At 32.7% G+C, this 144179-nt stretch overlaps 3 protein-coding genes and 4 long non-coding RNA genes across 9 annotated transcripts; 6 read left to right on the top strand and 1 right to left on the bottom strand.

Moving 5' to 3' along the window:
• Positions 1–7693: 7693 nt before the first annotated feature.
• LOC127725551 (uncharacterized) lies at positions 7694–21253 on the top strand. Of its 2 annotated transcripts, XR_007993030.1 has the most exons (4): positions 7694–7727; positions 13654–13747; positions 14148–14272; positions 21139–21253. It is a non-coding gene; the product is annotated as an uncharacterized LOC127725551 (long non-coding RNA). The 2 variants fall into 2 exon arrangements; XR_007993029.1 differs by lacking the exon at positions 7694–7727 and having other exon boundaries at positions 13616–13747.
• Positions 21254–25788: 4535 nt separating this feature from the next.
• On the top strand, positions 25789–36995 carry LOC127725550 (uncharacterized). The gene is made up of 4 exons (XR_007993028.1): positions 25789–25960; positions 33554–33647; positions 35259–35409; positions 36403–36995. It is a non-coding gene; the product is annotated as an uncharacterized LOC127725550 (long non-coding RNA).
• A 16134-nt stretch (positions 36996–53129) lies between these two features.
• On the top strand, positions 53130–60182 carry LOC127725553 (uncharacterized). The gene is made up of 3 exons (XR_007993032.1): positions 53130–53303; positions 57865–57958; positions 59497–60182. It is a non-coding gene; the product is annotated as an uncharacterized LOC127725553 (long non-coding RNA).
• Positions 60183–63509: 3327 nt separating this feature from the next.
• On the top strand, positions 63510–75513 carry LOC127725552 (uncharacterized). Its single transcript, XR_007993031.1, has 3 exons — positions 63510–63690; positions 70765–70858; positions 75232–75513. It is a non-coding gene; the product is annotated as an uncharacterized LOC127725552 (long non-coding RNA).
• Positions 75514–107390: 31877 nt separating this feature from the next.
• On the top strand, positions 107391–120351 carry LOC127725545 (uncharacterized). 2 transcript variants are annotated; one of them, XR_007993027.1, is made up of 6 exons: positions 107391–107832; positions 111672–111824; positions 114328–114463; positions 116105–116434; positions 116777–116914; positions 118145–118269. XR_007993027.1 is itself a non-coding variant. In XM_052232603.1 (5 exons), the coding sequence occupies exons 1-5, from the start codon at positions 107429–107431 to the stop codon at positions 118319–118321; spliced, it is 1200 nt and encodes a 399-aa protein (XP_052088563.1). In that variant the 5' UTR covers positions 107391–107428; the 3' UTR covers positions 118322–120351. The 2 variants fall into 2 exon arrangements, 1 of the variants encoding a protein (XP_052088563.1); XM_052232603.1 differs by lacking the exon at positions 116777–116914 and having other exon boundaries at positions 118145–120351.
• Positions 120352–121643: 1292 nt separating this feature from the next.
• Positions 121644–125446, bottom strand: LOC127725547 (uncharacterized). Its single transcript, XM_052232605.1, has 5 exons — positions 125417–125446; positions 124923–125071; positions 124208–124303; positions 122983–123165; positions 121644–122048 (listed from the first exon to the last, which is right to left on the bottom strand). Exons 1-5 carry the CDS (start codon positions 125417–125419, stop codon positions 121763–121765), a joined length of 717 nt encoding a protein of 238 aa, XP_052088565.1. The 5' UTR covers positions 125420–125446; the 3' UTR covers positions 121644–121762.
• A 543-nt stretch (positions 125447–125989) lies between these two features.
• On the top strand, positions 125990–128518 carry LOC127725548 (uncharacterized). The gene is made up of 4 exons (XM_052232607.1): positions 125990–126122; positions 126988–127089; positions 127285–127461; positions 128156–128518. The coding sequence occupies exons 1-4, from the start codon at positions 126085–126087 to the stop codon at positions 128379–128381; spliced, it is 543 nt and encodes a 180-aa protein (XP_052088567.1). The 5' UTR covers positions 125990–126084; the 3' UTR covers positions 128382–128518.
• Positions 128519–144179: the final 15661 nt, after the last annotated feature.

Below are 144179 nucleotides of genomic sequence, written 5' to 3'. Positions count from 1 at the left end.
CCTATATGTATATTTCTGACAGTTTTCGGTTTAACTCAATCAATAGTGCTTAAACATGTTGTCGGGATAAAGTGAGAAAGGTTCTGAATAATTTTGGCGGGAACAGGCTCGCGAGGGTAAAAAAGTAATATCCAAAATGGCAAATACCACGGCAGAGAGGGGAATTTGAGGCAAATTCACCGGCAGTGGTGAAAAAACAGGCAAATTCGTTTGAAATGAGGAAAAAAGGTTGCCGGGCTATAAAGCGGTGTGGCACTGGGTGGGCTCATATCGGGAGTACTGGGCATTAAGCAGCTGTTGGGATCGAGGGAATCGGGAATATTTTGGTCTTTTCTGGTTGTAAATTTTTATAGAACGGAAATCTGGTAGCGGCATTTTTTAAGCTTCTTGACCAGAAAAATTCAGTAGGCATGTATATTAATATATATTATCCGTCTAAACATCAGCCTAACAATGTTAGATCTGTTTTGTTCTTCCCTCGCCGGGATTCGAACTCATGCTACTGACATATCGTGGCACCAACATCGCATTGCACTGTGACCGACGCGCTAGACCACTCGACCACCTAGGCTATGTCAGCCCTTTCCCCTCCTGTCAGAATAAAATTATCCGATAATAGCATTTTAGGATTAATAGAAATAGTTTATTACTAGTACCTGGGTTTTCCAGTAATGATGTAGCCTTTTATAGCCGACTATATGGTATTAGGTTTTCTCATTGTTAAAGGCCGTAAGTTGCCTATACTTGCTTACATCGACTTTATTTGACTGACTTCGCTTTGGTGGATCATAGTTGTCTCATTGGCAATCATACGATTATTACACATCTCCTTATTTATTTACCTGAATAATCTAGTCGTTATATTCCGCTGACCAACGACTATTTCATTAACCTCGCAATTAGGAGTGATCGATTACGTGGAGTGACTGGACTATTCGGGATGTATTTTTATAAAGTTTCGGTTCTCGAACGAAACGCCACATTAGAAAACAAAATAAAACTGGGATCCTATAAACATGCAATTGTTTTGTTTTGCTTTCTTTTAGACGCATTTGCTGTACTTAATTGATTTTGCTTTGCTTGGCTATTTCTATCGCTAGAATATTTCAAATTAATAATTTGTTTAATCATTTGAATATGCAAACTTTTTTTCTGATGTAAGAAAAGTAGAAACAAAAATATCGGACTACAAGGTAAATTCAAATAGGGTGAAGTCCATAAAAACTATCAAAATAAACGCTCGAGTATATCAACCAACAGACTTCTGTTATATTCCGGACTTGGTACCCGCATTTTCCGAAGATGACTGTTCAGTATAATTATCTTTCTGTTGTATAGAAGCTGGTAGATACATATTTTTTTTTCAAATAGAGAAAATTAAGGCAAAATACATATTCTGGAATGTGACAAAATCTTAAAGCATAAACAAAGGAGAAGGACATTCTGACAATTGTTAGTGTAATCATATATCTATATTTGTTTAAATCAATCGAGGTCTGGCCTGTTTGATTTTGCCCGCCAGTTTAAACTAACTGGCAAATGGAGAGAAACTACAATAAAATCAAAACCGTATACATCGTAAACCAAAGGGGATAAACTACCGTATACATCGTAAACTAACTGGCAAACGGGGAGACACTACAATACAATCAAAACCGTATACATCGTAAACCAAAGGGGATAAACTACCGTATACAACGTAAACTAACTTACAAACGGGGTGAAACTACAATAAAATCCAAACCGTATACATTGTAAACCAAAGGCGAGAAACTACAATAAAATCAAAACCGTATACATTGTAAACCAAAGGCGAGAAACTACAATAAAATCAAAACCGTATACATCGTTAACGTCATTCGTTAAAAAGAGATCGAGGCGGAAGATGGAAAAAAAAAACATTCAAACTCATAAGTCGATCCGCGAAGACAGACTGACATGGCAAAATACGAAAAAAAATAACAATCTACAAATCCTAAGACAATTGAACAACACTAACCCTACCAAAAACCGGTGGTGTTCACTGTTGTTTCAGAAGGACTAGCAGTTCCTATTCCACGTATTACACCCTTTAGTTATGTTGTTATTTATATTTACACAGAATACAAAAGTATCCGGAATGGAAATGATTTATATTCCATAACTTAGGGACTCACCTTTCCATCTAGGTATCTAACAAACTAACTAACTTACTTACAACGTAACACTATTCAGGAATATTCTTCATTTTAGTGAAGTTTGTATTCAAATTGCATACAAAACGTATTTGCAAATACTCTCGAATGAAGAAGTTTGAGCTTGTAAGAGTAGATATGCCAATGCGACAACAACTTAGTACCATTAAACTAATAAGATCTCTCTCAGTTTGACTATTTTCCTTTCCTTGAAAGTCGACAAATTCGTTCGTTTAGTATTATAGGTAATTACAATACGTCCAAAGTTATTGAGTTCTTCAAACTTTATATAATTAATGTGACTGACTGGGTAACCCGGTTTTATTGTATGGTCTGCTTGGTTATGTTCATTTTGCAGATTCTATTAGGAATCTGTCAGCTATATGTGGGTATGGATTAATTGAAATGTGTACCTGTCTCTACGACATCTGACACTGTCCTCATTTTTTCATGCTTCATTGGTCAATATTAATAAGTAAACAAATTTTGATCTATATCGGACATCTCGATCACAAAAGCTGTCTAGAGACTGAACAATAAATGTTTAGGTAATATTTAGTCTTTCAGTATATTTATCAATTGCGGGTATTTCAGTACTTTTCCGACAATTCGCTTGACGTCAATTAAGATCTTTTCAGTCAATTTCAGACTGTTCAGTGGTTATTATTTTATACCTATACACACCAACCTTATACTGAATTGTCTGAAAGGCTTATTAATAGTACTAAATTGACCCCAAGCAAAATTTCTGAACAGAGCTGAAATTACCGCAGTGGATAAGTCTGAATATTGACTGAAAGACGGAAAATTACTTAATAACTTATTGTTCAGACTTTTCAGATAATGTTTAGATGAAAATGACCTTTTAAGATTAAATTTCATTTACTTGAGTTAGGAATAAACATTTGGCTCGTCTGTTCAACACCAGTTTCTTAAACCATTGCATTATATAAATTAAAATTTTAATTAAAAAATAAAAGTTTGTGAAAAAAAATCAGCCCCTTATATCATTGTTAAGCTTCTATTTAATATTTAAGTAATAATTCATGCTTTTATGAATTATTTAAATTGTAATAGAAAAACATAATGCAATTTAAAAATCTGAAGCAAAGGTAAGAGTGCCATGAGTGTTGCTGTTCTATTTTACACTCCTATAAGATATAAATATGAATTTCAAATAAGGCAATGACTTTCATGAACTATTTCTTAATAGTTATCAAAGGTACCAGGATTATAATTTGATACGCCAGACGCGCGTTTCGTCTACATAAGACTCATCAGAGACGCTCAGATCAAAATAGTTATAAAGCCTAACAAGTACAAAGTTGAAGAGCATTGAGGACCCAAAATTCCCAAAAGTTGTGCCAAATACGGCTAAGGTAATCTATTCCTGGGATAAGAAAATGCTTAGTTTTCGAAAAATTCAAAGTTTTGTAACAGGAAATTTATAAAAATGACCATATAATTGATATTCATGTCAACACCGAAGTGCTGATTACTGGGCTGGTGATACCCTCGGGGACGAAACGTCCACCAGCAGTGGCATCGACCCAGTGGTGTAAATAAGTTTAAATAACCTTTTGGAAAATATGTGTTTCATCGTTATAATTCTCAACTTAACATTTTTTCGTACACGTAATGGAAAACTCTCCAGCTTGCGAGTTTTCATTCGAATAACGTATTCGATGAAAACAAATCTTCGCAGGTTAAGCAAATTTTAAGATCTTGTAGCTTCGGTTTGTTTGGGCATTTATTATGCTTTAGTGTTTGTAATTTGTATAAATTCATTGCATCATAATATAAAAAATAATATTCCATAGTAAATAATATGCAATTATTGCCAGTAAAAAAGACGAATATCCGAAATTGTCCACCCTAAAAGGTTAATTCCACAAGGGCACAATCCGAATTAAAATAACATTTTAGGATTGACAATTTTGGATATTCATCGCTTCTCAGGGGCCACACTTATTTTATTATACCGAATTTACAATATATTGGCCTTTTGAAGCATTCAAAAAACACTTGCCTTACTGTAGTACCGGATTGTCAAAACACCTACATATATGTTAGAAAATTATTTTGTGTCTAAGAATCTCTCGTATGTACAACAAAGGTCGAATCTTTCTGTAAAATATTGATCCCCCTAAAAAGGGCTGTTTTCGAGAGATATCCTTGGCAGTAGATGAATTTCTAAGGCTTGTTTGATATTTTCACCTGGTCTATTGATACTATGTGACATCATTATAATGGGTGATAACTCATGTATAAACCAAGATGCTCAAAACGTTATTCGCCGGTGAATGATAAGGTTAATCAACGCTGAGTGTAACTTGATAGGGTTATTAGTCCTTCCTTACATTTAAATGAAAATTAACTGAATTATTCCTTTTTACGTGATAATGTGTTACTGAATAGAATTGTTTATCATATATGAAGGTATAATAACATGTGTTGTTCCTATGAAAATATGTGCACAAAGATAAGCAAATAGTAAAGTGATTTTAACACGCAACGAACTTTACACGTACAAAAGACTTTGCATTTAATAAATCATATTGCATTGCTAAAGTAATAATGGGACACCATGATTCTGATTTGAAATATATTTAAAAAAACAGATATTAAGAGATTACAATTCCAAGGTAAACTGTTAATGGTTACACTATAAATTAAAGGCAATTAGTAGTTAACAAATTTTCAAATGTCCTTAATTTATTACGAAGATACAAATCAAGGTAAAATACAAATCTGATTTCACTGTATATAAAAAGTTGTCATTGAAATATGTTAGAATTATGTTGCTTTCTTGATTACCTCGCGCAATACGTGTATAAAGTATTTTCTATTGAATTGAAAGGCATGAAATATTTTTGACAGTTCCTTACATGCAGTAAATGCTTATGAATTTGTATGTTTAACTGGAGTCGTATTTGATTGACATAAAAAAAAGTGGAATTCATAAAAAAAAGAAAACATCACTTTTAAATATCATGGATTTACCTTCACCAGGAAGGCTCAAAGCCGAATATTTGATAGTCTAGCTGACGGACAGAAACAGTTGAATAGCTATATGACAAAAAGGGCCTTATACAATATCCAATTCCATCTAAAGGAAACTTTGGCTGAGAGATTTGAAACCTTAGTATCTTTATATACTTTAAGTTTAGAAACGCCATCTTCTTGCACTAGGAATATCATGGAAGCCAAATACGGGACAGGACGTAGTCATCTTTCTACAGTCACTCCAGTTAAAGTAGAATGTTTAGGTTATTGTCTGTTGGGTTTTTTTTCCGGTTTGTTTTATTACAAATGTGAAGGGAGGTTACAATGGTTACTAGAATGTTCCACAATGCTTTTTTTTAAATTTCCAAAATTAATGCAATCAACACCGTATTTTAGACATTTGAATCCATTGATTTGAACATCATTGAAAATAAATTATATCCAGAAGAACCAACAAATGCAATCTCTTGTCCCAACGTGGCTTATGTCTAAAATTTCTTCTTGGTTGCAAAAACATAACATTGACTGTTCGAATAAGGAGTTAAGTACTGACAATTGTGTTTGAAACTATTTCACAACTTTTCAACTTTATCTAGAAAGATTTCCAAACCAATTAGAAAGATGTTTTGTTGTTTTCAACCAATAACTACTTAAAACATTAACATCTCGTCAACCAGAAAGAAATACCGACTTTTTGAATAGTTATTCGATGCATAAAAGCTAAAATAAACTTTCAAATGAAACAAAAAAACTTGATTGATTTATACAAAAAACTAATATTTGTTATTTTTCAGTTAAAGTGTGTTTCGATATACAGCTGACATTTGTATTGGAGGTAAATTACAGTACATTTTTATGCAATGAATCTTTAAAAAAAAAAAAAAAAATAAGTTAACACTGTTTCTTTTACTAATGTTTCGTTACACAGGTAATGTCCATTCTCGCATAAGTTTACAAATTGGTGATTTTTTTTCATCGCCTCTATCCGATATCATGAAATAGATACTACCAACACTGCTGTTTCTACTTTATATCTTTACCTCCACCTAGAAATTGAAGTTGACAATTGGTTAAAGACTAAAGAGTTTGATAAAAAAACATTTTTCATACATACCAATTACATTGTATAAATATACAAGGGTCAATCAGAATTTACAGACGAGGTATACATCTCTCAATGTATTCTCTATTCCAGAACATTTTTTAATACAGATTTCTACTTGCAAGAAAGCTTCTTTATGGTTAAGTTGACTTTATTGTCTTGTTTTGTCTTGTTTTGTTTTGTTTGTTTGTTTGTTTTGTTTTTTTTTTTGTTTTTGTTTTTTTTTTTTTTTCTTTTTTTTTTTTGGAATGCATAAGCTTTGGCTGCATTACAAGGCTAACAGTAACGATCAATTTGTGTCACATATGACTAAAGACCGCCGGAATCAGGTTCTCCTTTATTTCGTTTAAGATTTGTAGGTGAATAATATTTTTCGATTTCTCATTGTTATGATTAACATTGCTTGTGCCGCTGGTGGGGCAGTAACACCTGCGTATGCCATGAAGTTGTGTTTGAAAAACAGAGCAATCAATACTAGAGGGGAAATTAACAAAAATATGATTTGACTTATGAATTCTAACTGCCGCTTAGTTTTGGTATTTAAAGGACCGCAAAATATAGTACATAGAAAACCCATGTGATAAGGGATAATATTGAAAATGTGCGATCAATTAAATTTTTATTCGTTGGGTGACAGCCTTTTGGGCCTCTCGAATTTATACAAGTTATCTTCCATGACGCTACTGATGTTTGTAAACAAAATGGCAACGGCAAGGTTAGATTTCCGTGGATTGAAAAAAGAAGTAATTTAAACTCAATTTGGTGCTAAGGGTGGCTTTACAAACGGTCATTTTTAGAGGCCATCAATATTTCACAGAAAGAGTCTTCTTTTTTTGTGTGTACATATGAGATAATTTAAGACAAAAAATAATTATTTGCGTTAGTGTTTAGTGACTTTGACACGTATTTTCAACGGTTCGTTAAAGGCACTTCTACTGTAAGTTTGTATTAATTAAACAAATGTGACTCCTTCGAAGCAGTGCATATTCAGGATTATAAACCCTACAAATTTCTTTCAGTTCGGACTGCGCCTTTAGAGAAATAATCTTTGACGGTTGACCATTATGGATATTAACCCATTCTACGGTCAATAATTGTTTACACACCTCTGTATTGGATCTGTATTAATGACCAGTTTTCAGACACACGGAATTGTATTAAAATGGATAGTTAATAACGTATTTTAGGTCATTGGGTATCTATGATGAGTTAACAATTGTTAATAAACAGTAGATATACAGACAACGAGTATTTCAATGATCAGGCGGCCAAAAACAAAATAAATAAAAAAAAAAAAAACAGATTCAAGTTATTCAAACATTTATGTTTATATTTCATGCAATCTATTTAGTACATAGTTTAAATATTATAGACTTGAAAGTGGACCAAGGTAAATACAACCATTTAAATTTTTTTTAAACTTAGGCAGATAGTATTTGTAGAAGGTGAGTTATGAAATTTTCTTTTTTCTTGAAGAATTTGCTTTTTTGTTTAGAGATTAAATATAGATAAAATTAATCATATCAATAAAGCATATTTCATTAAATAATTCCTCCAAAAAAAACCAGGCGTATCAGGATTTTTAAAGATTAAAGGTTGTGCAATCGTCATATATGACATTAGTTTTTTTGTACTAATGATATTTCGAAGCCTTACAAGCCAAATCATCATCATTGAAAATGTAGGACTGCAAAATTGAACAGTGTCCATCAGGGACATTTTAGTTGTGTTGGTATTAAAAGGAAATAACTGATATACAGTCCCTTTCTCCTCACACATTGTTGTCAATATAATGGAATTCTATGCGACTGTCATTCAAGTGAGAGGTTTAGCTGGCTATAAAACCAGGTTTAACCAATTAATTTCTACATAAGGAAATGCATGTACAAAGTCAGGAATATGACAGATGTTTTCAATTCGTTAGATGTGTCTGAGCTTTTGATTTTGCCATTTTATAAGGGACTTTCCGTTTTGAATTTAGCTTGGAGTTCGGTATTTTTGTTATTTTACTTTTTTCTCCTTGTCGTTGTTGTCCCAAGCATCAAAACCAATAACAGTATTTAATATGATGTGCAGTGTCATGAATTCACATCAGCTTTTGTGTTAGCGTGATCTTATTTTTATTTTATAAGTAATGATTCGGGTTTTTTTATTTTTATTTTGGGCTTCAGTTTTATTTATGTAAAATAACACAACGTGTGATCAAACAGGGTACAGGCTCATGAAGATAACGACATTTTGTTTTGTTTTTGTTCTTTTTTGGGAAGGTGGGTTAGGTTAGGGGGGGGGGGGTAAAAGATGTAAATTAATGACTAATGGTATGTTATTAACATCATGCATTGGAAATAATGGTGTATGAGGACGATTAAGCAAAGGGGGTAAGTAATAAAGCAGATTGAATGGATACTAAGATTTATTACGATAGCTTTGCTATACTTTCTATTTTTAGTAACGGTGTGGGGTCATCGAGCATTTTTTTGAACGATAACCACACAAGGAAATGTTAGTTCTATTTGACCGAAAGTGTCAGAGGAGAATATTAACATGTAAAAAGTTGGGGTTCTATATATCAAACTATGTAAATAAACTCATCATAGATACCAGGATAAAAATGTTTGTACGCAAGGTGCGTGTTTCTTCGATAAAAGACTCATCAGTGACGCTCAAATCAAGAAAGTTAAAAAGGCCAAATAAAGTACTAATTTGAAGAGCATTAAGGACCCAACTTAGTAGCAGTCATCTTGTTTTTTTTTATCCGCACCAAAAACATAAAGTTCGTTAAGGACCATAATCTGATTATTCAGGCATAATTTCATTTCAATTTGTCATACAGTGCATACGAAGAACCTCTATGTTTGTACATTGTATTTCCTTTAGTTCTGTTACACTTTGTCATGCATAGGTAACCATCAATGATTTTGGATCAGCACCAAAAACACAAACTTCATATGATAAGTACCATAAGTTGATCATAAACCCGCTTGTGAATTTGCATGGTGAGTGATGCATGTATAACAAATGAAGCTTATCCTGTCGACGCACATATTGTTGAGTTAGATTGCTGACAAACAAAATAATACATTGTGTATAAAAAAAAATAATATAACATCTACACACGCTTAATCTAGATCCGCCTTACGTGACAAGGTAACACTACGACTATTGAAGTTATATTTTTATATAGCGGATGTGTTCGATCAGTCTATACCGCTGGACATGAGGCTAAGCGATTAGTGCTGTAGTGAATCAAAAGGTGTGAGTTCAAATTCCGTTGAGGGACAAAAATTTGTCAGCATACAAATCTAATTCTAACAATGTTGGGTTTAATTTTCAGACTATATATATTTATATATTCTTTTTTCCCATTACCATACCATCAGTATTCAGTACTAGAATGTGTTAGTTGGTCCTTTTCTTTACTGTACTGACAAAAGATGAAGGGATACATTGGTTTTAGTCCACAACACAGTTCCACCTAGTTTAATATTGAGTTCCATATAATGATTTACTTGTCATGAACAAAACGACGTAATGTCCCTCTGGTATCATTCGCCTCTCTTTTGTCACTACTGTAGCAGTAACAGCTCACTTGGTTTCTGTTGCTTGGTCTTTAGGTATTGCTTCTAATTGCCTGTGATTTTGCGGCCCCTATGTACACCCCTTTTGCTATTGAATATTAACATCTTAATAGTTCACGAAAGGTACTTTTTGAAAATAGAAACCATGTGGGAAGGATATTTTAGAAAAATTAAAGAATCGGTGTGATTTGATCAAACAGTACTATGTTTTAAAGTAAGCATTGCCTGTAATATTTGAGTTTTATTAGATAAAACCATTTTGAAAAAAAATAGATTTTTGAGTGACTGAAGTAGAGATTCTAGGTACTGACGTTGCTTATCATCTTAAATACGTGTTATAGTGTTCTGTTATGTGTCTTTGTATATTATATACCTTTAATGTTTAGTCAATTTTTGGTAATATCCTTTCGGCGTGGCTCAGTACTTATGCATCCTGCCATCGTGTTATTGTGCTATGGAAATTTTTTGTATTCTTGTCTTTCATATTTGCTTATGTACGTGCTTTGTCTATATGCCATTTTGTTTTTCTTTGTTGACATGTTAGTTTGTTTTATAGTGGTTAAGATTATAACACAATGTTGACTGCTGTGTCCCAATATTTGAAATTTTTACCTATTATGACTGTTTGTTTTGTTCACATATTGTTGTCAATATAATGGAATTTTATGCGACTGTCATACAAGTGAGAGGTTTACCTAGCTATAAAACCAGGTTTCATCCACGATTTTCTACAGAAGGAAATGTCTGGATTAAAAGTATTTATACAGTTTGAGGAAGGGATGCGTTTACATCGCATACGACAGACAGACGCATAGACAAGGGGACTGACGGACAGAGTATACACATTCCACCCGGGAAATTAACTTTGTTTTTTTAGGGTTAAAAACAAAATAAATTTACAATCAACAATGGAAAATGTTTGTGTAAGCCAAATATTACATTGAGCTCTTTAACGTGCCACTTTGAAAGATATCTAGTGTTTTCCTACGAAGATTAACAAAATTTGTTAATATGTATATTTATAGAACATTGTATGTAGAGAAATAAATAATTATTTATTTTAAAATTTGATTTATTGTTCACTTGAACATACAACTACTTTGATAATTTACCTAATTTCGAGATCAATTTAAATACAACTGCTAAAAAGAATAAACATAAAAATATATTTGTAAATATAATCAATAATAAAACATGGTAATTATAGTTGTTAATACAAACATGACAATAACATGATTTTAACATAAAAAACTAACGAGATAACTACTTAAAGGTGAGTTACGAATGTTGATCTTAAACCAATTGTGTGTTTGTAATTATTAATATTATATTACAGTATTTTTAACTGCTCATTATATAATGTGAAAATTACCCCTAGCGCTTTACAACATATTACCAATTCACAAATACAAATACAAATATCTAAAATAATGTTTGCATTCGAGAAATGATCACTAATAACTTTAAAAAGAAATGGAAAAACGAAATGTTAAAACCTATAAAAAATATTATTTTAAATATCTTGCATGGATTGTATTTCTCCTAAAATTCACTGATAAATCAACAAAATATTGAATAAAATAGATATAAAAATGAATCTCAACATACTATTTAAGGCAAAATTCCTTAAAACACAAATGTATAACAAAATTTGGCATCACATTCAACTGATTATACAGGGTCAATACCACTTCCGAGGGTAGCATCAGCTCAGTAGTCAGTATATCGGTACTGACATGATTTTATCTCGAAAAATTCCCGATTGATAAATTACAAAAATTCTAAGGAACTCATCCCTCAAACAAAGTTGACTTCAGATCAGTTTGGTTATTCTCTTTAAGTCCCCTTGGTCATATAGCTCATAACGTCTTTACATATTTATACGGCACTGCGGGCAAGCGAAATCTATATAGTGTTATTTTCATGAAAGTCGAAAACAAACGGGGGATGAGATATACAACCAGTACCCTATTTTTTATATATATATTCAAATTAAAATCAAAATGGATATACAAAACTGAATTTTATATTTTGAAAATGTTGAAAAATAATAGACAGGACGGTTGTGTGTGACGTCTACATCAGAAAAGGAATTTTATACATAACCGATAGGAAATATCTGAATATTTATACGGCATTTCATGATTTTAAATTTTATTTCAGATTTTTTTTTTATTAAAGTATGAATATTTTGATTGCAATAAATGGAATATTTTCCTTTTATATCATGTATTTCATAACTAATATTGAAATATTCATGCATCCTATGTTTTCGAATGTCCGGGTTTGAGCATACATTGCTTCGGAAGCACCACATTTAAAAAGTATTATTGTTATTAAAGGTTAAGGTGGAATGGATGTAGTCATAATCCAAATTTATTCATACCTGTCGACACTCAGAGCCATTTAAAGCTTAAACAAATGACTGGTGTCTAAACAATATGTCAGTTTCTAATCGGTCCCAAGTCTGCGAAAATTTTTAAAAAAAAGTTATCAAAGATCTTCGAACTCCAGCAAAAGATACAACATGATTTATGTCTAGAAAAACCTACAAGGAAATGTAATTTTTATTTGTGAATTTTATGAATGAAAATATATTGATCCACATAACTAGTATAGTTTCGAACAAATCAAACCTTGCTTTTAGAGGATGAAATGCCTGACAATTATATGCCTTTTAAGCTACATGTCAGGATATTTTACTTTATTTCACTACCTTGAATGAATGAATGAATGAATCTTTATTTCCTCCATGTATGTGAAGATTTAGCATACAAAAAAAACCCGTAATTATTTACACAATAAACAATATATCATACATTTTGAGATAAATACACACACAAAAAAAAACATTTTTCGAGATAAACACACAATACACAGTTGCTGGTAAACAAAACATTTTCCGCATTGTTAGGAGTTCGTGCGGTGAATTCTTATTGTTCACATCTTTTTCCTTGTGTCTTTTATGAAAAGTCTCATTGTCTATTATACCACATCTTCTAATTCTTATATCGGTAGTTATTTATAAACTTAAGTATCTTTTAAATATATGTTATGATTGACAACACATTTGTTACGTTTGGAGGGCGTGTTTTTCAACAAACAACCGGCATTCAAATGTGGACCAACTGTGCTCCTCTTCTTGTCGACTTTACATTTCTATGTAGCAGCTTTCCAGCAGCGTCTGCATACGGAGTATATATCTCCAAGTTGATTCGATATTCTAGGGCTTCTATTGTCTATCATGATTTACTTGATAAAGGGTTGCTTCTCACAAGGACGATATAAAACCAAAAGTTCCAAGTGGTGAAGATGAAATCATCCCTTCGCAAATTTTACGGACGCCATCACGAGTTGGTTGACCGTTGTGGAATATCCGTTTCATAGATGATAGCGGATATGTTTCAAAGGTCGTAACTACAATTCCGTCCCCTTTTCCCCGAATGTGACCTACCGAATTAAACTTATTACCGGGTTTGTACTAACATGAGCAACACGACGGGTGCCACATGTGGAGCAGGATCTGCTTACCCTTCCGGAGCACCTGAGATAACCCCCAGTTTTTGGTGGGGTTTGTGTTGCTCAGTCTTAAGTTTTTTTATGTTGTGTTTTGTGTACTGCTGTTTGTCTTTTTCTTTTTAGCCATGGCGTTGTCAAGGTTATTTTCGACTTGTGAGTTTGAATGTCCCTATGGTATCTTTCGCCTTTTTCTTATGCATTTGATGAAAAAATATTTTCAAATATCACATTCTAATGGACCATTAATTATTCTTATTATATGAATACATTGAAGACAAGACAAGAAATGAATTGGTCAACTCGACTAGCCGCATGGATGATTCTATTTAGTATCGTCACGACGCATGTCCATAGTGATTTCCAAATTCGTAAGTTCTATTTAATTTGTTAATATAAATATGTAATGCCTCAATACAACATGTACTTGTATTGCTATATTAAACCTTTCCCATGGTAAAACTGTTTGTGCTACGTAAGAAGAAAACATGTATTTTTAGTTACATTTTATCTACATGTCATTTAAAAAGCATTAGCTTAATTTTCCTTTCAACTGTTTAATCGATTGATTGAGTGTTGGTTGCTTAACGTCCAGTGATGTTTAATCGAATGGAACGTCGAAGGTTGTCAGCAAATTGTCAAACCTTATAAGAAGTAATTGACAAAAACTGTGCCTTATACGATGAATATTCAGTTTTTAAAGGTTGAATATTAATAATACTCCACCCAAAGCGCTTTTTTCTCTATGAACAGTGCCGTATAATTTTACAGGAACATTAGATAAGAAGGTTGCGTCTACATTTTTATGTCAACATGGCTGCAGATATGCACACATTGACTTGGCAGAAGAAGAAGAACTAGAAAGTGAAGAACCTCCACCAGAAGTTATTATATGGGTAAGTTTACTTATCCTGATTTAAAGTAGTTTCTCGTAATTAGATTGGCTGATATTGTCCTAATAAATTTCAGTGCAATTTTTTATTAGGTCAATTCGAATTATCTCCCTTATACCATTGACCTAATAAAAGATAAAAAAAAATCATGGAAAAAAAAACAATAAATAAGTGGTGTCATAAAAAAATCAGGATACATTCGTTACACAGTGTGCAATTGTCCTAATACGGAATTGATCGTGAAAAAAAAACAATAAATAAGCGGTGTGATAACAAAATCAGGATAAATTCGTTACACAGTGTGCAATTGTCCTAATACGGAATTTATCGGGTCAATAAAATTCATATCCAATTTGGCTTTGCCTCACCCGATATGAATTTTATAGACCCAACAAATTCCTGCATAATGACAATTGCACACTGTGTAACTAATATTATTCGTCCATTTTGCACAAACTACTTTTGTCAGTTATATAACATGTAAAAAATAAAATTATGATTCGGACATGAAATGTTTTCCTGTTATAAATCTCTTAATTACTATTTTCTTTCATTTGTTATGTGATTTATACGATAAAAACCTCCGTTTATATACAGAGAGAGATGGTTCTGTATTGCTTTATTCCACTGTCGAATAAGTGGTTTTTTACATATTATACATGATGATTTAGAAATTCTTTTCAAGACCTGAAGTTTTGGTGCACTGTCGCAATAAAGATTATTCTGTAGAAGTTGTTGTTAACTGAATTACAAAATTCAGTTGTTATAAAACTTTTAACATGAAAAAATGGAAAAGATTCCGAGACAACAATAAATATATTATCTGTCAAAAAATGAAACAAACTAGAGCTGTCCGAATACGTGACTAATACCCGTACATGCATTTTACTTGCTATCGTGAAAATTCGATATTGAGGCAGTGACAATTTTAGATTTTTGGCTTTCAGCCATTCATTGTATATAATCATTGCTTCTGTGTCAAGTTGACACATAGTTGCTGATACATCAATCTGACAAAATAATACTGACTCAGGAACAAAGTCTGAGGTTTGTATATTGTAAATTCAGAAATTAAAGGTCAACGTCAAGGTCAGAATGATGCTTCTGGATAAAAAGTTTTGTCAATCTAAATGCTACGTACAAATGTTATGCACCAAACATAAATCAGTGAAAACACAAGACAAGCTAGACATATTATTTTATTGCAAAACTACAAAAATATACTGATTAATACAACTATACAATTATATACTATATTTTATGGCGTACGGCTGTCTCAGCAATCTAGCGTGCATGGTCATATCATCCGAATTTTGAAAACAAATAAAGATAATGTAGTTGTAGTTGTACATGTTGTAGGCAAACTGCGGTTTGCTTGCAAACATAACTTTAAACTAGACAGATCGGCTGGTTAGTGCCCAGTGTCTGATCTACTTCTGGTTCCAAAGTATGTGAATGATAAGCATCTGAACTGTGGCTCAGATAAGTTTCCAAAGATAAAGTGAGTAGAAAGCCAGAGAGAGCCAATTTGCGAAACTAGTCGCATAAGCCTTTGTCTGAGCTTTCTTGACACGAAGTGTAGTTTAAGAGACATGTAAATATGATATAATACAAGTATACGATCATACTAAACTATCGTGCTGCTATAACATATCTAAATCTTATAGGGAACAAGTACACCACATTAAATCGGGTAGCATATGTTCAAACTATGAGTTGTTAGCTCCCAATGATGAATATCAGCAAACTAAGAGCAAAGGAATTATTGTGCCCCCGTTAAAATAAAATAAAACACATTGCAAACATGTAGATTATTATGCACAAGTGAAACTAAGTAACACACTGCTACAAAGGATGTTCTTATGCTCCAATTAAATCAAGCGACACACTGCAATCGACGGGGATATTATGTCCCTGTAAATCAAATATAAATTCCAATAAAAGAAATCGTAATCCTATTTGACAAGAAACACTAATTATGCCGCTGTAAAATTAAGGCACATTATATTTTCCATGCACAACTCGTACATAGAAAATTGTTGAATAGAAACACTAGACTAATACGATATCAAGGCTAGCTGGGCTTGTTTAATGGTTGATGTTGAAGTATGAATGTATCTGGTATAGCATTCGGAACTCCAACGACCTAGAATCTTGATTAGGTGATCTTCAAATTTTGATGCAACTGATGTTGCCGCTCCTATTCGGAAGCTGTGTCCGTTGTAAATATGATGGGTTGAATCCGATAATTTCCAGGATGGATCGAACATGATTGATGAAGAACGTACGTTTTAGAGCCTCTCCATTTTCCATGACAAACAGTGGACTAGAGTTGTAGACTATGTTGAATCTAGATGTTCTAACAGAGAGGTAGCCTATTAAAGATTTGACCGGGCTTAAAGCGACGTTGTTTTTGGAAAGATAAATATTTACTCCGATTTTTAAAGGATCTGTTTTAGAGGACTTTAAATGCAACATTGCGTAATCCTTATCGACAGTAATGTCTATACATAGATTGCTAGATGCATCAAAGTCTGTATTGATGGTAAATTCACCGCAGCGGTTAAATCCGAAGTAAGCAACGATACAAGCTGACTTAATAAGTGTAGTAATAAATGGTGAAAATATTCTTTTTTGAAATTCTGTTTAATTTTTAATTATATCATAAGTTAGCGGTAATCTTATTCGGGAACTCTGTACTTCTTGTTGTTGTTTATAACCTGAAAAGTTTTGAAGAACAACAGCTACTAAATAAAAATTATTATCTTTCCATTTTATGCAATATAAGTGATGGTGGTATTTACGGATTTTGTTTTAAATTGATCGCTTTCTCAAATGCTTGATGGCCCTTATTGCGTCATCTATTTTTAGCAAACTATAGTGAACAAATCTCTTTATCTATAAGACTGTTGATGCTATCATGTGTTTCATGGTTATGTGGAGAAGATAGATTCAGAATAAGACGTTTTTTGCCAGAATATTTACCTTCTGCGATCCAGATGGGACTAGCACGGAATGTTTCATAAAGAGGACTAGTAAACGGACCCTTAACATATCCTTTATCTATTTCTTGTTTCAAAAGCATATCAACAGTTTCGGGGTCTCTGATGGCGGTAAGAAAATTTCTGCATTCAAACGTGGGTTAATCAATCATAGATACAAGGTTATCAAGGTTATCAAAACCAAAGCGTATGCCATTCAGAAGATACATAACAAAATGTCTATCTGGATGTTCTTTAAGTTCGTATTCAAGTCTATCTAAATATAAAGGTCACATATTTAGTCAAATGTTTGCTTTTGGGATTTCTCTTTTGTATTTTCACTGTTTGACTTTGGTTGTTTTGTTTGTTATTTAGCTAAAACACAAGTTTTCATGCCATGCCCGCTTGACCCACAATGACTACATGCATGCATGCATGAACTTGCATTTTCTTCTAAAGCAAGTACCATAATTGCAGTTATAACAGAGTTCTGCTCCTGCAATATTTGAAAACCGGTCTGCCTCGCTCATCTATGTTACGGATAGGTATAGCCCCTTGTGATGAATTGGGAATGCCGTGTTTTGCTTTTTCACAAAATTTTTATGTATGGTCGAATTCCACGCAGTAAGCACATGCTCTGCTCTGGACATTATGGGTAACCAGGTTCAACAATTTGTCATTAACCTTTGGCTAGATGATAACTATATTGTGTTCCACAATAGTAGCTGCTGCTTTGGCAGAAAATATCTTATGATATGTATAAAAACATGGGTCGTAATTTAGTGAAATTTCGTTAAAATCGGCTCCATATTGTTCAAATTCAGATATTTTTCCCATGATGTTTCGGTATCAAATTCCTCTGTTGTAAGATTGTTGGCCAATCTTACATTTTTTTTACTTGAAAGCTCAAATGTAAACCCCTTGACTGCATGGTTTGGGCTTATGGTATATATCATATTTTGGTGCTAACAACGTAGCCAGGTTAATGTCCCTAGCTTCAATTATCTGCTTTTTTGATTGAGGGTGCAACAAAATCCATATTCCGTTAATCTTCTGCATAAAAACTTTTCCTGTCGATGTAGCAGCAGCAGTTAAGTCTGTTTGCTGGCTTTTTGAACATCTTATAATGGCAGTTTCTAGTGTATGCATGTTTGCTTCCTTTTCGATTACATGCTCTGAGTTCGATTGTTTTAACACAAGTTTAACAATATAGGATAGCGTTTCTGTAGTTGATGTGGAAGCTGCGACATATTCCCTAAAGAGTACCTTGTTGTTTACATTGTTTGTGTTATCAGGCGTATGAATACGCGTATTAGTTACAAGTAACGTGGACGAGTGAAATAGTTCTGCTTCTGTAGCAGCCGCATTTGCAAGGTTTTGCGACCCATTAATAGGTCGAGGTATATATGGGAGCCTGATTGGATGTATAAGGACTTGTAATAGATGTAGTATTTGGTGTCCTGGGCATAGCTTTTGTTCCACAGAATTTAGGTTGGCGAACATTGGTATGCTGATGCATCATTGAATAGGGTGTGTCATATATCAAAGTCAGGTCACTTTGAACTCGACTTAGACCTTTAACGCCTATGATATTAAATCATTGAATTGTGTATATAGTTCAGGTTTATACAGAAGACACTTTGCCCCTTCAATGGTGAACAGAAAGGGGCAAAGTGTTTTCTGTATAAACAAATAAAAACAAATGTAGTTTGTTCCTGCAACACTTGTTATTGGAACTTGTTGTGTTATCAATGACACGTGAACATACGGTGATAAGGCATATTCGTTAAAAATGGTTAATAAAAGACGGACTTGTGGTTACAACATACGAAACACATCTCTTGTCAATCTGTGGTCTCCTTGTTATAGTAACTTTTATAAAAAAAAAAAAAAAAGAAAGATTCGGAAATATGGTATCAATATACTACAAACACAGGCGCTCCTGTCCTGTATAGAAATCTTCAAACGTGGGAAAACTAAATCATAAGCATGGTCCATTCAGACATAAAATATTTGCTAATTGACAAATAACAATCAATCAATCGGCCATCGGTCGACATGGTAATATAACACATAATTACGTAAGATTATCAGGTTTCGCTTTCTTTGTTTAAAGTCATGTGGAAAGAAACGAACCGTCCATTTCCCAGATGATAACCATAAAAAGAATCTCCTTTTTGTAATTGGTATTTCATGATTTTGAAATTGGATCAGCGCCTAATATATATTTATATCATTGTCAACTATTTACCTAACACATATTAATTAAATCTAATCGATCATGTAAGAGAAACTTCTCGTGATAATGCATCTCTGTATAATGATTCACTACATAATTAAGTTTATGTTCGCCACCACCCGACGGCGAATAACAAAACCTGGGCTATTTTTCTACCATATCGTGGAGTCTTTTTAATTCTGATTTTCATTAATCAATCAAACTGTCAACATAAGACAAAGTTTAAATTAAAAAAATCTTAATCATAACACACTCTTTTATCTATATTAAATAAAGCAAACATAAACGTCTTTCCTTGTCATGCAGGATGTACGTCGTCGTTAGGATCATGATTCAGCGGTATTTATGTGATAAATATAGAATAATGGCACTATTGTCTTTGATATGACTTTATCAGCAAGAATATCAGGAGAGCTCGACCTGATTTTCGGGCTAATGAAATAAATAACGAAAAATAAAATGCCATTGTTCTTAATATAGGCAATTTGTCTCTACACTATATTTTATTTGTTTGAGAATATGAAATAAATTTGAATAGTAAGTAAAAATTTTACCGCGTACAAAACGTTGTGATAGTTGTTAGGTTGTATGCATGAATTTACGTGTATTTTATTGATAAATTGACGAGGATGGGCATGAACACGTGACGTTGCTGCGCTGATACGTGACGTAACTACACTGATACGTGACATCAGTGCATAATAATATTGAGTATCAGGTCCTGTCCATGATTTAAAAAAAATAATAGGCAGTAGTATCAAAGACAAAATGTAAAAATTGCCGATAATATAAATATAAGATGATGTTGTTTGATTGTCATTGAGACAAATATTCACCAAAAACCAAAAAACAACACTGATGTTCAAAGTTAAAAGTCTTCAATAGAGAGCAATCACTCATACTGTAAAGTATTCTTTTATATGTTAATTAGTTATTAAAGAAAAACAATTGATTAATTTAAACTTAAGCAATAAACTTAATACAATTATGACAGACAGCAATTAACGACACACGCTGGATTACTATTCCGGCTTGGACAGAAACATCAAGAATGAGGCATGGTTGAACATGTTTGGCAGCTCCTCACGCTACCTCTTGATTGGGACAGCAAACAATAAAACAGCATACGAACAAAATGGAAAAAAAAACCAATTAGAAATAGCTTGACTCTTTAGGTCGTTTTAACCCCACATATGCTGCCTTTTATATTATTTTGTGATATATTTTAACGATATTAAAGGGCTTTCAATTCCTTCATAGAGAGTTGCTGCTTACAATATATGATAAAAAAAAACTCATGATAATAAGGACGAAGTTATTACGAAGTTCATTGGTACCATCATTAATTGGTTGATCAATATTGAACATATATACGCCATAGATAATTACGAATTTAATCCGTTCTCGTAACCATAATCTCGTTCTCTTATTCTTTGTTAAATTATTCTATTTCACGAAAAAAGTTAAATGACTATGGAAGTATTCATCCCATTGAACTTGAAATACAGGACTTCACATAACTGATACAGTTGAGTCTGCTTCATATCTTGACAGACATCTAGACATTGCCAATAATGGTCGTTTGGGAACCAATTTTAACAAAAAAGAACATTTCAACTTTCCAAATGTGAACTTTTTTTCCTTTTTAGGAACATTACAGCAGCGACTGCAAGTATTGTATTTGACACCAGCAACACGACAGATGACACTAGTGGAAACATGATACTCTTCCAGAGCACCTCAACTTATTGTTTGTCGTTTTTTTTTTAAAATTTATTTGATAATGATCTTATTTTTCTTTCGTCGACTTGTAGGTTTTGAATTGCTCCTTGGTATTACATTTTCTCACATCTCTGTGTCCAAAATCTTTATACTTGGTATATAATCACAAATAGTTAAAATACATTTAAATCAAATAAAAATAAATTAAATCTATATAGTATCGTTGTTGCAAACTTACATGGCTCGCACCATTTACCCTGCAAAATATGCAGAAAATAAACAGTTTCAGTTCCCTGAAACTTAACTTATGTTAATTTGAATCAATTAACGACTCAAAATAGTTAATTGTTGTTTTGTTTTTGTACGGTTGTCCTTTCGTCATTTTTCGGTTTGTTTTTTTTTCCATGACACTGCCAGTTTGTTTTCGACCTGTCTGTTTGAATTTCCCTTTGGTATCTTTTGCTTCTCTCTCAAGATGAAATAATAAAATTGCCAATGATTAGTCAGTTGTTTTATATACTTAACTTCTCTTTCATCAACCATACAAGGCATCAAATTTGTAAAAGTAAAAAACTTTCTAGATTTTATCCATGGGATACATGCATAGCCGAAATACGTCGTTACAAAGAAGGTTTAATTTAAAATTGATGTTATTAGTTTTCAAATACCAATATTGATTATTTTGTTATTTTCTTTTTTCTTGATTATACATATGTTAAATGAGGTATGATTGTACTATTGAGCTTTGTGCACTATATGTGTGTTTTGAAAATTATTGATCACAATTATTTTCATTTAATGATAAATATTTAAAACATTATACAAATTTCCTATACATACGAGCCCGATATAATTGAAATACTCAATTTCTTTTTGATGGACTATCGACTACTTTTTAAAGCCGTGATGTATGACCGGAAATAAGAGATGATTGTCGGTGGCATTGTGTCGTAAATTGATAATTGACTCACAAAATAGAGCTTAAAAAAACAGTTTTCTCTAAATATTTAATTGGGTTATACAAATTATTTTTTTTTTGCTTTTCAAGAAATCAAAAACAGACAGTTATGAACATACAATTAAAAAGACAATAAAATTAAATATGTAGACTAATATCAGTTAAAACGTTTTTGGCAAGACAACCTTTCTTCCTCTGATTATCTAGATTACTTTGGTATACAAGACTTTAGTTCAGGAATGTATACAACTGTAGGATATAAATATTGAATAATAAATATGCATACTTAGTGATGTAACAGCGTAAGTATTAGTTTTTCAATATCTTTAGTCCTTAATCTTCATTATAAATTTTCACCCAAATGTTTCACCAATGACATGTTAAAATAACAAATTTGTGAATATGGATATGAGATACGTCAACAAATCTTAACTACAGGTAGCTTTTAAATGTACTGTAATTGTTTAATATACATAAAAATCAATAAAATATTAAACATAACTGGTAACTGCAACTATAATTGGTCTAATTACTTTTAAAATAATTTCCATTGGTGCGAGGATATCGTAAGCTGAACAGAAATTCTGGGGTTCTTACAAGAAAGGTGAAAAACGCTGAATGAATAGCTGTAAATGTTATGTTTAATCACGATATTTTTATTCATACAAGTTTAGTTTAACAGATAAATAAACTAGATGTCCAATTGTCTGCATCGCTTTCCTAGTTACATATGAATCTGCAACAATGGAAATTCTCGACATTGTAGACTAGAACGATATTCCAAACAAAAATTGCCTTTTTGCTGAATTTGAATTGCTGGTCATTTTTTTTTTTCATATACAATTTCTCTTTATTTTTTTTGTGTTTGCCGAAAGCACGAAAAGGGCATTTCTGTACGTGCCTATCCAAATTCAGGAGCCTTTAAGTTAGTGGTTGTTGTTTGTTGTTGTTTATTATGTTTTTTTTGTTAATTGTTTTTTTACATATTCAGGCCGTTAGTTTTCTCGTTTGAATTGTTTTACATTTGTCATTTCGGGGCATTTAATTGCTTCCTGTCCAGTACAGGTGTTGCTCTTTGTTGAAAGCTGTTCCGTAACCTTTAGTTGCCAGCCATTTTCCTTATTTGGTCTCTGGTGCAGAATAAACTCATTGACAATCATACCACACCTTCTTATTTTTATAAACAAATCGTATTTTAACGGCCGTATGAGAATACACCAACGATTTCGGCAAAATTTAAGTTATTTTGAAATCTTGTCTTGCTGATCATTTTTGATATTTAAGGTGTCTATTTTTATTTTTAAATTTTCATTGCAAAAAAGTAAAAAAAATAAATAAAAATCGTGATTAAAGAGCTCGAACTCCAATAAAGAGTCAACTGACGATTTCGGTCATGTTGACTTATTTGTATATCTTGTCTAATTGATTATTTTTTACTATTTAAAGTGTCTATCTATCTATTATAGTTTGCAAGGTAATAACTAAAAAACACTAAAAAGAGCATCAAAGAGCAATAACTCTCATAAAGTGTCGACTAATAATTTCTGCCATCAGACTTATTTGTAGATCTTGTCTTGCTGATCAGTTTTGTCATTTAAACATGTTGATTTGCTTTCTATCTTTAACTGTTTCAAAATAAAAGGTAAAACTGATATTTGTTATCGTCATTTAAGGGCAATAACTCATATAATAAGTTGTATCACAGAGTTTACGTATATAGACAGTAGGTAGATCTCAATATTCTGAACCTTTCTTCGCCTGTTATTTTATGCAGATGATAATGCCAAATTTTGATAACGTCAGATAATAATTTAATCTTGAAAACTTTTTCCATGAGGGGTCCCAGAAAGATATATAAAATCTTACCTTATGCAGATACCAAAACATTTTTTGAATTCAAATAAAAAGCAATATTTCAGCACAAAAAATTAAGCAAAAGAAATACATATGGTTTTAGTATCCTGGATCTCAGCTTTCTGGCAAATTTTCTTATTTTGTGATGCACTCTGGTTGGATCTTTCCACCTTTCTGTGGAAAAAACCTTTTGATTTTGTTCTGATTATAATTTTTTCTTCCGCCACTTGTGTTTCTGAATTTTTTTTTTTAACCATGTCTAGACGATTTTTGACATCGACCAGTTATTGCGCATTTACAACTAAACCTTTTCAACCAAACACTATTCCATATTATAGTTATCTCCTTATACTGTTTGTTTTTATTGCTTCTCCTCAGACACCATAAAAGTTATCGCTTATATTTCTTACTGAACTGATCGCTAATTCCTCAGGATATTTTGTTAAAAAAAATAATAACAAAAATACTGAACTGGTGAATTCCATAAAAACGGACAAAATTAAACTTTATCAACCAACGGAACGAGTAGAAAACAACTGTCATATTCCTGACTTGGTACAGGCAATTTCCGAAGAAAATGGTGAGTTAAACCTTGTTTTTATAGCTGGTTAAACCTCCATCTCGAATGCCAGTTGTTTATTGTTCCTATTTGGATCAAAACGATACGGTTACATGTAATAAAACTTATTTCCTTCTTGTGTTGGACAGAGACAGTTAGTCGGTGTACCTTATAACACGAAAGTCATTGAGACATGGAGTCGTTTGATATGAGTTCTCTCACCCAAATGAATTTTACTGACCCCGTACATATCGTATTATATCACTAGTACACTCTGACACTATCAGTATCAACACGTTAACATAAAAAAATGAATCGAAGTAATATGTTTACGCCATCCTGGTGTATCGTTTTCTATAACAGGCAATTTCTGAAGAAAATGGTGAGTTAAACCTGGTTTTATAGATGGTTAAACCTCCATCTCGAATGCCAGTTGTTTATTGTTCCTATTTGGATCAAAACGATACGGTTACATGTAATAAAACTTATTTACTTCTTGTGTTGGACAGAGATAGTTAGTCGGTGTACCTTATAACACGTAAGTCATTGAGACATGGAGTCGTTTGATATGAGTTCCCTCACCCAAATGAATTTTACTGACCCCGTACATATCGTATTAGATCACTAGTACACTCTGACACTATCAGTATCAACACGTTAACATAAAAAAATGAATCGAAGTAATATGTTTACGCCATCCTGGTGTATCGTTTTCTAACTGTATTTTCGTCAATATCAGTCTATGCGTTTAGGAGGGTTTACACTTGAAAGGCATTTGGAAGTTGTAAATTAAGGCATCTTGTTTAGATAAGAAAATTTAAACATTTGTAAATATATTCATATATATGGTACATTGTACAGAGAAAATATGAATTTGTTTATTACAAAATTTAATTTATTTTTTATTTGACTTTAAACAGCTTTAGTTTGTGTAGGTACGTAATGTTTTACAATCTGGTATCATCGATATGCAGCAGAGATTAACATTATGTTTTAATTTAATTTTTGTTAAGCTTCTAATGCAATTATCGCGATAAATTATCAAAATGAAACATCCTGTATTTGCATGTTTATTTCTGATAACACAGTTTAACAAACACTTTCTTTTAAAATGTACGGTTGTGTAGAAATAACTTATATTCGGTATTGTCATCGGCATTGTTTTACTTTTCATTTTGTCGTCTATTTTCTAACAAGAGTTACTTTTCTATTGTTCTCGTGACATCGCTTTTGTCACTGTACACAAAAAAATTATATTTGTGATTATAATCAATAATAAAAATTGTTTAACGGAAAGACGAGATAACAAATCATATTTGTAAATACAACCAAGATAATAAATCGTTTTTTATTAAATAAACCAGATATCTACCTGAAGGTGAGTAACGATTTTTTTTTCTTAAAACAGTTGTGTATTTGTAATAGAAAAGGTACATTTTTAAAACTAATGTTGACATATTATTTAACGCATTATTCCTTAAAACAAATAATTAAGCATAATGTTTAATATATTCTGCATAAACATTCTTTTGATGATAATGGGTCGATACCATTGCTGGTGGACAGTTAGTCCCCAGGGGTACTATCTGTTCAGTAGTCAATACGTCGGTACTAACATTATTTATAACGCTATTTAAAAGAAACTCCCGTTGATAGATTCAGAAAATACAACATGTACAAAGAAACTAAGGTTCCAACCCCATCTGCCAAAGTTGAGCTTAAAATAATGTGTTTATTCTTTTTATGTTTATTAAGTCATATAGTTTCTAACGTGTATATATATTTATATATTCATATGGATTTCAAATGTTTGGGCTGAGCGTTTTTGATGAAGTGTAAATGCAGAACAGCGCCTTGGACGCTCAAAATTTATAAAGTATTATTTGATAAAATTCAGAGCAAATGATGGATGGCGTACCTGTACCCCCTTTTTTAGACATATTAACATTGAAATGAAAATCAAGACAGACTTTTTCAAACTTTTAAATGTTATATTTGGAAAATGTTGAAAAACAATAATAGATATATAAAGATAAGGAGAAGTGGTGTGATTGACATTGAGACACTTTTCACCAAAGTTCATATAAAGTGGATGTAAGCAATTATAGGAAACCGTACGGACTTTAACAATGAGAAAAACCCATACCGTATAGCCGGCTATAAAAGGCCCCGACATGAAAAATATGAAACAATTCAATGACGGTCTTTTTGTGACGTCTACATATAAGAAAAGGAATTTCATACTGCAACGTTTTAAATATCTTAATATACAAACGGCATTTCATCATTTAAGCTTAATTTCAGATATTTTTTTATATTGAGTATGAATTATCTATTTTGATTGAAATCAATTGGAATATATCCCTTTTGATCATATAGCTTTGATCATATAGCTCATAACTAATATTCAACTATTTGGTACGTATACATCCCGCCATTGTGTTATTGTGATATGGTCATTTTCTGTATTCTTGTCTTTCAATTTTGCTGTATGCTTTGTCTAAAGCCATTTCTTTTTTCTTTGTTGGCGTATTTTTGTTTTTATAGTGATTAAGATTATAACACAATAATGACTGCTGTACCCCTATTTTCGGGTTTATACTAACATGAGCAACACGATGAGTGCCACATGTGGAGCAGGATCTGCTTACCCTTCCGGAGCACCTGAGATCATCCCCAGTTTTTGCTGGGGTTCGTTTTGCTCAGTCTTTAGTTTTCTATGTTGTGTTTTGTGTACTATTGTTTGTCTGTTGGTCTTTTTCATTTTTAGCCATGGCGTTGTCAGTTTATTTTCGACTCATGAGTTTGAATGTCCCTTTGTTATCTTTCGCCTCTCTATGACATTTTTAGCTCACCTGGCCCGAAGGGCCAAGTGAGCTTTTCTCATCACTTGGCGTCCGTCGTCCGTCGTCCGTCGTCGTCCGTCGTCGTCCAGCGTCGGCGTTAACTTTTTACATTTTGAACTTCTTCTAGAGAACCACTGAATGGAATGAAACCAAACATGGCATGAATGTTCCTTATGAGGTGCTCACCAAGTGTTGTTACTTTGTAGCCGATCCATCATCCAAGATGGCCGCCAGCTGGGGACTCAGTGTAACATAGGACCCTATGGGAAATGCATACAAATGACTTCTTTTAGAGAACCACTGAATGGAATAAAACCAAACATGGCATGAATGTTCCTTATGAGGTGCTGACCAAGTGTTGTTACTTTGCAGTCGGTCCATTATCCAAGATGGCCGACAGCAGGGGACTTAGTTTAACAAAGGACCTATGGGAAATACATACAAATGTCTTCTTTTAGCGAACCACTGAATGGAATGAAACCAAACATGGCATGAATGTTTCTTATGAGGTACTAACCAAGTGTTGTTACTTTGCAGTCGATCCATCATCCAAGATGGCCGCCAGCAGGGGACTTAGTTTAACAAAGGACCTAAGGGAAATACATACAAATGTCATCTTTTAGAGAACCACTAAATGGAATGAAACCAAACATGGCATGAATCTTCCTTATGAGATGCTGACCAAGTGTTGTTACTTTGTAGCCGATCCATCATCCAAGATGGCCGACAGCGGGGGACTTAGTTTAACATAGGACCTATGGGAAATACATACAAATGTCTTCTTTTAGCGAACCACTGAATGGAATGAAACCAAACATGGCATGAATGTTCCTTATGAGGTACTGACCAAGTGTTGTTACTTTGTAGCCGATCCATCATCCAAGATGGCCGACAGCGGGGGACTTAGTTTAACATAGGACCTATGGGAAATGCATACAAATGACTTCTTTTAGAGAACCACTGAATGGAATGAAACCAAACATGGCATGAATCTTCCTTATGAGATGCTGACCAAGAGTTGTTACTTTGTAGCCGATCCATCATCCAAGATGGCCGACAGCGGGGGACTTAGTTTAACATAGGACCCTATCGGAAATGCATACAAATGACTTCTTTTAGAGAACCACTGAATGGAATAAAACCAAACATGACATGAATGTTCCTTATGAGGTGCTGACCATGTGTTGCTACTTTGTAGCCGATCCATCATCCAAGATGGCCGCCATCGAAGAACTTAGTTTAACAATGGACCCTATGGGAAATACATACAAATGTCTTCTTTTAGAGAACCACTGAATGGAATGAAACCAAACATGGCATGAATGTTCCTTATGAGGTGCTGACCAAGTGTTGTTACTTTGCAGTCGGTCCATCATCCAAGATGGCCGACAGCGGGGGACTTAGTTTAACAAAGGACCTATGGGAAATACATACAAATGTCTTCTTTTAGCGAACCACTGAATGGAATGAAACCAAACATGGCATGAATCTTCCTTATGAGGTACTGACCAAGTGTTGTTACTTTGTAGCCGATCCATCATCCAAGATGGCCGACAGCGGGGGACTTAGTTTAACATAGGACCCTATGGGAAATGCATACAAATGACTTCTTTTAGAGAACCACTGAATGGAATGAAACCAAACATGGCATGAATGTTCCTTACGAGGTGCTCACCAAGTGTTGTTACTTTGTAGCCGATCCATCATCCAAGATGGCCGCCAGCGGGGGACTTAGTTTAACATAGGACCCTATGGGAAATGCATACAAATGACTTCTTTTAGAGAACCACTGAATGGAATAAAACCAAACATGGCATAAATGTTCCTTATGAGGTGCTGACCAAGTGTTGTTACTTTGTAGCCGATCCATCATCCAAGATGGCCGACAGCGGGGGACTTAGTTTAACATAGGACCCTATGGGAAATACATACAATTGTCTTCTTTTAGAGAACCACTGAATGGAATTGAACCGAACATGGCATGAATGTTCCTTATGAGTTGCTGACCAAGTGTTGTTACTTTGCAGTCGATCTATCATCCAAGGTGGCCGCTAGGGGGGGGGGGGGGTGTCTTTGTTTAACATAGGACCTAAGGGAAATACATACAAATGTCTTCTTTTAGAGTACCACTGAATGGAATGAAACCAAACATGGCATGAATGTTCCTTATGAAGTGCTGACCAAGTGTTGCTACTTTGTTGCCGATTTACTGTTCAAGATGGCCACCAGGATATTTTATTAAATAATGGGACCAATATTAATCAAAATTTGGCCTCAATCATTATTTGGGTATCTGTTATGATTTTTATCTATCTTTACATGATTTCTTAAACCAAAGTAGAGTCAGGTGAGCGACACAGGCTCTTGAGAGCCTCTAGTTACCTTTTATTTCTTGTTGTTTTGTTCACACATTGTTGTCAATATAATGGAATATGACAGTTGTTTTCCATTCGTTTGATGTGTTTGAGCTTTTGATTTTGCCATTTGATAAGAGACTTTCCGTTTTGAATTTTCCTTGGAGTTCGGTATTTTTGTAATTTTACTTTTTTCATGCATCCTAGAATTTTCAATGTCCGGATTTTAGCACACATTGCTTCGGTCGCACAAAAATTAAACTTTTTTTTTCTATTCTTTGTTTAAAGTATTTAGTATTTTTTCATGTAGCTAGTTGTCAATTTATTTCTATTCCGTTATATTTAAATTTTCCTTTTCTATTTCTATTTCTATTTTCAGACTTCTTCTGGAACTAGTTTGTTTAGTATTTAATTCGAAGTCTTTGTGTTATTACTGCAGGGATATTTCCTTGGTGCTACTACGGTTGGAGTTCTATAGTCATATATAAGTCTGATACTTGTATAGTATATATCGAAGTGATCACAAGTGCAATACGTTCTGCATAGTATATTATTTACTGTATATTGCATTGATTAAGTGTATAATATCCAGATGTTTGTTTGTTTGGAAAAATTTATAATATTTTGTTATTTTTATAAATGTTGTTATTAGTTTTGGACTAGCTTTCAGTGACTGTGTCTATTCTAAGATCGGAACTTTGTGTCTTTTGTATTAGGTGTTTTCTGTGCTTCGTGCTAGTTTGTTCTTTATGTATTTGCTGTTACACGACTGTCTTAGGTTATGTGAGTATTGAGCACTCACACATATGTTTAACCCTGTAACATGCTGTATAAACCTGTATCAAGTACGGATCATGTAAATTAGAGGTTTTCGTTGGTTGTTATCTCTCATTTGTATTCGTTTATCTTTTTTCTTATAAATCAGATTGTTGGCTTCCTTTTTTGAATTGTTTGACTTTTGTCATGTCGAGGCCTTTTCAGTTGCATTTTTGTGAATTTATTTTTCTCATTGTTGAAGCCCGTAGAGTGAACTATAATTGTTTATGTCGACGTCATTTGTAATCTGGTGAAAAGTTGTGACATTGTCAATGATGCCACATCCCCTCATTTTCTTACAAACTACATTTACTGCAGATATGAAAACATCACGCTATTTATTATGTGTACTTGTGCCTTTATAACAAAAACTATTCGAAAATACCAGCCTTATAATTCTGAATGGCAGATGCACGTTTTGTCTACAAAAGTCTGATCAAATAAAAAAAAGCATGGCGAAATCAATCGCGAGGTTGTAGAGCAACGCAAACCACAAATAAACGTCCCAAGTACGGTTAAGCCCATACATGTCTGGGGGTCAAACTTAATTAGTGTTATGACTATTTCATCATTTTATAAACAATAAATTGACAGAAAAGGAAAATATGAATGATGTTTCCTGTCAACACAGAAAAGGGATGACTACTTGGCTGGTGGTTCACTCGGGGACGAAACATTCATCAGCAGTGGTTGTAAAAACTCATCAAAGATAACAGGCTTATAATATATTTACAACGAACTTAAATGTTTGCACCTATTATTTTTATATTTATTTATTTTTAATTGTAATCGAACCAATAATGTTTATGAAAACAAACAAAAAAATTATAAAAAACTATATATATGATACACATAATATATAATCCTAACATATAATGCAGTTATAGATCAATTGATCAACATTTTTCTCTCACTTGTATCCTACTAAACGATTATCCATGTCCTAACGTCCTTTCGCCTCTGTTGAATAGTTATCCAATTGGCAATCAAACCACATCTTCCTATCTTCAAATTAAATTGTACAAAATAGATGGATTTGACAGAATATTTAGAAAGCCAAAGAAATTGAAAAGAATAATAATAATATAATATCATAATATTTCGACATCGGAGATTATCGGACCATTGACTGTGTGGACCGTTTCGAAGTTTAACTATCAGAATAAGGACGTATTAATAACTATTTTTCTTAGTAGATATAAAATATAAAGTATGAATTATGAAACATTATCTTACGTCCAATATACATGATATACCGCTACCACTCAGTGAATATGTTTCCCTTTTGTATTTATATATTGAGTTTTGCTTTGTACCGATTTCATTTTGTTTGAGTGATATATACAAAAAGTAACACCATCTTCCCAATGGAAGTTTTGCTGTCATCAACAAGAACGTTCGATATTAATTGTAGTGATGAACTGAAGAATTTTTTCATTTTTCATTTTTTTTTTTGGGGTGGGGGAGGGTTGACTTTCAAAGAATACAAAAGTGATTCTTCAAAAACTTACAGTTTACCAATTCAGGCGCGATAGTAAATCAAATTAAATATATCCGTTTGGAGATATGCATATTTAGGTGAACTTAATTAAGATAGCTCAGCATTTGCAGTTCATAAAGTCAAACGGACCTGTATACACGAGAAGCAGATTCCTTTATTCAACAAAAAAGGGCTTCAAACAAAAATCTGTAAGACAAACTATGCTGAGGACAAAATGAAAATATTGAACTCCAAAAAGGATTAAAAAAAGGTGAAGTCCATAAAACCTGACAAAAGCTCTCAATCAACAAAACAAGTGAAAAACAACTGCCATATTCCTGACTTGGTATAGGCATTTTTCCGAAGATAATAGTGGGTTAGAACTGCTTTCATAGCTAGCTAAATCTCCCAATTGAAATTACCAAACGTATTTATTTAAGTTTTTAATGTTAAAAATTACGCGTACTAAGTTATGGCCTAAATATGTACCTATGTCCATTAGCACTAGAGACGAAGATTCGATACCTTTGATCAACAGACACCAGTTTTAATTTAAACAATTGTATTTTATTCCACATCGTGACAATTTTACTGAGCCCGGATACGTATGACAGATTATGCGTATGAATCAGGAGACGCGTAGTTTGTCGTGTGTTATATGTATGTCAGTACAATGATGCCACCCCCAAAAACTCATATAACCATAACACATCCGCGAAGAGGACAACATATAGGGACCAACACACGACCGATGTCTAAACATTATGTCAGTTTCTAATTGGTGTCGAGTATGCAAAAATATGAACTAATTAATAAGAATATATCAAAGATCTGCCATTATCACAACCGTTAACTGTTGCTTGTCACTAAGTCGACCCAATTAAAAGTATTTGAAGATGCAACAGGATTTATTCTTACGACAAACTTTCATGGAAACATAATTTTCATTGTAAATTTGATGGACGAAATATTCTTTTCGACATGACCAAAACGTTTCGAACAAATCATATGAATCTCTTACTGAATAAAATGCTTGACTACATGTCAGGATATTTTGATTTAATTCCCTGCCATGAGTCAAAAGCATTCATTTGTTTATTCTTTTTAAACCTAGTACAAAAATAGTATAAAATTAAAAAGAGGGGCTCGTGTAGTAGTATACATTTTACCGTTGGTGTTCTTTTGTACTGTTTCGCATTTTGTCATCCAGGGGCCTTTTATAGCTTACTTTACGATTAGTACGAGTATTTTACTCATTGTGAAAGTCCATATGGTGACTTGTATTTGTTTACATCATTTTCCTTAGATCTCATAGGCAATTATATCAGGTCTCCTTATTTTCATTTATCGTTAAATTAATCAAACAGTGGTATTTTAAAATATATTTTTTGCATTTGATGAAAAAATTATCCTCAGTATTAATTGCTAACATACCATTATTCATTTTTGTTATATGTTATATTTATACATGAAAGACAAGCCACGAAATGAATTGGTCAACTCGACTCACTGTATTGATGATTGTTTCTTGTATTACCACGATGCATGTCCATAGTTATTTCCAAATTCGTAAGTTACGTTTTTTTTTTTTTCTGTTTTATATTCTTAAACTGTTAATAACATCAACAACAACAACAACAACAACAACAACAACAACAATACTTTATTTAAAGAGGGTATATATAGCTATATAACTAATCTTCCCTGGGGCCCTCATCATAGAAAAAAAGCAGAAACAAAAAAGGAAACATATACATGGCATACATTAGTATGAAAAGTCAAGTATAATGATAATGTTCAGTACAACTACCTAAAATGTTATGAACAAATAAACAGGGTGTCAATACTTGAACGGGAACTGCTGACCCTTCCGGCTTACATACGTTAACCCCCGGTATTTTGTAGGAAAGAAAAGAACTGCTAAGAATTTAAGTGAAAAATTTGAAGAAAAAAGTTATATGTCGAAAAATGGCAACTTATTGTTTGAGATTTTTATATCGAGGAAATTTAGATAAATTTTTACCAATCATCTCCTAAAGCGCTTTGTGATGATGATGATGATGATGATGATGATGATGATGATGATGATGATGATGATGAGATGATGATGATGATGATGATGATGATGATGATGATGATGATGATGATGATGATGATGATGATAGCTGCTTAACGTCCAGCGGGAAAGAGCTTTGTTATCACAATGACGTTAAACATCGTATTGTGCGTTAGTATGAAATTATAAACTATAAATCGGGATTAACCGTTAAACGCACCAAAAGGTATTGGATAAAAACTGGATGGTATGATTCCTTGACTGTTTATTTGAGCAGCATTCTGAAATAGGGCTTATTATGCATTTTAAATCAGACTATTTTATCAAACACATATTACAATATTGTTCACATGATTTAAAAAAAAAAATTGCCTGTGAAATCGATATATGGACAATAAGACACTTTCCTATGCGTTATATACTAAATTTGAATAAAAACGACATTTTTGCACAGGATTCGAAGTTAGTTTGATTCATCATTTTTTTTTTTCTATTTTGATTGATTGCATCCAAACATAAGGCAGGCTAAATGACCAAAAATAACTAAAAGGAACACTAAAATTACATCATAAACCCCTCTATAACGGACATTTAACTACATAAGTTAAGATATGTGAATATTTCAGGCGATTGGTTTAAACTTCGATTGTCAGGCGGTAATGTTAATTTTTTTACACATCATGTTCATCAGAAAATAACAATTTATATTATACAATAAGATTACCGAGTATCTTTTTTGTTATATTTTCGGATACAGAGACCACTTAACAAATCGTTGTTTCATGTGGCTACAAATGATACATTTCATAAATATCTTCGACAATTCCCTCTGTCACAGATGATAATACAATGTCGTCTTCTTGATACACACATTGTGCACGTATGTTTTTCTTCAATGTCTGAAAGTTGTATTTCTTATCGATTAGACAAGTTCCCTTTTATCATAAAATATTTTGTTCTAACACACTGTCGATAATGAAAACTCAACACATTACCCAGGCTTATTAACAACCTTATTGGTAAAGGCATTTGTAGTTATGCTGCAGCTGTCTGGTATATCAGATATTATCGTACTTCTGTAGATATAATATGTGCGTGCATTAATATAGTCGTTGTCTATTTAGATTCAATGGATCCTACATTAATGATAATCGACGATAAAGAAGCCTTTGCTTTTCTTGGTAAGAATACAGGTAAAAATTCCAAATGCGAAGAAACTCCAACACCTGGTTACGGTTTATTCGTCGACAATGAAGAAGTGCCCAAGCCATTTGTGTAGGTAAATTTGAAGCAAACAATAAATGGAGTTCTGTTACATCTATAATTTTAAATAAATATTCAGAAAAATCTAGCAAAAACATTCGTGATCAATTTATGATCTTTTATTTTATGGTAGTATGTCAGGTTTTATGTTAACAAAATGTTGAAATTAAACGTTAGAATATGAATGACTTTTCCGGTACTATTTTGTCTGCACCAGATAGTGGTTTCGATAATTATTGTCTCTTCAGAGATGCTCAAAGATAAATATTTGACAATCCAAAAACTGATACAAACGTTGAAGAGCTAATAAAACCAAAAAGGACCAAACGTATAGCCAAAACTCGAACGATAAATCAGAGCTAGGCCTGAGGGAATCCCGTAATTTAAAAAGATTTCCAAATTTTGTAACAGCAAATTTCAATAAAATAATATCCGTATTTTCATGCCAGTACCGTAGTACTAGTTGTTTGGTTAGTGATACCATCGGGGACTCAAAGTCCACCAGCAGAGGTATAGACTAAGTGCTAGTGTTAACATTACGGTACAAATTGTACTGAATCAGATGAGCATTTGGACAAAACATGTCTCTTTAGTTATGTTCGAAGCCGAAGTAAGATGAAATACCATTTATACCCAACAATCGAGATTGCTAAATATGACAATTGTGTGTCTGTGTGCATTGATTAAAAAAAAGCAAATTAGAAATGTCAAATGTTAACGTCTTGAATACAAATAAAAATTCAAGGTACAATAGGTCAAAAACAGTCGACCTATAAGATTAAATTGCACATTATGATAGTTTCAAAAATGAAAATGTTTTCAATAATATATCCTTAACATATTGCATTAAGAAACGACTTAACTTGTTCAGTATAATAGCTGTGAAATCGAGATTTAAGTGAATCACATTCTTAATTTTTAGTTACTTTTTTTGTAGGATAAGAAATTCCCTAACCAAATAAAAGTGCATGAATTCATTTTTTTCTTTCATTTCTTTTCATACAGGGTGGTGTAATATACCTGACACGAAAGCCTTATAAAGGCGTTTTCAAAGAAGCTGGCTCAGGATAAAGAAAGACTATTACTTCAGATTTTTCACTTGCCTCAAAACAACATTCTAACATAAGACTCCTTGAAGTTGTACTTTTTCATGTTTGTTAATACAAATAATGTATATATTGTGTACATCCTTCTAATATACTATTAACGTCTTATAATTGTTCTGTTTAAGTTCTGTTAATATTGATGTATATGCTGTGCACATCCTTCTAATATACTGTTAACTCCTTACAATTGTCCTTATATGTTCTGTTAATACTATTTGATATGCTCCGTCTTACCTTCTAACATACTGTTAACTCAGTACAGTTATCATTTATATGTTCTGTTAATAAAATTTAATATGTTGTGTATAACATTCTAATATACTGTTAACTCTTTAAAATTAAATATTTTTCATGTTCTGTTTATACAAATTTTTATGCTGTATGAAACCTTCTAACATACTGATAAATCCTTACAATTATACATTTTATGTTTTGGCAATACAAATTAATATGCTGTTTACAACCTTCTAATATACTTTTAACTCCTTACAACTGTCTTTTTTATGTCTTATTGATATACAGTTATATGCTGTGTACTATATCTTATATTCTGTTATATGTATGTATAGAGTGTTAGTTTCGTTCGCTCTGTTGAAATCGCTGCTGGTGGACTGATTGTCTGCGAGGGTATCATCAGCTCAGTAGTCAGTGCTTCAGCCCTAACATTGTGTATAACAAACTTTCTGAAGTAGTGCACATGCTATTATGGATTTTCCCTCCATTTTTCAGACTTGCTAAATGGGATTTAGAGTTTCAAAAATACTAAGAAACTATAGTTCATCCCCCCTTTCTCCCCCTTCCTCTACCCCCTCGGGCAAAGTTGGCTTCAAACGGTATTGAATATTCTGTTTAGATTTGTTTTGGTCATATTTTTCCTCAAGTGTTTATACATCTTTTGCTTTCGCATTGTTGGTTTTATCTTTGGCTTTTACAGTGTTGGTTTTATCTTTGGCTTTCACAGAGTTGGTTTTTATCTTTCTAGATGAAGTAAAATTCCGCCAAACGCTTCGGACACGCAAATTTTACAAAGTATTATTCTTGTTTAGGTCATCTTATCAGTAAAAATGATAAAAGATTGTACCAATTTTGTGAAATCAACATGGTTGTTGTGTATTCAACTAATTTTGTGTTTTGAACGTAGATGCTTTAATACTTCACATACAGTGTGCACACCTTTAACAAAAGAGCACCTGTCTGTATATATTTGTCTGAGGGTTTTGTGCAAAATAGTTCATACTAAGAAAACAAGATTTCTGCTTTCAATACAAATTCTAAAATACATAAATCATTAAATGATTTTAAATATTCAATATTTTTTTTCAACTGGTTGATTTCAATAAATGATCTGTTATTTTGTACTTGAAAGAATTAACATTTGTAATATTTCGTAACAATATTGGCAAATTGTTCCACAATAATGGTCTAGAATACATAAAAGATTTCTTGAACAATTCTATTTTTGGTTTTGGGAGTATTAGGTTTCATTGAACAGCATTTCTCAAGGGATTTCTGTCTGAAACATAATGAAACGTGCTAGTAAGATATGATGGGGCATCATTTTTGATGCACTTAAATGTCATCACGAACTTGTGATATTTTATTCTCTGTTCAACTGTCATCCAGTTTAAGTGTTTGAATAAGGGCTCTGAAGGAGCGAAAGGGTCTGTTTCTAGTATTATTCTAGCAGCTCTCTTTTGTAATTTTAATATCCTATTTAAACCCTAACTGCTACTACTCCACACTATACAACAATAATCAATTAGTGGTAAGATATAACCATTATAGAATAATTTTCTGCAGTCTAGATTTAGAAATTTCTTAATTTTTAATAGTAGATATAGCCTAGATGAAATTTTTGAGCAGATCAAATCAATTTGGTTTGTCTATGTGAGGGAAGGGTCAATTTTGATGCCTAAGAGACTTTCGCATGTGGAAGATTGCATCAAGATTGTTAATAGTTAAACAACTTTCTCTGTTATGTGGCATTCCTTTTTGCTTTGTTCCATTAATCATATATTTTATTTTATTTTCATTGATGAACATATTGTTATCATTACACCTTTCCTCAACACCATGCAAATCTTCTTGTACCTTTGACTGCAGAGTTTGATAACAACTACCAGAAAGATGTAAAGTTTAATGTTCAGCATATAAATCAGTGCAACAATTTTTCATATAGATAGGAAGGTCATTTATGTATAAAATAAACAGAAGAGGACTTTATGTGGAGCCTTGGGGGACACCATGCTTGATATAAAGTTTATTCAGAATGAGCATTAACATGTTCTGTGTTGACATGAATTATCATTGATATGGTCAAAATTATATATTAACTGTTTACAAAACTTTGAATTTTTGAAATACTAAGGCTTTTCTACCTCAGGAATAGATTACCTTAGCTGTATTTGGCAAAACTTTTAGGAATTTTTGGTCCTCGATGCTCTTCAACTTTGTACTTAGTTTTGTCTTTTTAACTTTTTTTTTATTCGAGCGTCACTGATGAGACTTTTGTAGACGAAATGCGCGTCTGGCGCAAATACAAAATTTCAATCCTGGTATCTATGATGAATTTATTTACCAAATTTGTACTTGTTGAGTTCTTTCACTCAAATACGATTTGAAAAAAGAAACATCAGCATTATCAAATCCATAAATTTCAAGTTTTTTACAGAGAATATCATGATCTACTACATCAAAGGCTTTCTTAAAATCCAGTAGGACTGCTAAGTTGATATTACTATCATTCATATCCTGTACCCATTTATCTATGATATTGATAAGGGCAGTTTGGCAAGTGTGTTCTTGTCTAAACCCAGACTATTAATATTGATTTTGTTATCAGTAAATTAAAATCAAATTAAATATTATTGTTATATACATATGCACATTCATGGCTCTACAATCTGTCGATACCTGTATTTGGCATTGCACAAGGTCATGTTTTTTCTGACTGTTTATGGCGTATTTACACTAAATCCATTGGATGTTAGATGTGTACTGATTGATAATTTAGTCTTAGATACATGATTTCTTTTTATAAGTTGTTATTGGCTTTTAACTAGGTGTCAGTAACTGCGAGTACTCTCAGATCTGTGTTAAGTGTCTTTTAATTGTTGGGATGTACAAGTACCCGTCCACGTCCACTTTGTGTTTTTGTTGGATGTATTTCTATTTGTATCCATCTGATGAGTTAAGCCTTTTTCAACTGATTTTTATTGTTGTTCTTATGTTGTACTGTTACACCACTGTCCCAGGTTAGGGGAGGGATGGCGCCTTCAAACTAGTTTAACCCCGCCACATTATGTATGTGCCTGTCCAAAGTCAGGAACCTGTAATACAGGGTTGTTGTTTTTTGCTGTGTTTCATATATGTTTTTAGTTCATTGTTTTGTACATAAATTAGGCCGTTAGTTTTCTCGTTTGAATTGTTTTACATTTGTCATTTCGGGGCCTTTTATAGCTGACTATGCGGTATGGGCTTTGCTTATTGTTGAAGGCCGTACGGTGACCTATAGTTGTTAATTTCTGTGTCATTTGGTCTATTGTAGAGAGTTGTCTCATTGGCAATCATACCACATCTTCTTTTTATATGTGCTGGGTGTAAAAGATTAGATCTTTTTAGATTGTCATACAATTGTTTTGAAACATGTTTTCTTAAAGTTTTGATAAAACAGGAAGTACAGAAATTGGTCTATAATTTGTTGCCATGAATTTTTCCCCAGCTTTAAAAAACAGGGGTTACTCTTGCATTCTTTAGAACAATGGGCAATGAACTTGTATCTATTATTCTGTTAAAAATGTAAGTTAAAGATGAAGTTATGAAAGGAGCACTTAATTTTAAAATTTTTGGTCCTATGTTATCAGATTCGGTGGATTTATTAATGTCAAGTTTGATAATCGCATTAAATAGAATTAAAGTTAATAAAAGTATGATATGTCTCAAGAGACTTCTCTAACTATAACCTTCAATTGAAAGTTTAGACTCCTAATGCAACATTAGAAACATGTGTAAATAGTCATATTTTATCTACAGATCACTGTAAAAGCATTGACTTTACATTTAAACAATGGACTGGTCATCACACGGCGTTTACATATCTAAGTTGACACTTTATGCTCGTGCATTCTCACAATTGGCACTCAAATCGGTTTTTACGGTCACCATAACAATTTGGTTGATACGATATGTCTGTGTCTCAACTCACTAGCGACATATATTTGCAGTGACTGTCTTAGAACTTTAAATAACAGTCGTCTTATCTGTAAAATAACCGATTTTGTTCTATTCCTGATAGGATATTTAGACTAGGAGTATATTCGCATGGCGGGTGATGTATGCATAGCAGGAGAGGCTTACGGAATAATCAAACTATTCACGGATAACAACTGTCTCATATAACTATAGGAATTATACTTTTAATGCTGTTTTTACTAATGTTCTCTTTGATTGGAATACAGGGTAATTTTATGGTCTCAAAAAGTTGACAAATACGATAATGTTTTGATTCCACAAAGTTAACAAATATAGTAAGTTTTCGTTTGCACAAAGTTGACAAATATGATAATTTTCCGTTTGCACAAAGTTGACAAATATGATAATTTTCCGTTTGCACAAAGTTGACAAATATGATAATTTTCCGTTTGCACAAAGTTGACAAATATGATAATTTTCCGTTTGCACAAAGTTGACAAATATGATATCTTTTGATTTTGCAAGGTTGACAAGTATGATGATTTTTTTGTTTCCACAAAATTGACAAAGATAATAATTTTAATTGACACAGATGAACGACTTCAAACTGGAATCAATGACAAACGTGATGATTTCAACGCACAACGTTTACATATCTCAATTGATACGTTATGCTCATTTAGGCTCACACTATACGGACTTCTTTACCAGGGGTGCGCTCGTTACACAAAAAAAGCTCTAAAGGAGTTACGAGGAAGAATGACTCTAATCGACATTTTATACGTTTTACTGTCACAATTACAAAATGGTTGACCGATGCGATATGTCTGTGCCTCAACTCCTTAGTGACATGTTTTCGCAGTCTTAGATATCTTAAAATATCAGAAAAGTTTTTTAATCTGTAATTTTACCGATTAAGTCCTTTTTCCGCTTGTGACAGTTTGAATAAGTGTGTATTTGCATGGCGGGTAAAACAAGCGTCACAGAAGATGCTTACCCTGTCGATGTACCAGATCTTGTTGATATATAGTCTTGTTTAGTTTGACGATAAATTTTCACTTTTGTTCTCGTACTAGGAACGACAAAATTATTTATTTTGTAAAAGTTATTTCCGTACTCCATGTATACCTTACAACAAAATTATTTTTATTAACCTGTGTACGTTATTTTATTTGGCGGCATTTTGTCCTAGGTTATGGTTGTCTTTCTGATATTGTTAAACATCTAACCCCCTTGTTTTATTAATTTTGTATTTACATTGTGTCATAGATCGAATTTATTCGTTCAGTGTATGTTCACTTGTTTTTGTTAATATGTCTTTTGATTGAGTTAAGCCATTTCAATTGGTATTTTATATTATTATATTTCATGTCAAAATGCCAGATTTTGATTGGTTAATACGAGGGAGACAATTTACTCTATCCCATGCCAAATACTTTATTACCCTTCACGGAGACGCTTGCTCAAGTGTGCGCTTTAATAAATACGGATGATTGTTATGTACAAGACGACATAGTTTATTACTTTGAATTTGAAATTTAATAGACAGTTATAACAGAATATTCAGTATAATAAATTAAATAACACATATCTGAGAGGGTGATAGAGCAGATTGTGACCCCTCGAAAAGACATTGTCAACCTTGGCTTCTTCTCAGTTGACAATATTTTCTCGGGATAGCAATCTGCTCTATCACCCTCTCAACTATGTGTTATTTATATAGTGTGTCTTTCTATGTTGTGATGTAACACTATTGTTTCAGGTAGGGTGAAGGTTGGCGCCTATTAAAACGTTTAAACCCGCTGCATTTGTTTGCCCCTGTCCTAAGTCAGGAACCTGATGTTTAGTGGTTGTCGTTTGTTGATGTGGTTCATAAGTGTTTCTCGTTTCTCATTTTTTATATAGATTAGATCGTTGGTTTTCCTGTTTGAATGGTTTTACACTAGTCGTTTTGGGGCCTTTTATAGCTTGTTGTTCGGTGTGAGCCAAGGTTCCGTGTTGAAGGCCGTACTTTGACCTATAATGATTTACTTTTACAAATTGTGACTTGGATGGAGAGTTGTCTCATTGGCACTCATGCCACATCTTCTTATATCTATTATGAGATTGAAACACAGGTAAATTATTATTGTCTTAATTCATTTAAGGGAACTTTTAAAAGTTTCTAGCATGCAGTAATACCTAATAAGAAAAATTTGGAAACCACTGTGACTTTTACTATGAATATTCAGCTTGAAGGTTGAAAACCTTATTAAGCTCTACAATCTTTTATTAAATTTCTTCTATTCTATTTACAGCGCCGTACAATTTTACAGGAACATTAGACAAGAAGGTTGCGTCTACATTTTTATGTCAACATAGCTGCCGATATACACAACAGGACATGGACGAAGAAGAAGAACGAGACAGAGAACTTAAAGAAAGGAAAAGAGAAGCTCCCGAATTTAAAGTAAAGAGTAAATTTGCTAAGCTGCAATACAGTTCATTTCTCAAAAACTAATTTTTTTTTGTCTAATATAATGCATGTAGAAAAACGTATTAGTTGGATTTCAATTTTTTTACTATATATGTATTACGAATCTCATATTTTATTATATTCCTTCATTTTGCAAGGTGATTAATGCGTAATAAAATTCCGTTTTAACACAGAATCTTGTTATTACTAGATTCTACTGTCGATAAATGGTACATCCTTGTCATCTTTAAAGATTTAGAAAATTTAAGAAGGACATACACCGTATGGTGTACTATTGGGTGAAGTTGAAATGGAGCCGATTCCGTATTGCTGTTGATTAATTCAAAGTTCAGATGTGAAAGTGTTAACATGTAAAAAACGACACAACATCTAGGCAGTAATCTGAAATCATCAAAAGTAAAATTACATTTAAAAGTGAACAAAACTCTACACAGCAATACCAACATAACCTAGAAAACGTGAAATGTAGTATCAGTTAACTAACAGACTCGTTAATAACTCCGTTAATAAATAAACTCATCATAGATACCAGGATTGAAATTTTGTATTTGCGCTAGACGCGCGTTTCGTCTACAAAAGACTCATCAATGACGCTCGAATGAAACAAAGTTAAAAAGGCCAAATTTAGTACGAAGTTGAAGAGCATTGAGGACCAAACATTCCTAAAAGTTTTGCCAAATACAGCTAAAGTAATCTTACGTTATCGTTAATTTCAGTTCGAATTCACAAAGTCACCTGTTTGCGTGTCCGTCAAATGTTCCGTTAAAACAGAAAATTATCGGGTACGTTAACGTACCCGATAAAGGGGCATTTGACCTTACATGATATACACAACTAAAGTTATCGAAATTAGCAATGTTTATAATATGTTTGTAATTAACTTTGAACTAACTTTCAGTAACTGTAAGTATTCTTAGACCGGTACATTGTGTCTTTTTGTCTTTATATTAGTTGTTTTCTGCCTCGTGCCAATCTGATGAATCAAGTCATTTATTTACAGATTGTTCTTATTTTGTGCAATTACACCACTGTCCCTGGTTAGAGGAAAGTTGATTTTCGCGTTTGGATTGATTCACATTTTGTTATGTCATGGCCTTTTATAGCTGAATATACAATATGAGTTTTGTTCATTATCGAAAACCCGCGTACGGTGATCTATTTGTTGCTCAGATCCACGTCATTTTGAACTTTGGTGAGTAGATGTGTCATTGGCAACGTCTTCTTATTTTCATAAACATCTACATTAATGATCAGACAACGGTTGGATTATACCACGCCTTGTATCGTAATCTACCAAATATTATCTGCGTTATTGCCAAAATTATAGAATTCTAAATAACTAGATTTAATCTGTTATAACAATACTTTCCTCCTGCTAATTTCATGCTATGGAACAATATATACATAGCTATACAAAATGTAAGTACTATCAATACCTTTAGAAAGTCTTGGTAACAGAGGCTTCGACAGAATCATAAAATCCATTTTATTTACTATTCAAGATTTTATGTTATATAAAAGTAAGGAGATTGTGGTATGGTTGCCAATGAGACAACTATCCACCAGCGACCAAATGACTTTTAAGTTAACAACTCTAGGTCGATGTACGGCCTTCAATAATGAACAAAACACTTATCTCATAGTAAGTTAAGTTTGTTTTCAAAGAAAGCATTTGATTAAGATATATATATATATATATATATATATCATAACTATTGTTTGTCAAGACATGTTTTTTCTATTTATTCAGTGTATTTATTGGAAAATATTGACAAAAAAATATAAAGTTGCATTACGATTGACAAATGTTTCTGTTTCCTGTTTTTCGGAGATTGCATGATAAATATTTAAGTTTTTGACTCAAAATATATAGAAATTTTTTGCAATGAAATATTTTCATTTTCCGTATGTAATCATGTTTGTTATCTTTAAAATAGAGTTACATTTGACAATTGTTTTTTCCTGTTTCCTTTTTTCTGAGATATTATGATAAAATCGTATTGTTTGCTCAAAATTCTAATTTCTTATCATGAAATTTTGTCAGTTCATCATGCAATTGTGATATATTGTAATAAAAGATACTGCTCCACTACAATATAAATATTAAAATATCCTAGTGTAATTGATTTTTATTACAAAAACTATGATTTCTACTCAAACGCATCTTTTACTACCATTAGTAACTTGGTAGTCTTTTAGTATATCCAATATGATGACCTCCTGGACACTAAGCTCTCAAGTATTTTCTATTGCAATTTTATCTATGTTTAAGACTATTCTGTATAAATTGACACCAGCCACTGATCTTAAATACAAATCAAATATTTTTACAGATATAAATATGAAAGCAAAATATTTCAACAATAAATTGTTGACACAGAAGTAATGATGTAATTTTGATAGTATAATGCAAATTTTGAATTAAATTTTAACACTTAAACAATGTAAACTACGCAAAAAAATACAAAATCAATAAACAATGACTGAAGGTGCAGGACCAAATAATCGCCATGGACATATAACCTAATACTAATACAACTCCATACGAAATAGCATTGACTTATAATAAGTATCCCCTGAAATTGAGCTGATCTTAAACTTTTTAACATGTAAAATATATAAAAGTTTCAACGTCAATGAACACTGATTGAAGGACGGATCATATAATCTCCATGGAAATGTCAACTGTTAATTATATTACTACTGTTTACCAAATGTCATTAACTTAGCATTAGTGGTTCATCTAAAATTGACCTTATCACAAAATTTAACATGTAAATTATGCAAAACTTTCAAAGTCGTTATTCCATCACATAATTGGAGGATCCGGACGGGTGTTTCGACTTTGGAAACCACACTATTTAGGGTTTATGTCAGCCATGTAAAAAAGACGAACCATTTGAAAAACAAAATATCCTTTTTGAAAATAAAAATGTTAATAATACCGTCTAATAATTATAGCGTTATCACCTATTCTTGAAACAAGATTTAGAAAAAAGAAATTCTCCTATTGTTATTTTCTACCTATATATATCATTTGAATCTAACTAATGTAAACCGTGAAATTTCTCAATTCTGATCGCGAAAATTGCGAAAATAAAACTGCTCACGCAATCTATCCCTGCCAAAAAAAATCATTGATGAATTCGACAAACCATCGCCACTCCCACCCCTCCCACACAGCTTATAACAAAACTAAGGATATTTATTCTCACATATTAGGGTGTCTGGGTCATTCTGATATATATATTATGATAACCGCCAACATAAAACAAATTTTCAATTTGAAAGATCTAAATCAGAACACAAGCAGTAACGTCATTTACATTCGGGTATTTAGACAAGCTAAATAAAGCCTTTTTTTCTACGGGCGGGCTTAATATGTTTCTTGATTATATTGGAATTTATGTAATAATTTAAATATATAAGAAATTATTGTTTTATTGTCAATGATACATACATTCAACATAAACCAAATACCATAATGTAAACAAATATATTCTTCAAATATAAGCAAACACTCATACTGTTTGCATTTGCGGAATTTCAGGTTTTTAAAGTTCTTCAACTTTTAGGTTTCGATTCGGTCTTCATACCGTTTTGATTCGAGTGCAAATGATGAGACGTATGTATACGAAACGCATCTTGCACTCCAAATTATAAGCCTGATATCTTTGATGAGTAATTTACAAAAGAGATGGTGTGTGATAGCCAATGTAGCAACTTTCTTCCAGAGTTTATATGAAGTGGATAATAGCAATTATAGGTCACCGTGAGGCCTTAAAATACGGGAAATACCAAAACCGGATATTTGGCTCTAAAAGCCAAAAGCCACCAACACAAAAAATGGAAGACAATTTAAACGAGAGTACTAATGGCCTAATTTATAAAAAATGAAAACAACACATTATTAGTTTCATGCGTCCGAAGTGCATTTTTGGATTTACCTTCATCAGCAACGTTCAATGCCAAATATTTGAAAGCCAAGGATGTATAAGAACCGAAACAGTTGAAGAGCTATACGAACAAAAAGGACCTAAAAATAGTCAAATCCATCTAAGGTCAACTTTGCCTGAGGGAGTTGAAACCTTATTTCAAAATTTATCAACGGACAATTTTAGAAAGTTTGTTATAAATTATGTCAGTACCAAAGTACTGACTACTGAGCTGATGATAACCTCTGGGACTGATAGTCCACCAGCAGAGGTATCGACCCAGTGCTGTAAAAAATGAAAACAACACGTTATAGATTTCGACAGGAATGAACTACCGACTCCTGACTCCGACAGGCAAGTGAGGGTATGGAGAGGTTTAACATGTTTGTGAGCGTTTAACCCTCCTCTAACCTGATACAGTGGTATAACAGTGGTGTAACGGCACAACAAAATGTAAATAAATCTTGAAATTGGCTTAACAAGAGACAGAATGCACCGATAAAAGAGTAATCGCAGTTACTGAACTTTAGTACCGATAAAAACAATATTTAAACTTTTTACTACTGTGTTAAATTGATAACCTTTAAGAATAAGCTGAACCAAAGTATCAATGAGTTTACATGGATCGTATCTACATTAACGTGATAAATACATATCCTTACTTTCAAGATTAGGGTGTGATATCCCGTTTTAATTAAGAATTCTACAGGTACAGCCAATCTTTAAATATATATAAAAGAATTTGGTGATGGTTCTAGCTGATAAGTAGTGAATAAGTAACATGGTATCAGTCGAGCACGAAAACGGGTACATACTCGCTAATAGAGTAGTTTCGCCTCTACCAACCAAGAACTAACACCAAAGACAAGATTATAAAGCATTAAAAAGGTGCAACATATAAAAATCGGAAAAGGAACAAATAAGGAGCGAATATGTAACAGAGTATAAGTCAACCGTAAAAACGGATAAACACGCGCTAATAGGGTAATTTAATCCCTACGAATCAAGAACTAACACCAGACACAAGAAAAGAAAAGAACAGAAATCATTCAAAAGGTCAACATATTAAAAGCGATTAAGGAACTAAGTAGAGAATAAGTAACAGGGTATCAGTTGAGCGCAGACACGCGTACATATGCGCTAACAAGGTTAATTTCACTCCAATAAACTAGAACTAACACCAGAGACAAGAAAAGAAAGAAAAGAAAGCATTCAAAAGGTGCAACGTATAAAAAGTAAAAAGGAAATGAATAAGTAACAGGGTATCAACCGAAAGCAGAAGCGGGTACATACGCGCTAATAGGTTAATTTCCCCCATTACGGATCAAGAACCAGAAACAAGATCATAAAAGAGAGTGAAGCATTAAAAAGGTTCAACGTATAAAAATCGAATAATGAACAAATAGATAGCGAATAAGTAACAGAGTATCAGTCGAGCGCGAAAATGGGTAAATACGCGCTAATGAGTAATTTTAGCTCTACCAACCAAGAACAAACACATGATACAAGAAAAGAAAAGAAAAGAAAAGACAGTTTTTTCTCATTGTTGAAAGGCAGTACGGATGCCTATAATTGCTTACATCCACTTCATTCAAACTTTGGTGGAAAGTTGTCTCATTGACAATCATACCTTATCTCTTTATTTTTATATTTAAAAGATGCAACGTATAAAAATCGAATGAGGAACAAATAAGGAACGAATAAATAACAGGCTTTCAATCCAGCGCGGAAACGGTAACATACCCAATAAAAGGGTAATTTCACCTCTATGAACCAAGAACTAACACCAAGGACAAGAAAAGAAAAAGAACAGAAAGCATTCCAAAGGTTCAACGTATAAAAAGCGATTAAGGAACTTATAAATAGAGAATAAGTAACAGGGTATCAGTTGAGCGCAAACACGCGTTCATATGCGCTATATATTTAATTGGGTTATACAAAATATTTTTTTTACTTTTCAATAAATCCAAAACAGACAGTTATTAACATACAATTAAAAAGACAATAAATATGTGAATAATATTAGTTAACTCGCTTTGGACAAGATAACCTTTCTTTCTCTGATTATCTAAACTACTTTGGTATACAAGACTTTAGTTCAGGAATGTACACAACTGTCGGATATAAATATTGATTAATGACTATGCATCCGTAGTGATGTAACAACGTAAATATTAGTTTTTCAATATTCTTTAGTCCTTAATCTCCAATATCAATTTTCACCCAAATGTTTCACCAAAAACATGTTAAAATAACAAATTGGTGGATATGGATATGAGATACGTAAACAGATCTTAACTACAGGTAGCTTTTAAATGTACTGAAATTGTTTAATATACATAAAAATCAATAAAATATTAAACATAACCGGTAATCGCAACTGTAATTGGTCTAATTACTTTTAAGATAATTTCCATTGTTGCGAGGATAAAAGATGATGGATATCGTCAGCTGAACAGAAATTCTGCAGTTCTTACAAAAAAGGTAAAAAAAAACGCTGAATGAATAAAATTGAGAATGAAAACTGGGAATGTGTCGAAGAGACAACAACCCGACAGAGCAGAAAACAGCCCAAGGCCACCAATTGGTCTTCAACACAGCGAGAAAATCCCGTACCCGTAGGCGGGCTTCAGCTGGCCCCTAAACAAAAATGTGTACTATTTCAGTCACACTAAACACCAAAACATATAAATGAACCAAAATTAAAAAAAAAAAACATACAAGACTAACAAAGGCAAGACGCTCCTGAATTGGGACAGGCGCAAACATGCGGCGGAGTTAAACATGTTTTGTGAGATCTCAACCCTCCTCCTATACCTCTAGCCAATGTAGAATAAACAAACACACAGCAATACGCGGAGTAATACTCAGTTTAAAAGAAGTCCGAGTCCGATGTCAGAACAGGTAACAGAAGAAACTAAGCAAAATGACAATGATACATAAATTAACAAAGGACTACTTGCAGTTACTAGTATGCCAGCTCCAGACATCAATAAAACTGATTGAAAGATTATGTCTTCATCATATGAAAATCAAGCACAATCCCTCCCGTTAGGGGTTTAGTATCATACCATCATAAAATATATGAGAGGAACATAACCCGTATCATGCCAACAATTGGTGTTTATTTCCGAGGCAAAGACACTATGAGTAAATCAATAATAATTCCAAAAAATGCCATTTTTAATGACCTGACAACAGTATCGTAACTATATCCCTTCTGAAAAGTATGTTTAAAGGTTTTGTTAGTTTTTGAGTCGAATGACGACATTTTTGTGCTTTGTATAGAATATTACCATAAAAGATTGGATGTGAAATTACTGAACGTATAAGATATCTGCATGTTGATTTATGTTCTTGTACCGATGATAAAATTTAGAATAGCTGTAAATGTTATGTTTAACTCCGATATTTTTATTCATACAAATTAAGATTAACGGATAGATAAACTAGATGCCCAATTGCCTGCATCGCTTTCCTAGTTCTATATGAATCTGCAACAATGGGAACTCTCGACATTGTAGACTAGAATGATATTCATCACAAAAATTGCCTTTTTGCTGAACTTGTTTTGCTGATCATTTTTTTTTTTTTTCATATACAATTTCTCTTTATTTTCTTTTGTTTTTGCCCAAAACACAAAAAGGGCATTTCTGTACGTCCCTTTCCAAATTCAGAAGCCTTTAATTTAGTGGATGTTGTTTGTTGTTGTTTATCATGTTTATTTTTCATTAATTGTTATTTACATATTCAGGCCGTTAGTTTTCTCCTTTGAATTGTTTTACATTTGTCATTTCGGGGCATTTTATTGCTTCCTATTCGGTACAGGTGTTGCTCTTTTTGTTGAAAGCTGTTCCGTAACCTTTAGTTGCCAGCCTTTTTCCTTATTTGGTCTCTGGTGCAGAATAAATTCATTGACAATCATACCACATCTTCTTATTTCTATAGACAAATCGTCTTTTAATGGCCGTATAAGAGTTAACCAACGATTTCGGCAAAATTTAAGTTATTTGGAAATCTTGTCTTGCTGATCATTTTTATTTAAAGTGTCTATCTTTTTTTTTTATTTTCATGGCAAAAAAGTAAAACAAATATATAAAAAATCGTGATATTAGAGCTCCAACTCCAAAAAGGAGTCGACTGATGATTTCGGTCATGTTGACCGATTTGTATATCTTGTCTAGTTGATTATTTCTACTATTTAAAGTGTCTATCTATCTATTATAGTTTGCAAGATAATAACCAAAAACACTAAAAAGAGCATCAAAGAGCAATAACTCTCATAAGGAGTCGACTGACGATTTCTGTCATCAGACTTATTTGTAGATCTTGTCCTGCTGATCAGTTTTGTCATTTAATTATGTTGAGTTTCTTTCTATCTTTAACTGTTTCAAAATAAAAGGTAAGACTGATATTTAAATCGTCATTTAAGGGCAATAACTCATATAAGAAGTTTACGTAAATAGACAGTAGGTAGATCTCAATATTCTGAACCTTTCATCCGCTGTTATTTGATGCAGATGATAATGACAAATTTTGATAACGTCAGATAATTATTTAACCTTGAAAACTTTTTCCAAGAGGCGGTCCAAGAAAGATATATAAAATCTTATCTTATGCAGATACCAAAACATTTTTTGAATTCAAATAACAAGCAATATTTCAGCACAAAAAATTAAGCAACAGAAATACATATGGCTTTAGAACCCTGGATCTCCGTTTTCTGGCAAATTTGCTTATTTTGTGATGCACTCTATATGGATCTTTCCACTTTTCTTTGGAAAAACCTTTTGAATTTGTTCTGATTATAATTTTTTCTTCCGCCACTTGTGTTTCTGAATTTTTTTTTTTAACCATGTCTAGAATATATTTGACATCGACCAGTTATTGCGCTTTTACAATAAGCCGTTTCACCCAAACACTATTCCATATTGGAGTTATCTTCTTGTACTGTTTTTTTCTATTGCTTCTCCTCAGACACCATAAAAGTTATCGCTTATATTTCTTACTGAACTGATCGCTAATTCCTCAGGATATTTTGTTAAAAAAATAATTACAAAAATAACGAACTCCAAGGTAAATTCAAAAAAGGTAAGTCCATAAAAACGGACAAAATTAAACTTTATCAACCAACAGAACGAATTGAAAACAACTGTCATGTTCCTGACTTGGTGGTACAGGCAATTTCGGAAAAAAAATGGTGAGTTAAACCTGGTTTTATAGCTGGTTAAACCTCCATCTTGTATGACAGTTGTTTATTGTTCCTATTTGGATCAAAACGATACGGTTACATGTAATAAAACTTATTTTCCTTCTTGTGTTGGACAGAGAAAGTTAGTCGGTGTACCTTATAACACGTCAGTCATTGAGACATGGAGTCGTTTGGTATGAGTTCTCTCATCCAAATGAATTTTACTGACCCCGTACATATCGTATTAGGTCACTAGAACACTCTGTAACTAACAGTATCTACCCATTAACATAACAAAATGAACCGAAGTTATATTTTCACGCCATCCTTGTCTATCCTTCTCTAACTGTATTTCCATCAATATCAGTCTAGGCGTTTAAGAGGGTTTACACTTGAAAGGCATTTAGAAGTTGTAAATTAAGGCATCTGGTTTTGATACGAAAATTTAAACATTTATAAATATATCTATATATATGGTGCATTGTACATAGAAAAATATGAATGTATTTATTACAAAATTAATTTATTTTTTATTTGACTTTAAACAGCTTTAGTTTGTGTATGTACATATTTTTTACAATTTGTTTTCATCAATATGCAGCAAAGATTAACATTACTTTTTAATTTCATTTTTTCAAGCTTCTAATGCACGTATCGCGATAAATTATGAAAATAAATCATCATGTATTTGCATGTTTATTTCTTATAACACAGTTTAACAAATACTTTCTTTTAAAATGTAAGTTGTTGTTTAGAAAATAACTTAAAATCGGTATTGTCACCGGCATTGTTTTACTATTGGTTTTGTCGACTTTTTCCAAATAAGAGTGACTTTTCTATTGTTCTCGTGTCATCGCTTTTGTCACTGTACACACAAAAATATATCTGTGATTATAATCAATAATAAAACATGTGTAACGTAAAGACGAGATAACAAAATTATATTTGTAAATACAACCAAGATAATAAATCGTTTTTTAGGAAATAAACCAGATATCTACCTGAAGGTGAGTAACGATTTTTTTTTTTCAAAACAGTTGTGTTTTTGTTATAGAAAAGGTACATTTCAAAAAATGAATCTTGACATATTATTTAACGCATTATTCCTTAAAACAAATAATTAAACATATTTTTTTATATATTTTGCATAAACATTCATTTGATAATAATGTGTCGATACCAGTGCTGGTGGACAGTTAGTTCCTGGGGATACTTTCAGCTCAGTAGTCAGTACGTCGGTACTTGCATTATTTATAACGCTATTTAGAAATAAACCCCCGTTAATAGATTCAGAAAATACAAGGAAACTAAGGTTCCAATTCCATCAGCCAAAGTGGAGCTTAGAATAATGTGGTTATTCTTTTTATGTTCATTTGGTCATATAGCTTCTAACGCTTATATATATTTTTATCCTGCAATCAGTTCGCTATTGTACAAATAACAGGTACACAAATAAATGTGTGATTTATTTGTACGTGTCAAGTACAAATAAAGTCTCGTGCTACCCGCTTCCTTGTTGAGCAAGCGGTAATATGAATATTTCTTTCTGGGTAACAGTTCATTGTGGGTTCCTCTTCGCGGTCCGCGTTTAAATAATGTCGATTTCTTTGAAAAATCAGAGACAATGATTGGGAATTAAACAACTTAAGCTCAAGTGCCGGGTGTTGGTTGCAGGATAAAAACAATATATGTACATTGTCGGAAATATAAAATGTATTTGTACTCGCTACGAAACAGGCGAGCCTCGCTTTTCGTCCTGTTTCTACAGCTCGTACAAATAAATTTTATATTTTCCGACGATGTACATATATTGTATATATATATTTATGGCTTTCAAATGTTTGGGCTGAGCGTTCTTGGTGAAATGTAAATGCAGAACAGCGCTTCGGATGCTCAAAAATTATAAAGTATTACTTTAAATGAGTTAAGTAAATGGTGGATGGCGTATCTGTACCCTCTTTTTTTTTAGACATATTTACATTGAAATGAAAACCAAGACTGACTTTTTCAAACCTTATCATGTTAATGTTATATTTGGAAAATGTTGAAAAATAATAATAGTTATATAAAGATAAGGAGATGTGGTATGATTGCAAAATGAGACTACTATCCATGAAAGTTCAAATGAAGTGGATTTTAGCAATTATAGGAAACCGAATGGATTTCAACAATGAGAAAAATCCATACCGGATAGCCGGCTAAAAAAAAGGCCCAGACATGAAAAATATGAAACAATTCAATGACGGTTGTTTGTGACGTCTGCATATAAAGGAATTTCATACTGCAACGATATCAAATATTTGAATATATAAACGGCATGTCATGATTTGAAGCTTAATTTCGGACATGTTTGTTTATATTGAGTATGCATTATCTATTTTGATTGCAATCAATCGAATTATATCCTTTTTAAACATGATCATTTAGCTCATAACTACATTGTAATATTGAACTATTCATGCATCCTAGAATTTCGATTGTCCGGATTTGAGAACACATTGCTTCGGACGCACAAAATTAAAAAGGTTTTTTTTCCATTTTTTGTTTAAAATACATGTAGCTAGTTGTCAGTTTATTTCCGTTCCATTATATTTGAATTTTCCCTTTTCTATTTCTATCTTCAGACCTCTTCTGAAGCTAGTTTTGTGGTTGGTATTTAATCAGAAGTCTTCGTGTAATTACTGAAAGGATATTTCTTTGGTGCTACTACGGTTGGGGTACTATAGTCATGTATAAGTCCGATACATGTAAAGTAAATATCGAGGTGCTTACAAGTGCAACACGTTCTGCATAGTATGTTATTTACAGTAAACTGTATTGATTTAGTATAAAATAGCCAGATGTGTGCTTTTTTGGAGAAATTTGTAATATTTTGTAATCTTTATAAATGTTCTTATTAGTTGTGAACTAGCTTTCAGTGACTGTGTCTATTATAAGATCGGATCTTTGTGTCTTTTGTATTAGGTGTTGTTTTTTTTTTTTTGTGATTCGTGCCAGACTTATGAGTCAAGTTGTTTCCAAATGATTTTTACAGTTTGTTCTTTATGTTTTGCTGTTACACGACTGTCCAAGGTTATGCGAGTATTAAACCTGTATCACATTCAGAGGTTGTAGTTGGTAGAATTGTTATCTGTCATATTGCATTCGTTTGTATTTTTCTTTTTATAAATCAGATTGTTGGTTTCCTATTTTGAATTGTTTAGCACGTCGAGGCTGTTTCATCTGCATTTTTGTGGATTGATTTTGCTCATTGTTGAAGCCCGTAGGGTGAACTATAATTGTTTATTTTCTTACAAACTACATTTACTGCCATTCGTTTGTCGATTTGTTTATAAATCAGATTGTTGGCTTCCTCTTTTAGACTGTTTATTATTTTGTCATGTCGAGGAGGCCTTTTCAGCTGCATCTTTGTGAATTTATTTTGCTCAATGTTGAAGCCCATAGGATGAACTATAATTGTTTATGTTGACGTCATTTGGTCTCTGGGGGAAAGTATGCCATTGGCAATGCTGCTTCATCCCCTTATTTCCTTACTAACAACATTTATTGCTGATATTAAAACATTTCGCTATTTATTATTTGTTCCTGTGCCTTTATAACAAGAACTATTCAAAAATACCAGCATTATAATTCTGAACGTCAGATGCGCGTTTCGTCTACAAAAGGCTGATCGAATCAAAAAAGTTGCAAGACCACATCAAACACGAGATTAAAGAGCAATGCAAACCACAAATAAATGTGCCAAATACGGTAAAGTCCATACATCTCTGGAGTGTTTCGATTATTTCATCATTTTATAAATAAAAAATTTACAGAACATGAGCATATGGATGATGTTTCCTGTCAACATAGAAAGGCTGACTACTTGGCTGGTGATTCCATCTGGGACGAAACATTCACAAGCAGTAGTTGTAAAACTCATCAAAGATACCAGGCTTATAATATATTTATAATGAACCTAAATATTTGCATCTGTTATTATGTTTTTTTCTTATCTATTTTTTTATTCATTTACTTTCTATTAAAATCGAACCAATAATACTTTTAACAGTAAAAAAACTAATTGTAAAAGACTATATTAGGATAACCCTAACATATAATGCAGTTATATATGTGACTTTCAAAGAATACAAAAATGATTCTTCAAAAAATTACAGTTTACCAATTCAGGCGCGAAATCAAATCAAATATATCCGTTTGGAGATATGCATATTTAGGTGAACTTAATTAAGAAAGTTCAGCATTTGCAGTTTATAAAGACAAACGGAGCAGATTCCTTTATTCAACAAAAAAAATGCTTCAAACAAAAAACTTTAAGACGAACTATGCTGAGGAAAAAAATTAAAATATTGATCTCCAAAGCTTTTTATAGCTCATAGTTTTTGAAAGAAAAAAGATGCCAATATTAAATTTTTAAGTTCCATTATTTATATACTATCAATTTATAACAGTCTTTTAAAAAGCTTGTTATTTTGAAAAACAGTAGCGAACATCTTTACATTGATGGACGAAATGTACTTTTTGACATGACTAAAATGTTTCGTACAAATCATATTAATCTCTTACTGAATAAAATGCTTGACAACTATATACTGTTAAAGATACATGTCAGGATATTTTAATTTGATTCACTACCATGAGTCAATAGCATTGTTTATTCTTTTTAAACCTAGTACAAAAATAGTATAAAATTAAAAAGAGGGGCTCGTGTAGTAGTATACATTTTACCGTTGGTGTTTTTTTTTTAAATTTACCTGTGATAATATAAACGTCACAAACATACGTCACTTTTTGTGGGGTTGATGCATTCGTGTGACGCGCAGTTCATACTTCGTTTGTGGTGTACTGTCGTAAATTCATGGGAGGTGTCCGTTGTTATTCTGTGGTTTACATGTTGTAATGTACTATTTAATTATTCATTTATGTATTTCTCTGTTCTGAGTGTTCTTGTGTTTATTTGTACTGTATCCCTGTCCCGTAATGTTGTCATTTTAGCGGTATTTTTAACATTACCATATAAGCGAGAGGTTTGATTAGCCATAAAACCAGGTTCAACTCACCATTTTTTCTTAAAATGTCCTGTACCAAGTCAGAAATATGGCAGTTGTTATCAAATAGTCCGTTTCTATGTATATTGGCGTTTGTTTTTGTTGCAGTTTAGTGTTTCTGTTTTTTCTCTTGTAGTTGATGTGTTTCCCTCGGTTTTAGTTTGTAACCCGGATTTGTTTTCGTTTAATCGATTTATGACTATAGAACAGCGGTATACAACTGTTGCCTTTATTTGTACTGTTTCGCATTTTATCATCCAGGGGTCTTTTATAGCTTACTTTACGATTTGTATATTTTAGTCATTGTGAAAGTCCATATGGTGACTTGTATTTGTTCACATCATTGTTTTTAGATCTCATAGGCAATTATATCACGTCTCCTTATTATCATTAATCGTTAGAAATTAATCACACAGTGGTATTTTAAAATATGTTATTTGCATTTCATTAAAAAATAATCTCAAGTATTAATTTCAGACCATTATTCATTTTTGTTATATGTTATATTTATACATGAAAGACAAGCCACGAAATGAATTGGTCAACTCGACTCACTGTATGGATGATTGTTTCTTGTATCACCATGACGCATGTCCATAGTTATTTCCAAATTCGTAAGTTACATTGTTATTTTTTCTGTTTTATATTCTTAAACTTCTTGTTTGTAAAAGTATGATATGCCTCAAGAGACTTGACTATAACTATAACCTCTTCAATGAAAAGTTTAGACTCATAATGCAACGTTAGAAACATGAGTTTATAGACATGTTTTATCTACAGTTCACCGCAAAAGAATTGACTTTACATTTAAACAATGGACTATTCATCGCACGGCGTTTACTTATCTAAGTTGAAACTTTACGCTCGTGCATTTTCAAAATTTGCACTCAATAGGTTTTTAATTTGCACTCAATAGGTTTTTACGGTCACCATAACAATTTGGTTCATACGATATGTCTGTGTCTCAATTCACTAGCGACATATTTTTGCAGTATTAGAATTTAAATAACGGTCGTCTTATATGTAAATGTAACGATTGTGTTCTTTTCCTGATTAGGATATTTAGATTAAGAGTGTATTCGCATGACGGGTGATGTATGCATAGCCGGAGAGGCTTACGGAATAATCATACTATTCACGCATAACAGCTGTCCTATATAACTATAGGAATTATAATTTTAATGCTGATATTACTAATGTTCTTTTTGATTGGAATACAGGGTAATTTTTTATTCTCACAAAGTTGACAAATACGATAATGTTTTGATTCAACAAATAAGGTAAGTTTTCGTTTGCACAAAGTTGACAAATATGATATCTTTTGTTTTTGCAAAGTTGACAAGTATGATGATTTTTTTGTTTCCACAAAATTTACAAAGATAATAATTTTAATTGACACAGATGAACAACTTCAAACTGGAATCAATGACAAACGTGATGATTTCAATTGTTTAATCATCAACTTGCCATTTCTCAGTAGTACCATACAAGCTGGCCCATCGTGCAGTGTTCACATATCTCAATTGATACGTTATGCTCATGTACTTTCACACTATACGGACTTCTTTGTAAAGGGTGTGCTCCTTACACAAAAATTACTCTAACGGAGTTATGAGGAAGAATGACTCAAATCGTCATTTTATACGTTTAACTGTCACAATTACAAAATGGTAGACCGATGCGATGTGTCTGTGCCACAACTCACTAGCGACATGTTTTCGCAGTCTCAGATATCTTAAAAATACCAGAAAAGTTGTCTAATCTGTAATTTTACCGATTGTGTCCTTTTTCCGATTGTGAAATTATTAATAAATCTTGTATGTATTCGCATGGCGGGTAAAACAAGCGTGGCAGAAGATGCTTACCCTGTCGACGCACCAGGTTTCGGTTATCTTGGTGTTCATGCGATTCCCCAATTTGTGTGTGTTGTCATGATTTTTCTTCTTAACCGATTTATGAGGTTTAAACACAGGTAAACTATTATTGCCTTAATACATTTAAAGGAACTATTAAAAGTTTCCAGCATGCAGCAATACCAAGTAAGAAATATTTAGAAACCTCTGTGACTTTTACTATGAATATTTAGCTTGAAGGATGAAAACCTTATAGAGCTCTAAAACCTATTATTAAATTTATTCTATTCTATTTACAGCGCCGTACAATTTTACGGGAATATTAGACAAGAAGGTTGCCTCTACATTTTTATGTCGACATGGCTGCCGATATGCACAACATGACATGGGTGAAGAAGAAGAACGAGACAGAGAATTTAAAGAAAGGAAAAGAGAAGTCCCCGAATTTATAGTATAGAGTAAATTTACTAGTCTGTAATACAGTTCCTTTCTCTAAAACTAATTGTTTTTGTCTCATATAAAGCATGTAGAAAAACTTATTAGTTGGAATTCTAATATTTTACTATATATTTATTACGAATCTCATATTTTTTTATTTTCTTTCATTTTGCAAGGTGATTAATGCGTAATAAAATTCCGTGTAAACACAGAATCTTGTTGTTGCTAGATTCTACTGTCAATTAAGCGGTACATCCTTGTCATCTTTAAAGATTTAGAAAATTTACGAAGGACATAATGACATACACAATATGGTGTACTATTGGGTGAAGTTGAAATGAAGCCGATTCCAAAGAACTTGCTGTTGATTAATTCAAAGTTCAACTGTGAAAGTGTTAACATGTAAAAAAACGACACGACACCTAGGCAGTAATCTAAATATCATCAAAAGGAAATAACATTTAAAAGTGATTACCAACATAACATAGAAAACATGAAATGTAGCATCAGTTAACTAACAGACTCATTAATAACTCCGTTAAGTTTCCTACCAATAAACCAAATACCATAATGGACACAACTATATTCTTCAAATATAAGCAAATACTCATACTGTTTGTATTTGATTTACCTTCATCAGGAACGCTCAATGCCAAATAATTGAAAGCCAAGGATGTATAAGAACCGAAACAGTTGAAGAGCTTTACGAACAAAAAGGACCTAAATATAGCCGAATCCATCTAAGGTCAACTTTGCCTGAGGGAGTTGAAACCTTAGTTTCTAAAAAAAATTCAAAATTTATAAAGGGAAACTTTTAGAAAGGTTTGTTATATATCATGTCAGTACGGGACTACTGACTACTGAGCTGATGATAACCTCGGGGACTGATAGTCCACCAGCAGAGGTATCGACCCAGTGCTGTAAAAAAATGAAAACAACACGGTATAGACTTCGACAGACTACTGATTTACCGACTCCTTGGGACAGGCAAGTGATGGTATGGAGAGGTTTAACATGTTTGTGAGTGTTTAACCCTCCCCTTACCTTATACAGTGATGTAACAGCAGAACAAAATGTAAAAAATGTTGAAATTGGCTTAACAAGAGACAGAACGCACCGATAAAAGAGTAATCGCAGTTACTGAACTTTAGTACCGATAAAAAACAATATTTAATTTTTTTACTACTGTGCTAAATTGATAACCTTTAAGAATGGGTTTACATGGATCGTATCTACATTAAAGTGATAAATACATATCCTTTCTTTCAAGATCAGGGTGTGATATCCCGTTTTCATTAAGAATTCTACAGGTACAGCCAAACTTCCTGACGAAATCTTTAAATATATATTTAAAGAATTTTGTGAAGGTTCTAGCTGATAAGTAGTGAATGAGTAATGGTGTATCAGTCGAGCGCGTAAACGGGTACATACGCGCTAATAGAGTAGTTTCGCCTCTACCAACCAAGAACTAACACCAAAGACAAGATTTTAAAGCATTAAAAAGGTGCAAAATAGAAAAATCGGAAAGGGAACAAATAAGGAGCGATTAAGAAACAGAGTATCAGTCGACCGCAAAAACAGGTAAACACGCGCTAATAGGTTAATTTAACCCCTACGAATCAAGAACTAACACCAGAAACAAGAAAAGAAAAGAACAGAAATCATTCAAAAGGTCAACATATGAAAAGCAATTAAGGAACTAATAAGTAGAGAATAAGTAACAGGGTATCAGTTGAGGGCAGACACGAGAACATATGCACTAACAGGGTTAATTTCACTCCACTAAACTAGAACTAACATAAGAGACAAGAAAAGAAAGAAAAGAAAGCATTAAAAAGGTGCAACGTATAAAAAGTGAAAAGGGAACGAATATATAACAGGGTATCAACCGAACGCAGAAGCGGGTACATACGCGCTAATAGGTTAATTTCCCCCATTACGAACCAAGAACCAGAGACAAGATCATAAAAGAGAGTGATGTATTAAAAAGGTTAAACGTATAAAAATCGAATAAGGAACAAATAGATAGCGAATAAGTAACAAGGTACCAATCGAGCGCGAAATCGGGTAAATACGCGCTAATAGGGTAATTTTAGCTCTACCAACAGAACATACACATGATACAAGAAAAGAAAAGAAAAGACAGCATTTTCCTCATTGTTGAAAGGCCGTACGGTTGCCTTTATTGCTTACATCCACTTCATTTAAACTTTGGTGGATAGTTGTCTCATTGGCAATCATACCTTATCTCTTTATCTTTATATTTAATAGATACAACGTATAAAAATCGCCTGAGGAAAAAATAAGGATCGAATAAGTAACAAGGTATCAGTCCAGCGCGGAAACGGTAACATACCCGATAAAAATTGCAATTTCACCTCTATGAACCAAGAACTAACACCAGAGACAAGAAAAGAACAGAAAAGAAATTTTCCAAAGGTTCTTTTTTTTTCTATTCTTCTTCATGTGCACACCTATAACGTTGCCGTAAAAGAGAAAAAACAAGAATGTGTCCATAGTACATGGCTTCGATGAATTCTTTGGAAATTTACACATGTCCTGGGCCGTAATATTTTATTTTATCCTTAGCGTTGGCGAGGGATAAAATTAACGAATATCACAGCCCAGGCCATGTGTAAATTTACAACAAATCTATGGCTTCCATGAATTATTTCGATTCTAATAGGACACATACGGTCATTTAAAAAAACTGAAGCGAGGGTGGGTATGCCGTGTGTGTGGTTGTTCTATTTAACCCCTGTTACATCAAGCTAATAATTTTAAAAAATCTATAGCTTGCATGAATTATTTCTTAAATAACCGCTAGAAAAAAATGTGTTTAATTCTTTAAATTCTCAACCCCAACATTTGCCATTTTTCTTTTTCTCGTAAGCTACCGTCAAATCGAAAGTTGGCATTTCGTTACTAAGGAAGCGCCATGTTGACTTGCTGAAATCAGTAAATGTGCGAATGGTGCAATAGAATAGAAAATAAAACAACACCTACCTCAAAACTCCATTTTAATGCAATATTATCTGAATTTGGAGAGTTCAAACAACGGAAAAATCTTCCGCTTTGGCATTTCATTCGTATGACCTCATGTTTTGAAATGACCTCAATGCGCCAAAAGCATTAATGGAACTTCGCGGAAATTTATTTTATTAAATTGTACGTTTTTCCGAGCTCTAATGCATTAATTTTAAAAAAGAAAAAAAAACAAAAATTGTGTCACTTCTCCTTTAACATAACAAAATAAATCGAAGTTATATGTTTACGCCATCCTAGTGTATCGTTCTCTAACTGATATGTTTGTGTGAGTGACTTGGTCGAGTTTAAAGAATTATAAGGATTAAACGCCTTTTTAAAGGAATTTATTGGTGTATAAAATAAATTTCTTCAAAAAGACATGTAATTCTTATAATTCTTTAAAATTAGAGATAATTAATTTAATTTCCCCTACCGTAACCTCTGTCATGCGTAAATTGTATGTTTGTGTCATTGCATTGGCCTGGTGCATGAATAGTTTTTTGTTTAAATAAAAAAAAATGTATTCCATGAAATTTGCTTTCTGATAAAAAATAAACTACAAAAATATCTTATTATCATCCAAATGAATGTTTTGTGTTTGTTATGAAATTTAACGACGAACGCAAAGTGAAAATATATATTTTTAACGTCGAGCTGGTTTGTGTTATCATCGCCTCCACCTTGTTTACATTGGTTACAAAAAGTAGTTCCGTCAACGTTGTCTTTCGAAAATACATAACTTCAAGAGCAACTACAGGAAGACCTCTCGACCAATCATATAATCGTATTCCATAATATGCAAATTATATAAGAATTGTTTTACTATTGATTTTGTCGACTAATAAGAGTGACTTTTCTATTGTTCTCGTGCCATCGCTTTTGTCACTGTACACAAACAAAGTATATTTGTGAATATAATTAATAATAAAAAATGTTTAACGGAAAGACGAGATAACAAAATTATATTTGTAGATATAACCAAGATAATAAATCGTTTTTTATTAAATGAACCAGATAACTACCCGGAGGTGAGTAAGATTTTTTTTTCTTAAAACAGTTGTGTATTTAAAATAGAAAAGGTACATTTTAAAGATGAATCTTGACATACTATTTAACGCATTATTCATTAAAACAAATAATTAAGCATAATGTTTAATATATTTTGAATAAACATTCATTTGATAATAATGAGTCGATACCACTGCTGATGGACAGTTAATCCCCAGTACTATCAGTTCAGTAGTCAGTACGTCGATACTAACATGATTTATTACGCCATTTGAAAGAAAATCTCGTTGATAGATTCAGAAAAAACAAAGAAACTAAGGTTCCAACTCTGTCAGCCAAAGTTGGGCTTATAATAATGTAGTATTTCTTTTTATGTTCATTTGGCCATATAGCTTCTAACGTGTATATATATTTATATATTCATATGGTTTTCAAATGTTTGGGCTGAGCGTTTTTGATGAAGTGTAAATGCAGAACAGCGTCTTGGACGCTCAAAATTTATAAAGTATTATATTTTTATTAAAGTCAAAGCAAACGATGGCGTACCTGTACCCTCTTTTTTAGACATATTTTCATTGAAATGAAAATCAAGACAGATTTTTTCAAACTTAATGTAATATATGGAAAATGTTGAAAAAAAAATAATAGATATAATTAAAAACCAATTGTTCAGAGAACAATTGAAGGTCTTTCCACCCATAAAGATCAATTTTGATATAGAACTATGAAAATTCATTTTGAAATATCATATCCAGCGTCTATGATAGCTTATTGTACACTGATTCCAAAAATATATGGTTTCTATACATTTTTTCTAAATAAGGGAGATAAATTGTTACTTCCGGTTTGAAATATGTCACACTTCAGGTTTTATTTGATAGTTTACTTGATACTGATTCCAAAAATATATTGTTCAATATACTTTTACATTAAATAAGTAAACAAAATAGCTACTTCCGGTTTACACAAGGTCACTTCCGGTTGGCTTTTCCATGGTCAAGTGTCTTGCATCGTAATACAAAAAGTCCCATGGCTTTATGAATACATATGAAGTAAAAGCAAAGGTCAAAATCAAGAACGTCAATTTTACCTATGACCTTGAGTTCAATTTCAAGGTCATAAACCAAGGGCTTCAAATCAAAAGACCATAGGTCTTAATTATATATGGTTAATGAGCTATATCACTATATGTATAATTTTTAATATAAGAGGGGAGAAAACTCCAATTTAATGTTAGCGTACCCTTTCAACCAAAATTTATGTGTTACGACTTGCCGCAACTTACAATTTAGTAAAAATATGTTGTCGATATCTTATAAGGTTTTTGAAAAGAATTGAAAATAAGCGAAAATCAAAATTTAAAATATGACCTTGACCTCTGACCTTGACCTAATTTTCTTTTTTTTTGGATCAAGAACCTTAAATCAAAAGATCCTAGGTCTCTATCACTTATGGTTTACAAGATAGAAATGCATATCACTTATATCACATGCATAAGGGGAAATAACTCTCATATGGAGTGTTCATATCGCTTCGGTCAAAATAGGACAAATCATGCGAAGGATATAATGACCAATTTTATAAAATAAATTTGTCGCTTTCTTTTGCGGTTACGGAGGAGATGCAGTCACAAGGAAAACAGTGTTTGGGGAGATAACTATTACAAAGAAAATTGTTCGGCTTACAATGGGTGAAAATAAAAAGCGCATAAACTGTATGATACTATATAAGAAATATCTTAGCGACATATTGCGAAACAAAAATTTTACGCGAGAACAAAATTTGGCGGAAGAAAATAATAATAATCAGAACAAATACAATAGGTCTTTCCACAGAAAAGTGGAAAGACCTAATTAAAGAGAAAAGGACATGGTATGATTGCCGATGAGACACATATCCACCAAAGTTCAAATGAAGTGGATGTAAGCAATTATAGGAAACCGTATGGACTAATATGAAGCAATTCAACGACGGTTATTTGTGACGTCTACATATAAGAAAAGGCATTTTATACTGCAACGATATTGAATATCTTAATATACAAACGGCATGTCATGCGTTTAAGATGAATTTCAGATATTTTTTTTATATTGAGTATGAATTATCTATTTTGATTGCAATCAATTGAAATATATCCCTTTTGTTCATAATAGCTTTGATGATATAGCTCATAAATAATATTGAACTATTCGGTTCTTATACATCTCGACATTGTGTTATTTAAGGAATGACTGTAATATTGTTTCTGTCTATGAAGAAATAACATAAAAAATGTGGTGCACACTAAATAACCCGCGTAGCGTGTTATTTTAAAGTTTGCACCACATTTTTTATGTTATTTCGAATAGACAGAAAAAATATTACAGTCATTTCTTATAATTTAATTCTAAATTTCATTTTAAACCGGAGTAAACCATAAAACAACGTTGATGACGTCACGGTCACATGACAAAATTATGTCTATGAGCTGATAAACAAAACAACGTCAGCCAATCAGAAGACGCGTTACATCCAAAATTAAATTATTGTGCTATGGTCATTTTTTGTATTCTTGTCTTTCAATTTTGCTTATGTGCTTTGTCTATATGCCATTTCGTTTTTCTTTATTGACGTATTTGTTTGCTTTTATAGTAATTGAGATTATAACACAATGTTGACTGCTGTACCCCTATTTTTCGACATTTTTACGTATTATGTCTGGTTGTTCTGTTCACTCATTGTTTTCAATATAATGGAATTTTATGCGACTGTCATACAAGTGAGAGGTTTACCTAGTTATAAAACCAGGTTTAATCCACTATTTTGTACATAAGGAAATGACTGTGCCAAGTCAGGAAATGACAGTTGTTTTCCATTCGTTTGATGTGTTTGAGCTTTTGATTTTGCCATTTGATAAGGGACTTTCCGTTTTGAATTTTCCTTGGAGTTCAGTATTTTTGTTATTTTACTTTTTTCATGCATCTTAGAAATTCGAATGTCCGGATTTGAGCACGCATTCCTTCGGTCGCAAAAAATTTAAACGGGGTTTTTCTATTCTTTGTTTAAAGTATTGAGTATTTTTTACATGTAGCTAGTTGTCAATTTATTTCTATTCGGTTATATTTGAATTTTTCTTTTTCTATTTCTGTTTCTACTTTCAGACTTCTTCTGCAACTAATTTGTTTAGTATTTAATTCGAAGTCTTTGTGCTATTACTGCAAAGATATTTCTTTGGTGCTACTACGGTTTGGGTTCTATAGTCATATATAAGTCTGATACTTGTATAGTATATATCGAGGTGATCACAAGTGAAACACGTTCTGTATAGTATATTATTTACAGTATATTGTATTTGATTAAGTGTATAATAACCAGATGTGTGTTTGTTTGGAAAAAAATATAATATTTTGTTATCTTTATAAATGTTGTTATTAGTTGTGAATTAGCTTTCAGTGACTGTGTCTATTCTAAGATCGGAATTTTGTGTCTTGTGTATGATGTGTTTTCTGTGCTTCGTGGCAAACTTATGAGTTAAGTCGTTTCCAAATGATTTTTTATAGTTTGTTTTTTATGTTTTTTGCTTTTACACGACTGTCGTAGGTTATGTGAGTATTAAGCACTCACAAATATGTTTATACCTGCAATATACTGTATAAAGAGATATAAGAAGATGTGGTTTGAGTGCCAATGAGACAACTCTCCATCCAAGTCACAATTTGTAAAAGTAAACCATTATAGGTCAAAGTACGGTCTTCAACACGGAGCCTTGGCTCACACCGAACATGTACATGTATAAACCTGTATTAAGTTTGGAGCATATAAATTAGAGGTTTTCATTGGTTGTTATCTGTCATATTGTATTCGTTTATCTTTTTTTCTTATAAATCAGATTTTTGGCTTCTTTTTTTTAATTGTTTAGCATTTTGTCATGTCGAGGCCTTTTCAGTTACATTATTGTGAATTTATTTTGCTCATTGTTGAAGCCCGTAGAGTAAACGGTTGTTACGCAAAAGCAAATGTTTCGACTATTTCATCATTTTGTAAACAATAAATTTATAGAAAATGAACATATGGATGATGTTTCACAGAAAAGACTGACTACTTGGCTGGTGGTTCCCTCTGGGACGAAACATTCATCAGAAGTGGTTGTAAAAACTCATTAAAGATACCATGCTTATAATATATGTATTAGAAACTTAAATGTTTGCATCTATTATTTTTTTTATATATATATTTATGTATTTCTTATTAAAATCGAACCGATAATATTTATGAAAGAAAAAAAATAATTATAAAAGACTCTATCAGGATACACATAATATATATTCCTAACATTTAATGCAGTTATGGATTAATTGATCAAATTTTTTTCTCAATTGAATTCTACTAAACTATCATCCATGTTCTAAAGTCCAGTCGCCTCTGTTGGATAGTTATCCGATTGGCAATCAAACCACATCTTCCTATCTTAAAATTAAATTCTACAAAATAGATGGATTTGACAGCCAAAGAAATTGAAAAGAATAATAAAAATATGGTATCATGATATTTCGAAATCGGAGATTATCGGACCATTGACTGTGTGGATAGTTTCTGAGTTTAACTATCAGGATAAGTACGTAGTAATAACTCGTGCTATTTTTCTTAGTTGATATAACATATAAATAATGAGTTATGAAACATTATTTTACGTCCAATATACATGATATACCACTACCACTCAGTGAATATGTTTCCCTTTTGTATCTTTATATTGTGTCGACTAATAATTATTGTCGAACGTTCTTTTGATGACAGCAACACTTCCATTGGGACGAGGTGTTACTTTTTGTAGATTTCATTCTTTTGAGTGAAATATACAATAAGTAACACCATCGTCCCAATGGAAGAGGTACTGTCATTAAAAGAACGTTCCATGATAATTGAAGTGCTGAAATGTAGAACTTTGTCAATTGTTTCTTTTCTTTTCTTTTTTTTTTTTTGGGGGGGGGGGACTTTCAAAGAATACCAAAATGATTCCTCAAAACCTTACAGTTTACCAATTCAGGCATCTGGAGGTGTGGTGGTAAATAAAATTAAATTCATTTGTTTGGAGATATGCATGTTTGGTGAACCTAATTGAGAAAACTCAGCATTTGCAGTTTATTAAGTCAAACGGACATGTTTACAAGAGGAGCATATTCCCTTATTCAAAAAAGAGCTTCAAACAAAAATCTGTAAGACGAACTATGCTGAGGAAAAAAACACAAAAACACTGAACTCCAAGGCAAAATAAAAAAAGGGAAGTCCGTAAAAACACTCTCAATCAACAAAACAAGTGAAAAACAACTGCCATATTCCTGACTGTGTATCGGTATTTTCCGAAGAAAATAGTGGGTTACAACTGGTTTTATAGCTAGCTAAACCTCTCAATTGAAATTACCAAACGTAGTTATTTAAGTTTTTAATTTTTAAAACTATGCGTAGTAATTTATGGCCATAATATGTACCTATATATGTCCATTGTCACTAGAGACGAAGATTCGACGCGTTTCATCAACAGACACCAGTTTAAATTTAAACAATTGAATTCTAATCCACATTGTGACAATTTACTGGGCCCGGATACGTATAACACATTATGCGTATGAATCAGGAGACGCTTAATTTTTCGTGTGTTATATGTATGTCAGTACAATAATGCATCCCCCAAAAACTCATGTAACCATAACACATCCATGAAGAGGACAACATAAAGGGATCAATACACGACTGATTTCTAAACAATATGTCAGTTTCCAATTGGTGCCGAGTCTGGAAAAATATGAGCTAATTATGGTGGCTGGGGTGTCTTCCTCCATCTTGGATTTTGAAGTAGCAGATAACAATTGGTTTAGATCTTTAATGATATGTGCTAATTTTGAGAGTAGTATGTAATTCATGTGTAAGACTTTTCATGTTAATATAGAAAATTATGTGTTTTATCATATTTCAGCTGGTTTTTTTCTAAAAAAACACATTATTTTTGTATAATTCATTTTTTTCAACTTTCCCACATAAGGGGAGATAACTCAGATAGTAGGGGAGATAATTCAGATGAAGTAATTTTTATAATAGAAAGTGTTATGAATTTCCCTTTATTAATATGTAGCATGAAAACAAGTCCAGTGACCCCAATCTTTTTTTTTTCTTATCTGAAAGCATGTTATAATCGCTATCTTTTCACATTTTATCTTAAAATTCTATGGTGTAGTTTTCTTTTTATCACACAAAATTGGATTTTCCATGCATAATCTATACAAAATCTGACAATTTTGCACACAAACTGTAGTATGAAAAAAAGTCCGGTCACCCATACTTTTTATTAAATTTTGGAAAAAAGCATGATAAAAACTACATTTTGACGAATTATTAAAGAAATCTATGAATTTTTATTAAGATCCCCTTCCACCTAAATAAGAAAATATCAGAGATCTGCCATCATGACAACTATTAACTGTTGCATGTTACTAAGTCGACCATCTAAAAGTATTTGAAGATGCAACAGGATTTATTCTTACGACAAACTTTCATGAAAAACATAATTTTCATTGTAATTTTGATGGATGAATATATATTTTTGGACATGACCAAAACGTTTCGAACAAATTATATTAATCTTTTACTGAATAAAACACTTGACAACTATATACTGTTAAAGATACATGTCTGGATATTTTGATTTAATTCCCTACCATGAGTCAATAGCATCCATTTGTTTATTCTATTTAAACCTAGTACAAAAATAGTATAAAATTAAAAAGAGGGGCTCGTGTAGTAGTATACATTTTACCGTTGGTGTTCTTTTGTACTGTTTTGCATTTTGTCATCCAGGGGCCTTTTATAGCTTACTTTACGATTTATATATTTTACTCATTGTGAAAGTCCATATGGTGACTTGTTTTTTTTTCACATCATTGTCCTTAGATCTCATAGGCAATTATATCACGTCTCCTTATTTTCATTTATCGTTAGAAATTAATGAAACAGTGGTATTTTAAAATATATTTTTTGCATTTGATGAAAAAATAATCTCAAGTATTAATTTCCAACAGACCATTATTCATTTTTGTTATATGTTATATTATACATGAAAGACAAGCCACGAAATGAATTGGTCAACTCTACTCACTGTATGGATGATTGTTTCTTGTATCACCACGACGCATGTCCATAGTTATTTCCAAATTGGTAAGTTACATTTTTTTTTCTGTTTTATATTCTTAAACTGTTTATAACAACAACAGCAACAACAACAACAACAATACTCTATTTACAACAACAACAACAATACTTTATTTAAAGAGGGTTCCACAGTTAGCTATATAACTAATCTTCCCTGAGGCCCTCATCATAGAAAAAAAGCAGAAACAAAAAAAACAAACATTTACATGGCATACATTAGTATAAAAGCCAAGTATAATGATAATGTTCAGTACAACTGCATAAAATGTAATGAACAAATTAACATGATGAAATAATTAATATTCAATTTTTTTTTCAACTGATTGATTTCAATAAATGATCTGTTATTTTTTATTTGAAAGAACTAACATTTGTAATATTTCGTAACGATATTGGAAAATTCTTCCACAAGAATGGTCTTGCTAGTAAGATATGATGGGGCACCATTTGTTTTTTTGCACTTAAATGTCATCACAAACTTGTGATATTTTATTCTCTGTTCAACTGTCATCCTGTTTAAGTGTTTGAATAAGGGCTCAGAAGGAGCAAAAGGGTCTGTTTCTAGTATTATTCTAGCAGCTCTCTTTTGTTATTTTGATATCCAATTTAAACCCTTACTGCTACAACTACTCCACACTATATAACAATAATCAATTAGTGGTAAGATATAACCATTACAAAATAATTTTCTGCTGTCCAGATTTAGAAATTTCTTAATCTTAAATAGAAGATATAGCCTAGATGAAATTTTTGAGCAGATCAACTCAATTTGGTTTGTCTATGTGAGGGAAGGGTCAATTTTAATGCCTAAGAGACTTTCGCATGTGGAAGATTGTATCACTTGCTTGTTAATAGTTAAACAACTTTCACTGTAATGTGGCATTGCATTTCGCTTTGTTCCAATAATCATAAATTTTGTTTTATTTTTATTGATGAACATATATTGTTATTATTACCCCATTCCTAAACACCATGCAAATCTTCTTGTACCTTTGACTGCAGAGTTTGATAACAACTACCAGAAAGATGAAAAGTTGAATCATCAGCATATAAATCAGTGCAACAATTTTTCATATTGATTGAAAGGTCATTTATGTATAAAATAAACAGATAGCCCCTAATATGGAGCATTGGGGGACACCATACTTAATATAAGGTTTTTTCAGAATGAGCATTACCAATTTATACTTGTTGAGTTCTTTCATTCAAATACGATTTGAAAAAAGAAACAGCAGCATTACCAAATCCATAAATTTCAAGTTTTTTTGCAGAGAATTTCATGATCTACTACATCAAAGGCTTTCTTAAAATCCAATAGGACTGCTAAGTTGATATTACCATCATTCATATCCTGTACCCATTTATCTGTGCTATTGATAAGGACAGTTTGGCAAGAGTGTTCTTGTCTAAACCCAGACTGTGCTGGATGTAAAAGATTAAGTCTTTTTAGATAGTCATACAATTGTTTTGAAACATGCTTTTCTAAAAGTTTTGATAAAACAGAAAGTACAGAAATTGGTCTATAATTTGTTGCCATGAATTTTCCCCAGCTTTAAAAACAGAGATTACTCTTGCATTCTTTAGAACAGTGGGCAATGAACTTGTATCTATTATTCTGTTAAAAATGTAAGTTAAAGATGAAGTTATGAAAGGAGCACATAATTTTAAAATTTTTGGTCCTATGTTATCAGATCCGGTGGATTTATTAATGTCAAATTTGATAATCTCATTAAATAAAATTAAAGTTAATAAAAGTATGATATGCCTCAAGAGACTTCTCTAACTATAACCTCTTCAATGGAAAGTTTATACTCCTAATGCAACGTTAGAAACATGTGTATATAGTCATATTTTATCTACAGATCACCGTAAAAGCATTGACTTTACATTCAAACAATGGACTGTTCATCACACGGCGTTTACATATCTAAGTTGATACTTTATGCTCGTGCAATCTCACAATTTGCACTCAAATCGGTTTTTACGGTCACCATCACAAATTGGTTAATACGATATGTCTCTGTCTCAACTCACTAGTAACATATGATTTACCGTCTTAGAACTTTAAACAATCGTCTTATGTGAAAATTAACCGACTTCGTTCTAATCCTGATTAGGATATTTAGACTAAAAGTATATTCGCATAGCGGGTGATGTATGCATAGCAGGAGAGGCTTACGGAATAAACACAATTATCACGGATAACTGCTGTCCAAAATTACTGTAGGAATAATACTGTTACTGCTTTTTTCACTAATATTCCCTTTGATTGGAATACAGGGTAATTATGTGTTCCCACAAAGTTGACATATATGATAATATTTCTTTTGTACAAAACTGACAAATACGATATCTTTTTTTTTTTTGCAATGTCAGCAAATATGATATTTTTTTTTCAACAAAGTTGGCAAGTATGATGATTTGTTGTTTTCCACAAAGTTGACAAAGATAAACAATTTTAATTGACATAGATGTACGATTTCAAACTTGAATCAATGACAAACGTGATGATTTCAACTTTTTAATCATCAACTTCCAATTCCTCAATTGTAACATACGAGCAGCTCCATAGCACAGCGTTAACATATCTCAATTGATACGTTATGCTCGTATACATTCACACTATACAGACTTCATTACCAGGGTTGTGCTCCTTGCACACAAACTGCTCCAACAGAGTTATGAGGAGAAATGACTGAAATCGACACTTCATAAATATTACGTTCATAATTACCAATTAGTTGCCGATGCGATCTGTCTGTGCCTCAACCCACCAGCGACATGTTTTCGCAGTCTACGATATTTTGATACAAGAAAAATTCGTCTAATCTGTAGTTTTACCGATTGTGTCCTTTTTCTGATTGTGACATTTTGGATAAATATTAATTTAATTCGCATTGTGAATAGGCGTAGCAGAAGATGCTTACCCTATCAAAGCACATGGTCTCGCTTATCTTGGAGTTCATGCGATTCCCCATTTTGTGTGTGTTGCCTTGATTTATCTGCTTAAGCGAGTTTAAAACACAGATAAACTATCATTGAATTTTTTAAAAATTAGAAGATGTGGTATGAATGCCAATGAAACAACCCTCCACCAAAGACCAGAGACAGGCACATACAGAATAAGCCGTGGTTAAACATTTTGATTGCTCCCAACCATCCCCAACCTGGGACTGTGGTGTAACAACACAACATACTATAAAAATCAGTTGAAAAGGGCTTAACTCATCAGATCAATCCAAAGCAGAAAAACAAGTTACAAAAACACAGACCAGACGTGGCAGGGTAACCACAACACAAAAAGACATTAAGTACAGATCTGACAGTACTAGCAGTTACAGCTAGTTAAAAGCCAATAACAACTAAAAAAAATCATTTGTAAATATCAACCCAATGGATTTTGTGTAAAGGCGTCATTAACAGTCAGAAAAACATGAACTTGTGCAATGCCACGATACATGTATCGACAAATTGTAGAACTGTGAATGTGCATTTGTATAATATGTGTATAACAATAATATTAGTTTGGTTATGAATTACTGATAACAACACCAGTACAATTTAGAATAAGTTTATTTAAAGGATCGATAAGTTTACACGGATCGCATCTAAATTGTCCCCAAGGGTGACTGGGGAATAGAAATATGGTCTCTACAGGTCTTCTTCCGACCGGCAGTAGAACCCTTGCCAAAGTGGGGCGTCCGTTTGGCTGTGCGGGATGTACAAGTACGCAGCCACGTCCGGTCAGAATGGGGACGTTAAATCCGATGCCTCGTGTAGAGAGAGTGCCACGCTCTCTGCACGTTAAGAACCCTTGCAACAACTCTTTGAGGGGTCCGTAGGTGACCTGTTGCAAGGCAAAATTGCTGTCCCTATCCAATTTACCCTCAGTTTCCAGTGGCAGTCTAAATTTCCCCGACTTTCTTCCCGGATGGCCTACATTACAGAACCTACCTATTGTATTTATTGTTAATTTGTTCTCGTCCAGAATATGCATGAAATATTTGCCACTGGACGTTTAGCAACCAACAATCAATCAATCAATCTAAATTTCCGTGCTCGGTAAATAACATCTCCGTAAAAATTAGGATGTGCTATCGTTTGAACCCATTTTTGTTTAACAGGTACAGCTAAACTTCCAATTCAAATATTTGTATCTGTGGAAGAATTAAGTAAATGTTTTAAGTAACGAAATCGACTTAATGATTAATCAGTAATACATAGATTATTCATCAAAGGGAACTTTAAAAGTTTCCAGCATGCAGTAATACCTAATAGGAATAATTTGACAACCACTGTGCCTTATACGATGAATGTACAGCTTTTAAGGCTGAAAACTCCACAATCTATTGTTACAATTGTACTATTTCTATTTACAGTCCCGTACAATTTTACAGGAAAATTAGACAAAAAGGTTGCATCTACATTTTTATGTCAAAATGGCTGCAGATATGCACAAAGGTACCAGGGTGAGGAAGAACGAATAAGAGAAATAGAAGAAAGGATAGAAGAACCAGAAGAAATTATTATATAGAGTAAATGTACTTAGCTGTAAAACAATTCATTTCTCCCAATTTTTTACCACTACAAATCTCAGAATTGCGATTTTCTTTCATTTTGTAATTTTGCAAGGTTATTTATACGTAATTAAATTCTATTAAAACACGTACACATGATCTTGTTATTGATACATTCTACTGTTGAATAAGTTGTACTTCCTTGTCACCTTTAAAGATTTAGAAAATTTACGAAAGACATGTACAGTATGGTGTACTATCGGATAAAGTCAATACGGAACTCAGCAGTGAAAGTGTTAATGTGTAAACAAGGGACAACGATACCTTGGCAGCAATCTAAATATCGGTCAAAAGGAAAAAGCAATTAAGAGTGAACAAAAAATGCACAGCAATACGAACATAACCAAGTAAACTGGAAATGTAGGCTGTTTCTGCTCCACGGCCTACTATTAGAACTTGTTGTGTTAACTGTGAGAGGTAAACATCACGAAGTTTATTGACAAAGACCCGTTAATATCGCCATTGAGTTTCCGTTAATTTTGATTCGTATCACAAAGCAATCGTTATTTAACGCATCCGTTAGATAGACCGTCAAATGTTCCGTTCAACCCGAAAATTAAAGTACCCGGTAAACGGGCACTTGACAGTACATGATAAACACAAGTATCTAAAAGTGATTCGAAATTAGCAAAGTTTATAAAATATGGTTGTAATAAACTTTAAACTAGCTTGCAGTAACTGTAATTATTCTTCGACCGGTACTTTGTGTCCTTTTGTCTTTTTCTGCGTCTTGCCAATCTGATGAATCAAGTAATTTGTTTACCGATTGTTCTTATTTTGTGCAATTACACCAATTACACCACTGTTCATGGTTAGAGGAAAGTTGAGCGCTCACAATTATGTTTAACCGTACCATATTTATTATCTGTCTGTCCGAAGTCAGGAGCCTATAACTCATTGATTGTCGATTCTTTTCATTTATTGATTTAGCATAAATCAGGCCATTGGTTCTCATGTTTGAATTGATTCACATTTTGTTATGTCGTGGCCTTTTATAGCTGACTACACGGTATGAGTTTTGTTCAATTTTGAAAGCCCGCGTACAGTGATCTGTTGTTGCTCACATCCACGTCATTTTGGACTCTGGTAAATAGTTGTCTCATTTGCAATTTCTTCTTACTTTTATATACATATACATTAATAATCAGACAGTTGTTTGATTATACCACCCCTTTTATCTTAATCCACGAATTATAATCTGCGTTATTGACAAACGTACATCGTTCTAATAACTCAACTTAGTTTGTATCAACAATCCTTTCCTTCTGCTAATACAAAATGTAAGTACTATTCATAAACATTTCATAGAAAGTCTTGGCAACAGAGGTTTCGTTGAATCATGATATGCATTTTATTTACTTTTCAAGATTTATCTTATGCAAAAGTATGAAGATGTGGTATGGTTGCCATGAGGCAATTCTCCATCAGAGACAAAATGACATAGATGATAACAACAATAGGTCCCCGTACGGCCTTCAACAATGAATAAAACCCTTACTGCATAGTAAGTGTAGTTTTTATTTAAGGAAAGCATTTGATTAAGATATATATATGTTGTGTACAAGTTATCATTTTGTACAAATTATAATTTGTAGAAAAAAATTGTACAATATATAATTTGTATTTTGACTTTGTACAAATTGTAATGTGTACAAAAAGTGCTTGTACAAATTATAATTTGTAAAAAATTTGACTAAAATTCACTTATAACTTGTACAATAATTTATAGTATGGACTTTGTTATAAAAAAAAGCATTGACACACACTATAGAATTTTTATTCAATGACCACACAATAAATCTTATTTACAAAATACAAAAATACCCAGATGGAGACAGGAAATGTAATTGATACATGCATTCCAGTTAGTTCTGATTGTACAATAGAATTGGATCCTGTTGACAATTCTGATAGAATAATAAAGATTGGCCCCAGTGACAATTCTGATAGTATAATAGAAATTGGCCCGAGTGACAATCAGGTTGACACTGATGTTGAAACACCAATCATACGTGCCAGGAAGCGTGCGCTGTCTGGCCAACAGATCCAAGCCAAATATCTAACCAAGAAAACGAAACAGAAATTATCAGAACTTACTGTGGGGGATAATGTCATTATACCAATTCCTCAGTATGATCGTGCCCCAACTAATCCTCGAAATATCTTAGGTGTAATTATTGAATCTGGTGAATTTGTGGTACCGCATTGGAACAGCTATATGAATTTTAACATGATATTTGTCGAGAAACCAAATTGAAGCTGTTTAAGACGCATCTTTATTCGCAGCAATGGTTCCTAAGCTTCAACTTTCGCTTCGTGAAACAATTAAAAGGCTTTCAAAAACTGGTGGTCAGAGGTTTCTTTCATGTAAATGCAAAGGAGGGGGGGGGGGGTGCAGCACTTCTAAATGTAAATGTAAAAAGCAGAAGATGTTGTGCAATTTCTGATGCCATAATTCACTCACGTGCTCAAATAAATGATACAGAACTATTTTTGTATTTTGTAAATAAGGTTTATTGAGTGGTCATTGATTAAAAATTATATAGTGTGTATCAATGCTTCTTTTTATAACAAAATCCATACTATAAATTATTGTACAAGTTATAAGTGAATTTTATTCAAATTTTGCAATTTGTACAAGCACTTTTTGTACAAATTACAATTTGTACAAAGTCAAAATACAAATTATAATTTGTACAAATTATAATTTGTACAATATGATAACTTGTACACAACATATACATATATATATATATATATATATATATACAAGTCTAAATTGAAAACAACGTTCAAACCTATGATTGCGTTGGATAAAAACCGCAATTTTTATACGTGTGCAAGCAAAACAAATTTCTTGGTAGAGGGGTCTAAATACAGCACAAACAACATTTTCCAAAAGACCAATAAAATGAAAAAGTATATTTTAACAAAAGGCATTTGACTAACTAACAGGTGGAACAACTGATGTTCTTAAACCCTGCTGACTGCCATTGGCGATTGCCAAATAAACGTATCACCAGATGTAAAAAATGGATCTTAACTATTAATTTAATACCAAACAGAAAACAATACACTTGCGGAAAAGATGGTATACCGCAAACATGAGGTGCAAAAATTTGTACACCATATCCGGATTAATGTCTCTTCAGTGATGTTAGGAATCTAAACGGTATTTGGAAGGCCATATAATTTACCTCAATTTAGGATACATATATATACAAGTCTAAATTGAAAACAACGTTCAAACCTATGATTGCGTTGGATAAAAACCGCAATTTTTATACGTGTGCATGCAAAACAAATTTCTTGTTAGAGGGGTCTAAATACAGCACAAACAACATTTTCCAAAACACCAAAAAAAATGAAAAAGTATATTTTAACAAACCGCATTTGACTAACAGGTCGAACAACAAATGTTCTTAAACCCTGCTGACTGCCATTGGCGATTGCCAAATAAACGGATCACCGATGTAATAAATGGATCTTACTTTTAAATTTAATACTAAACAGAAAACAATAAACATGCGGAAAAGATGATATACCGCAAACAAAAGGTGCGAAGGTTTTTGTACACCATATCCGGATTTCGACAAATAATGTCTCTTCAGTGATGTTAGGAATCGAAACGGTATTCGGAAAGCCCAACAATTTACCTCAATTTAGGATAGACTCTTAAATTTTGAGGAGTCATATATATATATATATATATATATATATACATATAAGTGCCTATAAATAGCAGCACATGACATACAAATCTATGGGAGTGTGGATTAATCAGTACAGAGATTAATTCAATTACACAAATAAAATTATAGATTGCCTAACAATGTAATTTTAACACACTATTTAGTATGTAAATATAAGAATGTTTAAAATATTTACAAAATGATGAAAATAAACGCAATATTTCGCTAGACTAACTAGCTTTATCAAGCGTGCATCTATCCAGGTGAAATCGGATGTAGATGATAAGAAACTTTTGCAGCTCAATGTATATGTTGCACTTGAATTTAGCTGCCTTGAAAATAATACAAAATTGGTAGTTGAAGTTAGCAACGTCCATTGGCCAATATTACAGGATAAAAAGGACGATGCTGTGTACTAAATTATTCTTTATCTTTCCTGTATCTTTTCTCATCTTTTTCGTTAAGACCATCAGGTTCTAAAGTGTGGAGTTGGTGGATCCAAAAATTTTCTCTTCTCCTTCTCGCCGTGGTGTCCCACTCGGTGTTGACTTCTATGATTTGGAAGGTAACATTATCAAAAGAATGTTTCGTTGAACGAAGATGTCTTGTGAGAGGACAGTTTTTGTTGGTTTTGTACCATGAACGATGGTTATTGAGCCGAATATTAAATTTGTCCATTGTTTCTCCCACATACTGAATGCCACATGTGTCACATGTTAATATATAAATTGAGTTCTCCGTTTTACAGTTGGAATTTGAGTAGATGGTATAATTTTGTTTAGTAACGGAGCTGATGAAAGAACTGCTTGTATTGGCAGCTTTACAACACAAGCAGTTCCTTCGACCACATTGTTTGTAGCAACCGGGAGATGGAGTAGGCTGCTTTGCTAATACAGATGTCACTAATTTGTCACGGATGTTTTTAGGTCTTCTGAAGGCCATGACTGGTGGTGAGGAAAATACTTTTTTAAGATTTGAATCATTTTCTATAATTTTCCAATGATTCTGAACAATGGAAGACACATTTTTAAAATCAGGATGGTAAGTGAGTACAAGGGGTGTTCTGTTAGCTGCTTTATTCTTATCTTTGTACTCTAGAAGTTCTTGGCGACTAGTTTTGTTTGCTCTTTCGAAAGCGCTATCGATGATGTTGTTATTGTATCCTCGAACAACTAGATGTTTACGTAGTTGTCCAAGTCTAGCATTTTGCGTATTTTCAGTAGAGCATATTCTCTTGATTCGCAATGCCTGGCTGAATGGGATGCCACGGGAGCAGTGTTTAGGATGGCAACTTTTAGGAGAAAGGAATTGATGTTTGTCCGTTTGTTTGGTATGAAGGTCCGTTATAATGGTTCCGTTCTTGATGTAACTCGTAGTGTCGAGGAAGTTTATTTTCTCCATAGATGATTCATATGTAAATTTTATTGAATGGTGGAAAGAGTTACAGTGTCCTAGAAATTCATTAAGATGTTCTTGTGAATCTGTCCATTTGAAATCAATATCGTCAATGAATCGGAACCATGATAAGGGCTGGTATGGAGCACTAGCCAAGAGGCGTTTTTCAAGTTGGCCCATAAATATGTTGGCATATGACGGGGCCATTTTTGTGCCCATACTAGTACCGTCTATCTGGAGATAATGTTTTTCATTGAAAGAGAAGTTGTTGTTCTCTAGCACTAGTTTCAGAAATGTAACAAGGCACTCAGTTGGAGGATTTTTTTCACTACGAGTGTTCCATACCTCTTCACACGCTGCTATTCCTTCGTCTTGTGGAATGTTGGTATATAAAGAAGACACGTCCATGGATGCAAGTATAGTATTGCTTGGTAGAGGATTGAGGCTTTCCATTTTCTTTAGATAATCAGTCGTATCTTGGATGTAAGACGGTAGTTCTTTCACATGAGGTCTTAGATGATGGTCTAAAAATTCTGATATCTTTTCAGTTGGATGACTATTTGCTGAAACAATTGGTCGACCTGAATTGCCCGTTTTATGTATTTTAGGCAACATATAGAATCTTCCGGCCTTTGCTTCGTTCTCAAGAGGTCGGAGATAATCAAAGGTGTCATTGTCTATATGCTTTTTGTCGAACATCTCTTGAAGGATGGTGTTGATCCTTCGAATATTATTTAGTGTTGGATCTGTGGTTAATTGTTTATAAAAAATGGAGTTTGAAAGTTGGCGATTTCCCTCTGCTATGTAATCTGTTTTATTCATGACAACCACAGCGCCCCCTTTGTCGGCAGGTTTTATTACGACATCCTCTTGATCTTTTAACGCTTTCAAAGCAATGCTTTCTGACTTGGATAAGTTATAATTTCTTGTATTTGTTATACAGGACTTTATATCAGACCTCACGTAGTTAATGAATGACTCCAAGTTATCATTTTTACTCTTAGGTGGTTTCCATGAACTTTTTTTCTTAAATTTTGGGATGGGCGTGACTTCTTCATTGGTGTCAGTATCTGAATCTGTTAATCCAGCTTCTTCAAGGTTTTTCTTGCCCCTATTGTAGAAAAAATCTTTCAAGCGTAAACGTCTAGCGAATTGGTCTAAGTCCTCGTCTAGCTGAAAGTTATTTACATTTGATGGGATAGGACAGAAGTTTAAACCTTTACTTAAAAGAGATTCTTCAGCACGTGTAAGTTCTTTAGATGACAAATTTACAACAATGCTTTCAGTTTTTTGTTTCCGTCTTTTGAATTTTCTTTTTCTAGGGACCTTATGGTTTGTTGTATTGATATCATTCATATCCTGATTTAAATAGACAGTGTGAATTTTATCTCTTTGAAATTTATTCCTTTGTTTTTCTTTATGTTTGGATAGTTCAATTTTTTCAATATCTGCGAGGCGATGTTTAATTATTGGTAAATCGTCACGTGAAATGTTACTATTGTTGATGATATCTGATATTTCATTTACAATTTGTTTGTAACTTGTGGTTGTAAAAGAAAGTAACAGTTGAAGTAGCTGGATTGAACAGTTAAACAGAATTTCATTCCAACGGCTCATGAATCTTTTGGATTTATGTCCCGGTGCCTGGGGACTCACTTTGATGTTTAAACCTTTTGGTACAGTTCTACTTTGAATATATTTTTTTAAGTTTGATAAATGATGTTCAGTTTGTAGTTTCTTTTTAGTTAAAGATCTTAATTTCTTGAAATGCAGTGCGCTATCCATGTTGTAAAGATAGCGATAGATTTGAATGGATTACACAAACATTTGTGAAATGCGTGCTACTGAAGATAATAATATAAGTGCCTATAAATAGCAGCACATGACATACAAATCTATGGGAGTGTGGATTAATTAGTACAGAGAATAATTCAATTACACAAATAAATTTATAGATTGCCTAACAATGTAATTTTAACACACTATTTAGTATGTAAATATAAGAATGTTTAAAATATTTACAAAATGATGAAAATAAACGCAATATTTCGCTAGACTAACTAGCTTTATCAAGCGTGCATCTATCCAGGTGAAATCGGATGTAGATGATAAGAAACTTTTGCAGCTCAATGTATATGTTGCACTTGAATTTAGCTGCCTTGAAAATAATACAAAATTGGTAGTTGAAGTTAGCAACGTCCATTGGCCAATATTACAGGATAAAAAGGACGATGCTGTGTACTAAATTATTCTTTATCTTTCCTGTATCTTTTCTCATCTTTTTCGTTAAGACCATCAGGTTCTAAAGTGTGGAGTTGGTGGATCCAAAAATTTTCTCTTCTCCTTCTCGCCGTGGTGTCCCACTCGGTGTTGACTTCTATGATTTGGAAGGTAACATTATCAAAAGAATGTTTCGTTGAACGAAGATGTCTTGTGAGAGGACAGTTTTTGTTGGTTTTGTACCATGAACGATGGTTATTGAGCCGAATATTAAATTTGTCCATTGTTTCTCCCACATACTGAATGCCACATGTGTCACATGTTAATATATAAATTGAGTTCTCCGTTTTACAGTTGGAATTTGAGTAGATGGTATAATTTTGTTTAGTAACGGAGCTGATGAAATAACTGCTTGTATTGGCAGCTTTACAACACAAGCAGTTCCTTCGACCACATTGTTTGTAGCAACCGGGAGATGGAGTAGGCTGCTTTGCTAATACAGATGTCACTAATTTGTCACGGATGTTTTTAGGTCTTCTGAAGGCCATGACTGGTGGTGAGGAAAATACTTTTTTAAGATTTGAATCATTTTCTATAATTTTCCAATGATTCTGAACAATGGAAGACACATTTTTAAAATCAGGATGGTAAGTGAGTACAAGGGGTGTTCTGTTAGCTGCTTTATTCTTATCTTTGTACTCTAGAAGTTCTTGGCGACTAGTTTTGTTTGCTCTTTCGAAAGCGCTATCGATGATGTTGTTATTGTATCCTCGAACAACTAGATGTTTACGTAGTTGTCCAAGTCTAGCATTTTGCGTATTTTCAGTAGAGCATATTCTCTTGATTCGCAATGCCTGGCTGAATGGGATGCCACGGGAGCAGTGTTTAGGATGGCAACTTTTAGGAGAAAGGAATTGATGTTTGTCCGTTTGTTTGGTATGAAGGTCCGTTATAATGGTTCCGTTCTTGATGTAACTCGTAGTGTCGAGGAAGTTTATTTTCTCCATAGATGATTCATATGTAAATTTTATTGAATGGTGGAAAGAGTTACAGTGTCCTAGAAATTCATTAAGATGTTCTTGTGAATCTGTCCATTTGAAATCAATATCGTCAATGAATCGGAACCATGATAAGGGCTGGTATGGAGCACTAGCCAAGAGGCGTTTTTCAAGTTGGCCCATAAATATGTTGGCATATGACGGGGCCATTTTTGTGCCCATACTAGTACCGTCTATCTGGAGATAATGTTTTTCATTGAAAGAGAAGTTGTTGTTCTCTAGCACTAGTTTCAGAAATGTAACAAGGCACTCAGTTGGAGGATTTTTTTCACTACGAGTGTTCCATACCTCTTCACACGCTGCTATTCCTTCGTCTTGTGGAATGTTGGTATATAAAGAAGACACGTCCATGGATGCAAGTATAGTATTGCTTGGTAGAGGATTGAGGCTTTCCATTTTCTTTAGATAATCAGTCGTATCTTGGATGTAAGACGGTAGTTCTTTCACATGAGGTCTTAGATGATGGTCTAAAAATTCTGATATCTTTTCAGTTGGATGACTATTTGCTGAAACAATTGGTCGACCTGGATTGCCCGTTTTATGTATTTTAGGCAACATATAGAATCTTCCGGCCTTTGCTTCGTTCTCAAGAGGTCGGAGATAATCAAAGGTGTCATTGTCTATATGCTTTTTGTCGAACATCTCTTGAAGGATGGTGTTGATTCTTCGAATATTATTTAGTGTTGGATCTGTGGTTAATTGTTTATAAAAAATGGAGTTTGAAAGTTGGCGATTTCCCTCTGCTATGTAATCTGTTTTATTCATGACAACCACAGCGCCCCCTTTGTCGGCAGGTTTTATTACGATATCCTCTTGATCTTTAAACGCTTTCAAAGCAATGCTTTCTGACTTGTATAAGTTATAATTTCTTGTATTTGTTATACAGGACTTTATATCAGACCTCACGTAGTTAATGAATGACTCCAAGTTATCATTTTTACTCTTAGGTGGTTTCCATGAACTTTTTTTCTTAAATTTTGGGATGGGCGTGACTTCTTCATTGGTGTCAGTATCTGAATCTGTTAATCCAGCTTCTTCAAGGTTTTTCTTGCCCCTATTGTAGAAAAAATCTTTCAAGCGTAAACGTCTAGCGAATTGGTCTAAGTCCTCGTCTAGCTGAAAGTTATTTACATTTGATGGGATAGGACAGAAGTTTAAACCTTTACTTAAAAGAGATTCTTCAGCACGTGTAAGTTCTTTAGATGACAAATTTACAACAATGCTTTCAGTTTTTTGTTTCCGTCTTACATATGAATGATATCAATACACCAAACCATAAGGTCCCTAGAAAAAGAAAATTCAAAAGACGGAAACAAAAAACTGAAAGCATTGTTGTAAATTTGTCATCTAAAGAACTTACACGTGCTGAAGAATCTCTTTTAAGTAAAGGTTTAAACTTCTGTCCTATCCCATCAAATGTAAATAACTTTCAGCTAGACGAGGACTTAGACCAATTCGCTAGACGTTTACGCTTGAAAGATTTTTTCTACAATAGGGGCAAGAAAAACCTTGAAGAAGCTGGATTAACAGATTCAGATACTGACACCAATGAAGAAGTCACGCCCATCCCAAAATTTAAGAAAAAAAGTTCATGGAAACCACCTAAGAGTAAAAATGATAACTTGGAGTCATTCATTAACTACGTGAGGTCTGATATAAAGTCCTGTATAACAAATACAAGAAATTATAACTTATCCAAGTCAGAAAGCATTGCTTTGAAAGCGTTAAAAGATCAAGAGGATATCGTAATAAAACCTGCCGACAAAGGGGGCGCTGTGGTTGTCATGAATAAAACAGATTACATAGCAGAGGGAAATCGCCAATTTTCAAACTCCATTTTTTATAAACAATTTACCACAGATCCAACACTAAATAATATTCGAAGGATCAACACCATCCTTCAAGAGATGTTCGACAAAAAGCATATAGACAATGACACCTTTGATTATCTCCGACCTCTTGAGAACGAAGCAAAGGCCAGCAGATTCTATATGTTGCCTAAAATACATAAAACGGGCAATCCAGGTCGACCAATTGTTTCAGCAAATAGTCATCCAACTGAAAAGATATCAGAATTTTTAGACCATCATCTAAGACCTCATGTGAAAGAACTACCCTCTTACATCCAAGATACGACTGATTATCTAAAGAAAATGGAAAGCCTCAATCCTCTACCAAGCAATACTATACTTGCATCCATGGACGTGTCTTCTTTATATACCAACATTCCACAAGACGAAGGAATAGCAGCGTGTGAAGAGGTATGGAACACTCGTAGTGAAACAAATCCTCCAACTGAGTGCCTTGTTACATTTCTGAAACTAGTGCTAGAGAACAACAACTTCTCTTTCAATGAAAAACATTATCTCCAGATAGACGGTACTAGTATGGGCACAAAAATGGCCCCGTCATATGCCAACATATTTATGGGCCAACTTGAAAAACGCCTCTTGGCTAGTGCTCCATACCAGCCCTTATCATGGTTCCGATTCATTGACGATATTGATTTCAAATGGACTGATTCACAAGAACATCTTAATGAATTTCTAGGACACTGTAACTCTTTCCACCATTCAATAAAATTTACATATGAATCATCTATGGAGAAAATAAACTTCCTCGACACTACGAGTTACATCAAGAACGGAACCATTATAACGGACCTTCATACCAAACAAACGGACAAACATCAATTCCTTTCTCCTAAAAGTTGCCATCCTAAACACTGCTCCCGTGGCATCCCATTCAGCCAGGCATTGCGAATCAAGAGAATATGCTCTACTGAAAATACGCAAAATGCTAGACTTGGACAACTACGTAAACATCTAGTTGTTCGAGGATACAATAACAACATCATCGATAGCGCTTTCGAAAGAGCAAACAAAACTAGTCGCCAAGAACTTCTAGAGTACAAAGATAAGAATAAAGCAGCTAACAGAACACCCCTTGTACTCACTTACCATCCTGATTTTAAAAATGTGTCTTCCATTGTTCAGAAGCATTGGAAAATTATAGAAAATGATTCAAATCTTAAAAAAGTATTTTCCTCACCACCAGTCATGGCCTTCAGAAGACCTAAAAACATCCGTGACAAATTAGTGACATCTGTATTAGCAAAGCAGCCTACTCCATCTCCCGGTTGCTACAAACAATGTGGTCGAAGGAACTGCTTGTGTTGTAAAGCTGCCAATACAAGCAGTTCTTTCATCAGCTCCGTTACTAAACAAAATTATACCATCTACTCAAATTCCAACTGTAAAACGGAGAACTCAATTTATATATTAACATGTGACACATGTGGCATTCAGTATGTGGGAGAAACGATGGACAAATTTAATATTCGGCTCAATAACCATCGTTCATGGTACAAAACCAACAAAAACTGTCCTCTCACAAGACATCTTCGTTCAACGAAACATTCTTTTGATAATGTTACCTTCCAAATCATAGAAGTCAACACCGAGTGGGACACCACGGCGAGAAGGAGAAGAGAAAATTTTTGGATCCACCAACTCCACACTTTAGAACCTGATGGTCTTAACGAAAAAGATGAGAAAAGATACAGGAAAGATAAAGAATAATTTAGTACACAGCATCGTCCTTTTTATCCTGTAATATTGGCCAATGGACGTTGCTAACTTCAACTACCAATTTTGTAAAAATCTTGAACTTCATCCAAATTATGTATTATTTTCAAGGCAGCTAAATTCAAGTGCAACATATACATTGAGCTGCAAAGGTTTCTTATCATCTACATCCGATTTCACCTGGATAGATGCACGCTTGATAAAGCTAGTTAGTCTAGCGAAATATTGCGTTTATTTTCATCATTTTGTAAATATTTTAAACATTCTTATATTTACATACTAAATAGTGTGTTAAAATTACATTGTTAGGCAATCTATAAATTTATTTGTGTAATTGAATTAATCTCTGTACTAATTAATCCACACTCCCATAGATTTGTATGTCATGTGCTGCAATTTATAGGCACTTATATTATTATCTTCAGTAGCACGCATTTCACAAATGTTTGTGTAATCCATTCAAATCTATCGCTATCTTTACAACATGGATAGCGCACTACATTTCAAGAAATTAAGATCTTTAACTAAAAAGAAACTACAAACTGAACATCATTTATCAAACTTAAAAAAATATATTCAAAGTAGAACTGTACCAAAAGGTTTAAACATCAAAGTGAGTCCCCAGGCACCGGGACATAAATCCAAAAGATTCATGAGCCGTTGGAATGAAATTCTGTTTAACTGTTCAATCCAGCTACTTCAACTGTTACTTTCTTTTACAACCACAAGTTACAAACAAATTGTAAATGAAATATCAGATATCATCAACAATAGTAACATTTCACGTGACGATTTACCAATAATTAAACGTCGCCTCGCAGATATTGAAAAAATTGAACTATCCAAACATAAAGAAAAACAAAGGAATAAATTTCGAAGAGATAAAATTCACACTGTCTATTTAAATCAGGATATGAATGATATCAATACAACAAACCATAAGGTCCCTAGAAAAAGAAAATTCAAAAGACGGAAACAAAAAACTGAAAGCATTGTTGTAAATTTGTCATCTAAAGAACTTACACGTGCTGAAGAATCTCTTTTAAGTAAAGGTTTAAACTTCTGTCCTATCCCATCAAATGTAAATAACTTTCAGCTAGACGAGGACTTAGACCAATTCGCTAGACGTTTACGCTTGAAAGATTTTTTCTACAATAGGGGCAAGAAAAACCTTGAAGAAGCTGGATTAACAGATTCAGATACTGACACCAATGAAGAAGTCACGCCCATCCCAAAATTTAAGAAAAAAAGTTCATGGAAACCACCTAAGAGTAAAAATGATAACTTGGAGTCATTCATTAACTACGTGAGGTCTGATATAAAGTCCTGTATAACAAATACAAGAAATTATAACTTATCCAAGTCAGAAAGCATTGCTTTGAAAGCGTTAAAAGATCAAGAGGATGTCGTAATAAAACCTGCCGACAAAGGGGGCGCTGTGGTTGTCATGAATAAAACAGATTACATAGCAGAGGGAAATCGCCAACCTTAAAACTCCATTTTTTATAAACAATTAACCACAGATCCAACACTAAATAATATTCGAAGGATCAACACCATCCTTCAAGAGATGTTCGACAAAAAGCATATAGACAATGACACCTTTGATTATCTCCGACCTCTTGAGAACGAAGCAAAGGCCGGAAGATTCTATATGTTGCCTAAAATACATAAAACGGGCAATCCAGGTCGACCAATTGTTTCAGCAAATAGTCATCCAACTGAAAAGATATCAGAATTTTTAGACCATCATCTAAGACCTCATGTTAAAGAACTACCGTCTTACATCCAAGATACGACTGATTATCTAAAGAAAATGGAAAGCCTCAATCCTCTACCAAGCAATACTATACTTGCATCCATGGACGTGTCTTCTTTATATACCAACATTCCACAAGACGAAGGAATAGCAGCGTGTGAAGAGGTATGGAACACTCGTAGTGAAAAAAAATCCTCCAACTGAGTGCCTTGTTACATTTCTGAAACTAGTGCTAGAGAACAACAACTTCTCTTTCAATGAAAAACATTATCTCCAGATAGACGGTACTAGTATGGGCACAAAAATGGCCCCGTCATATGCCAACATATTTATGGGCCAACTTGAAAAACGCCTCTTGGCTAGTGCTCCATACCAGCCCTTATCATGGTTCCGATTCATTGACGATATTGATTTCAAATGGACAGATTCACAAGAACATCTTAATGAATTTCTAGGACACTGTAACTCTTTCCACCATTCAATAAAATTTACATATGAATCATCTATGGAGAAAATAAACTTCCTCGACACTACGAGTTACATCAAGAACGGAACCATTATAACGGACCTTCATACCAAACAAACGGACAAACATCAATTCCTTTCTCCTAAAAGTTGCCATCCTAAACACTGCTCCCGTGGCATCCCATTCAGCCAGGCATTGCGAATCAAGAGAATATGCTCTACTGAAAATACGCAAAATGCTAGACTTGGACAACTACGTAAACATCTAGTTGTTCGAGGATACAATAACAACATCATCGATAGCGCTTTCGAAAGAGCAAACAAAACTAGTCGCCAAGAACTTCTAGAGTACAAAGATAAGAATAAAGCAGCTAACAGAACACCCCTTGTACTCACTTACCATCCTGATTTTAAAAATGTGTCTTCCATTGTTCAGAAGCATTGGAAAATTATAGAAAATGATTCAAATCTTAAAAAAGTATTTTCCTCACCACCAGTCATGGCCTTCAGAAGACCTAAAAACATCCGTGACAAATTAGTGACATCTGTATTAGCAAAGCAGCCTACTCCATCTCCCGGTTGCTACAAACAATGTGGTCGAAGGAACTGCTTGTGTTGTAAAGCTGCCAATACAAGCAGTTCTTTCATCAGCTCCGTTACTAAACAAAATTATACCATCTACTCAAATTCCAACTGTAAAACGGAGAACTCAATTTATATATTAACATGTGACACATGTGGCATTCAGTATGTGGGAGAAACAATGGACAAATTTAATATTCGGCTCAATAACCATCGTTCATGGTACAAAACCAACAAAAACTGTCCTCTCACAAGACATCTTCGTTCAACGAAACATTCTTTTGATAATGTTACCTTCCAAATCATAGAAGTCAACACCGAGTGGGACACCACGGCGAGAAGGAGAAGAGAAAATTTTTGGATCCACCAACTCCACACTTTAGAACCTGATGGTCTTAACGAAAAAGATGAGAAAAGATACAGGAAAGATAAAGAATAATTTAGTACACAGCATCGTCCTTTTTATCCTGTAATATTGGCCAATGGACGTTGCTAACTTCAACTACCAATTTTGTATTATTTTCAAGGCAGCTAAATTCAAGTGCAACATATACATTGAGCTGCAAAAGTTTCTTATCATCTACATCCGATTTCACCTGGATAGATGCACGCTTGATAAAGCTAGTTAGTCTAGCGAAATATTGCGTTTATTTTCATCATTTTGTAAATATTTTAAACATTCTTATATTTACATACTAAATAGTGTGTTAAAATTACATTGTTAGGCAATCTATAATTTTATTTGTGTAATTGAATTAATCTCTGTACTGATTAATCCACACTCCCATAGATTTGTATGTCATGTGCTGCTATTTATAGGCACTTATATATATATATATATATATATATATATATATGACTCCTCAAAATTTAAGAGTCTATCCTAAATTGAGGTAAATTGTTGGGCTTTCCGAATACCGTTTCGATTCCTAACATCACTGAAGAGACATTATTTGTCGAAATCCGGATATGGTGTACAAAAACCTTCGCACCTTTTGTTTGCGGTATATCATCTTTTCCGCATGTTTATTGTTTTCTGTTTAGTATTAAATTTAAAAGTAAGATCCATTTATTACATCGGTGATCCGTTTATTTGGCAATCGCCAATGGCAGTCAGCAGGGTTTAAGAACATTTGTTGTTCGACCTGTTAGTCAAATGCGGTTTGTTAAAATATACTTTTTCACTTTTTTTGGTGTTTTGGAAAATGTTGTTTGTGCTGTATTTAGACCCCTCTAACAAGAAATTTGTTTTGCATGCACACGTATAAAAATTGCGGTTTTTATCCAACGCAATCATAGGTTTGAACGTTGTTTTCAATTTAGACTTGTATATATATGTATCCTAAATTGAGGTAAATTATATGGCCTTCCAAATACCGTTTAGATTCCTAACATCACTGAAGAGACATTAATCCGGATATGGTGTACAAATTTTTGCACCTCATGTTTGCGGTATACCATCTTTTCCGCAAGTTTATTGTTTTCTGTTTGGTATTAAATTAATAGTTAAGATCCATTTTTTACATCTGGTGATACGTTTATTTGGCAATCGCCAATGGCAGTCAGCAGGGTTTAAGAACATCAGTTGTTCCACCTGTTAGTTAGTCAAATGCCTTTTGTTAAAATATACTTTTTCATTTTATTGGTCTTTTGGAAAATGTTGTTTGTGCTGTATTTAGACCCCTCTACCAAGAAATTTGTTTTGCTTGCACACGTATAAAAATTGCGGTTTTTATCCAACGCAATCATAGGTTTGAACGTTGTTTTCAATTTAGACTTGTATATATATATATATATATATATATATATGTATATGTTGTGTACAAGTTATCATATTGTACAAATTATAATTTGTACAAATTATAATTTGTATTTTGACTTTGTACAAATTGTAATTTGTACAAAAAGTGCTTGTACAAATTGCAAAATTTGAATAAAATTCACTTATAACTTGTACAATAATTTATAGTATGGATTTTGTTATAAAAAGAAGCATTGATACACACTATATAATTTTTAATCAATGACCACTCAATAAACCTTATTTACAAAATACAAAAATAGTTCTGTATCATTTATTTGAGCACGTGAGTGAATTATGGCATCAGAAATTGCACAACATCTTCTGCTTTTTACATTTACATTTAGAAGTGCTGCACCCCCCCCCCCCCCCCCCCCCCCCCTCCTTTGCATTTACATGAAAGAAACCTCTGACCACCAGTTTTTGAAAGCCTTTTAATTGTTTCACGAAGCGAAAGTTGAAGCTTAGGAACCATTGCTGCGAATAAAGATGCGTCTTAAACAGCTTCAATTTGGTTTCTCGACAAATATCATGTTAAAATTCATATAGCTGTTCCAATGCGGTACCACAAATTCACCAGATTCAATAATTACACCTAAGATATTTCGAGGATTAGTTGGGGCACGATCATACTGAGGAATTGGTATAATGACATTATCCCCCACAGTAAGTTCTGATAATTTCTGTTTCGTTTTCTTGGTTAGATATTTGGCTTGGATCTGTTGGCCAGACAGCGCACGCTTCCTGGCACGTATGATTGGTGTTTCAACATCAGTGTCAACCTGATTGTCACTCGGGCCAATTTCTATTATACTATCAGAATTGTCACTGGGGCCAATCTTTATTATTCTATCAGAATTGTCAACAGGATCCAATTCTATTGTACAATCAGAACTAACTGGAATGCATGTATCAATTACATTTCCTGTCTCCATCTGGGTATTTTTGTATTTTGTAAATAAGATTTATTGTGTGGTCATTGAATAAAAATTCTATAGTGTGTGTCAATGCTTTTTTTTATAACAAAGTCCATACTATAAATTATTGTACAAGTTATAAGTGAATTTTAGTCAAATTTTTTACAAATTATAATTTGTACAAGCACTTTTTGTACACATTACAATTTGTACAAAGTCAAAATACAAATTATATATTGTACAATTTTTTTCTACAAATTATAATTTGTACAAAATGATAACTTGTACACAACATATATATATCTTAATCAAATGCTTTCCTTAAATAAAAAACTACACTTACTATGCAGTAAGGGTTTTATTCATTGTTGAAGGCCGTACGGGGACCTATTGTTGTTATCATCTATGTCATTTTGTCTGAATTTCCTATTGTGACGACATGAAAAAAGGCGACCATGCCTGATGACGTCACATAGAAAGAACACGTCTATTTGCAGATCATTCGAAAAGAAGGAATAAATTTGCCTGCGTATTGTTTGAAATCATTAGAGAAACAGATTCCACCACCAAATCTCGTGTAATACGATATTTATCCACTCTCGACAGTTAAATTTTAAATATTTAAAACGCTCGGCAAGCCTCGCGTTTTAAATTTGAAAATTTAACTGTCTCGATTGGATAAATATCGTATCACACTCGATGCAGTGGTAGAATCTATATATATCAAAAGTAGCGTTCGTCAAGACATATTTTTCAATTTATTCAATATATATATTGGAAAATATTGACAAAAAAAAAGTAAATTAGCATTACATTTGACAATTTTTTCGGTTTCCTGTTTTCGGATATTTCATTAAAATCTATATTTTGACTCAAAATATATAGCAACGTTTTGTCAGTTTCCGTATATAATCTTGTTTGATATCTTTAAGATAGAGTTACATTTAAAAGTTTTCCTCTTTCCTTTTTTCGGAGATTTTATGATAAAATCTTAGTTTTGCATCAAAACACTAATTTCTTATCATGACTTTTCGTCAGTTCAGTATACAATTATGTTTGTGATGTTTCAGATAGAGTTATATTGTAATAAAAGATACTGCTCCATCAATAACATAACTGTTCTAGTTTTAATGTTTAATACAAAAACATTTTTACCCAAACTCATCTACTTCCCCCACTATTAACTTGGTATACTTTTGGTATATCAAATATGATGACCTCCTGGACACAAAGCACTCAAGTAGTTTCTGTTGCAGTTGTATTGATGTTTAAGACTTTCTGTATAGATTGACACCAACCATCGATTAGAAAAACAACGCAAATGTTTTACAGGGGCCGATAGGAAAGCAAAATATTTTAATAATAAATTGTTGACACTAAGATAATTCTAGCCTTTATGTAAGTTTGATAATATACTGAAAATGTGGAATCAATATTGTAGTACTTAAACAGGTAAACTATGCACAAAGTCAATGAACAATGACTGAAGGTGTAGAACCAAATAATCTCTATTGACATGATATTACCCAATGCTAATACAACTGCATACGGAATATTATTGACTTATCAGAAGTCTTTCCCCTTAAATAACCTGATATCAAACTTTTTGACAAGTCAAAAGTTTCAATATCAATGAACCTTGTTTTGGGTTTAGCCATATAATCTCTATGGAAATGACAATTGGTAATTAAATTACATCTGTTTACCAAGTGTCATTGACTTAACATTATAAGTCGTTCATTTAAAACTTACCTAATCACAAACTTTTATATGTACATTATGCACAACTTTCAAAGTCATTATTCTATCACACCATGGACGATTCCAAAATGGTGTTTCAAGTTTAGAAAACCAAACTGTTTTTTTTTTTTTTTTGCCAGCCATGAGAAAAAAGACGAAACATTCCTTTGCACGGGTGAAAACATGGAATGAATCTCCTTCTAGAAAATAAAAATGTTAAGAAAAACACCTAATAATTATAGAGTTATCACCTATAATGCATAAACAAGATTTAAACCTGGTGTTATTTTCTACTTATAGATATCAAATGAATTTACTTACTGTAAACCGGCAAATTCTCAATTCTTATCGCGACAATTGAGAAAATAAAACTGCTCGCTCTGCAAAAAGATTCATTTAAGAAATGGACAAACCATCACTACCCCAATCCCTACCATAAAGCGAATAACAAAACAAAGGATATTTATTCTCACTTTCTAGAGAGTCTTGGTCGTTCTGATATATATCTTTATAATTATATATTCTGATAACCGACACGATAAAACAAATGTTTCAATTTGAATGATCTAAATGAGAACACAAGCAGTACCGTCATTTACACTCGGGTATTTAGATATTAGGCTAAATAAAGCATTTATAAACTGTTTTTCTTATGTAAAGCTGAGCTAACGTCGTCGTTGGTGTCTTGATTATATTGGCATCTATGTGATAATTTAAATATATAAGATATTGTTTGCTTGTCATTGATACAGTCATTCACCATAAACCAAAGGACAATGATGTAAACAACTATATGTCTTCAACTATAAGCAAACACTCAAACTGTTTATATTTTCTGAATTTCAGGTTCCAAAAGCTTTTCAACTTTTAATTTTCTATGCGGCTTTCTTACCGTTTTGCTTCCAGTACCACTGATGAGACTTATGTTGGCAAAAAACGTCTGGCGTACCAAATTATAAGCCTGATATCTTTGATGAGTAATTTATGAGATACGGTGTGATTGCCAATGAAGCAGTTCATATGACGTGGATATAAGCAATTATATGCCACAGTAGGCCTTCAACAAAAAGAAAAACCCATACCGTATTGTCGGATATTAATCATGTTAGTTAATGGCCCTATCACGAAAATGTGAAACAATTCAAACTATAGTACGTATGGCCTAATTTATAACAATACAATTTACGGAAAACAAATATGGCAGACATGAACCAACGACAACCACTGAACTACATGCTCCTAACTTGAGACAGACATGTAAGGGTGTTGAGAGTTTTAACATGTTTGTGAGCGCTCAACCATTCCCCTAACCTGACGCAGTGGTGCAACAGCACAACATGAGAACAAAATGTAAAAATCGATTAGCTTTACAATAGACACAAAGTACTCACAGTTACTGAAAGCTACTGCAAGCCAATAACAACTTATTAATCAGTGCAATTCCATCGGATTTATGACAAAGGCGTCATTACCAGTCTGAAAAAACGCACAACCTTGTGCAATTCCAAAATATAAATAATCAGCATCGACAAGATGTAGGATCATGGGATCTCATAATTGTACATATATAGCAATATACATGTATATTAAGTTATGTTTTAAAGCATAATAATATATTTTTCAAAGTCAAAATCAATGGTAGTACCGATAAAAAAAATATTTAAGATTTTACTACTGTGTTGAATTGATAACCTTAAGATCTAGAATAAGTTTATTAATAACCTCATTACATGTAAATGGTAAATAAATTGGCATTGGCAATATCCTTCTTTCTTTTTGTTCTTATTGACAACATATTTGTTGAATTTGGAGGTGACTTTTTAAAAAAATTGTCGGCATTCCTATGGTAACGAACTGTGCGCCTCTCCTTGCCGACCTCTTATTTTCAGACACTTGTCAAAAACAAGAAGATCAAAGAAGCCCGGTCATTTAATTTCACATTCAGATATATCGATGATCTTCTTTCCATTAACAATCCAAACTTTTCTGATTGGGTTCCATTAATATATCCTCCAGAACTAGAAATTAAGAAAACAACAGACACGGCTTCCTCTGCCTCATTTTTAGACTCATACCTAGAATTTGATATAAGCGGTCATTTCAGTACCAGAATCTATGACAAACGAGACGATTTTAATTTTGAAATTATCAATTTTCCCCACCTTAGTAGCAATATACCAGCTTCACCTGCATATTGGATATACATTGCCTAACTCATTCGGTATTCAAGAGCTTAAAGCTGCTACCCAGACTTTATAAAACGTCACCAGTGTCTGAGCAGAATGTTGATGAACCAGGGTTATGTCAAAGAACGTCTCGTCCTTTTTCTAAAAAAAGGTTCAGCGGAAGATACATATTTGTACCAAGACCTTGTTGTTAAATATTCCGCATCAACTTCACAAATAATACATCATGGCCTTGAAGTATAGATTCTAGGTATTGACGTTGTTTATCATCTTATTTACGTGTAATAATGTTCTTTTATTTGTCTTTGTAAATTATTAACCTTTACTGTTTAGTCCATTTTATTTGTAATATCCTTTTGGCGTGGCTCGGTACTTATGTATCCCGCCAATGTGTTGTTGTACTGTGGTCATTTTTTTTAATGCCCCCGCAACTGAGAGTTGGGGAACATGTTGTTTTTACCCCTGTCTGTCCGTCCGTCTGTCCGTCCTGCCGTCTGTCCGTCCGTCCGTCCGTTCCATTATGGGTATATAGCTATTCCAGATAACTCCTCCTACAGTTTGAATGCTAGGACGTTTTATATATTTGAACTCAGTTATAATACTTACCAGTGGCGGATCCAGAGGGGGGCGTAGAGGGCGTACGCCCCCCCCCCCCCTTTTGCTTGCACTTTTTTTTTTTTTTTTTTTTTGTAAAATGATTAATCAGACTAGACTGCGTGAACTTTGCCATTTCCCGTGTATTTAATTTTTATGCGACAATTCTTTACTTATAAAGATATTTTTCGCTCGTATTTACTGTAATATATTAATGATTATGTCAAAGTCATGTGATTCTCTACGGTGGAGTTGACCAGTTTGTCGAAAAAAACGTCACTCAGTCATTTTGAAATTCAAATTATAGTAACACATTGCTTAGAGGATGACAAGCATGACGCCTTCAAAGCGACAAAGTATTGAGCAAGAACGTATTGACTTCTATTTCACAATTCCACCTAACAGAAAGTAATACTCTATTACACTCTCATGAAAAAAAAAGTTCCACAGCAATATTATTTACCTACGAAAACATGTTTAACCCCACACGCCCCAGCCCATTAATAACATTGCTGAATAGTGATCCCCAGTCAGTAAGCTCTAGATATAGATTTAAAGTCTAAGGTAAGGACCATTTGATCTGAGGGGGCAGTCTGAGATATTTTAGAGACAAAATTCTGACCCTGATTTTTGCCTTAAACAAAAATTCTGGCCATATCTGGATTGAAAACAATAATCTTGTCCACTTTTTTGCTATTAGAAAAAAATATTTTCAACAGAATTATTTAGCATTACATGAACATGATGAATAAAAAACGGGCGTAATTTTTTTTTTTTTTTTTTTTAGGGGGGGGGGGGGGGGGGGTTGCATGTGAATCCCATATCTGACCGGAATGTCTGTTTCGCCGAACTGATATACTGAATACTTTTTTCAAGGCCCCACTGCAACCTGCCTGCTGGGTGTGGCCTATATGTCTCCATGTGTCGACCATCATTCACAACTTCATTGTCATTTCCGACTAATTCGTAGCCTTTGGTTGATTTGGAACCCCTCACTTCCCTTGTTTGGTAAAACATTTCAACCAAACATTTGGATGAAAATTGCTTGTTTGTCTTTCTTCGTGTCGGTCGTATTGTAAATTTCATTGAATAGCCGTATATCTTGTTTACAACAAGAAATCTGTGAGGTTATGCTAACTAACCATACAACAAACGAGAATTTTCCATGTCCATTCTTTACTGACAAATCCCACATCAAATATATTAAATAGTACATAGCTTTGGATCCATCCAATCATTTCATAATAGACAATTGATGGAGAGAATACGGCACCAAAAATGTCCAACCCCTACACTTTAACTATAAAATGCATTTTACACTTATTTTATGTTTTTTAGCCAAAAAAAGGTCCAAAAAAAATTTTCGCCTCGCTCCACTCGGCGAACTTTAATACTTCGCCCACCCTTTCCAAAATCCTGGATCCGCCCCTGCTTACAAGTAATGCGGATTAATTATTATTCGTTGGATACCAATTTCGTTCATTTCGTGGGCACAGGTGAACCAAGAATTTAAATGGTCAACGAAATACAATTTTTCCGACAGAAATTCTGTTCTAAAAAGAAAGGTGAATATTTCTTATCGAAATGCTACACATGCTTTAAGCTCAGCCTTAATTTCATTTTGCACAAAAATTAAGATACAGCGGACAGATGCTTGTAAACAAAAAGATACACTGCTTTAATGTCGTAAATACATCTTTAATGTTCTTTCTAAAATCAGAATAAAAAGTAAATGTAACGGAGCTTGTTTTTGAAATTACATATGAGGCAGATATGTTATGTTTTCTGGTGAATAGGTAATACCAAATCATCTCATTATGAGTTTATATATTATTCATATATAGAAACGATAATTGTTTGATGGTTTGTCCACGTGGACAACAACACAAATATTATAGAGTTAGACTAGATTTGAAGCAACATGTGGGTCCTTGACGAAAGGTGTAACTTGAGTGTTCATATATCCATTTTTTTTTTTGAAGTTATGATTAGTATCAACAGAGTCACAACCCTATTCGGCAAGAATACCTTTTTTCATGGTAAGTCCATTGCCTGGATTATTCCACGACTGAATCAATTAGTATGTTCAAATTATGTTTGCAGTGTATGGTTTAAGTTTCACGACACTTCGGCCTACATTTTGAAGAGAAATGTTGACAATAAACTCATCATAGATATCAGGATTAAATTTTTGTACGGCAGATGCGCGTATTGTCTCCAAAAGACTCACCAATGACGCTCGAATCAAAAAAGTTAAAAAGGCCAAATAATATTATGGTTCTAACTTGGTTGGCTAGATTAGATCTGAATGGTAGATCATGTATAGCAGCAACAGGTGGTTTAGTCTTTAGTAGTCAATATTGAGACCTTGCAGCACATGTCTTAAAGGGAAAATTTTAGTCGCAATAGGCTGATTTTTCCGTATGGAGGTATTATAGATTTGACTCATTTATGCTGAAAGGTGATACCTACACAGTTGGTATTTAAAAGACCTTTGTTGCTCATTATTGATGTGCCAGTCCAAAGTCTGGAGCATGTAATTCAGTTGTGGTCATTGGATGCTGTTTGTCATATGTGTTGTTCGTTTATTTACTCCAGAAATAGATTACCTTAGCTGTATTTAGCAAATCCTTTGGGAGTTTTTGGTCCTCAATGCTCTTCAATTTCGTACTTTGTTTGGCTTTTTAAACTTGTTTTATTCAAGCGTCCACCAAAGATTGCAAAATATCAGGAGTTTAATTTTGTTCAATTTTTTCAGTCTCTCACAAAATTACATGTTCTGTACTTGATCATGGCCACGGCTTTGTTGACTGTGTTGTTTTTTTATATATTGTATGTTGTAGTCGAGCTTTTTTAACTCCTGTTTGTTGTAAATTGAATAGAGATGCCAACTATAAGTAACAACACTAGTTAAAATTTACCTACATCCTTATTTTTTTCCCAGTGTAGGGTACTACGTAGAACATGCAGAGGAACATCAGGTTACTTGAACATTCCGAAAGTCTCGTGTTGTATAGGTAATAAACATGTCCGACTTTCAATTTAAAGCTGTCTGTATTTGTATTTGAATTGTTTTCTTTGCATCCATGATAAAGGAACGACCATTTGATTTTTTGAGGAGGATATTTGTGTGGACGAAATTTATATGTTCCGACGGGCCTTGCTGCTAAGGTGGATTATTTATTTTCCCCTTTGTTCACAGTTATTTCCTACATTTTGTGAGGTAGAATATTGTTATTTATCTTGGTGTTATCAGTGATGTACAGAATTTTACACCTGTGTTTAAAATTAATACACCGTGAGGCGCAGCTGAAGGATCATCATATATGAATTTTTAACATAGGTGAAAAATCCGTTCACTCCTGATTGCACCAATTAAGATATAACGAATTTATTTCTTATGAAGCCGGTTCCTTTACTTATCTTGCACCGGTGATGTGAACAGAATTGAACTAGATATTATTGAGATGGGAGCCATCTCTGTGGGCCCCGCTGTGAATAATGTGTGGTAAAAAATTTGTATCTTTATCATTGGACATGGGGTTGTCAACTGAAACCGAAGTTTATGATCTTGACCTTTGACCTAGGAAGCTGTACATAAATTATGACACACCCTCTGGTGTTGGTTTATATACATGTCAAGTATAAACTTTGAAATCATAACGGTTCTCAAGATATAGAGCGGACACGATCTTTACCATAGGACATGAGGTTGTCAACTAAAACCAAAGTTTTTGACCTTGACCTTTGACCTAAGAAGTTGTACATACATTATGACACACCCTCTGGTGTTGGTTTATATACATGTCAAGTATAAACTTTGAAATCATAACGGTTCTCAAGATATAGAGCGGACACGATCTTTACCATAGGACATGGGGTTGTCAACTAAAACCAAAGTTTTTGACCCTGACCTTTGACCTAGGAAGTTGTACGTTAATTATGACACACCCTCTGGTGTTGGTTAATATACATGTCAAGTATAAACTTTGAAATCATAACGGTTCTCTAGATGTAGAGCGGACACAATTTGTTACGAACGGACGGACGGACGGACGGACGGACAGACTGATCACTATAGGGCGTCCGCCATTCAGCGGGGCCTTAATTAATTCTTATGAATAACTTCCATTAAATATTTTTTCAACACTTATTTTGCTGCGCATTGTCAAATATTCCCTTTTCAAATTTATTTTTTTTATTTTGATGATTTTTTTTCCATTAAATTTGGGTGAAAATGAATATTAGCAATTGCAAAGTTGGGTACCTGTAAAGTGCTAAACGAAATAGAAACGGAACAGAAAAAAAGAAAACGAAACGAAACGAAATAGCGCAAAACGAAACGAAATAAATATTTTTTTTTTTCAATTTCAACTTAAATTTCCCCGCTCAATGTCTTTATATGTACCAATATGTCTTTATATGTACAAGTATAGGGAAAGAGAGTGTGAACTGATATATATGGGTCCGAAAAGTGGGATTATCGGGATATGATTGAGTGGTTAGAATGTTTTTCTGTGGACTGTGTAAGCAGGTTTACATCCGGCCTATATTTACATGTAAAGAACATTACACATCGTAATGTCGGTTTATTTGTTGTCGTGAACATGAAATATTTGCTCCCGAGCTGACGTAAAACCGTGAGTCACCCATATCGAACGAAAGCATTAATACTAGATGATTTTTACGCTTTATTTCGCTGTCAGGTCTAGATATGGATGTGTAAACCTAGGTTGGTTACGAGTGATGGCTGTCTTCTCGGGTGAACTGGGAGGGTTGCGGGATAACTACAGTGTGTTTATGTGAGGAAAATTCTAGGCATTTTTGAGAGTTTCAAGAAATTTCGGGTTGGCATTGTTCTTTCGGGTCTGCAATGGTTTTGAAAGCAGATTTCGGGTAGCCTTTTTGTCAGAATGTCAGATTTCGGGTAAGTGTTTTGTAATTCTATGCAAATTCCCTTTTGTTACATGTTTGTCTAAGTAAAACTTTATTGGATTTATGTCAAGTTAAATTCGGATAATTTAGAGTATGATCTGTTTATTTTCTTGATACTTAAGGGTCTCTTATATTGAATATGCAAATGCTGGATAATCTCCGATCTTTTTAGTGAACTCAATCGGATTATTTCGGGTCGGGTTTTACAATTTCAATCAATTAAGGATTTAAGTACGCCATGGATGCTATCCTCGGTGAGATCAACTTCTCCGCTGTGCACGCGATAATAAGCAGATATTCCGAAAATTCCAAAAAAAAAACACCATTGAAGCGGAATTTATCTTGGGTTTAAATCTCCTTTCCTCCGCCGAGTGTGCGTACACTTAGTTATCTTACTAGCTATAGTACAATCTGCTGGTGAAGAAAAATGCGGTTTAGGAACATTTGAGTAGCCATAATCAACATTTTGTAACCATTTAACTACATACTTTTCTTTGCTCTTAAAAGAATGGTTAGATTTCAATGAAATTTCATGTTGCGTTTCTGTCATATATGATCGATATACAGCATTTAGCAACATGTCGACCACACTAACATACTTTTCAGTGATATTTTTCAATAAGGCAATAACGAGCAGGTCATCTTTACATATTCCATAGTTGATACAACCTCGAAGTTAAGTAAGATAGTAACTGTATAAGTGGTTGTTCTTTTTTTTTTGTGGCAAATATAAAAAAAGATGTGGTATGATTGCCAATGAGACACCTCTTCACAAGAGACCAAATGACACAGAAATTAACAACAGTGGGTCACCGTACGGCCTTCAACAATGAGCAAAGCCCATACCGCATAGTCAGCTATAAAAGGCCCCGAAATGACAAATGTAAAACAATTCAAACGAGAAAACTAACGGCCTAATTTATGTACAATAAAGACTGCTATATACGAATACAACTTTGTAGAGGAGATAGATGCACCAGATAAGTTTTATGAGGATTCTTCAGGTCAGAAAACAACAATGATGTAAACATATGTGATATGCACCTTTATGAATATATATACGTTTCGCGAATCAACTTACCAACTCCTATGCCCTTGAACCAAATCCAGGGCCACGTACACCAAAATATCCTTGCGGAACATGCAAATATGCAGTCACATGGCAAAATGAAGCTGTCTGCTGTGACAGCTGTGGACAGTGGTATCACATCAACTGCCAACAAATAAATCGCTCCATGTACGAACCAGACCAGCAATGCTTCAACAAGCAACCCAAAAAGCTATACTCATATATAAGAAATGAAAACACCGGCATTGCATCTTTACGAAGCGAAGGTACCCTTCATACAAACCCCTATGAAAAAGCAAACATATTAAGCAACCAATTCCAATCTTCTTTCACATCAGAAACAAATACAGAAGTACCAACGATGGAACCTAGTTCACACCCTAAAATGGAACAAATTAACATCAGTCGAGAAGGCGTATACAAACTTATTAAAACATAAACACCAACAAAGCTACAGGACCAGATACTATTGCTGGCAAAATACTGAAGGAAAACACCGAAATAACCTCAGATATACTTACTATCATTTTCAGCAAATCTCTAGAAACATGCAAAGTACCATCGGACTGGAACCATGCCAACGTTACACCAGTATTCAAAAAAGGAGACAAACATCATTTTTGTCATTTTGCTTAGTTTCTTTTGTTACCTATTCTGACATCGGACTCGGATTTCTTTTAAACTGAGTTTTACTGTGCGTATTACTATGTGTTTCTTTATTCTACATTGGCTAGAGGTATAGGGGGAGGGTTGAGATCTCACAAAACATGTTTAACCACGCTGCATTTTTGCGCCTGTTCCAAGTCAGGAGCCTCTGGCATTTGTTAGTCTTGTATGTTTTTTAATTTTAGTTCATTTATATGTTTGGGAGTTTAGTGTGACGTCCATTTTCACTGAACTAGTACACAATTTTATTTAGGGGCCAGCTGAGGACCACCTCCGGGTGCGGGATTTTCTCGCTGCGTTGAAGACCCATTGGTGGCCTTCGGCTGTTGTCTGCTCTTTGATCGGGTTGTTGTCTCTTTGACATATTCCCCATTTCCATTCTCAATTTTATCATCCTGGTAAATATAGACCAATTTCACTTACCTGCATGTCATGTAAATTACTTGAACATATACTGGCTAGCAACATGATGAAACAACTCGAAACTAATAAAATACTTTATGGACTACAACAAGGATTTAGAGCAAAAAGATCATGCAAATCACAAGTAATATCTCTTATACACCATGCAACTTGCTCAAAACAATGATAAAAATATACAAACTGATCTAGTAATCATGGATTTTGCCAAAGCATTCGATAAAGTGCTACACAAACGCTTACTTTACAAATTAAAACACTATGGCATTTCAGGTAACATCGATATCAGGCGTTCCTCAGGGCGCTGTACTAGGACCAATACTCTTTCTTATATATATAAACGACTTACCTGACTACCATAAACACATCCAAATAAGATTCTTTGCAGATGACTGCTTTATCTACCGGCCTTTTACCTGCCAAAACGATTGTCTTAAGCTACAAGAACACATAGAAGCAGCTATAAAATGGGAGAAAGACTGGCTCATGTCATTCCACCCTGACAAATGTAACATCCTAAGAGTCTCAACAAAGAAAAAACAAATACATTTTTATTACAACATGCATGGCCATATCCTAGAACAAGTACAATCAGCAAAATATCTAGTCATTACAATGTCTTCAGATCTTAAATGGAACAAATTTACATATATAACAATCAGCAGCAAAAGCAAATCAATCCTTATCATTTATCAGACGAAATCTAAAAATTAACTCAAAATTAGTAAAGATAAGAGCTTATCAAACTATAGTAAGACCAAAATTAGAATATTGCTGCACAGTTTGAGATCCACACACTTCTGAAAACATATACATACTGGAACAAGTGCAAAGGAGAGCTGCACGATTTACTTGCAACAGATATCACAACACCAGCAGTGTATCTGAAATGCAACATAAACTAAACTGGCAAACCTTACAAGAACGCAGGTTAAAAACTAGACTTCAAATGTTCCATAAAGTCATAAACAATGAAATTGCAATACCATTGCAAGACATTCTCATAAAAAAAGCCAGTCCAAAACAAGACCTACCTAATCAACGAACATACAGACAACTCCAATGTAACAAAGACAGTTTTAAATTCTCATTCTTCAGCCAAACAATCAAAGATTGAAATAAATTACCACCTGAAATTTCAAATCAAACCTCTACAGACAACTTTAAGGATGCACTTACCCATGAAGTCCTCCTTAAAACATTCTCTCACCTAAACTAAATATGCCTATCTTAATATGAAAAAAAAAATATATAAAAAAATGTAAAAATTAAAAGTCAAATAAAAATTGTAAAGATTATAAATAAAAGAAAAATTGTAATTAACTTTAAAGCAACCTCACTCAGGCATGCGCCGGAAAGTAATCTTCAAAATGTTGATGGTTTTCTGTACCTAAAGAAGAAGAAGATATTTGTTATGCAATGCTTTTTGAACTTTTTTCGTGTTTCCTTTCTATTTATATAACGATTTTAACATTGGTACGGATATTTCATTGTGTTCTAGCAATGTGCAATTTAATATGAATGTACGTCCTATACTTTAATTCTCAATATTTTGGGGGTGAAATCAAAGATTTTTTTGTTAGGTCAAATTAATTTATTTTCATTCTGTGTTTAATTTGAGTGCAACAGTACGTGAAGGGAAATTCCTGGATGGAAGGGCAAAAAGGAGGTGGGATTATAAGTGGCACGATCATATCTATATCCCAGGTAATTCCTTCCACAAATGATGAAAAAAACTTCCCCAGCGTTTAGCCCAAAACTATTAATTTTCAATAATATTAGGATTGAAATAGTTTGCTTCAAAATCTTTCAAAATTTTATACCTTGATCGACGAGCTCATGGTGGTTTTTAACGACCTTGACTACCCATGAGGGTCCTGCACGATCGGCCTGGCTTGTTTTGAGTGACAATGAAAAAACCTAACATGAGTAAAAAGTAAAATGAACAATAATTTGAAAGATAAATTAAATAAATGAATTGATGAATAAAAATAAAAGATAAAAATAAATAGAACTTAAATTAAATAAAAGAAAATAAAAATGGAAATTTTAATAAAGAACAAAAGAAAATAAAAATAAAAAATAAAAATACGAAAAGCCGGAACAGGAGGAAAGCTAGGCCAAGCAAACGGCAGTGAGCGGCAGCAACATTGTCATGGTACACCAGCAGCCAAGTAAAGAGCAAATTGTGTATGTGATTTTAGTTGCCAAATATTTTGCTATAAACCGAAATAGGCCTAAATATGTGTAAAAACTATGTGAATTTCAGAAAAATATTTAGTATAAGGTTTTATATGTACATAAAAAAGATTAAAAAAAAAAAAGAGTAAGTAAAGAAAAGAAAAGAAAACCAAAGGGTGTATGTATAATTTTGACTGCTTTGTGCTAGCCTACTGTTATTACAGGACTTTAAAGTGCTAGTACACCGGAACGTTGTCCGCGGGAAGACAAACGCCCCACGCTAATTCTTCTTCTTTCTTCTTTAAGTTTCTAGCGATCCTTCAATTATTGAAGATTATTCGCCTGGCGTCGACTATAAAAAATTTTAATTTACATTGTAGCAAGAAAAATAAAAAGAAACAAAATAAAAAAATCAAAATAATGTATGTACATTTGAAAAATTTCATTTAGATAAAACTATATAATTAAAACTTGGTTTAAAATAACGCGAACCAGTTACCCCTGATCAACTGGGTTGGGGTGTTATTTACACCGGTTTTTACGAAGCCACTTTTGAAATATTCATTTCGGAAACCCCTTCCTCTTTTCTTATGTATTTTTCTGTTCCGGACTCTGGACTTCTCCGTTTCCAGTTTTGGTTTATTTTGATCTTCCTCTTTGGAACTCCTAATAGCACGATGTTTTATGGGAAGTTATTTTGCACTTAAGAGACGTCATTCAACCGCGATCGCTATGAAAATGAATATGCCATCTAAATCTTGTTCATCAGCGTATTCATCTGAAGAAAGCGAAACATCCTCATCACCTTCCAGAAGAAGACGAAGAATCAGCAGTCCACGGGATACCCAAAAAACAAAATTATCTAAAACAGTATCAAAATGGGAACGATTACACGTACAACACCATCTAAAAATTCAATATGCCTCAAGATACATAGAAGAACCTCTAGATTTATTTGCAATGGTAGCAAGAGATGTATCTCCACTTAGCAAAGAACAAGATGAATACATCGACTTTGTCAACAAGTATTTATCGTTCAGTATGCCATTGACTTCCTTCCATCATCAGAGTAAAATAGTTGAAGATGCACTGGACACATGTGAAAATGAAATAAAAGAACTTGAAGAAAGAGACAAGTGAGCATTACAAAAAAAATTACTAAGTAAAATTGTGTTAACTTTTGACAATTTTACCGTATGAGTGCCAATGAGACAACTCTCCATCCAAGTCAAAATTTGTAAAAGTAAACCATTATAGGTCAAAGTACGGCCTTCAACACTAAGCCTTGGCTCACACCGAACAGCAAGCTATAAAGGGCCCCAAAAATGACTAGTGTAAAAACCATTCAAACAGGAAAACCAAGTCTAATCTACATGTATATAAAAAACGAGAAACGAGAAACACTTATGAATCACATCAACAAACAACAACCACTGAACATAAGGTTCCTGACTTAGGACATGTGCAAACAAATGCAGCGGGTTTGAACGTTTTATCTGGCGCCAACCTTCAACCTAACCTGAGACAGTGGTGTAACAATACGACATAAAAGGACACACTATAAAACATTAATTGAAAAAAGGCTCAACTCATCAAAGTATGAATACTAACCAGTCAGGGGACTTACTTAAATGAGTGATTTTCTAAATCACTGATTCAAGTAACATTATGTCCACAAGAGTTGGAAGTAAGAGTAGTCCTTCTTTAATAATCACCTATTTAAGTAGTACAAATAAATCACTAGACTAAGTGATTTAATTTTATTGTAGCTTTAAATATACAATACTAAAAATATAATGATCCAGGGGCTAAATTATGTTACTAAATTTATCAGAACCAACATCTGTGTTGATAGGATGACCGGGTCATGTCAGGTGATGACCTTGTACTGAATCTGGGATAATGACATAAAAATCACTTGTTTAAGTATCATACATCTATTTTCTTCCAAAAAAATACTTCTTTTAAGTATCATTATTTTAATAACCCCCACTAATTTCAACACCCCCGAACAGTAAAATTGTGATGGCGAACAGTAGAATTTTATTACATAATCTGTAAGATGAAACCTTGAATTTTACAGGAAAAATAGAATTTACAGCTTAATGATTGCATCTAAGGCATTGCTATTTAAAAGGAGCAAAAGGTTCATTTTTTCAATTTTACTAATGAAAAAATATTATCTAAACCTATGTGTTTAAAATTTTGGTAAAACTAAGAAATCACAATTTGTGACAAAACTTTGAATTTGCTACTTAAATAAGTGATTTAAAAATCACTCATTTCAATAAGTCCCCTGACTGCTAACAGATTTTAGACAAAAGTTAGACCATGAAAACCAAATTACCAAATGGTTAAATTATAAACCACAGAAAAATATATCAAAGCCAAAACCAGTATGAAATAATTTTGCCAAACAACCGGTCACTTACATGTATGGACCTCCAAAAAGAGGTTGTTGAGAAGGCTCTTTAATGTGCAAAGAGCGTGGTACTCCCTGAACACCGGACCTCAGATTTAACGTCCCCATCTGACGGACATAATTTCAAGTTTGCCTTAATTAATGAAAGGTCCAGGACCAATTGAAATTTTGAATGAAAGGTCCTCCATAAGAAATCAATGGTCGTGTGTAAAACATCAGTGTAAAGAATGGTAGGTCCTGGACTTTTGTTATTTAAAAATGAAAAGTCCTCTCCTAGAAAAGACAGGTCTAGGACCTCGGACCCACACTTATTTGAACCCCTGCTTCTTTTGAGCACCAACCCTAAGTCATTCCCGTTGTAAAGTGAAAAATTAACTGAACTCGTGTCAAAAGCGAAAGTTAGAGTTGCCAATAAAATAAATCCATTGCCTGATACATCTAAATGTTCACAATCGTGAATTTGACAGCTGTTTTAAGAAACTCACGACTCGTGTGATGAAATAATCACTTTGCTGCCATTATTTTCCAACCAATCACCAAGGGAAGTAATCCAATCATTAAAAATATGGATAATCCTGCCCATTGACAACTCAGACCACAGCAAGACAGACCGTATGACTCTAAATCATGTTGAAAAAAATTAAATGAAAAATAAAATAAAAAGGAGATACCGACCTACACCTACCCTATTTTTTTTATGATGTAACCTTAAACAGTCATATATTTTTTTTTTGCCTTATTATGAAAAGAACCATCTTCTTCACTTTTCAATAATTATGATATCTTGTTATCTTATATAGGCCTATCACTTTTCATTTTCTTGTTATAAAATATTATTTTTTATCAAAAAATCTAAATTTTACGAATATTTTTATAACATTCTTAATTAAAACACATTTTTATCAATGAATATAAATAAACGATTAAAATGTAATTTTTATTGTTTCTGATTCTAAAACAATTATATTTTCCTTCCTTCATAATAATAAAAACCATGGCCAAAACGACTTTAAAAAGTACGGCCTAACTGGCAGTATGGATGAAAAGACTGTGGCATGTGTGGCCGAAACGTCTTTGGTCAATACAGCAGTGTGGCCGAAACATCCTGCATCAAGTCAGCAAACATTTTGAATACTTTACAATATCCTGTTAACAGCAGATTTATATATATTAACATTATATATTGCATTAGAAAATTCCCAGCATAATTTCTGGTTAAATAGTAACTGAATTAGGGAAACATATCCGATGTTGGTCCTATTGTTAGGAATTTTATATATGATGTAACTTTCAATGTAAACAAAGAAATGCTACCTTCAGGAAGCATTGTATTTTTCTTGTTTAAAGTTTAGTTTAATTAAACACATAATAATTTATGCCTAAAAACAACGATTGTACACAATAGCCCTTGTGGATTTTGCTTTTCCACCTGCCCTTAGTGGACAGCCCACCTGTGCCCACTCTATCTAAGTACATTCTCTTATTTTTGGGAAAATATTGATTACAAATGCTTATCTGCTTTTTTCAATTGATTGTACTTGCAAGTCTTTTCATTCAACAAAAGAAATTGAATGCCCAATCCTATGGGTGGGCAGAGTGGACAAGCTAAAAATTTTGCCCACCCGGTGCCCACATCCACTGTGGGCGGGTGGACAAAGCAAAATCCACCTGAGCTGTAGTGTATATATATACAAAGTCAGCTTATAATTACTGATCTTTTTACAGATACAAAAATCTGCCCGATTGGTCTGAGTTGAAGTTTCCCAGAGAACTCATTTTATTTGCAATAAAATCAGATGTTGAATGAGCTCTAGACTCATTTTATTACGTACACAAACTAAATAAATTCAAACTGTTCATCCTCATTATTTCTTTGGTAATCAGTTATACAAATTTGCGGGAAATCCTATGACTTACAACATGGCAGCGTCCTTCAACAGAATAGGAACAGGGTACTGCGCAAGCTCAACTGTTAGAAAAAAAAATTAACAATTTTGAGTTCATTAGTATATTGATTCTTATATTTATTTATTGTTTTATTGATTTTCTTACTGATTTGGGGACCTCATCCCCATATTACATTGTATCATAACTGATCCTAAGATTTTTATTTTTCATTTTCATGTTTATATGCATATGTATATCTGTTCTCTAAGAAATAATGTAAATAGTCTTTTCTTTTTTTAAATGCCTTAAAATTTTCATTTTCATCTACCTTTTGTAGCCTGTCCATGGCCACTTTAAAATAAAATGTAAACTGTCAAAAGAATGACTATTACATAATTTTTCCATCATGACAGTTCACATTTCTCTGCTGTTTAAGGCAGATCAGTGAAACAATGTTGTTTCAAGTTTCAATTTAAATGTTTGTATTTACAAATGTACACCTACATTTTATGGGAGTGTTATCAATTCACAATGTATGGTCTTCTATCAATTAATGCCTGTAAGAACATACACATGTACATTATATCAGCAGAGGGTTTTTAGGTTCTTACATATATGTATGAAAGTAGACATAAAAGATAATTTGTACTTATTGTTTTATTTCAGATCCTGGTGGGTTTTGAAGTTAAAGGTATTTGTTGCAGGAATTAGAGCTCTTTTTGAAGATGTAAAAGACTACAGAAGAAAAAATCAACCATTTGAGGATTTTTGTACCAGCTTTGTTGGAGTCTTTGCAGACCTATGCTGTTTGAGAGTACAGTAAGTTACAAGGATAAAAACTATTTTTTGGCTAAGTATGAAATAAATATTATAATTTTTTGTTATACCCTTACTACAATGTACCTTAAACATGTTAAAATCTGGCAAAAAATTCTCATTCTCTGTCATCAAATCAGGTAAAAGGCAGCCTCATATATGTAGATTTAAAAGCAAGGTTGGGCGGTAAATACCACCCCCGGTATTTACCAGTGGTATTTACCGGTATTTACCGCCCTGGTCAATACTCCTCAAGTGGTCAATACTGGCAAATACTGGACAATTGAAATTTTCATGGTTCTTTTGACAGATTTTACTATCAATGTTAGTTAAATCTTAGTTGATAGGGGAAATTATTTTAACTTTATTCATATGGCATGATTCAGTTTATAAAAAGGATTGATATTGGTATGTTTTATCAATTATTAGCATGAATAATGACTTATTCAGTTCTTATGGGTAATGATATAACATAGTTTAGGTATGAATATAAAATTGCTATATCAGTTATTTCAACATGTATATTTTTTTCTTGAAAAGGTTTGATTTTAACAGGTAAATAGAATTACAGGTGACTAGATTATCAGGGCATTACCTATTAAATGGCAAGCAGGTGTCAAAAGTTTATTCAATATTACAACTGTCCCCTAATAAATGTTGACATAACAGGAAAAAAGTCATAAAAGTTATTTTTGAAGACTGTTTAAAACAATTATTTTATTCCTGACTATTCAACTGCATGATAAATATCTTCTAAAACTAAATCATGTAAATACAGAAAATGGAAATTTTTGAAGGATCTATACTTTGGCTGCTGTTTTTCTTTTTCTTTAATTTTATTCTAATAATCACTGTCCATGATGTGTTCATGTATAATTTCAATTTATATAAGAAAAGATAACATTAAAAAAGTATAATTTTGACTTGAGAACTTTCATATTTTCATGACTAACAGTTATTGAATGTAGGGCTAAATATCACAGGACAGAAAGTCACAATGCAATTTTGAAAGAACTATTTCTTTGATTAAGAAAAGACTAATTTTTAAGACATTGTTTTATTACATTTGCTGAAATTACTGTTAAGAAAACAAGCTGTCATAGTCTTTTTCTTGACTGGCTTCATGGTACCAAGAAATATCCTTTGTAGGATTAATATTTAATAAATCTTCATTTAACCATGTTCATTATCAATCTCATAAACATTACAATGAATTCATTTCAAGGATTTTCCCTTACATATTCAAACACTTGTAAACTAATTAATTGTGAGTTTTTGTCCTTTACAATGTAGTAAATAAGTGACTTTCTGTCCTGTGAATATATTTGTCCATTTACCCTGTAGTTGACCAGGTAGGGACTGTATTTAATAGTAATATCTTATCAAAATTTCAATTGACCAGTATTTGCCAGTATTTGCCAGTATTTCCCGGTAAATACCGGTATTTACCGCCGGCCTGGTCAATACTAGTATTGACCACTTTTTTGCCAACCTTGTTTAAAAGATGTGGTATGAGTGCGATTGAGACAACTCTCCATCCAAGTCACAATTTATAAAAGTAAACCATTATAGGTCAAAGTACAGACTTCAATACAGAGCCTTGGCTCACACCGAACAGCAAGCTATAAATCGCCCCAAAAATTGCTAGTGTAAAACCATTCAAACATGAAAACCAACGTCCTAATCTGTATAAAAAACGAGAAACCAGAAACATGTATTGATTTTGTGTCATGTGTGTATATATATATGAAAAAAGGAGAAGAAAAATACTTCTGCTGGCTTACCAAGTGGTCAGAGAATTGCATGCTGTTGAAAAAATAATGAGTTTACCACAATGAAGATAGATAAAAATCCTCATGTATGTACTATATACCCTGCCTTTGTTTTTGCTGTACATGTACATGAAAAATTAAGTACTTTTTCATGTAATGAATACTCAAAAAAAATTATATACACTGCATTTGTAATTTGCTGTGACTTCATCTTAAATACATGAAGTATTTATTTTCAGTCAAATACACTACATGTATCTGTAACCCACTGGTACCTTAGCCTCTAATGTACATGCATATGAATAAACAAAGATGGGGGTATATGTCCAACTCAGTGACAAAAATAATCAACATATGATATAAATGTTTAACGTGTTAATTATGCTCAATCAAATTATTGGTTCCATGAAAAGATATAAAACCACTTTTAACATCTAAATTGACATTGACAAAAAAATAAGGGCATATAATATTGTATATAACTTTTTCGACATGAAAACAATAAACATGGCTAACACAAGGCTGTCAAATTAGCTGATCATTTTGAGGAACATGGGAAGGAGGGGTGTATTTGCCTTAACAAAATCTGCTATGTGCAGATAAATCAATGAATAACGCTTTTATTACAAGGATTCTTCTCTTGTCTCTAATTTAAACCACTTTTTGACATTTAGTTTAGGAACCATTTAAGTAATATGGATCATACATTTGTCTATAAATATTTTTACTTTCAGATACTGTAAACGAGTTCGTCATGTTGTTATGGAAAATTTAAAAGATATAAAACAAGTTACTTCAGAACCAGATATTCGCCTGTTTAAATGTGGACTTAATCATGAGTTTTCAAAGGTCATGGTTTCTGTGGTACAGGTAAAGATATATTTTGCAGCAGTAGGATATACTGCACTGAGTACCAATAGAAATACAACATTCTACATGTGTTTTCAATATACTTGATATCTGCAAAAATTTAAACCAACAGATATTCTTTGAAAATTTACCTATTATTTTAAGATTTTGAAGACTTTTAAGGATATGCCAACAGAACACAATAAGCAATATTTCTGAGATTGTTTTTTTTTTTGTTTGAAAATATTTTTACAGTTTTGGCTGACAAATTTCAACATTCTGTTAATGATGCACTTACAGCAAAGTTTGTCAAAAAGTACCGCTGATCAACATTTTTCCAAAATGCTTTTAGTTCCAGGTGATCAAAGTTGTAGAAATTTCATGATTTTTATTTTGATCCTTCTGGGCCCTTGACTAATCACACATTTTTTAACTGAAAAATTTGATTTGAGGAGGACCAAAAGGTGCTTGAATATTATGTGTAGCATTTCTATTGGTACTCAGTATATGATAATACTTTAAGACATTAACCTATAGCTACATGCAGATGTCATTTTGTTGATTCTATTGGTACTTAGTATATCATAATACTTTTAATCCTTAATCTACATGCAGATGTTTTTTTGTTACCTATTACAATACTGGAATACTTTCCACAACAGACCAATGTAAATAATGTGGATATAAGCAACCATGAGAAAATGTGACAAAATTCAAATCATAAAAACAACAGCCTGTTCTGTGCTAAAAGGAAAGACAACTATGACAGATAGCAATAAAAGAAGAAATCTATTGATGTACAAACTCCTACTTGGGAAGGCACATTAAGAATGTGGCCGAGTTAAACATGTTTGTGTGCACTCAACCATCTACCTAACCTGAGATAGTGGTATAACAGTAAAACATAAGAACAAACTTAAAACTGAACAAATCATTTAGAATGGGCTTGATTCATCAAATCCACACAATGCACAAAATAACTAATATAAAGATAAATGATACAAAGTACCAATCTTAGAGTACTCACAGTTACTAAAAGCTATTTCACAGCCATTTGTTACTACAGACACTGGCATAGCAATTAAGCTGGGAAACATACACTAGAGAGGTCAAAGGAAGGTCACAGTCCAAGAAAGAAAAATTAACAAAAGCTTTTTTGTTCTAAATACTTGTAGAGAGCTTCCTGTTTGAACCTGATATATCAAAATGGAGAAGAGGACAATTTCCTGATTATTGCTGTTTATATAAGATCTATTTTAAATTAATTCCCTTGGGTACATTTCTGCATTATAATTAGAAATTTATTTATGATTGAGGATTTGAAATCAACATTTTCTTCTCTCGATTAAATTGAATTTAGACAAATCTTTACTGATTTTGCCATAAACTGTGGTTCAGAACAGTCTGCTATTTATGGGACAAGTTGGTACTCATAGGGATGCTTACAGTTGATAAAATTTATTTTCTAAAGGTACATAGATGAAGTCAAGGAGAAAATTTACAGCTTTAATCATCTCATTGCAGTTCCAGTACATTTTTAAGTACTTACATGTATAGCCTAGTTACATTTTCATTATAGAAGAACGCTTTATATGAGTTATATATGCCTATTATTTTAAATTTTAGCTAAATATATGTATATGCTACTCTTTTTTAATACAGGTAATACCAGATTTAACTTACAACCCAGTGATTCCTTCAGGTAAAACTAAGAAACGAAGAAAGACATTTAGAGAAAGATCAAGAAGATCAGGATTTATCAGTGAAAATGTACTTTCAAAATATTCTACCTCAAGCATGGAAACATTAGCATCTGGTGATACAGAAGAGTTGTCTATAGAAGTAGACTTAAATGATAGAGTTCTGGGTCAGCATGCAGGAGAATTGTTGTTAGATCTGCACAACAAACATAAAGGAGATGAAAAACTACATTCAGAAGATGAAGTAAGAAAGAATCTAACAATGACTGGGATGATTGTTAATGGAACTAGAGTAAGTTGTAGAGATGTTCAAATTCAACATCGTCCTGAACATGCATGAACTATTTACTTCTGAGCATTAAGCAACCAACAATCAATCGATTAAATTTGTCAAACCTGCTTGGTCAGAATCATTGTTTGACCTATTTCTGGATGACATAAGTTGATCAATACTTATATTTAATGCTTTTTTCAAAAATATGTTTTTTTTAAATTGGTAGGAATAATTTTGAATAATTTTTGAATAATTCCACAGTGACTGAAGTCTGATGAAAAACAAAAAACAGCCTGCTAGAGGCAATACTTTATTTTACTGGTCAATTTCTAAAGTTCTGCCTTAATTGTCTCTTGGTAGTATGCTGGTGTCAAGTGCCAGAAGATTATGGGTTCTCCATTAAGCACATGAGATTTGATATGAGTAAGACCAAATGCATGATGAATTGGCAATGAGTCAGAGTAATGCAACCAGGAAGTTTCACATGTCTTCTAGCAGGTATAAAAATTGTATGCATTTCAGTTTGTAGGGTTAGTACTAACAGGATACTTACATTTTATGTATTCATACATGTGTCATATCTTCAATGTGTTTTCATTCTGATAAACATGGAATGTTTGCTGCTGGACACTATTCATTATTTCATTGATCCTTCAAATTTAAATTCATCTCTTGAAAATGCAAAGGTAAATCTTTTTTGTACCTTACTGGAATGATAATTAAGGGACTGTCTATAAACATTCTTCTATAAACATGTTTATTGGATGGCTTTTACAGCAGCAATGACACATACATTGTAGGTTTCCATTGAACCTTATTGATAGAATAATGCAAATAATAATAGTATGCTCTGAGAAACCAGCTAGGAAAATAGATTAAGCAGGAATATTTCTTAGGTGGAGCTCACCAGAATGTATATTTTTTCATTATGATCAGAAATTCAACATTGCAATCAGGGCTTGTAATGTTCTCTTTTGTGTCTGTTTGGTGAAAACATTTTTAAATTTTCTTCTGCTTGGAAAATTCCCTCAAATTGAACAAAACTTAATAGGAATAATGAATGGAAAATGCTTTATCAGAATTCCTATCCAACAAATAACTTGTCAGCCAGAGGCAGTTCTAGGTCTTGATTGGTCAATTTTTAATTTCATTTTCTATGCAACTGCAAGATAAAACTTTACCATGTTTGCAGGAAGCATTATTGGGAGACATTCTACAAAGATTTTTATCAGGCTGCTTGGGTTTCATACATTACAACATTGATCATGATGAATCTTTCATGCCTTATGGAATTTTGTATGTCAATAGCTTGTTTTCAGAAACCACTGGGGAAAACTTAAACAAACTTAATGGAAATGTTCAGTTTGTTGTCCTGAGCTGAATTCGTAAATGTTGTTACTATAAATAAAAAGGGTTGTAATAATCAAATTTGACAAAAAAAGATAATAATCTATTTTTATTAAAGGATATATTTCATTACATTACATTGTGTAGATAAAGTTGATAGATAAGTTGCAGATCTATATTAGTTTGTGGCAAATGAAAGAAAAAATATTTGGAACTATTAATCATATTTGATTATGATTTGAAAATAGATATACATTGTGTTTAACTAAAAATTTATTCACTGAAAGAAGCTGTTGAAACCAGAGGCTGGTGAAACGATCAGTTAATCTAATCATTTGATACTTTTATTTTGAAAATGATTCCTAAAATTCTATTTTTCAGGTTTTCTTTACATTGCTGGAAATGACAAGAAAACATTACCAGAAACTTAAAGATTATGAAGATCTTGACGAAAATGATAAAGCTATAATATATTATTCAAATCCAAAAGACATTCTAATGGAGCCAGAACGTAGGACGTTAATCAAAGATTTTATGTCACTTAATAATATTGAATAATAGAAATCTGTTTCTCTTGTTTTAAATAATGAAATTCATGCTATAACGAAGAATGTAAACACATTTACATTTTTAACCGGATTTTCGAAGTAAAAATCGGTTATTGATTTGGGAATGTACAGCGGCCGGGCGGGCAGCTGCCAAACAGTGTATGTTCATTTACATGAAAACGCTTTGAAGAAATGCTTTCAAATTTAGATATGTTGTTTCCTGGGACTAAATGAAGGTCAAGTTTAATTTTAATGGTTTTAGCTTTTCTCGTTGTTGAGTTACAGCCCTTTCCCAAGAATTCAATTTTTGACGAATTAATCCATTTCTGTACAAAGGGAAATAACTCATTTTTTAAAAGATTTTTAAAAGACATTGTATTAATGATAAATGACATTTTGGATTTATTTTCTTTTCTTTGGTAAATTGTTTGAAGAATTTTGTGGAAGGTTTGTTTGTTATTCTGTATAAACTAATTTTCTGAATGCTATATATATAATTTTTTTTTTATGAAGTGAACTCCTTTAATTAGATAATAATCTATTTTTATTAAAGGATATATTTCATTACATTACATTGTGTAGATAAAGTTGATAGATAAGTTGCAGATCTATATTAGTTTGTGGCAAATGAAAGAAAAAATATTTGGAACTATTAATCATATTTGATTATGATTTGAAAATAGATATACATTGTGTTACATCATATCTAATTTTAGAGAACTATTTTTAGTGAAATCATATCTAATATTAGAATACTATGTTAAACCATATTTCTGTTCAAAGGGAAATAACTCAAACTTATTCCATGAACCAGTAATGATAACATCAACATTTCTTTATAACTATTTTTTTTAAGTCATGTGTGTTATGAAGGTAGATGTCACAGTTGTTATGTGGTATTTTATTTTTGTTGTGTGTGTTAATGTTCAATTTTTACATGAGCCTGTTTTGGGTTCAGATTTGCAAATAATATTTTCATTATTAATTAGATAATAATCTATTATAAATATTCAATCACAATCCAAATTCAGAGCTGTTTCAAGCTTAAATGTTGTGTCCATACTTGCTCAACTGTTCAAGGTCCGACCTCTGCAGGAAAATCTGGTTTGCTGTCACTGGACAGCCTCTTGTTTGTCTTTTTTGACATTTTTTATTACTGTGGATTTTTTGGTGGATACCAATTTTTATGGAATGAAGGAAAATTGTAATTTGATGGATATTTGATTTTGTGGTTTTCCCAAAGTCTGTATATATGCCTATAGATAATTTGTACACTGTTGAACATTTTTAACTCATGGTTTACCTATACACATAATTACACAAAAATTAGTATCCAACGAATTATTATGAATCCACAGTATAAACTTTAAGTGAACAAGTTTAACGCTGCGTGACTAAAATAGACATGGTCATTACATTTAAAGCCTAGGCTACAAGCTGTTTACTTGAGTTTTCTAATATTATCATTATGACATTTAATGTTAATTTTATTCAATGATTTCTACAAAACCTTCTAGTCAGTGTTGTTTTATTTTATGAATAATGATAATCTCAATCTAATTAAATTACAGATCTTGTGTCAACGCTTTGCTAACAAGGTTCTGACAAAGCTCTGGTCAACTTTCTATTTTTAAGACCTTCTGGTTTTGTTGCAATGATAGACACTTTTAAAAGTTTGTAGGCAGGAATTTCATTGGCCGATGTAATAATTACGAGAAAAGAAAGTAGAAAGAAGTGTTGTCAGATCCTTGTAAGCAAAGTGTGGAATCAGATCTGTATTTGAATCAGATTGGATATTCCAAGTCATTTGAAAGCCTTCTTTCTGTTCCGATTAAAAATTACAATGAATGATTAAGAAGTCTTGAGAACATTTATAAACTCTGTTATTTAAAAATTGCATTAAGTAGAATTTTATGATAATTTAGTTATAAATTCCTAATTCCAACTGTATACTGTTTACATGGTATAGTATGTAAGATGCAGAAATTTACTTATGTATTGATTTTAATGTTTTCAATTAAAAAAATTTTTTTTACTGTACTCTTTAAGATCTTTTAGCTAGAGGTCGTGTGATCTTTTGCCATCTCTTTGCATCTGTTATCAGTCCGTCAATAACAGGTTTGGAAGGTTCTAATAATTGGTTTTCATCCCAATTAATGGATATGATACTTTGTGTATTATTGCCCCCTCCCTAAACCCTCTCTCAGTCATGGTCTGTTGACTTTGAAAACTTTTACAAATTAGAGTTTGTGAAATAGTCAGTTTAATGGAAATTAGTAGAGGTAAATCAATGATAAATTTTTTTTTAATTTGGTCTGCAGTTGTTTTAGCATTGGAACGTCTCATTTCCATAGAGCTTATTTGACCCTGCCCCCTAAGTCATGGTCAATTGACGTTGAAACTTTTGCTTAGTTTCCAAATTAAAGTTTGTGATAAGGTAAATTTAACAGAAACCAGTAGTGGTATTAATTCAATGATATTTGGTCTACAGTTGTATTAGCATTGGCACGTCTCATTTCCATAGAGCTTATTTGACCCTGCCCCCTTATTCATGGTCAATTGACATCGAAACTTTTGCTTAGTTTACATGTATTTAAGTTTTTGTGATTAGGTCAGTTTCAGGGAAACAACTAGTGTAAGTCAATGATTTTCAGTATGCAGTTGTATTAGCATTGGCTCATCTTATTTCCGTGAAAATTATTTAACCTTACCCTCTCAGTCATAGTTTATTGACAAATTGCATATTTAATGTGAAAGTTTGTAGTTGGGTCAGGATAACATGAACCACTAATAGTAAACAGGAACTTAAGTGGTTGCTGTTTTAAATATTTTTTTCGTTTATTGATTTTAGCATGAATTAGGACGTTCGTTTTCTCTTTTGAATTGTTTCACATTTTTCTTGCCAGGGCTTTGTATAGGTTTCTATACGGTAATGGTTTAGTATATTGTTGAATGCTGTACATGGCCATGTATACATTCTCATTATCTGGTCTGGTGGATGGTTGACGCTAGCAATCATACCACACCTCAGTCCTTATTTTTATGGAAACTCCATACATACAAAAACAATCGACAAATCAACAGTTCCTGCAAATCATTTAATTGAAGTGTCAATACATGGAAATGTCCAGTTACAGGTGTCTGAACAAAAGACATGTTAAAACAGATTATATCCCCTGAGGGCGATAATGGACACGTTTCTTGGAGATAATTTAACAATACGAGACTACACATGAATGTACTATTTATGAATCAAAATAACTAAGTGTTTTTATAGTGATAAAAATAATCATATGTATGTTTGAGACTTCAAAGAATGAAATGATTACAGCTTAATTGACGAATTTATTTGCGTACTTATACCGTAACAATAACAAAACAAAATCAATATACAAATAGCAAAACATTGTAAAACATAAATATCACAGTCAGCTACACATTCTTCGGATTTTCAAGACAAGCCTGGTTTTGTTCCAACTATTGTTTTTGTCCTTTGTTGGATGTGTACGGGTCCCTGTCTGATCCCATGATTGTTAAAGGGTCCCGGAACTTCTCCTGTTAAACATTTGACTTTAACACAGCTACATGCTGTTGATACCTTTTCTTTGTAATACTGTAATCCCGTCAATGGACAGTCAATAAGCATGGTTCTGTACACAAAGTTTGTTGGTCTACAAAAATATTGCTTGAACACCCCATAGTCAAATCTACAGTAATTGTTCTGTTTTCTCTCATCTCTGAAAAATCAAAGGTTAACTTTCAATTAACAAAATGAAGAATACAAAAATGAAAGAATGAATGAATTAATAAAACAAATGGGATTGTACAAAAAGTTTTGCAAATAAAATGCTCTTTTAAGATTTCGTTTGATTATATATTATACAAAAAATCTTAAGCCAACAAAAATTAATTTTAAACTTTGTGAATAAAATATATACGAACTTGTGCAGGATTATCAAGAATTTTGTTGATTAATTTTCGTTATAATATATGCAACTGCAATGTTTATAAGAACACAATAAAAAGTTAAAATAATAGTTAAATGATGGGGGGGGGGGGGGGGAGGGGGGGTAGAGAAATTACACTAAACACATAATAGATATGTCCCCATCAATTGTTATAAAAGACATTGTCAGCGTTATAAATGGAGCCTGTTGTTCAATGCGTGTAAAAAAATTCTTAAATTTCGAAGTCCCATAACTGTCCAACCGACACAAGTGATAATCACCAAAAAGTATATAGACCATCAGACAACCATTCTGATTATTCGGGTAATTGGAATAAAGTAGCTGGAGACCTTCATAAGTCAGTATGCGACATGTTTACGACGGACAGACGGATGGTAGGACAACGATGTACTACAATACATCTGTCCTTAACGGGATTATGGAAACTTAGCCAAGATATTATCAGCATCTTTATTTAACATTATTGCAACTTTATAGATGACTTTATATTTTACTGACCACTGACAATAACGGAAGCAACATTCAAATGATATATTGAACTATATAACATAATTAAATTGCCTGATGAAGTTCAGATGGAGATGTTCATATCTGAAATCAAGCAAGACCAGTATTACTGAGTTGCTTTTCGCACTTTACAAGTTGTATAGTAATGATTATGAAGCTTCTTAATCAGTCAATGAAATGCAGTTAATCATCTTACCCGTTATAACAATCCGTCCTGTAAACTTTCTGTACATTTCTGTCGGGGCCATTCAGTAAGACCTGACACACTTCATAGCCTTCAGCTACTCCAGTCAGTTCATGATACACTGTTTTGTTTATATATTCAATTGGTACCTTAACTTCACGACAAACTGGTTTCTTTACATAATCTACTTTTCCCCTGAAATATAAATATCTATGCAAATAAAAATAATCTGGTACCATTTCCAAGTGATTTTTTAATTTTTAATTTTTTAATTCTTATTTCAACAATAATTTATCAGTTCTTAGAAAATGAAAAATAAAAAGATAACATGCAGTAACTTTTTTTTTTTGCTGTAGTACAAAATGAAAAAAAATACTGTATTTATGAAATTGATATATCTAAGATATCTTCCCTTAATTGTAAGGCAAAGTTTATTTTCTTTAATCAATCAAAAATATTCTGTATTTGTAAAAACAGTCGAATTAATAAGATGAAATACAATAATGTTTCTCATTTATATAAAGTCTTACAAATGAATAGCATTCTATCTCAAACTTTGCTAAATGCATAATGCATTTAGACCAAATGATTTCTTCTATTGCATGATCCAAGATGACAGAAGCCGCCTCTGCTGCCTAAACTGAAAAGGAACGACAGAAAATATTTTTTTCTACCGTTTAACATAATTTTTAATTGAAATAAAATGGGATGAAGGGGTATCATGTTAGTGGCACAACAACTAAACAATTACATTCCGTCAAGACTTCCACTTTCTAGTGCAGAAATTTCTGAGGTAGGTTTTATAATCATAAATGCAACTGTCATTAGAGAAAAATAGTATTGCCCATTTTCATCAATAATAATACTAGGGTTGGAGAGATTAAAGAAAAAATGTTAATTTGGGTAAAAATCTTAACTGTTCTGATATGCATCTAATAATTCCCACTGGACCTTAATATCAATCAATCCAAACTTTTAATTGTCAATCCGTCTCTGCTCTAAATAATATTTTTATTAATTTCATATATTGATTTGTCCATCGGTTGAATTACGTTACCTCTTACCATTTATTATCAAATGTAGTAGAGACAACTTTAGGTGCTTAATTGTATGGAGATAATTTAGACATTTATTGGTAGAAATAGTAGCTGAAGTGTGCGATGCATATACTAAGAAATGATACATACATATCTAAATAAGTTTATCTATTGTGCAATAAGGTTTAAATGATAATTACCTATATGGAGCTGGCTCTCCTAAACACTCACTGCATGACTTGATATAGTGGATAAATGATCCATCACTTTGTGACAATTTTTGTCTCAATCCACGCCTTTAAAACAGAGAACAAATTTAAAAGACAACAATTTCAATTATAAGACAATTGATAAACAACGGTATACATCAGTATTTGTTTATGTATATTTCAATTGAAAAATCTTATTTAATATTTGTAATTTTTACATTTTAATACTTTAAAAGAAAGTGATACCATGGAAAAATTAGTCTCCATGGCGACAATAATTTCTAAACAATTGCTTACCTTTTCAGCACATGCAAGGCAAAAGTATTTCGATTCTATAGATCATCAATAGTTTTATTAACAGTAATTTGTATCTGATTTCAACAAGAGGGCCCTCGCGTATGGTTGACCATACTCAGAATCACTTCTTTTTAACTTAGTAAACTTATATTTATTCCTAGTCGCATAAGTTATTTTTCTATCTTGCATTATATTTTTTTTAATCATATTTATATCTTGTGTATTATTCTTTGCATTAATTATTCATGCCTTACATTTATTTACAGTCATAAAATGAACCAACAAACAAATTTTAAATATATCAAAACTGAATAACGGAAATTGAAGATTCACATTTTGTAAGGATATCTTAAGGGCATATCTTAAGATGAATTATGAAAACAAAGTTACATTTATGGGAACTACTTACATATCGAGGGGGGAATAACCAGCTGGTTTATCACATATCCAACTCCTGTGTGGCAGACACTGGTCATACAAATACTTGTAGTTGTTACATACATTCATAGGTACACACGAAACAAAGTTAATGATGGCACAAGTCAGTAGTAGTTTGAACTAAAACAAATATCATAATGATTATTTCATGTAACTATGCTATTTTTCAAAAGACATTTAAGTTTTTTTTTGTTAAATAATCCCATTTGGCATGAACCATTAAACTTTGTTAATAACCCAAACGTGTGAAATAAATAAAATTAGCTTTAACTAAACTTTCTAAAAATAAAATCATACAACTCTTTTGACAAATTTCAACCAAAAAAGTGTTGAATGAATTATCATGCTTCATACACTGGGGTTTAGAAATATTATTTATTTAACAACTTTGTAGATTTAATATTGTAATGCAATACATAAACCTTAAAATAAATGGATTTAAAATAACGAAATTCATTCACTTACCATTTTTAGCAGTCGTCACTTTAAGCAAAATTAGGACGAATTGATATACATGGTCAAGTTTATTCTTTATATAGAATAATTGTTGACAAATAGTGTTTATTTTTTGACAATGATGATCAATTAGTTTACGCACATCAAGGACATTGTCCATGACGTTGGTTTTTAGGTCATAATAAAACATTATGGTCAGCAATTGGTCAGTACGTATATTTCCTTGTCACTGAAATTGTGTATATAAAGATATCTGCTGCTGATGGCAAACAGAACATAGACGAGACATAAGTAAAAAGGTAAACTACAATCTCTTATACTTCAACTTTAAGGCAAACATTATAAAGAAGTTCACAAATAAGATTTATACCATTTACTTGGGGAAAAAAATAAGTACACTTTTATTTGTGATGTAATGTACAATTATTTCTATCAAATTAGATCAAATATTGCATAATATTGTGAGGCAAGATAAGCACTTAGATTTTCGAATTTCGATTACTAGAATAAACCTGCTATTTCAGTTCAGATAGCAATAAAACAACATTCTATAAATAATATTTCATTACTGTTTGTAGATGAGGCAAAGTACATTTTTCCTTGCTGTATTGCCATGTGTGTTAGGGTTATTTGGAAAGAAATGTATTGTTGATCCAATTGAAAACAGATGGCCAGACATGGGAAAGATATGTCATGATCCGTTAGAATACAATCAGTACGTATACATTTCTATACAGTTGTTGATATTGATGCATGAGTTTAAAATTCTCCAAGAAGTACTGGAAGCATGCTACTGGTTGTGCCAGCGTGAACGAATGGTAACCATTTTATTACACAATTCTGTTCGGGTAACCACATTCAAATAACCTTTGAATTGCAGTCTTTGTCAATACGATGTAGATTAATTTACCGTAGTTATTTGAAACGCCCAGCTTCATTTCCTGTCTTCGGAAGTTTAAAACGCTAAAATAATGCATTGCTTAACATCAACGTAAATCTTACCATTTCCAACTTAAACATAACTGCTGGAGATTACTTTTACACAAGAACTTATCTAAAGAGTTGTTGTCTTAATATATCAGAATTCCTTATATCAAGATTTATTACGTTAAATTCAAACCTTTCAAAACTTTACGTACGCATGCAATATTCTCTACTTGATTGTTTGGGTAATATCCAGTGGCAAGTATTAAATGTGTACTCAAGACGAAAATAATGATTAGCGGTAAATGTCTACCGTCTCAGTAAACAGAGGGTTCGATACGTTAAATACGTTTGGAAATTTCGATTAGCAACAGGTAACTTATGGACTCATCGATTCAATGATTCTTGCTAGCATGACACTCTCACTGAACTAGGCATAATAACGCATTCGACCGGCCGTAACTGTTTATACATCCCGCACAGCCATACGACGCCCCTCATTCAGAGATGTTACAGTTAGTTTGGAAATTTCATTATCAAAAATTCAATAAGACACGATTGAACAGGAATTGAGCTAAATGAGAGAAAAAAAGCTAAAAAATTGTAATTTTTGTTAAATTTCCTTTGTTAATAAGTGATTTATCTTTTTATTACAGTATGGCAATAGAACAGGCTATATTAGACGACCAAGAAATTCAGATGTATTTAGAAGATGCCAGTAAAATATACCAACCAGCTGTTCCTTATGATGACCCTCAGTAAGTATAGTCTTCTTCATTTTTACATAACATCAGAAAAAACTTAAAATTTTAAAATATCAAAGAAAAAAAAAACCACATTAAAATAAAATTTAAATAGTGAAAAAGTAGATGACTTGATAGGCGTTTCAAGAAAAAGAAATTTGTGCAACCTTCTATTTGCATGACAGATGTATTTCAAATTGTCTTTTATAGTATATGCCCACTTGATATTGGAAATCCAAGTGGACCTCAGATTGTAGAATGTGGCAGTATATGTCCAAGCTCTTACACTAACCTTACAACAGTTTGGTATGAATATGAACCAGGAAGGACAACCATGTGTAACGTTATCCGGCCATGGCAGCAAATTGTTTATTATATGCAATGCGGGTAAGTTCAAAATGAAATCAGTATGACCGGTATGAACATATAACTAGACTCTGAGAAGAGAATTTAGTTGAGACCCCCTCTCACACATACAATAATAAAGTTTTTGGAGGCCAACTTAATTACCGGTAAGCAAAGAAGTATCAATTCAGCCCAGTAGCCAGTAATTCGATACTGGTATGAAAATACGGATTTTCTGTTATTAAAATTTGCTGTTACACAATTTTGGAAATTATTTTAAATAAAGGAATATATCCCCCTCATGCAAAGCTCTGATTCCTTGCCCGACTTTTTTGTCCTTTTTGTTTTATAAGCTCCTTTTTTTTAATAAGCTTTGGATTTTCAAATATTTTGGCCTAGAGAATCACTGAAGTGACATTTATTGTCGAAATGCACATCTGGTGCCGAAAAGTTGGTACCGTTAATGATATTATAAATAACAGGCATATAAAGCAAATGGAAGACAAAAGTAAAATGCCAAAATGAGCAAACAATTCAAATTCAATATGATAGCCAATAAAAATTACAAATTGAATATTGTGATATCATTTGTTGAATACACACGTATTTTTAAAAAGTAATGTTTTGAATTCCGCGATATTAGTTATATATTAAAGCTCTTAGAAAGAATGTGTGTATATTGTTCACTTTCCAGACTAATCATTATATTAAAGTATACATGTTTATTTATTTTTAGAACCAAATATCCACTGGTTGACGGTATGGATAGCTCATTCCAATGTGTCCCAGAAGATATCATCAGACGTAAAATAGCTGTATATTGTCCAAATATTGTACCACAATGTAGAAAAATGGATATTGACCTACCACAACACTGTGCTGCTAGCAAATTCCAATGTAGACAGAAAAAGATTTCACAACAATCTAAATTAGACAATATTTTTGCTTCTCTTGGTTGGTAATGATAGCGGCGAGTGAGTCGCCTTACTAGACACGCCAATGTGACATTAATTATCTGTGATGTTTTATTCCTTGTTATTAGTTTTTTTCTAACTATTTTTGATACTCAAATTGCCAAATAAAGTTTATTGAAAGTATACATCCTTGTTTTTATATCAGTAGTTTTTGTGTTCATACTGTCTTGTGACGTTTTAGTCATCAAAACCTACAAAGCAGAGTTGTACAAAGACAATATTGAAAAAAGTTTGAAACGAGCATAGAGGTACTGATCTTTTTAAAAGAGAGGCGAATGATACCAAAGGGACATTCAAACTCATAAGTCACGTCAATTCTAATCTTTCACATAAAAATACACATCGGAGGCTTGTTTTTCGAATGTCTACGTATGTATTTTGAGTTGGATAAATTTACAGAATATAAGAGGTTTAAGAGGGCTATATGATTTTGCATGACAAACTATTATGTCTGCAAAAGAAAATAGTCATTCATGTTTTTTTGAGCTATTGATATTGTCTTATTAAGGTTAGGTGATACTTAACTTTTACAAAAAGGAATTCATACAAGCGTTTTGAAATTTTTAGGGCATTTTGCCAGTGAAGAATATCTACAGAATCGAAATAGAGCAATGTATCATAGTTCCATGCAGGTTTTTTGGTAGTGTGTACTCCATGCTGAAACACCAAGTTAAATATCCGTGTATGTACATTGTAAATATGATATATTATGAATAAATCATATCATCGTTAACAGGTTTTGTACCTTGGGCTTTACGTTATACCATAAAGAGCTTTAAAATGCAACACTTTATCACAATTGTTCCCGATATAAACTTAACAAGGTCTTCAATATGTCATATTTATATGTAGACAGCATGTGTCAAGAAATAATCTGGCTGTCGGTTTACAAATTTTCAATCGAAATATAAATCAAGGTGAATATGTATCATAGCAGAAATATAATGTAAAAGTTTGGTAATGCCATAAGAAACAAATAATCGAGAAAAGTCTGCAGACAAACATTGACTGTCTGAGTTAAGTGCATTTTGACGAGCTTACGCTATTGAAATCCTTGACTTGATAATAAAACAAAATCTCATCAAAGACACCAGGCTTACTATTTGCAACGCCAGACACGCACGATCATCTAGTTGTTTGTAGATATTTAAATTTAGTCATAATGAAATGTATGGAGATCTAAATGTCTGCGTCGGTAGTACCTGCTAAAGACCATGCGTCATATTCAACAATTGTTGATGTCTACTGCGTATTTTGTGTCATTGTGAGTACTTGTTGGGGATCTATAAAGAAAATACAAACGAAACACTTTATTTACATTTTCTTTTCTGTCTGGATTAAATATTAGATAGCTGATTTAACTTCTTAGTGAGTATGTTTTGACTGACAATAAAATAAAAAAATCTGCATTATGCAGCAATCAAACAATAGAAAAGGTACATGGAACAGCAAATACACGATGAAAAAAAATCCAGACAGAAAACCACCGACATTCAGTTCATGTTTAATTACACTTCAACATATGAAAAGCAATTATATCCAAACCACACGGACTTTATTGCAAGATCTAAAGAAATTTATAAGAAATGGGACATGTTAGAGACAGAGCTTTCTGCCTAAGAACTACTATATTGTACTAGATACATATATTCACTTGCCATTAATAATACGTAGTATGTTAACTTGCCACTCATCATAGACAGTGTTCTCACGTACCATCGGTAAAAAAGCAGTTTGTTCACGTGCCATCAGTTATAGTATTATGTTCACTTGCCATTCGTAATAGGCAGCGTACGTGTTCACATGCCATCGGAAATTGATAGTATATTCACGTACCATTGGTAAAATGGTAGTTTGGTCATGTACTTGCTATTCGTTATAGGCAATGTGATCACGTGTCATCGGTTAAAGGTATTGTGTTCACGTGCCATCGGAAAGTGGTAGTTTATTCACGAACCATCTATTTTTCAATTTGAAAATAAACTAATTGCAATAGTGTTTTACATTAACAACATTATCTCATGACCTCGTGACACTTTTTGTTAAGTATACATTGAAAAAAGAAGAAAACGAAACATCAAGAACAACATAAATTAACAAAGACGTTAAGAATATAAACATAGGCGTTTAACATTAATTAGCAGTATTATCTCTTTAACTGCATGTCGGTTGATGCATGCATAGCAGTAGACATTTAACCTGTCGACGCATCCTTTTGGAGTTAATGCGAATCCATCAGCTTCTGTTTGGTACCTTAATTTGAATATTCTTGATCGATTTATGAGATTTGAACATCGGTAAACTACGGTCCCCCTACTTTATCTATACATAACTCCATTTAAAAAGATCATGACATACACAATAATGAAACAAACAATTCTACAAACAACAACATCATTTCAGAGTGTGTGTGGGTTTAATAAGGGATAAAAAACAAGTTCCAAATCATCAAGGTTCCATGTTTGAAGCTTGTTATCTAATACCTACTTCGCCGATTGCTTTTGATTATAACAGCTGTACCAGTTCTCTTTTATACTAAATTTAAGATTAATTATTATAAAATTTTGTCCGAATATGAAATGCAAATTATTAACATGAAAGGTCTCAGCATAATGTTAATATGAAGGCAACATAGGAAAATCAACATTACACAATTATTGATTTAAAACATTTACTAAATTATTTCATAGATACAAATATTTGATTAGTAATTTTGGCTGTACCTGTACACTGGCAAAAATGCCACACATGTGTACATGCGTGACACATGCGTTTTACATGTGTGTCACACGCATGTGAAAGAGACGTTTCATGCCACGCATGTGACACATGTGTGAAAAACACATGTGATACGCATGATCAACACATGTGATCATGCGTTTCACATGTGAATTACATGCGTAAGGAAATACACCTGTGATACATGTGTGATTACTGCATTTAAAAGGCATGGTGCCTGTATTAAATATTTTTCAAAATGTCCTATTTGTCCAATTACCATGATTGTTGACATGTATCTTAGTTCTCAAGTGAATTACATGCATTATACATGTGTTTTCTATGTATATATATACACAGGCACATTTTGTTCAGGTAAATTTCATGTGAGATCCACCTCAAACAATCTTATACATAAAACTCATGTGCAATTAATGTGAATAGAGCTTTAACGTGAAATTCATGTTAATTTTTTCATGTGAAACTAATGTGAATCAAGCTTTCATGTTAATTTTTCTAAAATGAAATTAAGGTGAATTGAGCATCAATCACACAAATTCACAGTATTTGAGCATATTCTAGATAAGTTAATGCTAATCTAGTACACATTCTATTTTGATATATATAAATATTCTTCTTGGTCTTGACTGTGTTCATACTTCCAATATATTTTACTTTCTTGGTCCTTAACAATACAAAAAAAAATTTATCTATCAACTCCCAACTCACAATATCTCCAATGCAAGATATAAGATGCAATAAAACAAAGAAGGCAAGCAAATATCCAGGTCACCTTAGTTCACTCCTAGAATTTTTTCGGTTATGTTCAAGTCTCAATACTTTTTTAAAGTGATGTGAGGATTGGTGATTCATTTATAGAATATGTATGCACTGATGTATTTCATTTTTAATATGTATGTAGAAGTCATTTTGTGGTTATCAGTCATGAGACAATCCAATCACATTATGAAAATTGTCTTACTTGCAAAAGATGCCAATTTTTCTTTTGAAAGTTTTGATGAAAAAAAGTAGTTCACCCTGCCACATATTCATGTGCCTGTTTCAAGCCTCCTTTTTCAGTGGTTGTCTAAAGTCTTATCCTAATAAAAAAAATATTTAAAGAATTTGGTGTCGATGGCAGCTCTTTGATTGGTGTAGACTCTGGTTAATTAAGTAGATCATGACATTGTTTAGACACCTGGTTATTGTTGAGGACTGTATGCTAGCACCTTAATGCCTTTCATGTATTTTTGTTGTTGTGTAGCTGTCTGATTGATTTATACCTCATATCTCATTGTATTAATAAACTGAAATAGAAGGTTCTGTGAAATATATTTGATATACCATATTGAAAGTCTTGCTGTTATTTACAACCGTTTCCTTCGTATTTCATATATGTATTTCAGTTTTTCATTTTAACACCAATCTTAAGGTTAAGGCAAAAAGAAAACACATGTTGACAAACAACAGGCATATACCATTAGGAGATCTCAAAGTTTGGCTGCACAATAAGCTAAAAATTCTTGTTATTTCAAATATTTATATAAAATTCAGTTTAAAACCTGTATTTTCCATTTTTAGACTATAATTGTCATGTTGACACAATAATTTGAATTTGAATTGCATTATATTCTGAAAGTACTTGTGGTTGAAAAAATATACACAATATTTAATTCCATGTGTTTTAGATTTCTTGAATACACCACTCCCATATCATGACTACATGTCTGTTAGTAATGTCTAAGAGTTCTCTCCTGCATGTAATTGTTGTAATTGCTATTTGTACCCAAGACTTCCTTCATACATTTGCACTTATCCTTCTAAGATGTTGCTTGAATGATAAAATCCTGAACACATTATCACCCGTATGAAAAACATGACACGTACTCCAGTCGGACAGTAGCCGTACTGTAGCCGTACTGAGAACCGTACTTATAATATTCATTTGGACTTTTCTTTGAATTGCTTATAATAGATACCCCGGCTGGACTTTCAGCGAAATTAGCCGTAAACCGGCTCGAAATATTTAAATTAGCAGGAGTCCGGTTCATAAAGTCCAGCTGGACTTTAATAAAAGTACGTCTGAAAAAAAATCCAGCCGGCATTTCTGGCAATATGGACTCCATAAAGTTCAGCTGGACTTTACAAAGTCCGGCCGAACTTTAAAAAGTCCAGCTGAACTCTATAAAGTTCAGCTGGACTTCAAAAAGTCCGGTTTGACTTTTAAAGATGATCTCAGCATGGGTGAATCCAGCTGTTTTCAAAAGGGGGGGGGGGGTCCAACCATATGTCCCAATTCAAATGCATTGATCGTCAAAATAATGGGGGGTTCCAACCCCCGGAACCCTCCCCCTGGATCCGCCACTGCTCAGTTTTTCTTCAGATGGTTGATTCTTCTGATTTAATTTGCATCATGCATCCCTTGCTATAATCTGAAAATACAAAAATAAAAACAGATGACATTATGCATATATACCGGTTATTTCTTTTTCTTATTGTACTGTCTTACTGGCAAAACCAAGAAATGGGGAATTGAGAAGCTAAATGATAACTTCTAAAAATTTGTGGTTATTAAATAGCCTAAATAATTTTAAAGTGGCTAAAAATAAAATAAAGTTGGCTTTGAAAATTAGAAATAAAAAAACTTTCAAAACAACTCAAATAATAACCATTCCTTAATACAGAGGGAATAAAAAATATAACAATACATTTTTTTACACAACAATTCAAAACAGGAAGTGACAGTGACATAACAGACAAGATGAAAATTATTTGCATGAATATAAATATTTGATGTAGGTTTTTTATTCTTTTCACTCTTCAAAAATAAGAACTAATTAAGCTATTTATAATATTGTAATTATTTTATTAATTTGTTAAATAAAAAGAGCATATCAGATAATATCACCAAAATGGTGGAATTCAATCTATTGTACTTACCAGAATTATGCAATCCAAAACACATGCAAACAGCAATCTTCCTAAATTATCATTGATGCCAGTCAGAAGGATCCATCTTCTCTATTTAATGTGAACAGAACTACTTCCAAACATTTGCTTTACATCCAATGATATAAAATTCTCATTTTGTTCAAGAAAGAAGACACATCTTCCTGTTTATTCTAAATTCAAATGTTGTTGTATTGCAATACATGAGGTTGTTTAACATGTTAAGGAGTTGTTTTAAATGTTCCTCTTATGACTAATTGCATGTGCCTTAATTTTGAATATGTGATATATTAAAAAAAGAAAATCAATTATTAATTTGTTTAATTATGAATTTTTTAATAAAAGTGATAGTAATTGCAGAAATATATATTTCGAAATGTGTTCTCCCACATATGACCTCAATCTCTGTGGAGATAGTACTTCCTGTGACCTGTTCAGATTGAGGTTAATTGAAAACAGATGGCACATTTCTACAAGACTAACTGCTATTAAATCACTGTTATATGGCTCAAGTTTCTAATTGATGTTAAAGAATGAATGATAATTATTAATTTTATGCATTCATCTAATTAAATATAAATATACTAGAAAATGTATAAATTTGACCTGTAACAGATGTTGCTAGTGGTTTTTTTTTATGAAAAAAGTAGAAATGTTAAATAATTGTTGTATATTAAACAATTTTTTATTAACTTGGGTATAATTCAATCAAAAGTCACCAAAATTAAATTTTATCTTTCCATCAACAGTCTATGTTAAATATTTCATAATGGAATTGAAAATCTAGGGAGAGTATCACATCTTATAGTTTGAACTAAAAGTATATTGCAAACAAATGTTTTATCATTATTATTACTTGCAAACTTTCATTTTTAACTGTTTTACATTTTGAAAGAATTATTCCTTTCAAAGAACAGAATCTATTTTGGCAAACTTTTTATTTCTGTAAGGGTAGATTTGGCTGATGAAAATTTTCTAAGTCTAAATTCCTGCTCATAAATGAATGTAAAATTTTCTAAGACAAAAATCCTGCTGATCATTCTACAGAAAGGAATACATTTCCTCAAAAGTCCAGCCGTGTTTATTTACTTGTAAGCATTACAAAAAGTGCGGTTGGACTTTTAAGAAAATACCGGCTGGCAAATAACTCAAGTATAAGAAAAAGTACGTGTACGGCTCATGTCAGACTGGACTTTTCAAAGTCAGACTGGAATACGTCTCAAGTCCAACTGAAGTCCAGTTGAACTCCTGTTGAAATTTTCATACGGGCAGCCATCAGACTCTTGGAATACAGTTGCTGTAATAAAAAAACAGCATATATTTTTTGTAAAACATACATAAAATATTGGCTCACCAATCTGGCAAAAATAATAACATCAATTTAATCTCCAATGATTTACCAAACTTACATATATGAATATATCGTGTGAACAACTGGAGTGGAATATAATAGTTGTTGTTTATCATATTTATTCTTCATTTAATGTCTTTTACGTAAATTGGAATTGTTATACATCTGTCATTTCAGGACATTTTATAGCTTGCTACATGCAGTATCAGTTTTGCTCATTGTTGAAAGCTGTACATACAGTGATCTATAGTTGCTAACATTCAGTCATTTGGACTCTGGTGGATAGTTTGTCTCATGGGCAATAATACTACATCTTCTAATTTTTACTAAAATAAATTAATAATGAAAACTAACTCTATTCATGCATGTGTACTACACATTACCTGTGTATATAATATATACTAGAATACTCCTGCGACATCATGGGGTCGTGACTGAAGCAAAGTACCTAAGCCTTATTTTTAGCCTGGATTTTAAGTTTTGTTTTGTCATCTAATAATGTCATGCTGATCATTAGGTGCACAGTTTTCTCTGCTTTCAAAATCTTTCTTTTTGAACCCTTCGAACCAGAACTTGTTAATTATTGGTAGTAATAACTATGTGGAAAACAAATGGGCCTGGAATGGTGTAATTTTTAATCAACACCATTGTCCTATATATATAAAGTTGAATTCTTTATATTGTCATTTTTATGTCATGCCGGCTCACAAATTGGACCTTATTATTTTAGTATTATAGATCTAGATTACTAATTGCCTATAGAAACACAATTCCTCATTTTTCAAGCCCCTTTCTTACATGTCTTAACCTCATTAAAATTACAATACCAAAAATGGTATGTCTATAGCTCTATGCATTCTGTAAACATCTAGTTACAAAATTTGTGATTTATCTTCCATAGGGGTATAAATCAAAACTCCAAATGCTCTGCAAATTGTTTATCTGCACTACTTTTTGATTACCTCTGCTGTGGAGGTTCATTATGGTTGAAATTTGCTATGAAAGCGGGAATTTGTAAACATTTCAGATGAAAATCAAAATGCTCTGAAACTTTTTGGTAATGTTGCAGTTGTTTGTATATATATACATATATTAAGGAGTCTTAATTATAACAATAAATGATTGTAACAGGATGCTGTTACGAAGTCTCCCAAACGAAACTCCCATACTTCGTCATTCTCAGGGTCGCCTGACATTGGGAAAAGTCCAGTGAAAATAGGTTTGGTCCAGTAAAGTTATATGCATTAGTGAAACCTGGAGACTGACCCTGTATATCATTCAAATCATCTTGGCATGACAAACCAGAATATATATGGTTTAGGGGTGGGGATCTTGACCATTTACAAGATATTAGAACATTGGGGGTTGGGGCAACCCCTGGGGATGGACCATTTACGTCATTCAAATGTTCGAGACATGACGAACAGGAATATATATCGTTTAGGGGTGGGGATCCCAACCATTTACAAGATATTAGAACTTTCTCAAATGGCAGGGGGTTGGGATGACCCCTGGGGACTAACCCTGTATATCATTCAAACCATCTTGGCATAACAAACCAGAATATATATGGTTTAGGGGTGGGGATCTTAACCATTTACAAGATATTAAAACATTGGGGTGGGGGAAACCCCTGGGGACGGACCCTATAAGTCATTCAAATGTTCAAGACATGGCAAACAGGAATATATATGCTTTAGGGGTGGGGATCTCGACCATTTACAAGATATTAGAACTTTCTGAAATGGCAGGGGGTCGGGATGACCCCGGGGGACTAACCCTGTATATCATTCAAACCATCTTAGCATGACAAACCAGAATATATATGGTTAAGGGGTGGGGATCTCGACCACTTACAAGATATTAGAACTTTCTTAATATAAATGGCAGGGGGTGGGGTGACCCCTGGGGACTAACCCTGTATTTCATTTGATGTGCTTTATCATGACAAACCAGAATATATATGGTTGAGGGGTGGGGATCTTGACCACTTACAAGATATTAAAACTTTCTCAAATGGCCGGGGGTGGTTGATAACCCCTGAGGACTAACCTTTTGTTTCATTTAATGTGCTTTTATCATTTAGAACATTTTCAATTAAAAAGATTGTGTCTATCACAAACGGTTTTCAATTTATAATCATTTGAAAATTTAAAAAAAAACTGCTCGCTGAGCGCAGCTGGATATGCCCGCAGAGGTCCAACCCTGAACAGTTGGGGCAAAAATGGACACAATATTCAAGCTTGATACAGGTCTGAATTTGGATTGTAATTAAATATTTGACATATTATAGGTTTCTGAATAAATGTAGTCAAAAGAACTTGAAATTGGTTATATGAATTGAATTTATATTCAATTAAAGATTTCTTTCTGTTGTGCAATACACTGTGCTGTTGCGCAATACTAGTAAATCTGTTGTCAGACTATAAACAAATAAAGTTCAATAACTTATCAATGTTATATTAGAAATTTATAAAAAAAAAACTAAAGGGAGGTTATCTTAATAGATATAAATCAAAGTTTAATGAAAACTGCTCTAAGCACTTTAAGGATATTGTCCAAAAACTTGAAAATCACCCCTTTTTTATGAATAAAATCTTGTAACTCGGAAACATAAAATCTAAAATTTTTAAAAATCAAAAGGGAGCTTACAACAATAGATATAAACAATTTACCAAAGTTTCATAAAAAATGCTGAAAGCATTTTTGAGTTATTGTCCGAAAACTGGAAAATCCCCCTTTTTGTAACGAATAAAACCCCATAAATCAGAAACGTATAGTCTAAAATTTATAAAAATCAAAAGGGAGCTCATGTCGATAGCATTAAACAATTCACCAAAGTTTCTTGCAAACTGGTGAAATTGTTTTTGAGTTATTGTCCGAAAACTGGAAAATCCCCCCTTTTTTAATGAATAAAACTCCAAAATTCGGAAACGGTAAATCCGAAATTTATAAAAAACGAAAGGGAGCTCACGTCAATAGATATAAACAATTCACCAAAGTTTCATGCATATTGGTAAAAGCGTTTTTGAGTTAATGTCCGACATGTTGACGACGGACAGACAGACGGACGGTCAACGGTATACCATAATACGCCCCGTAAACGGGCGTATAAAAATTAAATCCCAAAGGGACGTATTATTTGAAATTGCCTTGGAATTCATTATTTTTGTTATACCATTTGGAAATAAAATACTGTAACAAATACATACCAGTTTCATATACTGTAGCTATAGGATCTCCTCTATATCTGAATCCTGTCGTTACTTTCATTTAAACATATTATGTATATAGCTTCCCTTCCACTTACATCTGAGGAGCTAATTCTGAAAATTTAAATTACTGTGATTATCATATAAAACCTGAACCTGATGCACTGCTTTCCAATAAAAATAAATTGGCAATACATTTCTCCCTTGGTAAAGAGAGAAAACAAGTGATATTTTTATATTATAACCAATACTGCACATCGTAATTGGAACATCACTAGTTTTCTGGATTGAATTGTTGCTCATTTTGTCAGGATCTTTTACAGCTGACTATATAGTATGGTTTTGTTCATTGTTGAAGGTCATACAGTGACCTAAAATTTTTAACATCCTCTTCATTTCGACTAATGGGAAGTTTTCTCATTGACAATCCTACCACATCTCCTTTCATAAGACCTTATTTTTAAAATACTAAAAATTTCAATCTGTGACCATAAAATTTTATTAATTTAATAAGGTAATCTGATCAACATTATGATGCAATGTTCAAAACACTTTGTCATTGTCAGCGATCAAAGTAATTTTAACTCCTATGACAATGTACAATGATGTATATATGTGCAAGACTCAAAACTAAGTATCACAATCTGAATTCATATATATATCCATATACATTTACAAGGTACTTAATAAATCAGTGAGACTGACGCATAAAATGTAGGTAAAAAAGATATTCTTTTTGTTGGATCCTGCATCATAATTATTACAAGTTAAATGAAGGCAAGTCATAATCATTGAGTACATGTACATTATATTTGAACTTAAAGTAAAGGATAATCTGATTAGTCTCTAATCAGTAATGAAGCCACAGAACACTGTGTGACAACAGTGAAATATCAGTCTCCCATAGATGCACATACTATTATTTTAGGTCTTTTGTATATAATATATGTTAAAGGTTACTTAGAATTGGCTGTCGACATACATGTACACATGGACTGTCAGGCATGGAGTCATTGGACCCTAGCCCTAGGTTACTCCAGTCCATTATCAGTCACTATCAATAGCCAACTCCTCTGTCCATTTGTTGTAATACAATGTACTGCTGAAAGGGAGAAAACGGTAATCAGTACTTTATTAATAGCATGTGGATGCAATACTATAATAAGTATTAAGTATAATTCAAAGAGTTTTGCAAACAATTAGCTTATACATTTAGGAGATATCTGTACTGTATTTTGAGCTTGGCCTTCGTAAAACATAGATGTTACTGTCATAAAAGTTTCTTGCAATTTGGTGAAAGTGTTTTTGAGTTATTGTCCAAAAACTGGAAAATCCCCCTTTTTTAATGTTTTTTGGATATCAATAACTTTGTCAAACATACATGGAATTTTGACATGGAATTAGTTATATCTGCACACTAGAACACACATAAACATGTAATTCATAATTTATTAAAACTTTCAACATAGTCCCATTTTGCATCTCCTTTTTATGCCCTTGTTGTAACAGAGGGGGCATTAAGTTTTGCACTTATCTGTCTGTACATCCTTGCATACTTGCATTGCGAGATTGGTTTTATACCCTTTTGATATACATGTATTCAATATTTTGGCATTACACAGTCATACTTTTCTTAAGACTGCATGAAATGACAAACATTGTTACACTAATTCTGTTGAAGGTGAACTGATAGATATTTTAGTTTGGGAAAACATCATTTTTGCACCTTTTTTATTATAAGTACCTATTGATGAATCCAGTCCTTTTTGGCTTATTTTGAAAGTTGGTTCTTATGTTGTTTGCTGTCTGCAATTACTGTATGTAGTTTTGATTTTTTCATCCTAATAGGTAACTTTATGGTATTGATTTTGATCATTGGTTAAGGCTGTACATTGGCCAGTAAATGTTTACAACTTTGTCCTTTGGTCTTTTAATTGAAAGTCGTCACATTGAGGATCATACCTCATCTTTTTATATGTATATATGCTAGTTCATTGAAAAAGCTCTAAGGATACATGTACATAATTTAATTGTTATATATTTGCAAATTCATTCTGATAATGCAAATACATTAATTGGTTGATTTTTTTTGTATTTTTAATGTCCAGTGGCAAATATTTTATGTATTCTAAACAAGAACAACTTATCAATTCCTAATATAGGCCAGTCTGACAATGCTTGTTTTAGACCCTTTTTGGTCCCTAATTCCTGAACGGTTTGGGCAAATACCCCCAAAATGAAACTTAACCTTCTACTTGTGGTACAATCTTATAGCAATTAAAATACTTATAAACAAGTTATTGTCCTGAAACTAGAAAAATGCTTGATTTGGGCCCTTTTTTGGCCCCTAAGCCCTAAGGCTTGGAATCACCCCCAAAAATAATCCCAACTTTTCTTTTGTGGTATTGAACCTTTCAATTTAATTTCATAGACATCCATACACTTAAACTGAAGTTATTGTCCGGAAACCAAATGTCTTCGAACGAGGTGAAAGCAATATACGACCCCAAAACTTTTTTGCTGTAGTATAAAATATGGTTATTCTTTTAAACATTTTCATAAATAATCTACAAAAAATGTAGACCTGTTTGGGATTGCTTGCAATGCAATTTTCCTTACAATATATATTTCCAAGAAATAACTTCTGTAAACATAAATTTAATAGCACTTACTTTCTAACTCATACATTTCAAAGTGACAAAATTCCTGTATAAATAATTTATCCAAGACATTACTGATATAAACCTTTGGTATACATTTCAGGAATAAACTTAAGACATACATTGTAGAATTATGTCTTGCCTGTATGTAAACTTGTTAGTTAATTTCAAATGTTGATATTTAAATGACAATGCTTAAACATGTTAGCTATGTAAAACATCCAAAGTCAATGAAGCATGACTTGCAAAAGTTTCAAAATCATTAGACTATAACTGAGGGGCTGGGCAAAACAATAACTATGGCTCTGACATACAACTACATACCAAATATCAATGACTTATCATTATTGGTTCGCTCAAACTGACCTAATCAGAAATTTTCAACATTTAAGTTTGAGTAAAAGTATTAAAAGTCAATCAACCATGATTGAGGGATTGGGACCAAATAATCTCCATGGAAATGAAAAGTGCATATCCTACTACAACTGCACACCAAATATTCATGATATTATTGACTTTATATATAATTAACATAAGTTATTTCTTGGTTTCCTTAAACTGACCTCATCACGAATATCAACAATTTTTTTACGACTATGCCTCTGTTGAAAACAGCATGCCTAAGCCACAGCTTCATAGCTGTTGTGGCTAGAGAAAAAAGAACAAGCAATTTAGCGATTAAGACTGCTTTAAATGCAATTTTCTATAAAAATGACCTGTAAAAAAATTAATTTGTCACTTCTAACATGGATAATTTCGAACTTGCCCACAACATGCAAGAATCAAACTTTAAACTCTATGACCTCAAACTTTAAAAAAAATCTTCGAAACTACATGTACAGAGTCTGACAAGAAAAAATTATTCAAACAAAGTTATCATTTTCATTACATACCTCTCATCACAAAATTATACATTGGCTACTGCTCCTCATATGCACATAAATCAATTTGACAATCTATGAATCCACTATATAATTTAGAAAGCAATGCCTCAAACGAATTCTGTTCTGTTGCTTAGCTTCTCCTACTTCTCAAAGTACTTGTTCTTTCATTGAAAAAGCTAAAAGAAATAATGTTTAATAAAATGAAGTCTTAATACAATGTATCTGCCAAAATTGCCTTTAATATTTTGATCTGGCAAAATTGGCTTGGTTTGATCTTTTAAAACTAGACCAACAAACTTTCCCCTAAAAAAAATGACTATAAAAAGTATTTAATCATTTTAATGTTCTAATTCATCATAGAGATTCCACATGACCCTTGAATGAAGGGATGAACAAAAGTGGTTATACATTATTGTCATGACTTATAATGCCAATCTTTGGGCATTAAATTATTTTAATAATCATGATACTTTGAAAATTTAAGTTATTCAAAGTTGTTTAAATTACACCAAAAGTTGGACTATTTTATATAAGGTAGTATCTGAGAAATGGACTAAACCAGGCAATGTTTGGTGGTAAATACATTGTACATGTACCTTTTTATTGGTGTTAGTAACTGGGAGTACTCTTAGATCTGTACTTGGAGTCTTTTTTGTTGTGGGGATGTATAAATACCCACCGCGTCTTGTGTGTGTTTTTGTTAGATGTCTTTCTGCTTTGTATAGATCTGATGAGTTAAGCCCTTTTCACATCAATATACCAGGTTAGGAGGTGGGTTCGGCACCACAAACTACTAGTCTAGCCCTACAACATCCTGTACATTTGTATGTGCCTGTCCCATGTCAGGAGCCTGTAATTTAGTGGTTCAGTTTGTCATATTTTGCTGTGTATCATATCTTGTTTTTTTGTTCTTTGTTTTGTATATACATTGTAAATCAGTCTGTTAGTTTTCTTGTTTGAATTGTTTTACAAATTTGTCATTTTCATTTGGGGTCTTTTATAGCTGACTATATGGTATGGGCTTTGCTCATTGTTGAAGGATGTACAGTGACCTATAGTTGTTAACTTTGATGTCATTTGATCTCTAATGGAGAGTTGTCTTTTCTCATTAGTGTAAACAATATTTTATTTTGAAAATAATAAGGTAATTTAAACATTTCAATCATGACAATATGACAGTTTTGTCAGGATTGGAAAACAAGTGAATTTTCACTTTTACAAATTCCTCTCTTTTCTCATTGGCAATCATACCACATTTTCTTATTTTTATATTTACATTACCTACATGTAAAGTAGACCTTTCATCTTCTCGAGGGGTCCAATTCCTAAGTACAACAGGGGGCCCTAATAGTATGATTTCCAGTTGGCTAAAAAAAAACAATCAGATAGATTATGATACAATTAACAGGTTTCTTTGCAATTATTTTGCAAATAACTAAGCTTGCAAGAATAAAGTTATTCTCCAATAAATACATAAATTAAATAATAGTAAATAATGAGTCTACAATTATATTTTAAGAAGTGAAACATCATTTAAATTCAATAAATATCATATTAAATTTCATTTCTTTTTTATTCTGGGTAGATACATGTACATGTAAGTTTTCCTTTTTTTAAAGTAGGGCGAGTTGGCAGACCTTTATAATATATTTATATTATATTCATTTGGATTTTACCCAAGTTAGGCGAGTTGCCACTGTTGGCAGGAGTATATTCAACAGGATTTAATCCTTTTCATAAATTATGTAAATGGGGCGATTTTTTTTTAAAGTGGGCAAGTTGGTATAGAGGGCTCAACAAATTACTAGTATAAAACCATTCAAACGGGAAAACCAACGGTATAATCTATATAAAAAACGAGAAACGAGAAAACTTATGAACCACATAAATATTTAGTTAAAAATCTGTGACAAGTTCTTTTGTGATATTATTAGGAAATTTCCTAGGCTGCCTCCTTGAGTTTAGAATTTCATACTCTTCAAGGTTAAGCTACACAAATAATAGCCAGTTTT

Source organism: Mytilus californianus, unplaced genomic scaffold (genome assembly GCF_021869535.1).
Source record: "Mytilus californianus isolate M0D057914Y unplaced genomic scaffold, xbMytCali1.0.p SCAF_15, whole genome shotgun sequence".
Classification (NCBI taxonomy): domain Eukaryota; kingdom Metazoa; phylum Mollusca; class Bivalvia; order Mytilida; family Mytilidae; genus Mytilus; species Mytilus californianus.
Note: the sequence above shows the minus strand (reverse complement) of the source record. Positions and strands in the feature narration are given on the sequence as shown.

Excerpts from the sequence above, each read along its gene's own strand:
- LOC127725545 (XM_052232603.1), top strand. The coding sequence starts at position 107,429 with ATGAAAATGAATATGCCATCTAAATCTTGTTCATCAGCGTATTCATCT. Across the intron at positions 111,825-114,327 it reads CTATGCTGTTTGAGAGTACA|ATACTGTAAACGAGTTCGTC; the intron begins GTAAGTTACAAG and ends TTTTACTTTCAG. Across the intron at positions 114,464-116,104 it reads TCATGGTTTCTGTGGTACAG|GTAATACCAGATTTAACTTA; the intron begins GTAAAGATATAT and ends TTTTTAATACAG.
- LOC127725547 (XM_052232605.1), bottom strand. Across the intron at positions 124,304-124,922 it reads GGTTATTCCCCCCTCGATAT|GCGTGGATTGAGACAAAAAT; the intron begins GTAAGTAGTTCC and ends TCTGTTTTAAAG. Across the intron at positions 122,049-122,982 it reads AGGACGGATTGTTATAACGG|AGATGAGAGAAAACAGAACA; the intron begins GTAAGATGATTA and ends TTGATTTTTCAG.
- LOC127725548 (XM_052232607.1), top strand. The coding sequence starts at position 126,085 with ATGGGAAAGATATGTCATGATCCGTTAGAATACAATCA. Across the intron at positions 126,123-126,987 it reads GATCCGTTAGAATACAATCA|TATGGCAATAGAACAGGCTA; the intron begins GTACGTATACAT and ends TTTTTATTACAG. Across the intron at positions 127,462-128,155 it reads GTTTATTATATGCAATGCGG|AACCAAATATCCACTGGTTG; the intron begins GTAAGTTCAAAA and ends ATTTATTTTTAG.